The sequence below is a fragment of the Cibotium barometz genome, chromosome 15 (genome assembly GCF_041138505.1).
Source record: "Cibotium barometz isolate CiBa-2024 chromosome 15, ASM4113850v1, whole genome shotgun sequence".
NCBI lineage: Eukaryota > Viridiplantae > Streptophyta > Polypodiopsida > Cyatheales > Cibotiaceae > Cibotium > Cibotium barometz.
Genome location: NC_141060.1, coordinates 32,419,848 through 32,547,257, shown reverse-complemented (window position 1 = coordinate 32,547,257; position 127,410 = coordinate 32,419,848). Strand labels below are relative to the sequence as shown.

General features: G+C 43.8%; 3 protein-coding genes across 4 annotated transcripts; all 3 read left to right on the top strand.

Annotated features, from left to right (window-relative positions):
* The first annotated feature begins 16,691 nt into the window (after positions 1–16,691).
* LOC147631187 (SAM50-like protein SPAC17C9.06) lies at positions 16,692–63,499 on the top strand. 2 transcript variants are annotated; one of them, XM_086809513.1, is made up of 4 exons: positions 16,692–17,259; positions 17,374–17,826; positions 62,281–62,778; positions 62,923–63,499. In XM_086809513.1, exons 1-4 carry the CDS (start codon positions 16,792–16,794, stop codon positions 63,004–63,006), a joined length of 1,503 nt encoding a protein of 500 aa, XP_086665639.1. In that variant the 5' UTR covers positions 16,692–16,791; the 3' UTR covers positions 63,007–63,499. The 2 variants fall into 2 exon arrangements, with proteins under 2 accessions (XP_086665639.1, XP_086665638.1); XM_086809512.1 differs by having other exon boundaries at positions 16,693–17,259; positions 17,368–17,826.
* Positions 63,500–79,646: 16,147 nt separating this feature from the next.
* LOC147631185 (uncharacterized) lies at positions 79,647–112,889 on the top strand. Its single transcript, XM_086809511.1, has 5 exons — positions 79,647–79,803; positions 111,991–112,084; positions 112,185–112,229; positions 112,313–112,345; positions 112,479–112,889. The coding sequence occupies exons 2-5, from the start codon at positions 112,045–112,047 to the stop codon at positions 112,628–112,630; spliced, it is 270 nt and encodes an 89-aa protein (XP_086665637.1). The 5' UTR covers positions 79,647–79,803; positions 111,991–112,044; the 3' UTR covers positions 112,631–112,889.
* On the top strand, positions 99,089–101,322 carry LOC147631186 (uncharacterized). The gene has a single exon (XM_086809156.1). It carries the CDS (start codon positions 99,379–99,381, stop codon positions 101,320–101,322), a length of 1,944 nt encoding a protein of 647 aa, XP_086665282.1. The 5' UTR covers positions 99,089–99,378.
* Positions 112,890–127,410: the final 14,521 nt, after the last annotated feature.

Here is a 127,410-nt window from a genome sequence, read left to right as displayed (position 1 = left end):
ACACACACACACACACAACAAATACACACTAACACATACACACAATCAAGACACTTGCACAACACATGCACGCATGAAGACATTACACAATCACACATACGTGTGTATGTGCACACACAATCACATACATATGTATGCAAAAGAGAAGACAAAAGACATTGTATATAAGATACACTTATTTAAAAGTGTAACACCTCATCATGCATCCCCACGTGTTAAAATTTAATATTAATTAAAAATATGTGTATATGTGTTTATTTATTTTATAAATGCACATGTATATATAGGTATACGTCTCTAAATATAATAAAATATAATATTATAGATAATATATATTTACATGTGGGTGTGTGTTTGTGTGTGTGCATGAATGTATCTGTGTGTGTGTGTGCATGAATGTATCTGTGTGTGTGTGTGTTTGTGTGTGTGCATGAATGTATCTGTGTGTGTGTGTGTGTGTGTGTGTGTGTGTGTGTGTGAGAGAGAGAGAGAGAGAGAGAGAGAGAGAGAGTTTCTATATGTGGGAGTGTGTGTGAGAAGAGAGATAGCATGTGTGTGTGTGTGTGTGTGTGTGTGTGTGTGTGTGAGTGGAGGGGAGAGAGAAAGAGAGAGAGAAACAAACAGAAAGACAGAGACATGGAAGTCTATGTGTGAGAGTGTGTAGGGGGAAAGAGTGTGTGTTTGCATTAGTACATGTGCATGTGTGTACATATGTGTGACTGTGTGTGTGAGAGAGAGAGAGAGAGGAGAGAGAAAGAGAGAGAGAAACACAGAGAGAGACAGAGACATGGAAGTCTATGTGTGAGAGTGTGTAGGGGGAAAGAGTGTGTGTTTACATTAGTACATGTGCATGTGTGTACATGTGTGTGAGTGTGTGTGTGTGTGAGAGAGAGAGAGAGAGAGTTTCGACATTTGAGAGTGTGCATGAAGAGAGAGAGAGTGTGTGTGTGTGTGCATGAGAGAGAGACAGAGAGAGAGAGAGAGAGGCTGAGAATTTCTATGTAGGAGATAGTTTGTGTGGGAGGAGATAGTGTGTGTTTTCATTAGTGTATGTGCGGTGTGTACATGTGTGTGTGTGTGTGTGTGAGAGAGAGAGAGAGAGAGAGAGAGAGTGAGAGAGGCAGATAATTTCTACGTAGGAGATAGTTTGTGTGGGAGGAGAGAGTGTGCGTTTATATTAGTGTATGTGCAGTGTGTACATGTGTGTGTGTGTGTGTGTGTGTGTGTGTGTGAGAGAGAGAGAGAGAGAGAGAGAGAGTATATGCATGCATTCCTGTCCAGGAATATTGTGGAAGAGATTTCGAGAAGAAATGATAGAAGATTTTCTATACCAGTTATCGAGAAGAAGGGGTCAGTTTATTGGTATTGAACAATTAGCTGAAACTCATTCACTACTACATTTAGAAGAAATTCTTCGTGCTCAGAGACGGACATTGGCAGATTTTGAAGGAATGCCTGAACTAAACAGAACTGATTTGGAAGTCTTGGGTGAAAATAGATTGCTTTTGGAAAAGAGATCTTTGATACTGTCGAACAATCTAACCTGTCAAGTGCTATGGAGTCAACATTAACAAATAGCCAGCGTGTTGCTTTCGATGCTGTAATGCATGTAATTGCGACAGATGCAGGTGACATTTTTTTCCTAGATGGTCCGGGGGGATCGGGCAAGATCTATTTGTATAATTGCTTGCTTGCGCGAGTACGTGGACAAGGGTATGTTGCTTTGGCCACTGCATCGTCAGGTGCATCGTCAGGTATTGCTTCTCTACTCTTGGCGAATGGACGTACTGCACATTCTAGATTTAAGATACCTCTGGAGCTAAACAATTCTTCAACTTGCTAAATCCCTGTACATGGACAACTTGCTGAGGTTTTGAGAGTTTGTAAGCTCATTATTTGGGATGAGGCTCCAATGATTCATCGTTATGCTTTTGAAGCATTGAAGCATTGGATAGGAGCTTACAAGATGTATTATTCTCAGATAAGCCATTTGGTGGAAAGGTTGTATTAATGGGGGGGATTTTAGACAAATCTTGCCTGTTATTATGAAGGGAAGACGTGAGGATATTGTTAATGCAGCATTGTGTCGTTCCTTTCTATGGAACTCTATCAAAGTTCTAAAGTTAACTGGAAATATGCGTATTCAATCAAGCAATACTAATGGATGCAATGAGTTTAAACAGTGGGTCATGAATATTGGGAATGGAGTGGATTGTAGCGATAATAATACGATGGTGACACTACCAAGTAATATGGTCTTGCAAAGATCGACTCTTAAAGACTTGGTACATTGGGTATACTCTGAATTGGCTATCACTACGACATATGCTTCATACTTTAGTGAGCGTGCTATTCTTGCTCCGATAAACAGTCAAGTGGATATTGTGAATAAGACAGCTTTGGATGCAATGCCTGGTGAGCCTAAGCAATATTTCAGTGCAAATTCAATTCTTGAAAATGATGAAAATTCATTCCTATATTCCACAGAGTTTTTGAACACAATCGACCTTTGGAGCGGATATCCACCTCACTGCTTGGTTTTAAAGTTAGAAGCTCCTGTTATTTTTCTTCGTAACTTGGATCCAAGACGTGGACTCTGTAATGGTACACGGATGATATGTAAGGCCTTTTACTCTAAAGTCTTGGAGACTGAAATCATCACTGGTACTAAAGTTGGTGAAAGAGTATTTCTTCCATGGATTACCTTTATATGCAGCGAGGCCCAACTACCATAGTTTCCCATGCGGCTGGCATTTGGCATGTCAATAAACAAATCACAAGGCCAAACCCTAAATGTCTTGGGGTTGTATTTGGTGACTTCAGTGTTTACTCATGGGCAATTGTATGTCGCGTTGTCTCACGAGCACGGTCTCCTCATGCTGTGAAGGTGTTACTTGAGGATAAGGCTAATGTGGAGTGTTCATTTGATGATCTTCAAAGTTATACACCTACAACAAACAATATTGTTTATAAGGAGATCTTGATGACTTAGAGTGACAAGTCAGGTTTCTTATTTAAGTTCTGCAATTTGATTAATTTTGTTGTGATTTCTTTTTTTATACATATTTGTCCATGGTAAAAGTACCTATTTTTGTTGTTTATGTTTTGACAGACATGTCTAAGATTACCTTTACATTGGACATGCCTTTGTCGAGGATAGTAGATGAGTTATTCTCTATATTTGCATAACTTTTCTTGATTAAAAAGTATGGAACATGACATTCTATACTGATGTCTATCTGTACAGAGCCACCGCTATGGTCAGCTCCTATTACTGCAGGTCACGTAGCAGGGATTATGATTGATGCTTATAGGGATGGGTAAGTATAAGTGTAATTGTTAGGCATTGTATAAATATTTTTTGAACCTATATATAAATAATTGTTTAACCTATTTGTTATGCTTTGATTTTAGGATATTGCATGACATTGATACGTTTATGGTAAGAGTTGTCGACGAAGGCATCGAGATGTACGGGATCGGTGTTCCTGATGAGGAGTGGGGTGTCTATTTGTTTTGGAGAGAGATGGACAGATGCTTTGCATCATTTAAGGGGTATTCAGTACCCGATGACTGGTTGTTCCTTACATCCATCATGACCATTGGTATTCGTTATGGGTTTTATACTAGAGCTCCTCATGTACCATCCACTCGATGTTCTATTGTACGAGGTAATTTTGATTATGTTTTTCTATTATAAGATTTTTTTGAGATTTTATGTATCGTTATGTGTCTTATGTGCAGGTCCTTTTGAGATTTGATTTATCGTTGTTTCATTTGTGCAGGTCCTTTGCATTCATCGATAGTAGAGCATGTGCGGGATAGATCACCGCTTTACAATAGAGAGCGTATTGTGAGGAGACAAATGAATGATCCTTCTCATAAGAGAAGAATTCAATTTGTTGATTCTGACATTACTGAGACTGAGAATACGTATTTTGTGGTGCATTTTGAGAATATGTAATATTGGTCCTTTTTTGCATCTTCGTATGCTACATTACTATGATACTTTTGTTTTCGCTATAAATCTACGAGACATGGATGTTATTTTGAGATATGTATATATGAAGTCCCTTGAAATAATGTATTGTGTTTACTTAAAACATGACCTAAATTGGAGAAACTGAGCCTATTTTTTCTAGAACTCTACCTACCGTGCCGCCGCAACGCGCGGGTCCAATACTAGTAATAGTTTACTTGTGAGCTTCTCTATTCCCTCTTATTGCTTGCTTGCTTGTACGCCATTGAATCTTGCTTGTAATCGTTCCCTTATAATAATTTACTTGTGAGCTTCTCTACTCCCTCTTCTTGCTTGCTTGTATACCATTCAATCTTGCTTGTTTGATGGATGCATGCTAGATAGGTTTGATTGTAGGTTGTCTTCTTGCTTACTTTTATGCCATTAAATCTTGCTTGCTTGATGGATACATGCTAAATAGGTTTCATTGTAGGTTGTCTTCTTGCATTAGCTTCTCCTTTATTCTCGTCTTGTGTGAGAGACAACCATCATGAAGGACCATCTCTTTTTACCTCCATCTAGGCAATGAGAGATCTACCTTCACCCCATTGGCAAAGGAGCATTTCATTATAATAATAGAGTGATGATATGATGGACGAGCTAGTGCACCCACATAGGGAAGTTGCAATCTTCCGCTCTAAGACCCAACAACACATGCTTCAAGAAGGCTAAGGTAAGCTCTTGACTTGAACATATTGGCACCACTGTTTGGGGACTAGCCTAGGGTTTGTTCCATCCATCAATTTTACCTAATATTTTTTTGTTTTGACTAAGAGGTCACACTCTAAAAAACATACAGTTTTAGAGTCATTGAATGTGTTTAGTTATTGTTTTTTATACTGATTTAAAGTTTGTTTACATTAGGGCATTGGTGATTTACGTAAACTTAGAGCGCAAGAGGCATAGATTTCATTGTTTTGAGCCAAGGAATAGCTTAGTAATTGTGATTAGGAGTGGAATCCACTTTAAAACATGAGCATTGAGATCCATTAGAGTGGATTAGAGTGGGATTGTTAATTTTGTTGATGCATTTCATATTTTTTCATGCATTGTTGAATTGGTAGCTTAGAAGCGTGAAAATTCATTTAAAAATTTTTAAAAAATTAATTACTTGCATATAACCATCAATTAGGATTAGGAATATTAATCACATCCCATTAAGTCTAAAAAATCTAAAAAAATCACCAAAAAGTAGGCCAAACCAACTCTCAAGTTGGGGACATGAGCCCACAATCTCACGCAAAAAAGACATGAGCCTAGACACATGATCCTGTAAAAGTGACATTGGACATGTAAGCCGTGAGCTTGGACATGTGAGACTATATACTTAAGCCTGGACACATGAAACATGAGCCTAGATACCTGAGCCATGAGTTTGGACACATGAGCCTGTAGATGCAACCCCGGAGACATGAGTGTAGAGGTAGGTAAACCTAACATTATATAAACCAAATATTTTTGCCATAAAGACTTGTACATACATAACCTACTAATGTCCTTGGAATATTTTCTCATCATATAATATGTACCAACTATAAGTTCTAAGGAAAATTGTTGTCCTTCGTAATGAATGAGAAATTAAAGTATAGCCATTACCCAATAAGTGCACACCAACCCTGTCACAAGGCCTAGTTCCTAGATTTTTTTTGTGCCCCAGGTAGGCTTATTTCATACAAGGAAAGTATGCAAGCCGAGTTTGTACCAAAAAGACATGAGCTTATGGATACAAGATTGTAGACGTGAGTTTAAAGATATAAACTTGGACACATGAGCCTAGAGATGTGAGTCTAGAGGCGTAAACTTGGACACGTGAGTCTAGTTCATACAAAAAATATGAGCTTACAGATGTGAGACTATAGACATGAGTCTAGAGACGTAAACGTGGACGCATGATCCTATAGACATAAGTCTAGATGCATGACCTAGACACGTGAGTCTAGAGGCATGACATGTGAGCCTTAGACGTGAGTCTAAGCTAGAGGTGTGAACCTGGACATGTAAGCCTGCAGCAGATGTGAACCTGTACACATGAGCCTACATACGTGAGCCTATAAATATGAGTCTAGAGATGTGAAGCTAGACACGTGAGGTTGTAGACATGCATCTAGAGGTGTTGTGTGGTCTCTGGTTGATGGCCTCTATACACTACCAACAACAGGCATAGAAGAAAGAAAAGTAAGGGGATGTTGAAGTCCCACCTCCAAGGGCACCAACCAGACCTGCAAAACTGTGCCCAACCCTCCAGCTGACACTATGGGACGCTTCTACACACTCCCAACCTCCCTTTCTGGTGCAACTACCTCCTCCAGATGTTCTCTCAGGTCACCTCCATCACCTCTGATTATTCTCCTCAAAGCCGCTCCTAACTACAGCTAACCACCAGCTAACAATTGCACTCCCAGCTGATGCAGAATACCCTGTTTCTGCCTCCGAAATCCTCTTCTAGTTCCCAGGCTTAAAACTATCCTCCAAGCCTCACAAAGTGTCCTCCATCGTCAACCCATCTCCTACTCTTTTTTCAAGACCCCTCTGCACTAGTCTAACTGACCTCCCATCTGACTCCTTTATGATTGAGCCTAGTAGAATTCTACTTTTGAAATCTGACTCAGAATCCTTTACAGAAACAGAATCTTCTCCTTTGTGTCTGCCAAATGAACTCTCCCTTATCCTCTGACTACCCTCACTAAGCAAGGATACCATTTCAAAGGCTTTCTACTAAACCCAGAGCTGCCTTGATCTAACTGCAGTCGACCATCCAACTAGCATGAGGTACCTGATGGAGATTCTCTCCCCTCTATGTTAGTTGGCACTTATAAACCCTTCAGACACTCAAACCAATAATGGATCTAGCCTTATAACCACTCAGCTGACACCATATGACTCATGGCTACCACACAGAAGCACTCTTAGCCTGCAACCCTTCTGACTCCTAACTGCTAACAGCCCCTAGACTATCAAACATGACCCACTAACACCTCTCTCAAGCTCAAATAGGTCAGGGCAAGTCTTTTACATCATCAGAGTTGACAACTCTATAGCTCAACTGACACCAAACAGACCCTATACCCTTTCTCATCAGATTCTGACTCAGAATTTAGTACCAGACATCAAACTCACATACTCAAGAGCTCCATCTCTATAAACTCACACAAACATCATCTTCACCTCAACTGAAATATCAAAATAATAAGAAATATACCAAACACTCTGTCTGCTTCATATATACAAGAAAACTTTAATGTCTCAATAGCCCTAAGACTCGGGTACCAAGAAAAGAAGAATACACAGTGAACTCAAGGATCCTCCTCAAGAAGATCTCGATGACAGTACTTCCCATCTCTTGATCCTCTGTCATGTATGATAGTCTTGGCTCTCACAAACAAACAGCACACGATTGATAGAAGAATAGCACACGGTTGATAGAAGAACAGCTACAATTGAGAAGAATTGAACATGAATCAAGTCTCTAAAACGGGGAAACTCTCCCTCCACTTTAATCCCTCCAACGTCTCATATTGTGCTGTCCTTCACTAAAAACTGGAAACACAACAAGTCTCTAGCCTGCAACATTCAACGAAACAAAAATTGACTTGTAGGAGACCACTCAACTACAGTCAATTTTTGACCCTCCTTTCCCTGGTGGGAACTCCAGCCTCACCTCTACATGGAGAGTTTGTCTAAAATGATCAAATTATCCCTCTTGAACTCACATCATCACCTCCACTCCCTTCTGGAACCTGCATTGCCCGCTTCACTCGGATCGCCCATATAGTTTCTACTTTGATTTGGCACACGCGCTCTTATTCATGTAGATGCCACGCCATCTTTGTCCATCTGGGATCCATTCCACACCACATTATGTACATTTCTACCATCTGCACATCATGTTGGGTTGGGCTCACCACCCCCTGGATTAAACACATTCATGTGTTTCATTGCCTTCTTCATGCTCCAAACTACCCTCTTCCTCACATCACTCTATACAACTTTATATACTGCAATAACATAATAATCTAGCATTGCATCATCCCCTTGATCAAAACGGTATAAAACTCTCCTCCAAAGCCAACCCACTGCACTAAGCCATCCTCCAGGATGAAAAACCTAGCCACAGCCTTCATACAACATCAAAGCCTCACGGCTATCCATTAGCTGCTTCTATCAGAACACACATCAAACATATCAAACATGGCCACTCTACTTGGACTAGTTGGTGGCATATACAGTCTAGCCCTCAATTTCCTCTCCTAATACACAACCGTCTTAACATCGTTAGCAAACGTCAAAGCGTCCTTTACCTCCACCTTCTCTCTGATTGCTCCACACAGCCCTTCAATAAACTTATCTTTCTTCAAAAAAACTAGAGGAACCTGATTCCCTTCCAAGGTCTTTAGCATTTTCCTCTAGGTAGCTTCAAATTTTTCAACAAAATTTGGCACCTCTTCATCTTCTCTTTGGCTCAACTTTGTCAGTTTTCTCCTCAAGGCCTCTGTTGTATCCGCCTTCCCATACCTTCTCACCAGGGCTTCTCTCACACCACTGAGCCATCCCAACTTTCTCTCTCAGCATCTGAGGCATCATACTCAAACCATTCCAAGGCTGCATCCTCTAGCAACAAACTAACCAACTTTAGCTTGTAGACATCACAATCATCTCTGGTACTTTTCAAAGCAGCCAACTCAACACTCCTCAGAAACACATCAACATCTTCTCCCTTCTCACCTCTAAACACATCATATCCCAAATAATCCATTGGCCCTGAGTTGATCAGCAACAAATGGACTCCAACTTGCTGACCAAAGTCCTAAATAAAAGCCTTCTGATCCTTAGTGGAGGCACCAAACGATGTGTGGTCTCTAGGTGATGGCCTCTACTACACCACCAACAGGCACACAAGGAAGAAAAGAAAACGGATCACAATTGGGGGATGCCAAAATCCCAACTCCAAGGGCACCAACAAGAACTGCAACTATCCCCAACCATCCAGCAAACACTATGGGACACTTCTACACCCTCCCAACCTCCCTTTTTGGTGTAGCTACCTCCTCCAGATGTCCTCTTACGTTAGCCCTAACCTCCAGTACCTCTGGTTATTCTCCTCAGATCCCCTCCTAACCACAGTTAAACCACCAACTAACCAATTGCACTCCCAACTGACGCACAATACCCTGTTTCTGCCTCCGAAATCCTCTTCTAGTTCCCAGGCTAAAAACTATCCTCCAGGCCTCACATAGTGTCCTCCACTGTTAGCCCATCTCCTACTCTTCCTTCAAGACCCCTATGCACTAGTCTGCTGCCCTCAGCTGACACTTCTCTGACTCCCTTCTGATTTTTTTTTAATTGAACCTAGCAGAATTGTGCCTCCAAAAATCTCACACAAAATTCGAACTCATAATCCTTTACAAAAATAGAATCTTCTCGTTTGTGTTTGTCACAGACTCTCCCTTGCCCTCAAACTGCCCTCACTAAGCAAGGACTTCACTTCAGAGGCTTTCTGCTGAACCCAGAGCTGACTCCAATTTAATTGTACCCGACCATCCAACTAACATGACATAGCTAATGTAGATTATCTCCCCTCAATGTTAGCTGGCACTTCAAAACCCTTCAAACACTCAAACCAATCATGGATCTAGCCTTATAACCACTTACTTGACACCAGATGACTCATGGCTGCTACTACATAGAAGCACTCTCAGCCCACAACCCTTCTAACTCCTGACTACTAACAGCCCCCCAACTGTCAGATAGGATCCACTAACACCTTTCTCAAGCTCAAACAGGTCAGGGCAAGCCTTTTACATCATCAGTTAACAACTCTGTAGCTCAACTAACACCAAACAGACCATGTACCCTTCTCGTCAGATTCTGACTTAGAATCTAGTACCCAGACATCAGACTCACATACTCAAGAGCTCCACCTCTATAAACTCACGTAAACATCATCTTCACCTCAACTGAAATATCAAAACAACAAGCAATATACCAAACGCTATGTCTACCTTAGATATACAAGAAAACTTGAATGTCTCAACAACCCTAAGACATTGGCACCAAGAAAAGAAGAATACACAGTGAACTCAAGGATCCCCCTCAAGAATATCCCGACGATAGTACTTCCCATCTCTTTATCCTCTATCATGCAGTCATGGCTCTCACAAACAAATAGCACACGACTGATAAAAGTACAGCTACAATTGAGCAGAGTTGAACATGAATCAAGTCTCTAACGGGGGCACTCTCCCTCTGCTTTGATCCCTCCAACCTCGCATACTGCGCTATCCTTCACTGAAAATTGGAAACACAGCAAGTCTCTAGCGTGCAACCTTCAAACGAAATGAAAATCGACTTGCAAGAGACCACTCGACTGCAATCAAATTTTGACCCTCCTTTGGTGGGAACTCTAACCCACCTCTACATGGAAAGTTCATCTAAAATGATCAAATTCTCCCTTTTGATTTCACATCGCCACCTCCACTCCCTTATGGAACCTGCATTGCCCGCTTCACTCGGATCACCCATACAGTTTCTAGTTTGATTTGGCGCACGTGCTCTTATCCATTTAGATGCCACACTGTCTTTGTCCATTTGGGATCCATTCCACACCACATTATGTACATTTATACCATCTACACATCATGTTGGGTTGGGCTCATGGATGTGAAATTATTTTTAGAAGTACTACTAAAAGTACCTTTGATATGAACCTGGTCTAGACTAATTGTTAGAAATGATAATACAATCAATTATAGTGCATCAAACCACACTTCCTCAAATCTGTCAAACCTTCAATCCTAGTAAACGACCATTACTCAACATAGTGATCTTCTACTAAGAAGTCTAGACTCCTTTAGATCCACCTTAAGTGAGGAGCCTTGGGAAGAAATGAGCCAAACAAAACATAGATATGAGTGGAGGAACTTTGAAACCCTTGGAAACAGGAGCCATCAACTGTCCTCGAAGCTCGAGATTCTCTAACTAGGTCTGTCTCAACAACACCCTAAATTTTAGGAAGCAAGTTTTCAACCACCCTATTTTTGGGTGAAGCTCCAAATGAAGAAGCGAGAGTAAGACTAGGAATCTCAAGGTTCTCTCCCTCAGAAAGAAACGGTCAAACTATGTCCGACACACCATAATGTTTTAAACATTTAGTGTTGATCCTGAACTGGTTTATCCCAAGCAAACCATGAGAAGCAACCAACCCAACAATTGCAATAGAAACATTATGTCCCCAATGCCATAATTCTTTAAACATTTGGTGTCAATCCTTAGCTAGATTTATCCCAACAAGCAAACTATGACATGTTTTGGTTACCCTTATTCTGGATTGATGATTCCACCAAGATATGCTCATTCAAACTTTGCCTTGTGAAGGCAAAGTTAGCCAATGGTTTAGGCCTCTAAACCCACTTAAGAAGGTCATGGTTTAGGTCTCTAAACCTGTTTAAGAAGGCTAGCTACTACTATGTGATCTTGCGTCCAGCTCTTTGATCATTCGTTTTCGGGTTTATTGTTGAAGATGTGCAATAATGCCTCAAGTAAGTGTGTGTTACGTGTGGATATATAAGTGAGTTGCATACATTCTGCCATGAGTTATGGGAATTCAAATGGTTGTCGTGGATTATGAGGGGATGTGCAAGTCATTGCGATGTGTGTACTACTTATTCTGGCAAAAAGAAAGTCTCAAGTATCTTAGTCTTAAGGAAAAAACTTGATTGAAACTGGCATAGGTAAGTAGTTAAAAATATGGACAATTTCTTGTAAAAACTTTGGGGAATTTTTAAAAATTATTAGGAGTTTTTTTTTAAATTTTAAGAATTCAGGGCTCAAAAAGATAAATTTTGGGTGAAAATATTGATAATGGAAGGTAAAAACACTCTAGAATTTTCTAAGAAAGGAAAATTTTTGCAAGATCATTGTTAGGTTGAAGATAGAGAAATTTAAAAAATAATAATTGGATAGGGTTTTTTAAGCTTTTAGAAAAGCTTTAGAAAGCTTTTTAGAACATTAAGCTTTTAAAAATCTTAGAAGCTTTAAAGATTTAATTAATAAAGCTTATGGTATAAAGCTACTAGGCAACGACCGGCAGTGCGTAGGCGAAAAACTTGAAAGTAATTTAGGAGAAAAGAAACATTGTGCATGGTTGAGGAGGGGGTGAAGATGAAGTTTAACTATAGGCCGAGGTAATGGTGGTTTTGAAGCCTCTGGGTTAGGATAATTAGATCCGCACTCTGCGATTAAGAAGAGGATTTAGGATGAGAAAGATGGTTTTGGGAAGTGGTTTTCCACCTTTGGTTGACTTATGGGTAAAAGAAACATGGAAATCAATTACCCAATGAACATAAACATGCTTCTCTTTGAACCTTTGAATTTCCTTGTAATTGATAAGTGAACATTACCTCCTCTTGATTTCCAAGGCCCCTTTATCTTATGGTTATTCACTGTTTTCAATTTTTGCAATCAATTTTAGCTCCGATACCACTGTGTTGTGGGAGGTTGAGATAAACCCAATGAATTGATTACAAAAATACTAAATACCAAGCATAAAATAGAATAAACAATTGCACATGACACAAGATTGGGTCCCAAATTTCTACCACATGAGTGAGCCTATGCTTCCTCTTAGTGATTTGAATATATTGCTTAAAATAACTTGTGGGGCTTAAAATAGTGTCCTTCTACAAGTATGTCAACTTCTATAAAAATAGCTTGCATTATTGGACGTGCAAGCTAATCTACTTCAAAAATAGATGTGATCCTAAGACCATATAAATGTGTACCTATATTGTAAAATCAAATATGCACAAAGGGAGCTTTCATATGTCCCAAATAATATATATAGGTTGTCAATATATATGGATGGTGCCCAAAATGAAATAATGGTGCTTGTTGTCACAAGATCAAATAATATTTATCGACACTCAAAATTGATTATCTTAAAATATTCACAACCACCAGCTTACCTCCATTATTTAATCTAATGATCTTAACAGCACGAGAAAGGTCCAAGAAAAATAAATAAAATCTAAAAATACCCCATTTTACGGTGTGCGATATCTTCTATTTCATAGCGTGAGATAGGTCCATGAAGCAAAATAAAAAAGAGTGAGATTCATTTTACAACATGAAAAGGTCCCTCACTTTCACGGTGTGAAAGGAGTCCAGGGGGAAAAAAGAATAAAATTCTTGAAGTCCCCCATTTCATGGCATGAGATACCCTTGTTTCACGGCATGAGATAGGTCTGTGAAGCAAAAACAAAACAAAAGCTTGAGATACCCTCTCTCATATTTTATTTTGTAGCAAATAAATCATCCATTACCGATGATATTCTTTTACTCCACTTAAATGTAGCTTATGTACCTAACTTTTATTTGCACATTTGATATTTTAATCTACTGAAATTACAATTTCTAACATGACTTCCATGCAAATGTTATTTTTCTTCTTCACAACCATTTAATTATAAGATAAGGCTTCTTTACCATCTTTTATTTATAGTAAATAACTTTTAGTAATATGCTCTTGTATTATTAACTCTTTTTTGCTAGTCCTTTTGACTATAACAACAAGAGAAAATATTTATCACACATATTTAGTAAAGTATAAAGGCCACCCCATTGAAGAGGATCAATGGAGCTACCTGATCATGCCCTCATGCTGTGTATCCATCCTTCATTACATCTTATCTTCCTACTCGCCCATGATGATTTTTTATTTTGTGCAATTAAGCATAATTGCTTATTACCTCCACATAATATTATAAGAAGTTAATTCATGGAAATTTATATTCTCACATTTCTCATTATTTATGAATTCTCCTAGATAGGTTTAGATTAAGATGCTTTTCTAAATCCGAGTGATTTTGTAACTTACTTTACGCATATGCAGCAGGTGATTGTGTACATACGTGAGAGTATGGGTTACATTATCTTAATTTTATAAGTTTCGTATAGTTTTTTGTATTTTTAATCAATTAATTTATTAATTGATTGGCATAGTTGATATAAGGGTAGATCCTTGGGTTGGACAATGGTGGTGAGCTAGTGGTAGTTAGTGAGACACTCGACTTTGGGTCTCAGTGGAATATTATTTGATTATGTGGCGATGCGCACCATTTATTTCATTATGGGTGACATCCATATTTATTGTTAGTGGATATATTTGTTGGGACATGTGAAAGTTCTCTTATGCATATTTAATTTTATAAGAAATGTACACATTTATATGGCTTAAGGTTTACACCTATTTTGAGTACTTTGGCTTGCACATCCAATAAAGCAAGTTATTTTTGTTGAAGTTGATATCTTTGTAAAAGTGGACACTATTTTGAGCCTCACAAGTTATTTCAAGAAATATAATTAAAATATACTAAGAGGAAGCGTGGGCTCACTCTTGCGTGGGCTCAATCTTGTGTGGAGGCAAATTGGACCCAATCTTGTGTTATGTGCAAATGTTATTCTATGCTATGTTAATTATTACTTTTTAATTATTTTATGGGTTTTTTCCTCCAACAGTTTCTCTCTAGTGAAACTTTAGTGAATTGTTCTCTATAATGCTTCTTGAGTGCACATGTGAATGGATTCAAATATGCATGTTTGGTTCAAATCACATCACATAATTTGTGCTTACATCTTGTAGCCTTATTCCTGGTGCCACATATTTGGTGGGCTCACGGCTCTTGCTTTGTGGACTCACACCTAGCGAGTCTCACGTCTAGTGGACTCATTGCTCACACCTGGCTAGCTCACATCTAGTGGACTCATGGCTCGCACCTAGCTACCTCACATCTAGTGGACTCATGGCTCACACCTGGCTCGGTCACATCTAGTGGGCTCACGCTTGGCTAGGTTCATGTCTAGTGGCTCATGCCTAGCTAGGCTCATGTTTAGTGGGCTCACGACTGAAGCTTTATGGACTCACACTTGGTTAGGCTCATGTTTGGTGGCTTATACCCTTTTTTGTATGGAATGGGCTCACACGAGTATGGTGAGCTAGTCAAGTCTCCTTTGCTGATAGACTCACGTCTCATGGATTTTCAAATGTAGAAGGTAAATGTAACAATTCCAAAGTTTTGGTTAAGATTATGTATAAGCTCTACGTAAATCTAGTATAGTACTAGTATGAAATTTAGAATCTCTATGAGATACGATGACTTTGATGAGCTATAATGTAGATAAACGTGTTCAATAAACATATTTGTAGCTTGTTGGGGTGTTAAAGTCTTTTTGCACGGAATAAATTAGGCTTGCTTACTTAGATAGTCCACTATAGTCCAAATCATATCATTTTGATTAGCCGTGTGATAGGTAAGCCTTTAATAAAATCCATAGATATTTGGTCCCATACTTAGTAGGTATGGATAAAGGCTTTAAAAGACCTTGAGTCTTGATTTTACAGCTCTTAATCTTTTGGCATACCATGCATTTGACTACAAATTATGTAATATCTTTCTTTAGAGAAGGCTATAGAATTCTTTGCTAACAACGTGAAGAGTGGAGGAAACACCTTTATGTCCCATGTACAGAGGTTGATGCATCTATTCCATGACCCTACGTCTAAATGGTTACATTATGCACGATTTCTTTTCCTAAAGAGATAACATTCATGATGAGAATAGCTACCCTACGTCTAAATGGTTACATTATGCACGATTTCTTTTCCTAAAGAGATAACATTCATGATGAGAATAGCTACCTTTAGGGTTCCAACCATTATCACACATACTAAGAGAAATCTGGATCACTCATGTATGTCTCTTTCATAGCTTCAAATGGTTCATTTTCGATGGCAGGAATTGGTTAATACTAGGCCTCCTACTAAGAGTGTCAACCACTACATTTTTTTTCATACCTTCAAATGGTTCACTTTCAATGGCAGGAATATGATTAATACTAGGCCTCCTACTAAGAGCATCAATCACTACATTTTCTTTCTCGGGTTGATACTATATCATGGGTTGAAAACTTTCAATAAATGATACCCATTTAATATGTCTATCTAAGATCAGGGGCTAAGAGAGCAAGTGCTTAATACTATGTTGGCCTGTCTTAATTAGAAATTATGATCCCATAAAATAGTGTTTCCAAATCTTGAGAGTGCGTACTACAATAATCGATTTCTTGTCATATGTGCTATAAGCCTAACAATATCCTAAGCCTTGTCTTCTGAATTCAAGTAACCCCTAACACCTGACACTCCTCTACCTCTGCTGGTATTTAGGCAAGAGTTTACGTCTCGTACGTATACAATCCATAATTTTAGGTCATAATTATATTGGAATAACTCAAACAATAATACTAACATGTGGTAGCAATTAATTGGACTCACTCAACTCATAATAACCTAATCTATAATGCAAAGTAAGCTTCAAAACAAAATAAAAAACAACAAATCTAACTCATCCAAAGCTCTAAAAATGAATGCCTTTCTTTCAAAGTGTGACCTAAACGTGAGGAAAAATTGGGATCTTCAAGGGTTGAAGAAAGAAAAAGTGGCCAATTTATGAGAGAATGGGATGAGGTATCTTTTTCACTATCTCTCATTTGTTGGGACCCTACTCCCTTCTTGTTAACTTTTTCATATCCTAAGGTCTTCTTGTCCTCCTTTTTAATGTACGAAAACGTTATCAAATTTATTATTTATTATTTATTTTTAGCGAGGAACACCGGTTTTATATACACTACTCAACTTGGATGCGCGCCAAGGCCACATTTTCTCATTGGCACGCTTTTCTGCATTTGCATGATGCCTTGCCTCTTGAGCAATTGATAGAAGCATGGAGGAAGGAAAGCCCCTCACCAGAGAGAATCGGGTCAAGGAGGAGGTTGAAATACTGCAGCACGAAGCAGCTGTCCACAATGTTGATGATGATGTCTCGGACAAGGTGGGCGGGGATGGTGAGGAGGATGCTGTGAGTCCAGACGAGTTTGAGCTCATGTTCAAGAGGTTCGCACAGGAGCCCATCCCAGTTAGCGTTTGCGATGTGAAGGTCCAGGGCAACTCCAAGACCAGGGTCTCTGTGATCGAAGCTCACCTGGAACGTCTCAAGAATGCAGGGACCAGCCGAGAGCTTCTGCAGGAAGCAGCTCATGCCGTTAACCGCATTGAAAGCATGGGTCTCTTTGAAAAATGCATCATCTTCCTCGAAGCTGGTCCAGTGCACGGATCTGTGAACGTTGTTGTGAAGGTCGAAGAAGGCAGAAGGCCATGTTCTGTTGACCTTGCCATCTTCTCTAAGCCTGAGGTATGCTAAACATTTCTTTTCTTTTGTCTCTTTGCTTTTCCCTTAACTTAAAATAAAAGCAAGAAGCATCTTTACATCATCAACCATTAACATAGTGCAAATGTGTAGGACCAGAAGAGATCTTTGGAAGGCTCTATCAAGTGGAAGAACCTGCTCGGTTATGGTGAAACTTGGGATGGTACAGGGAATTATGGCTGTGATGGAAATCATGAAATGAGTGCTGGACTCCACTTTCCAAGGTACAAGAGTTTGCCAACTGCCCTGGTAACCAGAGCTGCTTTCTTCACACCAGACTGGTTGAAGTTGTCCTCCTATAAAGTGCGGCTTGCAGGCGTTTCGATTGGATTGCTGTCAGACAAGCATCAAGATTTAAGCTACAATCTGACTTGGGAAACCTTGCAAGACAATGATCACTTAGATTGGCCTGTTTTGCTTCCATCCGTCAAGTATGCTTTCAAGATTGATGAGCGAGACTCTGTTTTGAGGCCAACCAGGGGATATGCCTTTAGGATTGCTACTCATCTTGCTGGAGTCGGGTTAGATGTGCCTGAGTATTCTGCTCGTCAGGTTAAGTCTCCTCACCCTTTGTGGTCATCATCATGGATTGTATATTACACAATTGTTGTTTGGCAGTTTCCGGGTTTTTTAATGATGTCATAGCAAAAAGAAGGTTTTTAGCACAATCCACAGCATGGAAAAACAAGAGAAATGGCTAAAGGAATTGTTGGTGGACTCAAGAGATGCATGGTTCTCACCACTTTTACCACATAAGCATTGTGCCTGCTTATACATCTAACAATGACTGCATCATTGCTCACATATAGAAAAGAGATAACAGGTTCATTCAAAATCTCGTTGTTCATACTATGGTTTCTACTCTTGCGTTGCTTGTAACTTTAATGAGCAAGAACTAGAACATTTCACCAAATTCTGGATAACCTTACTAGTGGCATGAAATGCAAGTACAGAAGGGGATTTTATTTTATTTCCAAGTTAAGTGAAGAGAGAAAGAAAAGAGAATTAACGTCATAGAAAAGATCAGGAGGGTCTATAAGACCATTCTAATACATCAAGAATGTATCTATTATACACCGTGACGACATGAAAAGAACTGAAGAAAAACACTAATTGTCTGTTTGATAATAAAAGCTGAAAACTTCTGACTAAGATACCTTGCTAAAATGGGCATTTAGTGTGATGTCTTGGTCGTGCTCACCACCATTCATCAAGTTAACACCATTCAAATGACCATTCATCAAGTTTGCACCATTGGAATGCCTTGATGGTTGTCTATGGGGTAGCCAAGTGGTCTACACATCATATATGGGGCAACTGCAAAGCCTTGATGGAAATATTTTTGACTATTTGGTAATAAAGGCTGAAAACTCCTAACTAAGAGGTCGAGTGCATGGTCGGATTCATGTGTATGTAAGGGCATTTGTGCCAATTCATTGTATTCTTGTCCAGGCGCCCAATGAGCAGCAAAGTGTGGACAACATTAAAATATTATGGTAATGAAAACCCTAGATTAAGGTTGGCCAGCCAACTAACCCAAGTCAATACAAATAAACACTACCCTATCTGACATATGTAAACGCTGCCCTATCTGCTCCCTTTGTCCACAAACTGGCCAGCTTGTAGCACTCCCTTGGAGGCGCCCTCCGTTGTGAGCCGCATATACCCAGATATATAAACATTGCCCTTTCTGCCTCCTCCGTCCACAAACTAGCCCCCTAGTCCCTTGGAGGCGCCCTTCTACTGCGAGCTGCATATACTCAGATATATAAATGCCGCCCTATCTGTCCACAAACTGGCTGGCTTGTAACACCCCCTTGGAGGCGCCCTTCTATATCGAGTTGCATATACTCAGATATATAAACTCTGCCCTATCTGTTGGGAGCTTCATATACTCACTCTCTGTCCACAAACTGGCTAGCTTGAAGCACCCCCTTGTAGCACTCCCTTGGAGGCGCCCTCCGTTGTGAGCCGCATATACCCAGATATATAAACATTGCCCTTTCTGCCTCCTCCGTCCACAAACTAGCCCCCTAGTCCCTTGGAGGCGCCCTTCTACTGGGAGCTGCATATACTCAGATATATAAATGCCGCCCTATCTGTCCACAAACTGGCTGGCTTGTAACACCCCCTTGGAGGCGCCCTTCTATATCGAGTTGCATATACTCAGATATATAAACTCTGCCCTATTTGCTGGGAGCTTCATATACTCACTCTCTGGCTTGTAGCACCCCCTTGGAGTTGCCCTTTTTTTTGCATTGGATGGCCACCTTGTTAAGAATCTAAGAATCGAGCTAAGCCTAGTGCTAATCACATATTAAACATATGCTTAAGGAGGCTTATAGTAATCAAGAAACTTCATAATGGTAATTGCACACTAATGAGAGGTGGACAAGATAGGTACACTCAACACCTTGTATTTGCAATATGTTATGATGTAACTTGTGACGGGTGCCCGGGCCTTTGACACACTTGTTGATACCATCAATGCATATTAAAACATTTAAACATGGCCACAGCCTTAACACATATCCATCATCACTTTGCATAAAACATAAAGCTGGACAAAACATCCACAAATGCTGAAAATGGAGCTTGCACGTGTGACACCGCATAGAGGCCGGAATGGACCGACCCCCCTCCCCCCCCCCCCTTGGAGTATTTTATTACCCAAGGAGAATAATATCATGTACAAGCTTTGAGGGCCTTACTCTCCCCACGGGAGATGCGGGATTATCCATATACAAATGCCATAACACAGTCCAACACGAGGCAACCAAGCCGGAACATAGGTTGCAGAAATGCCGAGCCAACAATATAATCCATATACCTCCGTGTGGGTACTGATTCTTTCCCAAAAACCACGGGTCTTCATGCAATAGAAAGGGTACAACTCTCCATTCAGCCGGTACAGCAGGTACAGTGGCTGGTACAGTCGGTACAGTGGCTGGTACAGTAGGTACAGTGGTTGGTATAGCTGGTACGGTGGCTGGTACAGCAGGTACAACAAGTACAGAAGCTGGTACAGTTGGTACAATGGGTGGTACAGCAAGTACAAAAGCTGGTATAGCTAGTACAAGGGTTGATACAACAGGTACAGCAAGTATAAATGCTGGTACAATAAGTACAATGGCTAGAAATCATAATAAATGATTAAATACCCTTGCCTTCAGTATTTCTTCACGATGGAAGCCTCCAAAACAGTCCCCAACAGCCGGTATTCTTCATGGGCAGCCTTCAAGTGAGAGAGAAAGAGAGTAGCCATCATTAGGGCAGCCTGTAACGGTGGTAGAGGCTAGTGTGCAACAAGAGAGCCTCTATTAATGAAGAGAGAGGGCTCCAATTTATAGATTTGGGTCTCCCATGAGCTAAAATGGCAAGAGAGTATCTCACTTTGGTCCACTTTCTTGCCACATGTCCCAATCTAAGAGATGGGTCCTTCCATAATCTTAACCTCTAAAAATATCCCAATTGGTAGACATTCTGTCATAGGCACTTTGCCAACTCTTGGTATCGGCTCAATTCCAGATGTAATGACGCGAACAGAATTTCCATCGGAGTCGGGCCAAAAATAGCAACTCTCCTAAATTTTAGGAGTGTGGTCCTTTGTATTCTAGGATAATCCCCCATTTCCAAAGCTTGTACTTTCCAAATATTTAAACATCCTGGAGTCCACCAGATCCCTTTCAGACTGGGAAATGTCCAGGCTGGTGACATCCTCCCTAGCTTCTTAAAAGTTGTTCGCAACTTTAAGCTTCAAGCCATATATTCAAGATATAATCATGTCCCATCGATTGGGCGAGACGAGACAGTCTCAAAAATCCAATATAACTGAAGAATCCATGTCCCAAAGAAATGGGCGAGACTAAATAAGTCTCCATAATACCAATATCAAAATCATGTCCCAAGATAAATTGGCGAGACAAAAACAGTCCCAGAAGTCCAGATATCATAATCATGTCCCAAGATAAATGGGCGAGACAAATCAGTCCCATAAGTCCAGATATCATAATCCATGTCCCAAGTAAATGGGCGAGACAAAACAATCCCATAAGTCCAGATATCATAATCCATGTCCCAAGTAAATGGGCGAGACAAAATAAGTCTCCTGCCAACAAGACATCGGTCCACATGACCCTTGGCATAGACGTAAGTCCCGTCATGTCCACTTTACCACTTGCACTCCGTGTTGGTACTCTGACCACACACCTTGGATGAGAGGTGGGCTCAAGTAACAAGATAAAAACAATCACTCGCAGGCATAGATAACCTGGTGTTCCATAAGCATTTCTGCTACACATAGTTTATAGGCATTTCGGCCACCAATAGTTTGTAGGCATTTCGGCCACCAACTCACACTACCCTCTCAAGTGCCCATGTTCCCTTCCATCTGCTCTCTATTGTTCCACCCACACATGGTAGAAACAATCTTCAAGAGAGCACGTAGGACAAGAGAACACTACACAGGGTATGTTGTGCTTGTCACTACCCTTTGAAGTGTCCATGTTCCCTTTCATCTGCTCTCTATTGTTCCACTCTCACATGGTAGAAACAAGCTTCAAGAGAGCACGTAGGACAAGAGAACACTACACAGGGTATGTGAATCATGAGTTTCATAAGTCCAATGCATCCCAAATAAAGGGAGCCAAAAGGAATAATCCATCCCAGTAAAAGGGAGTCATAAACACAATCCATAAACCTGAGGATGGATCCAAATCCCTAGAAAAGAAGTCCAAGAATCCATAGACCTGTAGACCATAATCCTTGTATACCATAACTCTTACCACATACTCTGTGCTAACCTCACACCTTGGAGTAGAGGTGGATTTTATCCATAAAAGCATCATATCCATGAGATATCCAAAGATTTCTTCTCTATAAACTCGGACAGATTCGTCCATAGAAATTGCTTGTGAAGCCCAATATCTATATAAATCTCATCCAAGAAAGAAATCTCCATGGATATAATCCATCCCAATAAAGGGAGCCATGAAAAGAATTCATCCCATTAAAGAGAGTCATAAACAATGTTTCCCTGAAACCATCTCAAGGCAAACAACAACACCTTTCTCCTTGCATAGCTGTACAAGGGTTAGTGAACATCGAAAACACTTCATAGTATATAGCAAAAGCACCAACTTTGCAAACTCAAAGTATACTTAGCTGTTCTTTGCGAGGTTGGTCATGAAGCCAAAAGAAATATCTCCTCACCGTATCCTTAAGATATCCCGAGATATATCTCCATATAGCTTGCCTGTAAGCTTGATAATATAATCCACAATATCCATATGGAAAGAGTGCTAAACGTGTGCACATAAAGCCAACTCCATACTTCCAAGATAAATTTTGTGAATTCATAAATCCTTAGATCAACAAGCTGTCTACTGCTCATTCTCTTGCTTCATAAGCTATGAAGCGGCTGGCCATGCGTAACAGCAATGATGGTAAGTGTGGTCCCCACTTGAGATCTTTTCTCTTCCTTATTGATAGAAGGAAGCCTCCGCTTCCAAGAAAGCCTATGCTCTGATACCAATGTAACTCGCGGCGGGTGCCCGGGGGACTAGGGTCTTTGACACACTTGTTGATACCATCAATGCATATTAAAACATTAAAACATGGCCACAGCCTTAACACATATCCATCATCACTTTGCATAAAACATAAAGCTGGAGAAAACATCCACAAATGCTGAAAATGGAGCTTGCACGTGTGACACCGCATAGAGGCCGGAATGGGCCGACCGCCCCCTTGGAGTATTATATTACCCAAGGAGAATAATATCATGTACAAGCTTCGAGGGCCTTACTCTCCCCACGGGAGATGCCGGATTATCCATATACAAATGCCATAACACAGCCCAACACGAGGCAACCAAGCCAGAACATAGGCTATAGAAATGCCGAGCCAACAATATAATCCATATACCTCCGTGTGGGTACTGATTCTTCCCCAAAAACCACGGGTCTTCATGCAATAGAAAGGGTACAGCAAGTACAACTCTCCATTCAGCCGGTACAGTAGGTACAATGGTTGGTACAACCGGTACAGTGGCTGGTACAATTGGTACGGTGGTTGGTACAGCAGGTACAGCAAGTACAGAAGTTGGTACGGTTGGTACAATGGGTGGTACAGCAAGTATAGAAGCTGGTACAGCTAGTACAAGGGTTGGTACAGCAGGTACAACAAGTACAAATGCTGGTACAACAAGTACAATGGCTAGAAATCATAATAAATGATTAAATACCCTTGCCTTCAGTATTTCTTCGCGATGGAAGCCTCCAAAACAGTCCCCAACACAGCCGGTATTCTTCATGGGCAGCCTTCAAGTGAGAGAGAAAGAGAGTAGCCATCATTAGGGCAGCCTGTAACGGTGTGTCACGTGCACACCCTTCAGGTGTACAGTGACATGGCATCATTTTAGCATCATAAACATCATCAGGATTTATCAGGCATTTTATGGGCATTTTAATGAATGTTTTCAGCATGTACCACATGGTATGGGTTGGATTCAGCATTGTAGCATCACATGAGCCATCTAGACCAGTATTTGGGGCTTGTGGAGGCAGCCGACAGCATGTTTACATCAGCGTTTCAGACGACTAGCATTTTATACCACTTTATGGCATTTATGGTATTTTATGGCAGTCGTGGGCTTTTTACATCTGGCCGACCAGCACAGTCCCCCATATAAATAGAGACTCATCAGCGTTTTAGTCCATGGAAGGGGCATCTGACATCAGCGTTTCAGCCCTTCATCGCATTCAGTCCAGCATCGCATTCAGTTCAGCATCTACATCAGTAATCAGCATATTCAGCCATCTTCCCAACTCCTACATAGAGGGATACCAGCATACAAGTGGTGGAACTCAGCATTGGAGTCTGGACAGCCATCCTTCATCATTATTCAGCATGTTTCCCTCTCTTCCAGGGGTAGACATCATCTAGGACAGCATAGATCCATTTGGATCTCATTGTAACCGCATTCATCATCTAATATAGCTGCATTGCATTGCATTGACACTATCTGTTTTCTTGAGCATCATTAAGTGCAGTTTAGTTAGACTAAGGTTGTGATTACGACGATCAAAGACCTCACATGTCACATTGGTATCAGAGCGTTACAGGGTAACCAACCTTAGATCATTTTTATTCCATCAGTCATTCAGTCAGACATCATGTTAATCGCTTCCGCACAGTTAAACCCAGTTCTCAAAATCTTGCAGGCCACCCTTAGGGATTTTCCCTTAGGTATGCATTAGTAACCCATCCATCTGCATTCTTGCACAGCATATAGGGTTGCACATGGCTTGCATAGTAGTCATCTTAGCAGTCAGACTTGCATCTGCAAGGCATACATGTTTACCCATGAACTCTCTGGGGAAGAATGACATCCATCATCAAAGGAGGACATAAGTTTTGGGCTTCAACTGGCAGCAGCAGGGGGTTTCTCTTCCACAGAAGACGAAAGTTTGCTCCAACATCGCCTCAGGAGGTTCAGAGCTTCAGGAACGACGGAGATGGTAGGTGAAAGGTTTCCACAGGCAAGTCAGGGGTGACTCAGGTATTTCCAAGCAGTTTTAGCAGCATTTGCCATTCAGTTCCCGCAGTACATAGAGTCTTGGCTCAGACGACCTCAGTCCCGGCATAGCAGAAGACAGAAGGGGCAGTGGTTCGGAGGAGAAGGATCCCTAGAGGAGTCGAAGGTTGCCAGGTTTCACTCCTGCAGACGACCTCAGTCCCGGCATAGCAGAAGACAGAAGGGGCAGTGGTTCGGAGGAGAAGGATCCCTAGAGGAGTCGAAGGTTGCCAAGTATACCACCCAACAACAGTTTAGCAGCGGGGAATGTCACGTGCACACCCTTCGGGTGTACAGTGACATGGCATCATTTTAGCATCATAAACATCATCAGGATTTATCAGGCATTTTATGGGCATTTTAATGAATGTTTTCAGCATGTACCACATGGTATGGGTTGGATTCAGCATTGTAGCATCACATGAGCCATCTAGACCAGCATTTGGGGCTTGTGGAGGCAGCCGACAGCATGTTTACATCAGCGTTTCAGACGACCAGCATTTTATACCACTTTATGGCATTTATGGTATTTTATGGCAGTCGTGGGCTTTTTACATCTGGCCGATTGCAGCCAAGCTGGCCGACCAGCATTCCCCCATATAAATAGAGACTTATCAGCGTTTTAGTCCATGGAAGGGGCATCTGACATCAGCGTTTCAGCCCTTCATCGCATTCAGTCCAGCATCGCATTCAGTTCAGCATCTACATCAGTAATCAGGATATTCAGCCATCTTCCCAACTCCTACATATAGGGATACCAGCATACAAGTGGTGGAACTCAGCATTGGAGTCAGGACAGCCATCCTTCATCATTATCCAGCATGTTTCCCTCTCTTCTAGGGGTAGACATCATCTAGGACAGCATAGATCCATTTGGATCTCATTGTAACCGCATTCATCATCTAATATAGCTGCATTGCATTGACACTATCTGTCTTTCTTAAGCATCATTAAGTGCAATTTAGTTAGACTAAGGTTGTGATTACGACGATCAAAGACCTCACATGCCACACGGTGGTAGAGGCTAGTGTGCAGCAAGAGAGCCTCTATTAATGAAGAAGGGCTCCAATTTATAGATTTGGGCCTCCCATGAGCTAAAATGGCAAGAGAAGGTTACGATGACAAGTGGAGAGCCACACCATAGCTGAAGTGACAAGTGTGAGGCCACTTGTCTCACTTTGATCCTTTTTCTAACAAGTGTCAGGCCACTTGTCTCACTTTGGTCCACTTTCTTGCCACATGTCCCAATCTAAGAGATGGGTCCTTCCATAATCTTTACCTCTAAAAATATCCCAACTGGTAGACATTCTATCATAGGCACTTTGCCAACTCTTGGTATCTGCTCAACTCCAGATGTAATGACGCGAACAAAATTTCCATCGGAGTCGGGCCGAAAATAGCAACTCTCCTAAATTTTAGGAGTGTGGTCCTTTGTATTCTAGGATAATCCCCCATTCCCAAAGCTTGTACTTTCCAAATATTTAAACATCTTGGAGTCCACCAGACTCCTTTCAGACTGGGAAATGTCCAGGCTGGTGACATATGAACCATACAATGAAAGGCTTCTAATATAGATAGCCTCTAGCTCAATCTCCTTTACACATCACCATGCCATGTGGCAATCCTTTTGCCACATTCTTTTATGTGGTTCTCATCATTCACACAATATCTTATGTGGCATTTTTATCGTTCCACAACTCTCAAGATAATATCTTGCACCTCTAGGGTGTGTTCACACACACACAACCAAATAAACCGAGCTTTATTTTACATGTGAACTAACCATCTCTCTAACCAATTTGACCAACTCACCTCTCAACCTCAACAATTTTGGCATTGCCAATCTCAACCCTCCCCCTCAATGCAAATTAGAGTGTTCAACAAGTGTGTGTGTGTGTGTGTCTAGCCAATCTAGACACCTCAAGTCCGTTTTGAGCACCAAGTTGCTTAGGTGGAACCACCCAAGTGCTTTTTGGACACCTATGTGCTTGGGATAAGAAACCAACCCATCAAGTGCATCGTCCACACGTATATAACTTAATGCACACCACAATACATCCGTTTTGAGCACTTGTGGACTCGGGCAAGGGACCCTCATAATTTGGGTGAGAAAATACATTTTTTTTAATGCATAGTATAAGGGCAGGGCAGCCATCTCAAGAAATAGTGGTCACCAAAATTTTTTTACATCATTCATGGCCTTTAGCATAAGCCGATATTGCCTATGATTTTCGGGCGCTACAGAGAGATGATTGTAAGTAAGCATACATGTTTAAAAAAAACATGTGAATGGGGTCTTAATACATGAGTGGTGCGAATGACTTTTTCTTTTAACCTTAGGGTTTCAACCCTATCCTTATCTTATTGCAAAGAAAAGGTATGGCGTTGTCACCATTTGGCCACCCAAATGGTTCACTCTTGCTTTCACACTATGTACATATTGGATTGGTGTCCATGGCTTATGGAATATGCCTATGCAGGTGATTGACACGTGTCATGCTGTATAGTTGGATATGATATTCCGCTGGGACTTGATGTTATCATGCCCGGAATATCTGGAGGACTTGGCTTTCCGCTGGGACTTGTGCCTTTGTGTACATGCCCGGAAACGCCTGGAGGACTTGGCTTTCCGCTGGGACTTGTGCCTTTGTGTACATGCCCGGAAACGCCTGGAGGATTGGCTTTCCACTGGGTCTGGTATTGCGTATACTTGCCTGGAAACGCCTGGTCTTATATGGTTTCATGAACGGAAATTGCTCATGCCAATGTTGCATTGCATAGCATCTTTATGTGCTTGCCTGCAAATGAAATTGCATGCTGTTTTCATGCCTGCATGACCTATGTGTAGTTCCGGGCTAGGGGACGCCCGCCCGTGAACCGTGCGTGTGAAACTGTCTGCTGACATGGTTGTGTGGCATGTGAACAGGTGGTAAGTATTACCCAATCTAGGCTCAAATAGCCCTTAGGACTTAGCCAATATTTATAAGTGAGTGCGTTCCCACTTCATTAAAGTTTGGGCGCCCAAAAGTCACTTATAAATTATGACTGCTTCCAAGTTCACACTCACTGAAGTCCCGAGGTGGACAAGACTCAATGTCCAGGACCTGATCCTCCCTTTTTACTCATAAATGGGCATCTCCCCATGTCCCTTCACCTGATTGGACCCCAATTCACTTACTTATTAAGAGAAATTCGTGTTTTCTCTTCATGAGGATTTTTGGAGGTTGAAAACTCTGTTTTTCCACCATTTCTCTCCATTTCCAAGCTCTCCATAGCCATACCCAACTTGCTAGGGTGTTTTCAAAGCTTCCAAGAGTGTTTCCAAGTGCTAATCACTCTCCTCCTCACTCCCAATGACTGAAATTCAGCAAAACAGCTCTCATTTTTGCTGTAATTTCTGGTCTTTTTGCTGAAAACCCTAATTTCAGCCTTCCTTTCTCAAGTTGAACCATAGGGGAAGCTTTCCCAGGGTTCCCTTCATCCTCTTGAAGACTTTTGCCGCGAAGGATTGCGGCAAATCGAAGATATCCACACTTCTAAAGCTTCCAACGCGAAGGCTTCCGCTTGCAACAACTTCTATGAAGACTGGTAAGCTAATTGGACAATGTGTTGTCATTACTTACTCAATAGAAGGGCAGGACTCCTTGTTTAGCCGCCCTGTGTAGTATTTCTCTTGTCCTATGTGCTCTTGAAGATGTTGCTACCTGGCTTGGTAGAACATAGAGCCAATGGTAGAGAATATGGGCACTGAAGTCGGGCCGGGCATCAAGGCAGCTCCTTGGTGATCTACATCGACATACCATTGTTTTCTAAATGCTGAATTTCATATGCATTGGCATGGAGGATTTGGCAATGGATGCCCGTGAAGCTATGTATTGAATTTCTCCAATAGTAATACAATTTACTCAAGGGAGGGGTTGGCCGTTCCGGCTCATTGTGTGTCTCTTGTCAATTCAGCAATTTACTTCTTGTATTTGAGCAAGTGTCCTTCAAATCTTAGTGTATTTAAGTGTATTGATTAGCATTGTGTTCAACCAAGTTACATTGGTATCAGAGCATACGGTTCTCTTTCACTTCTATCGTGAGAGACGATCACCGTGAACACTAGCTATCTCTACACTTAGAACATTATGGACAGCCATACAATGAATGTTGGAGATTGTAATACAAGAGGCAGGGACAATGAAATGCATGCCTCCAATGCTTTACAGGATGAGCAAACTCATGTGGTGCACAATAGGGAACATGAATATGTGGGACAGCCGTCTCGTGGCAAAGAGAAGATGCAAGAAGAAGAGTCGATAGTCTTGAGGGCTGAACTTGTCAGAATATGCAGCGGAGATGATGACCAAATCTGGGAACACAAGAGCAAAAACGCAGGCAGAAAAAACAGCACAGAAAGAGAGAGATGTAGGCGTGTAACTCTGCTCTGATATACACAAGAAAATCCCGAGATATGATACAAATAAGGCATGGGGGCTGAGGACCTATATATACTCCCCTAGAGGGCAGTCGGCCAGCATCAGGAAAGCCCACGACTGAGGAATATGTCCACGACTGCTGAAAATAGCAGTCGGCCAGCTACAGATGCCTCCGCCTAGACAAAACAAGTCGGCCAGCACTCTGACAGCCCACGACTGATGTAGATCCAGTCGGCCAGCTTCAGAGTGCTCCTGGCATCACCTGGCAGCCCTCCCAAGCCTCAGAAAAATGGAAAAAAATAGGGGAAAAATACGGAGTGTGGGGAAAAATGGGAAAACACCTCATAAGGGCGGGCACACCCACAACAAAGGCCCTGGTGTATAAATCTAGACAGGAGATGACTTCTAACACCCCCTCTCAGCTCCTAGCTGTGTAACCAACCACCGGGAGCTGGGGTGCCGCCTGAGCAAATCCTGAGAGCGACTTCGTGAAGAGGTCCACCGTACTGTCCTCCGTCGAACAGAACTCCAGCAAGATGTCATCAGCAACAATCTGTTCACGAACAAAGTGCCTCTGGATGACCAAGGGTTCCTTCAGTGGAAGCCCAAACCTGCAATGTAACCTCCTCCTGCTCCATAAAACTGCTCCTGGGCCATAAGTAGATCTCCTCGTGTCCGGATCTCCTCCCCAAACCGAGTCACTCCAACCGCGGAGTCGGACTCCATCCAACAATCCCCCTCCTGTGTACAAGAGTCCATGATCCTTCGCATGTCGCAGAAACCACAGGAAACGCAATCCTGCCTCACAAAGAGACATCTGCAACCAAGAGCTCAACTGCCTCATCAGGAAGCTCCCGTCCAATCCGGTGTCCATCAACCAGATCCATGAACCATACAGCTTCTGAATCACAGAGACATCACACTGCTCACAAGGATCAACACCTGTTACGGTGCACAAGCAAGTCCTGGAAACCTGATGAAACCTGTCAACCACCCCCTCTGAATCCGGAACCACAAAGCCTGGAGAAACCACCTCCTTCTGCAAGTAATCACCTGTCACCTGCCTGGCTTTCCGAAAGGTCCCCGTGGAAAGAACATCCTCAACTACTGGAAGTTCTATGCCCCGAACACGACGAGACAGCGGAGCATAAGTGACATGTTCAGCTTCCTCTGACTCACGAACACAAGAACTACCAACCTCAGTACTGGAAAGTTCCTGCCAACTGCTGCCATCTACTGGCCAGCTATCCACCACCTGGTCTCGGAAAGCCCGCACCTGCAGCGTATCCACACCTGAGTAGCTATTACCACACTGCCACTCATCACAATCCTGAGGACCTGGGAGAGAGAGTGCTGAAAGCCTGTAGACTCCATTCTCCACTCCACCTTCCCACACCACTTGGCCCGTTGCTTTGTCCTGGAGAGCAACAAAATGCTCATCAAACTCCACCCGTACGCCAGTCTTGCAAACCTGATGCACTGACAACAGATGAAAACCAAGTGCCGGAACATACAACACCTGGGAGGAATGCTTCCCCCCTCTGCCATCGGGAACTATCTCCATCCTGCCCTCACTGTGAACTGGGATAGTGGACGTATCCCCAGTAAGAATCTGACCAGAACACCTGCAGAGATCCTGTAAACCGGAAAGGGAAGGAGTCATGTGCCTGGAAGCACCACTATCGAGAATCCACTCCCGTGTATCCGTTGCGGAGAGTCCTCCAATCTCCTCCCTGCTTGAAGAAAATGAAGCATCTGTGTCCATCACCTCCAGGTGCACAAAAGCCGGAGTCTTCATGATTGCTGAGGAGTCTTCACCCTTCTCGGTCTTCCGCTTGGGACACTGCCTCCAGTAGTGGCCTTTCTCGCCACAATCATTACAGGTCCTCTCTGCCTTTAGTTTCTCGCGGTCAGCGTCGGACATCTTCTCAGAAGACTTCTCCGATGAAGCCTTCCCCTTGCCCGAGTTACGGCCTTTCGACCGTTGGCCAATAAAGGCCTCCGAACCTCCACCCTGAGGAGGGTTCGTGAATCGTTCCTCCTGGTCCAGGACCATGGGCACAAGCTCCTCCCACGTGATGGTGCTGAGCCTGCCACTGGTAATCAAAGAGGAGTAGAATGCTGAGTACGAAGAGGGCAAATGTGACAGCAACGTTATGGCCATGTCCTCTGACGATATCTCCTTCCCAGCCTGGAGAACTTCCTGCTGAAGAGCCTGCAGCTTGTTAATATGCTCCCGCATCGTCGCCGACTTTGCAAGGCTCATAACCCGCATCTGTACTTCCAAAGAAATCCTCTTCATGGGTGATACCCTGTTGTACAGAGAAGCCAAATGCTGCCATATACCTCTGGCCAGCGTCATGTGCTTTACATGATTGATTACCTGTGGTGTGCAGTTGAGGAAAATAAACGAACGGACCCTGGCGTTGACGCGATCCCACATCTGCGTCTGGGCCTCCCGGTCCTTTCGGGTTGACGGTAGCTCCCCTTCCTCTACTTCCGGCCGTGGAACACCAACAACGACGAAATCGGCGAGATCGTAGGACTCCAGAACGGATTCCATCATCACCTTCCATATGCCGTAGTTGCTCCCGTCCAACTGACGGTCCACCGGAAACGTGGGGAGTGTTGGGATCTTCACATGTCTCTCGGCCATCTCAAACAGATCTGCCATAGCGGGGATGTACTCTGAAAAGGGTGGGTGGGTGGGAACAAAGAAGAACTGATACCTGCAAGTGGCTGTCCAGCAAATCAGCCCGCCTTCCTCTTGCTTCTCCTCTTCCCGAACAGTCCAGAACAGTCCACCAATCAGCCACAAAACAGCCCCCCTCTTGCTCACACAAATCCCAAGACCTATCTAGAGCCTAGGCTCTGATACCATGTCAGAATATGCAGCGGAGATGATGACCAAATCTGGGAACACAAGAGCAAAAACGCAGGCAGAAAAAACAGCACAGAAAGAGAGAGATGTAGGCGTGTAACTCTGCTCTGATATACACAAGAAGATCCCGAGATATGATACAAATAAGGCATGGGGGCTGAGGACCTATATATACTCCCCTAGAGGGCAGTCGGCCAGCATCAGGAAAGCCCACGACTGAGGAATATGTCCACGACTGCTGAAAATAGCAGTCGGCCAGCTACAGATGCCTCCGCCTAGACAAAACAAGTCGGCCAGCACTCTGACAGCCCACGACTGATGTAGATCCAGTCGGCCAGCTTCAGAGTGCTCCTGGCATCACCTGGCAGCCCTCCCAAGCCTCAGAAAAATGGGAAAAAATAGGGGAAAAATACGGAGTGTGGGGAAAAATGGGAAAACACCTCATAAGGGCGGGCACACCCACAACAAAGGCCCTGGTGTATAAATCTAGACAGGAGATGACTTCTAACAGAACTTACTCGTATGCAGGCTCTTCTCCAAGCACAACAAGAAGAATTGAATCTCTATCGCCGCGAGGATCCATTGGTACATGATCGTTTGAAGGCCAAGAAAGCTGAATCTTATATGGATCATGCAATGGCAATGATTGCTCAAGAGTTGCACATGCAACCGAGGGATGCAGCACGTGCATACTTGGCTCGTATCGAGGATGCCTATGCAGAAAAGGCAACCATCCCACATGTCTTGGAATCCCCACAAGTGCTCGAACAAGAAGTTATGTCTGAGAGGATGAATCTCCATGCTATGGGAGAGGAACAATCAGTGACTTCACGCCATGCAGGAATATCTCATGTAGCCCGTGAAGGATACAATGTTTATGGCAGTGGTCAAAATGTATGTCAAATGCCATTGCCGGCTGAAAATGTACATGCACAACACATGCAACATGGGCTGCAATTTTCTGTTGGTGCAGGTATTCCGCGTATCTCTCATGCCACTCATGCCTTGGAGTGTGCTCGTGAGGGAGAAGCTATGGCTGAAAATGTATCAATGCATGTTGAGGGGCCAGCCATGCCTCATGCTTACAGGGCACATGTATCTATGCCTTATGCATCACCTTTTGGTCCAAAAATGATGCCAATTTCAGGGATTGTCCCAATGGACAAACATGGGGGAAAACATGTTGAGATGCACACACATGCATCAAAGTCTCGTGACTTCAAAGCCGGAGACAAATCTGTGAAGTTTGACACATATCATGGAGAATATGATGCATCAAAGGCACTTGCTTTTATTGCCCAATTTGATATTGCTTTCAGTGATGCGGATTTCACTCAGAAATCCATGATCCGGCATGTAAGCATGTTCATGAAAGGCACTGCTGCCCATTGGTGGCTCACGGAGAAGCTCTCACCGAATCCTGTTAGATCATGGAAAGAGTTCAAGGAGAGGTTCTATGCTCAATTCTTGCCTCCCAATGCATTGAATGAGATAACAATGAAGTGGGATTGGGTAAAGCAAAATGAGGGGGAATCGGTAAATGCATATGTACAAAAGTTTTGGAAAGTGCTTTTGGAGGTGTTATGCATGTCACCGAGGCGGAAAGGAAGAGAAGGTTTCAATCGGGATTGCAACCCGTGTACAAAGCGGGATTACAAATGTATCCTGGTCATACCTTACACCAATTAATCGCAGCCGCCACCGCCACCGCCACCGAGCAATTGGAACTCAAATTGAGTCGATCCAATAAGGCTAAACCCTCATTTCAAGGCAAAGAGAGGGCTGTCCAAAACCTGCAAAATGATGGACAGCCAGCTAAAAGGGACCAAAACCAAGCCAAATCAGGTCCAAAAGCTGAAAATAAGTTTGCTAACAAGCGCCCTTATAAGCCGGCAAACTTTGGTCTTAGTGCTGAGAAGAAGGAGCAATATATGCGTGAAGGCAAATGCTTTACTTGTGGCAGCACTGAGCACATGGCAAGAGCATGCCCAAATAAGAAGAACAAAGCTGAAAATGCTAATGTACCGAAGCCTAATGTGCATATGGTTCCGGATGTGCAGGGCAACACTTCACATGATAGCAAAGATAGGGTTGTATGTAAAGCTTGGGGACAGCTCAAAGATCAACCCGCTTTGTTCATGTTTGATGATTGTGCATCGGAGAATTTCATATCCACTCAGATGGCAGCTGCTTTGGGTATTGAAGTGGCTATGTGGATCATGAGGATTTTCTTGTGGCGCCTTTGAATGGCTGTGATGTATTGCTTGGAAAGCCTTGGCATACATGTATTGATCCGTGCAAGGCTTACAAGACTAACAGGATCACCTTCATACATAAAGGCCGAGAACATGTAATTGATGCTGGTGAAGAGGGTGATACCATTCCCCTTGTATCTCATGTACAAATTAAGAAAGTAATGAAAAAGAGTAATTTTTGCGTACTTGATTTTTGTACGAGATCATGTTGAGAAAAATAATGTACATGTAAACACTCTTAGTAATGATAGGCTGAAATTTTTGCAAGAGCACAATGATTGTTTTGCTGATGAGTTACCAAATGAGTTACCACCGGTACGACCGGAAGATCATCGCATTGATCTTGTGCCGGGTAGCTCACCACCTAATAGGCCAGCCTATCGTGTAAGTGCATCCCAAAAAGAGGAGATCATGAAGCAAGTAAATGAGCTTCTTGAGAAGGGTTTGGTTTAGCCAAGCTCTTTCCCATATTGTTCACCCGTTCTCTTGGTTCAAAAGAAGGATGGATCCTTTCGTATGTGTGTGGATTATAAGCTTTGAATAAGCTTACTATCAAGAATCGGTTTCCGATTCCACGCATAGACGACATCCTTGACAAGTTGGATGGATCGGCATGCTTTAGCCGAATTGATCTCAAGAGTGGATATCATCAAGTGCTTGTAGTGCCTCAGGATGTACACAAAACTGCTTTCAGGACAGCATTTGGGCTTTATGAGTATCTTGTTATGCCTTTTGGTCTTACAAATGCCCCGGCTACATTCAATAGAATGATGGATCGCATATTCCGTGGGTACAGGAAATTTACAGGTGTCTTCTTTGATGACATCCTATGCTTCTCGAAGACCGAAGAAGAGCATAAAGCTCATTTGGCTATTGTTTTTGAAGAGCTCCATAAGCATAAACTCTTCATAAATGCAAAGAAGAGTGAGTTCTTCTTGTCAGAGATACATTATCTTGGGCATATTGTGTCCAAAGATGGAGTGCGAATGGATCCTGCAAAGATTGATGTAATTCGGAATTGGCCCGAATTAAGTTCGGTGCATGAGATCCGCAGTTTTCTTGGATTATGCTCTTACTACCGCAGGTTCATTCGGCACTTTGCATGGATTGCTTCTCCTTTGCATGATTTGACAAAGAAGAAGGCCGTGTTCAAATGGACTAATGTAGAGAGAGATGCATTCCTCAAATTGAAAGATGCAACTACTCATGGTCCAGTGTTGATCGTTCCGGATTTGCAAAAGCCTTTTTGTGTGGAATGTGATGCATCTGGAAATTGCATAGGGGCTGTCCTTAATCAAGAGGGACATGCCGTGGCTTATGAGAGTCGTAGATTGCATGATGCAGAGCTATCTCTTGGCATTTATGAGAAAGAGCTCTTGGCTGTAATTCATGCACTTACTATATGGAAACATTATCTTCTTGGGGCTGATTTCACTGTGAAGACAGATCACCAGAGTTTGAGATATTTTCTTACTCAAACTAAATTGTCAGAGAAGCATATGAGGATGGCCAATTTCCTCTCTATGTTTCATTTTCAGATCTTGCACACCCCGGGAAAGAAGAATGTAGTGGCCGATGCATTGTCACGAAAGCCGTATGTAGCAGCTATCTCGGTTGCCTCTCATGGGGACTTGTCTACCATGCGTGATTTGTATCATACGGATGCTGATTTTGCCACTATTTGGGCTGATTTGATGGTTGGTCATGCACATGCCTCATATGTGATCAAAGAGGGTTATCTCATGAAAGATAATTGCCTATGTGTGGTGTCTGACATGAGGCAAAAGGTTTTGGATGAGTGCCATGCTCCTCCATATGCTGGTCATAGAGGCATAATGCCTACTACGCACATGATTGAGCGGTATTTCTTTTGGCCAGGTATGCGGAAGGACATAGAGGCACATGTACGTGCATGTATCACTTGTCAAAAGGTCAAATTTGATAGGCAAAAGGCACCAGGTTTGCTTCAGCCATTGCCTATTCCCACGCAGCCATGGGAAAGTATTACAATGGATTTCATTATGGACTTGCCACGTACCCAACAGGGTAATGATGCAATTTGGACAATTGTGGACAGGTTTAGCAAGCAAGCTCATTTCTTGCCGGTCAAAAAGACCATCAAAGCTGAGCATATGGTTAAAATATATCTTGCACAAGTGTTCAAACATCATGGAATGCCGAAGTCCATTGTGGGGGATAGAGATCCCAGGACTACAAGTCTCTTTTGGCGGGCCTTATTTGATAATATGGGTACCAAATTGGACTTCTCATCAGCTTATCACCCTCAAACGGATGGGCAAAGTGAGGCTGCAAATTCAGCCGTGTTGGATCTCTTGAAATGTTATGTGGCGGATCAGAAGTCTTCTTGGGAGAAGTACTTACCGCTTGTGGAATTTGCATACAACAACACGGTGCATGCATCTACGGGAAAGGCCCCGTTTGAGATTGTTTATGGTAAGGTGGTTTTGCCACCCATCCTTCGCACAAAGGATGAGATATTTGCAGCTGATGAGTATGTAAGAGACTTGGATATTGCTTTTGCTCAGGTGCGGACAGCCATTGCAAGGTCACAAGACAAGCATAAAAAGGCTGCCGACAAGCATAGAAGGCAATTGGATGTTAAAGAGAATGATTGGGTATTGCTGAAATTTGAGAAAGCAAGACTTGCAAAGAGGCCTGCCAAAGAGGGTGCATATCCTAAGCTTGCAACTAGGTACTATGGACCTTTTCGAGTGATCGAGAAGATCAATGAAGTGGCTTTCAGATTGGCATTACCTAGTCATTGGCACATACACAATGCTTTTCATGTGAGTCTCCTTCGCAAGTATGTAGGGCCGGAGCCCAGTGAAATGGTCATTGAGGATCCACCAGAAGTGGATGAGCTTGAGGAGATCTTGCAGCCAGAGCAGATTGTGTATCACAAGGAACGCAAACTTGCTGCAGGCAAAGTTGTGAGGCGTTACCTTGTGAAGTTTAAGAACTATCTTCCCATTGATGCTAAATGGGTAGATGAAGAGTTCTTCAAAGATTGCCCGCATCTGCTTCTGACATATTTGGATGCATTTCAGTTGCGGACAACTGTTTAGAAGCGGGGGGGAATGTCACCATTTGGCCACCCAAATGGTTCACTCTTGCTTTCACACTATGTACATATTGGATTGGTGTCCATGGCTTATGGAATATGCCTATGCAGGTGATTGACACGTGTCATGCTGTATAGTTGGATATGATATTCCGCTGGGACTTGATGTTATCATGCCCGGAATATCTGGAGGACTTGGCTTTCCGCTGGGACTTGTGCCTTTGTGTACATGCCCGGAAACCCCTGGAGGACTTGGCTTTCCGCTGGGACTTGTGCCTTTGTGTACATGCCCGGAAACGCCTAGAGGATTGGCTTTCCACTGGGTCTGGTATTGCGTATACTTGCCTGGAAACGCCTGGTCTTATATGGTTTCATGAACGGAAATTGCTCATGCCAATGCTGCATTGCATAGCATCTTTATGTGCTTGCCTGCAAATGAAATTGCATGCTGTTTTCATGCCTGCATGACCTATGTGTAGTTCCGGGCTAGGGGACGCCCGCCCGTGAACCGTGCGTGTGAAACTGTCTGCTGACATGGTTGTGTGGCATGTGAACAGGTGGTAAGTATTACCCAATCTAGGCTCAAATAGCCCTTAGGACTTAGCCAATATTTATAAGTGAGTGCGTTCCCACTTCATTAAAGTTTGGGCGCCCAAAAGTCACTTATAAATTATGACCGCTTCCAAGTTCACACTCACTGAAGTCCCGAGGTGGACAAGACTCAATGTCCAGGACCTGATCCTCCCTTTTTACTCATAAATGGGCATCTCCCCATGTCCCTTCACCTGATTGGACCCCAATTCACTTACTTATTAAGAGAAATTCGTGTTTTCTCTTCATGAGGATTTTTGGAGGTTGAAAACTCTGTTTTTCCACCATTTCTCTCCATTTCCAAGCTCTCCATAGCCATACCCAACTTGCTAGGGTGTTTTCAAAGCTTCCAAGAGTGTTTCCAAGTGCTAATCACTCTCCTCCTCACTCCCAATGACTGAAATTCAGCAAAACAGCTCTCATTTTTGCTGTAATTTCTGGTCTTTTTGCTGAAAACCCTAATTTCAGCCTTCCTTTCTCAAGTTGAACCATAGGGGAAGCTTTCCCAGGGTTCCCTTCATCCTCTTGAAGACTTTTGTCGCGAAGGATTGCGGCAAATCGAAGATATCCACACTTCTAAAGCTTCCAACGCGAAGGCTTCCGCTTGCAACAACTTCTATGAAGACTGGTAAGCTAATTGGACAATGTGTTGTCATTACTTACTCAATAGAAGGGCAGGACTCCTTGTTTAGCCGCCCTGTGTAGTACTTCTCTTGTTCTATGTGCTCTTGAAGATGTTGCTACCTTGCTTGGTAGAACATAGAGCCAATGGTAGAGAATATACTGAAGTCGGGCCGGGCATCAAGGCAGCTCCTTGGTGATCTACATCGACATACCATTGTTTTCTAAATGCTGAATTTCATATGCATTGGCATGGAGGATTTGGCAATGGATGCCCGTGAAGCTATGTATTGAATTTCTCCAATAGTAATACAATTTACTCAAGGGAGGGGTCGGCCGTTCCGGCTCATTGTGTGTCTCTTGTCAATTCAGCAATTTACTTCTTGTATTTGAGCAAGTGTCCTTCAAATCTTAGTGTATTTAAGTGTATTGATGTCACCATTTGGCCACCCAAATGGTTCACTCTTGCTTTCACACTATGTACATATTGGATTGGTGTCCATGGCTTATGGAATATGCCTATGCGGGTGATTGACACGTGTCATGCTGTATAGTTGGATATGATATTCCGCTGGGACTTGATGTTATCATGCCCGGAATATCTGGAGGACTTGGCTTTCCGCTGGGACTTGTGCCTTTGTGTACATGCCCGGAAACGCCTGGAGGACTTGGCTTTCCGCTGGGACTTGTGCCTTTGTGTACATGCCCGGAAACGCCTGGAGGATTGGCTTTCCACTGGGTCTGGTATTGCGTATACTTGCCTGGAAACGCCTGGTCTTATATGGTTTCATGAACGGAAATTGCTCATGCCAATGTTGCATTGCATAGCATCTTTATGTGCTTGCCTGCAAATGAAATTGCATGCTGTTTTCATGCCTGCATGACCTATGTGTAGTTCCGGGCTAGGGGACGCCCGCCCGTGAACCGTGCGTGTGAAACTGTCTGCTGACATGGTTGTGTGGCATGTGAACAGGTGGTAAGTATTACCCAATCTAGGCTCAAATAGCCCTTAGGACTTAGCCAATATTTATAAGTGAGTGCGTTCCCACTTCATTAAAGTTTGGGCGCCCAAAAGTCACTTATAAATTATGACCGGTTCCAAGTTCACACTCACTGAAGTCCCGAGGTGGACAAGACTCAATGTCCAGGACCTGATCCTCCCTTTTTACTCATAAATGGACATCTCCCCATGTCCCTTCACCTGATTGGACCCCAATTCACTTACTTATTAAGAGAAATTCGTGTTTTCTCTTCATGAGGATTTTTGGAGGCTGAAAACTCTGTTTTTCCACCATTTCTCTCCATTTCCAAGCTCTCCATAGCCATACCCAACTTGCTAGGGTGTTTTCAAAGCTTCCAAGAGTGTTTCCAAGTGCTAATCACTCTCCTCCTCACTCCCAATGACTGAAATTCAGCAAAACAGCTCTCATTTTTGCTGTAATTTCTGGTCTTTTTGTTGAAAACCCTAATTTTAGCCTTCCTTTCTCAAGTTGAACCATAGGGGAAGCTTTCCCAGGGTTCCCTTCATCCTCTTGAAGACTTTTGTCGCGAAGGATTGCGGCAAATCGAAGATATCCACACTTCTAAAGCTTCCAACGCGAAGGCTTCCGCTTGCAACAACTTCTATGAAGACTGGTAAGCTAATTGGACAATGTGTTGTCATTACTTACTCAATAGAAGGGCAGGACTCCTTGTTTAGCCGCCCTGTGTAGTATTTCTCTTGTCCTATGTGCTCTTGAAGATGTTGCTACCTGGCTTGGTAGAACATAGAGCCAATGGTAGAGAATATGGGCATTGAAGTCGGGCCGGGCATCAAGGCAGCTCCTTGGTGATCTACATCGACATACCATTGTTTTCTAAATGCTGAATTTTATATGCATTGGCATGGAGGATTTGGCAATGGATGCCCGTGAAGCTATGTATTGAATTTCTCCAATAGTAATACAATTTACTCAAGGGAGGGGTCGGCCGTTCCGGCTCATTGTGTGTCTCTTGTCAATTCAGCAATTTACTTCTTGTATTTGAGCAAGTGTCCTTCAAATCTTAGTGTATTTAAGTGTATTGATTAGCATTGTGTTCAACCAAGTTACAGCCGTCATGTTTCCTCTGAACACTGTTGCCTACTATCGCCTGTCTTGCTTGGAAAATCGGCTCTTACTGGCCGTGGGACTTGAAGTAGTAACCATGGGAGCTCGCCAGTGCCTACAGAGAGGAGATGATGGTTGTTGCCTAGATGTGTTGAGAGAAGCCGTGGACTTCTATCTCGAAGCAGCGGCCATGGGAGCTCACCAGTTCCTACAAAGAGGAGATGATGGCTGTCGCCTGTATGCGATGAGAGAAGTGGCGAACTATCTCAATTTCATTTTCACCCTGCTGTCATTGAGTAGGCTGCTCTCTTGGCTTGTATGTGCTAAGAGAAGCCACGAACTTCTATCTCAGTTTTGTTTCTACCTTGTTGTCATTGAGTGAGCTACTCTCTTGGTGTCACGTGCATCCCACACTTGGATGCCATGTGGACATATCTGTACAACAGGTGTATCATGTGGAGTGGAAACTGGTCCCATGTGAGTCTCAGTTCGGGATGAGTTAGCTAGGGTTTCACTCTAAGCGTCCAAGGATAGGTGTATAAGTCCCATACATGGTCTTGGTTAGGTGTGCAAGCCCCGTACATGAAGTCGTGCCAATCCGTATTGCGAGTCACCCTATGGAACGATGTTAGGTGTTCTGGGTGTTTGGTTTGTAGCTAGACACCATGCATCTATGTAGTGGCATGTAGAAGAAAAGCGGCAGTCCTTTGGGCTACCCCAGAAAAGGGTTAGTAATCCTTGCCTATCAAGGGAATACCACTTGTGGGCCAACTCTCACCATTTTGGGCATCTCCAGAATTCATGTGTGTGAATGGGCTTTGGATGCCCAAAAGATCAAGAATGTACAAGCTTTGGGAATGGGGGATTGTTCAATATAGAGGATCAATTGTTCGTAGCATGGTCCAGGCACTCGAGACGGTTTCTTGGACACAGGAATGGGCTTTGAAGCTCTAGTGTTAAGTGGAAAGTATGTATGGCGAACTCTTGAGGATTTGGGAGAGATCGAGCAATGAAACAGGTTTCTACATGGTGCTTACATGTATCTCTCATGTGGTGGAACACAAAGAGATCATCTCCTAAATTTTAGAAAAAGTTGCTATTTTTGGCAATCTCTGATGGAAATTCCGTTCGCGTCATTACCTCCGGAATTCGACAAAGATCGAGTATTGCCATAGCGCCATTGTGAAATCAGCCATCATTTGGGATATTTTTAGAGTTGAATATTGTGGAATTTTTGGCCTTTCAATTTGGGACATGTGGCAAATAAGAGGACAAAAGTGAGACAAGTGTCCTCACACTTGTCAATTCAGCTCTACACATGGCATTGTAGCATTTTCTTGCTTATTTGAATATAAGAGAGTTATCCCTTGGGCGAGTTTGAGCTTCAAGCAAGTTTTGGAAGGTTGCAAACTCAGATTTTTCATCATTTCTCTTCATTTGTAAGCCCATCATAGCCATATCCAGCTTGGGGAAGATGATTTTCAGTACTCTACACCATCTTGCACACCATGGATGGCTGTATTTCAACAAAACAGTCCTAAAGTTTGCTGAAATTTTTGGTTTTATGCAATATACAGGCTATTTTACAGGTTTTGGCGCCATAGTAACACGGAACGCCGTTCCATAGCCTTGGGAATGAGGGAACGTGTTCCAGAACCTGTGTCGTTCCCGTTCCTGTTCCGCAAATGTGCAACCTTAGCTAAAGGCATTTTGGGTCTAATTTTTGAGTAAATGAGAATTTTGTATGTTTCTATGACCATATCATATCATATGAGAGTGGTGTATGATCTTGCATCTAAAAGGCTTGGCAATATATGTCCTTGCATCTCCTTAGCTTGCAAACGGTAGCTATATGGTGATGACATGTCATTTCCATTTTCTTTCCAGGTTTCCATTCTCGTTCCAAAACAGACTCCCATTCCATATGTCCGTTCCCGTTTCATGTGACTATGTTTGGCGCTCATGGATGCGACATACAGGCTGTTATACTGGTTTATGCGCTCATGGATGAGCCACATGTGTTGGTTTATTGGTTTATGAGCTCATGAATGAGCCACATGGGTTGGTTTACAGGTTTATGTGCTAGTGGAAGAGCCATATGGGCTGTCATCCAAGTTTATGCGCATATGGAAGAGCCATGTGGGCTGTTATACATGTTTGTGCGCCTATGGAAGTACCCATATTGGATGAAGGACATGTTTATGGTTGTATTTGGATTAGCCGGCATCTCCCATTGGGAGAGTAAGTGTCATGTGCATGAAATGCCATGGACACTCCCAGAGCTAATCTAGAAGGGGCAACCGAGAAAAAGATCCTTAGAGCTAGGATTTGGGGCACAAGGTGCAGTTTGGTCAAGGGTGGACTTGCAGCAGGGCATGGAAGGATTTGGTTGTGCTGTCGGCTGCTTGCAAAAGTGGTCGGCTGGACCAGATCAGAGGCGGGCTGGACGAGGCAGTCGGTCAGTTCTCATTGTGTCCAAGAGCCTATAAATAGGCAGTTTGCTCATTGTAGGATTCATTCAACTCTTTAGGAGTTTGGGTCCCTAGTATAGGAATGTTTTGGTGATGTTCACCTTTTCAAGAAGGCAGCCAAGGGCTGTAGATGTAGGTACCTTTTTATACCATCAGAAATATACTGAAATTCCAGCCATATCTCTCTCTTTCTACTCTCCCTTCTATCTGCGTTTTTGCATCAGCATGTTTCAAGTGGTGTTTAGGGCTGAAAGAAGACTCCCAGAGCTTCCGCGTGTTACATTGGTTGTGCTGTCGGTTGCTTGCAAAAGTGGTCGGCTAGATCAGATCAGAGGCGGGCTGGACTAGATCAGAAACGCTGCATTTTAATGGAATAAATACCACAACTGTTGGCCGACCAGCAGTCGGCCAGTTCTCATTGTGTCCAAGAGCCTATAAATAGGTAGTTTGCTCATTGTAGGATTCATTCAACTCTTTAGGAGTTGGGTCCCTAGTATAGGAATGTTTTGGTGATGTTCACCTTTTCAAGATGGTAGCCAAGGGCTGTAGATGTAGGTACCTTTTTGTACCATTAGAAATATACTGAAATTCCAGCCATATCTCTCTCTCTACTCTCTCTTCATGTCTGCGTTTTGCATCAGCATGTTTCCAGTAGTGTTTAGGACTGAAAGAAGACTCCCAGAGCTTCCGCGTGTTACATTGGTATCAAAGCATCAGGTTCAGCAAAGTCAAACACTGATTCAGTCCCATATGATGGTGTACAAGTCCAAGGTATAGGAAAGTACACGGATACGAAGCCCAAGGCAAGGAACACAGAATCAGGAAGAGCTCCCAGGAGGTTCGTTGGTGGTGTTCCACAAAGCCAGAGGGGATGGCAGTCCTGTGAGCCAGATAGGTTCTCGGGCAACGGTCCCAAGGGAGGATTATCCTCCAAGGGGTGATGTGAGAGTGCCAGACTCATTTCTCAGGAATGAAGACCAAGACAGTGTTCAGAGTCAGGGCAGGAATGGATTGGGGACTGGAGCGAATAGATGCATAGATTTTATTCAGAGTCAGAGTGGTTTTGGAGACCGGGCTGGGCTTTCAGTGAAAACGGTTGCCAGTTGGATGGATGACAAAGGGACTCTAGGAATAGAGTGGGATGATGACAGTCATCCAAGAACAGGTTGGAATCCCATCATCAAGTTTAGTAGAGGGGGATGTCATGGTGCATGAAATGCCATGGACACTCCCAGAGCTAATCCAGAAGGGGCAGCCAAGAAAAAGATCCTTAGAGTTAGGATTTGGGGCACAAGGTGCAGTTTGGTCAAGGGTGGACTTGCAGCAGGGCATGGAAGGATTTGGTTGTGCTGTCGGCTGCTTGCAAAAGTGGTCGGCTGGACCAGATCAGAGGCGGGCTGGACCAGATCAAAAACGCTGCATTTTAATGGAATAAATACCACGACTGCTGGCCGATCAGCAGTCGGCCAGTTCTCATTGTGTCCAAGAGCCTATAAATAGGCAGTTTGCTCATTGTAGGATTCCTTCAACTCTTTAGGAGTTGGGTCCTAGTATAGGAATGTTTTGGTGATGTTCACCTTTTCAAGAAGGCAGCCAAGGGCTGTAGATGTAGGTACCTTTTTGTACCATTAGAAATATACTGAAATTCCAGCCATCTCTCTCTCTCTCTACTCTCTCTTCATGTCTATGTTTTGCATCAGCATGTTTCCAGTAGTGTTTAGGGCTGAAAGAAGACTCCCAGAGCTTCCGTGTGTTACAGTAAGGCCCTCAAAGCTTGTGCATGTTATATTTCTCCTTGGATAATGAAATACTCCAAGGGGGGGACGGGGGGTTCGGCCCATTCCGGCCTCTATGCGGTGTTATATGTGCAACTTTTATTTTCAGCTTTATGGATTATTTAATGTCTATGATTAAATCCCGAAATGTTCAATTGTGCTCATGGTCAAGTGATGCACACCCACTCCCGCGCTTCTCGGGCGAGTTACACCAACCGAGGGGCCATAGAGGTTCATGGTCATTGCCCAACAGCCAGCATGGCTAGGGCATGCTGTCGGCCAGCCTTGGGGGGGCCTTGGACAGCAAGGCGGCTAGGCCTTGGGGTTTGGGCAGCTAATTGGCCAGCCGAGCATGCGGCATGGCCAGGGCATAGTGGCTGCCAGCCACCAGTCAAGATAGTGTGGACGGCGGCGAGTGGATAGGTGTGGACGGCGGCGGCAAGTGGATAGGTGTGAACATGCACATGTTTAAATACATCATATTTTGGTTGTGGGAGAAATAAAGTAGGCCAACCCTGTATGGACCCACCGACCAGCATGTTTAGGTGCTATAAATAGCATAGGCAAGAATCTCAATTGGTTATCTCATAATTCACAAGGGGTTGCAGTCTTCCAAGGGCCAGGACAGCCAATGGGAAAGCTACAACTAGGGTGAAGGTTGAAGGTCAAGAATCAGGTCATCAGATCTACAGATATTTGGTTATTGTTTGTCATTCTAATAAAGCAAACACACCATTCGTGGTGGGGGCCCTATAGAGGGTTTTCAGGACCCAATATTGACTCTCTCTCTCCCTCTCTATATCTACACATCTCTCTCTATGTTGTGCGTTATCTTCGTCACGAAAGATTGCTGAATTCTACCCATTGAAGTACCGATCTTATTCATCAAGCTTCCGCATGCTACACTTGGCTTTGAGGAAAACCTCAAGTGCACTCCTAAACTTGTCAAGAGCTGCATTCTTCTTGCAAGTACCATGAAGACCTCCCATCATTGCCTTCATATTCTCAGTGCTGAATTTTTCCTTGCTTACCTTTGACCTCGCCATGGCTGTTTGCTTCCTCTTCCATGGCATCCTCGGCTTCTTGTGGTTTCTCTTGCACTAACTGCCATCCCTGGCAGCTCCAAACCCTCATCAAGATTCAAAAGGTTGTCTTATCCATGATCTTTGCCATGAATATCCTTTGGCTACGCTGCTCTTCAGTCTGCCATGCTACAGACATACTACCTTCGAATCTCCTCTCTGTTGTGTTGCCACTTCTTGCAGCTACTTGCTCATCCCATAACGGCTTTAATCTGTCATAGCTTGATGCTGCTTTAGCTCACCACTGCTGCATCTCTTGTTGTTGTTTGCCAACATCTCATGTTGGCTTCTTCGTCAATTCTGTGTTACACATTACCTCTTGACCGGGAGTTCTCACCTCCACGCTTTGAGTATCGATTTTCCATATTGCAAGCTTCTTGTTGTCCATATTGCAAGCTTCTTGTTGTCCGTGTTGGTAGATTTGATACCAATCACAAGGTTTTTGTGTATGTAGCTTCTCTTAGCTGCATCTCTCTTTGGTTTTCAATTTGCCTCAACAAACCTCACATTTGAGGTTTACATAGCCATCATTATGGCTACATTGAGCTCCCATTGAGCTCAAAACTTGCATGCTCCTCCTCTTTGCATGCCAAATCTTCAAGGGTGCTCTTCATAGGTTTCTTTTGAGAAACCAAAGGTGCCAAAACCATTGTGTAAGCCTTTTATGGCTTCCACACCATTTTGCTCATCTTCTTGAGCAACATCCACTAGTGCATCCTCTTCTTGATGCACACACACGGGGTCCAAATTGAGTCCACAGCTTGCTTGCCCGTAGCCAAGCAACTATGCACCTTAACATGCTTCTTTGCCAATGCAAATAGCCACGAGATCCGCAAATCTCATTCCCATGGCAACCCTTCACACATTGAGCACCATCTATGCTCAAATCAAATTTCATGAGGCAAAATCCATAACCAACCAACCTTTTATTGAGGCAAAAAACTTCTTGGCAGCTCCCTTGTTATTGATGTAGACTCCGTAGTCTTCATAATGTTGAAATCTGCACTCCTTCACCTTGACTTCATGGACAGCTTCAAGAGACCTCCAAGATTCCAATGAACCATAAAAGGGGCTTAATCTCACACAAATTGCTCTCTCTAAGATAACGAGTGTGCAATATTTTTTTTCTCTATACACAAACCATAACATAAATCAACATTCTAAAAATAAACACTCCTAATCTAGGCTTAGCTAAACCTTGCTCTGATACCATGTTAAGAATCTAAGAATCGAGCTAAGCCTAATCACATATTAAACATATGCTTAAGGAGCCTCATAGTAATCAAGAAACTCCATAATGCTAATTGCATTCTAATGAGAGGTGGACAAGATAGGCACACTCTACACCTTGTATTTGCAATACGTTATGAACCAAACAATGAAAGGCTTCTAATATAGATAGCCTCTAGCCCAATCTCCTTTACACATCATCATGCCATGTGGCAATCCCCTTTCCACATTCTTTTATGTGGCTCTCATCATTCACATAATATCTTATGTGGCATTCTTATCTTTCCACAACTCTCAAGATAATATCTTGCACCTCTAGGGTGCGTTCACACATTCAACCAAATAAACCGAGCTTTATTTTACATTGCACATTTCAACACACCTACTGTCTGCTGTCGTGTAGTGTGAATAGATTGTGTTTTTGACTAATCTTAGAACCTATCTGTGTGCTATCGTGCAGCCTGAATAGGTTTGTGTTTAGGTGAATTTGGCCGCACTTATCTTCTCCTAGATCTGGCCTCTGAGTGGCCACCATTGGACCCCCTTGATGTGTCTTTTTCCACCCCTATATGGTTGCGTTTGAAGCACCGTCAGGCCGCCTTGCTTGCTTGCGTTGTCAGTTCTCTACTTAATAGGTTTGGCCCTCTTTCTTGCCCTTTGCCTAAGTGTCCCTTGCACACAAGAGGTATTTGGTACAAAATTTTCAAAAACACAGCCAAGATGAAAAAAAAGCATAAACTGAGTGAAAATGCTAATGATGATGGGGTTCTTTGCAATGGATCTCCATGCCTTTATTATGAGATAAAAAATTGCAACCTTTTTGCAGTCATGCTCACATAGATGAAGCTCTCCGAACACCTCACCAGATAGATCCCTTGCTGTATTTGATACATGGTACAAAGGTTTGGGTCGAGAGTTGTCGGAATGAATAGCGAAAAATGAGACAATTGTTGTGAGAAACAAAAGGCACAAGTGTAGAGAAAGAGAGAAGCTGTATAAACTCTGCTATATACACGAAGATCCAATACAAAATGAGTGTGGGGACAAGGGTGGTATTTATACCACCCTACAATGCTGGTTGGCCAGTCCAAAAATAGTCGACAGGCTGATTGAATGTCCACAATTGGGTGAGAGCCAGTCGGCCAGCACAAGTACAATCGGCCAAGACAAAAACCATAGTCGGCTAGCTCAGAATGAGTGGACGAGAACAAGACAAACCCCACAACCCAAAAAGAGAAAAAATGGGAAAAAAATGGAGAAAACTCTTGGGTGGGCACACCCGCAACAAAGGCCCTCACTGAGTAATATGCACTGACAGGAGATGACTACTAACACCCCCTCCTAGCTCCTGGATGTGGAACCAACCCTAGTGAGCTGGATTGTTGTTGGAGCATCGCCTGAGGTAGAGACTTCGTGAAGAGGTCCAGTGCATTATCCTCTGTTGAACAAAACTCTAGCAAGATGTCATCAGCAAAAAACTTCTCACGAACAAAGTGACTTTGGATGACCGTGGGTGGAAACCCAATCTCACCACGTAACCTATGCAACCTCACCACCTCGCAAGCAGCACCACAAGCAGCCCGATACTTTGCCTCTGTAGAAGACAAGGCAATAGTTGGCAACCTCTGGCGGCTCCAAGAAATAGCTCTTGAGCCAAGGGCAAATCCGTAGCCTGATGTAGATCTCCTTCCCAATTTGAGTCACTCCAACCTTGGAGTTTGACTCCATCCGTCGTTCCCCCTCTAGTGTCATAGAAGAGTCCAAGATCCTTCGTACCTTGCAGCTACCGCAAGATCCGCAATCCTGCGTCCCAATGAGTCTTCAAGGGTGTCTGCATGAATGAGCTCAACAGCCCCACTGGAAAGCTCAAGTCCAATCTGGTGTTTAGCAACCAAATCAATGAACCAACAAGCTTCTGATACAAAGAGGCATCAATCTACTCGCAAGGATCATTAACTGTAAGTTTGGTGTTCCAAGTCCTGGGAACCTGCTGAAGGCCATACAAGGCCTTCCGTAACCTGTAAACCATCCCCTTTCATCCCGGAACCTCAAAGCCTGGAGGCTGCTCAACATACACCTCCTCTTGCAAGTCACCATCTGCCACTTGCATGGCTTCCCTACAAGTCCCATGAGAAAGAGCTTCCTCAACTGCAGTAGGCTCTTTGTCTCGAATGATGTGAGACATCAAAGCATAGTTCACCTGTAAAGGCTCCTCTGATTGACGAACGCAAGAACTGGAATGTCCCTGGTTGTTGCTAGCATCTGGCAAGCCATCCACCATCTGGTCCTGGAAAGCTTGCCGCGGCCCGCAACATATCCACATTCAAGTGGTCATGACGAAACTGCCACAAATCACCTAACTGAGAACCTGTAAGAGAGAGTACTAAGAGTTTGTAGATTCCATTCTCCACTCCGCCTTCCCATACAATGTAACCGCTCCTTATAGAAGGCCTACAAATCGGAAGATAAAATACACATTTTTAGTTCACTGAACTAATACAAACAATGGACATTATTAGCAACATTAAAACTGAAAATGACAAAGAACACTTGACACCATCACTAGGGCTGGCAAGGGCTATCCTCCCCCCCCCCCCCCCCCCTCAATATAGTTTGTATTTCTTGGAGTATTTATATGTACAAGTGTTCACGGGTCTCAAGCCCAGATCTCTCCATAACATGGAGTGAGTACAACTGAAAAACAATAAGATTTTGTCGATGATGAAGAATCAGTTGTCGGAGTAGATCAAATCATAGGTAGTCTCCCACCTTCACTGGGTGAACACCTGCCCTCACTGGTCTTCCGGGACTATGCACCAACACACAGGCCCGTACTAATACCCAGCAAGGTGAAGCACCGCGGAGGGAGTAATACCTGGTGCTCCCAAGTCAGCTTTGCTCCCAGTTTTCCTCATACCTACATGACCTTCATTGGCTCCTCTAAATGTGAGGGTGCGGTCAAGGTAATCATGGGAAAAGTCACTATCCCGGTGGCCTTCCATGGTGAAGGCAACTGGGGGTGATGCTTGCCTACACAAAACTTGTAAAAACAATATTTAACTTTAATTGTATTTGAATTTGAAAAATATAGGAACAAGTACCTAGCAAAGATTTCAATTCAGATCTCAGGAGTCAGGAGAGAAGATAATCCCCTTTTAATGTACTTCTAATAGGTGCAAACAGCATGTACAAGTGGGGCAGCCAACCGGTACAAATGTGCAGCCAGCAAGTACAGTCGTGGCAGGTACAGATAGCAATAAGTAGGTGCTGTAGGCAGGTACTGAGCAGCAGTAGCAGCAAGTGCCTGTACGCGGGTACGGGGCAGTAGCAACAGGTACCTGTAGGCGGGTAAAATACAGCAGCAGCAGGTGGGTACTGTGCTGTAGGTACTGGGCAGCAGGTGGGTTCAGGTGCTGCAGCAACCTGCAAGCACTGTAGGCGGGTGCAGTAGTAGCAGCAGCAGCCAGGTGCAAGGGCAACAGGGCTGGAGCTAAAGGCGGGTACAGAACAGCAGGCAGGTGTGAACTGAAGGCGCGATACAATGGGTAGCAACAAGCAAGTATGGAGGCGGGTACAATGGGTGAGTGAAATTCTGCAGCAAAACAAGCCAAAACTACTCCCCCCCTCAATACTGTAGTCGCTTTTCTTTCATCAACCCACCCCCCCACTTACCATCCACGTGTGCGGAAAGAATAAGTTTCCCATGCAGTCCTTAAATTTAAATATTATTAAACTTTAATTAAGTTGGGCACCCACATTAAAACAAGTGTCCGGTCAATATTTTAAATGTGTGTGAACATCCAACCTTATAAACATTAAGGTTTACATTACTTCATGGATTTTACGTTTGAAAAGGCCAAAAAGGGCAATACTTATTACCCGTTCACACGCCACACCAACTTGTCAGCAGACAACACACCAACTCGTCAGCAGACAGCACACCACGGTACACTCGGGGTGTCCCCGTCTAGTGTACTGGCACGTCATAGCAGGCAAACACACGAAAATAAGTCATGTGAAAACAAGTTTATGCATGCAAACATAAATGCATGTGCACATGTAATGGACGAAATCTCCCTTTCATGAAACTTGTACAAGGATTTCTTGTCGGGCACAAAACTGGCGCGACAGAAATGTGAAGTCTTGGTTTTCTTATGGAGTGATAGTCCCATAGGCAAAACACAAATCCTGGCACGGGCCTTCCTATGGAGTAACAAGGTCGGCACAAATATCAATCCTTCCATGGAGTGACAGTCCCATGGATAAGACGCAATCTTGGTCATACACGGGTGGCAAAAAACAGGCTCCCGTCCATATGGCACAATATTGGTCACACACGGGTGGCACAAAACTGGTTCCGTCCATGCGACACAAGATGACTGACCCTTTCACATGGGGCACTGGCCTGGCCACATGTGAACATGGTACAAATCTGGCTGCTCTATGGAGTGACAGTCCCATAGAAGTGGCTCCAGAAATGGAGGTGGACCAAATGGTGACATCCCCCTCGGCTTCTAAACAGTTGACCTCAAGTGAAAAGCCTCAAGATATGCTTGCAAAAGCTGCGGGTAATCAACGAAATATCCCTCATCTACCCACTTTGTATCAATGGGTAAATAGTTCTTAAATGTCACAAGGTATCTTTTGGAAAGCTTCCCATGTGGTCGCTTTCTCTCCTTGTGAAATACAATCTGCTCTGGCTGGAGGATCTCCTCAAGCTCATCAATCTCGGGCCGATCTTATGTGACAGGCTCTTCCGGATCTGGCCCCACATACTTCTGCAAAAGACTCACGTAAAAAGCATTGTGAATCTTCGAATGACTGGGTAAAGCAAGCACTTCATTGATCTTGTCAACCACTCTGAAGGGTCCATATTATCGGGTAGAAAGCTTTGGATATGATCCCTCTCGTCCTGGCCTCTTCCGAAGCCTAGCTTTCTCAAATTTCAGCAATACCCAATCACCTTACTTGACTTGCATGTCCCTTCTATGCTTGTCAACTGCCCTCTTATGCTTGTCTTGTGACCTTGCAATGGCTGTCTGCACCTGAGCAAAGGCTACATCCAAGTCACGCACATACTTATCGGCTTCAAAAATCTCATCCTTTGTACGAAGGATGGGTGGCAAGACCACTTTGTCATAAATAAGCTCAAACGGGGCCTTTCCTGTGGAGGCATGTACTGTGTTATTGTAGGCAAACTCTACAAGTGGAAGATACTTCTCAAAGGCACTTTTTTGATTTGCCACATAACACTTTAACAAATCCAATACAGCAGAATTTGCAACCTCACTTTGACCATCTGTTTGGGGGTGATAAGCAGATGAGAACTCAAGCTTAGTGCCCATGTTATTAAATAAAGCCCTCCAAAAGAGGCTCGTAGTCCTGGGATCTCTATCCCCAACAATGGACTTAGGCATACCATGGGATCTAGTCAACTTGCCTCATGACAAGAAACCAATTGGTACAAAGTGGATTTATAAAGTCAACAGAAAGTCTCATGGAACCATTGACAGGTACAAGGCCAGACTTGTTGCCAAAGGCTATGCCCAGCAGGAAGGCATAGATTATGATGAGACTTTTGCACCTGCTATTTTTTTTATAGCATTGATTTCTTGTTGCATGGCTTCTTGCTAGTGCTCATCCTCTTCAGCCTCCTCGTAAGAGTCTGGCTCGTGTGTCATAAGGACTACTCATGTAGGTCACATCAGCATGTTCTCTAGCATTTCTGGAACTAGTTCGTGTCCTGCTAGTCCCTCAAAACATATCTTGTGAGCCATTTTTGAAGTCTATTGAATTCAGCCAATGGTTGTGCTGAATTTTCAGCAAATATACATCTCTACTCTCAAAAATCCTGTGTGTGTGGGGATTGTAGAGATGGTATCCTTTGTTGCCAATGCTGTAACCCACAAACATTCATTTTACAGCCTTGTCATCCAATTTGGCTCGTAACTGTGGAAGCACATGTGCATATGCAAGGCATCCAAATGCTCTGAAGTATTCAACCTTAGGTTTTCTATTCTATCGTACCAAGCCTCAAATAGAGTAATGGTTTTCAAGGCTTTTGTAGGGCACCTGTTCAAAACATGTGTGGCACACATGATTGCCTCTACCAAAACTTGCAAGGCAAACTCTTGCCTTTGACCATACATCTAGCCATCTCCATTAGAGACCGATTCTTTCTTTTTGCAACACCATTTTGATGTGGTGTGTATGGCACAGTACATCGATGCTTAATTCTTTTTTCAACCAAGTATATGCTTTAAAAGCATCAGATGTATATTCCCCCCTTGATCTTTACGGAGGGTCTGCACTTTGCAATCTGTCTTATTTTTAGCCCTTGCAACATAATGTTGAAAACACATAAACATCTCAGATGTTGCTTTAAGAGGGTACACCCACGTAAATTTAGAGTAGTTGTCAATGAAAGCCACAGAGTAGAGATGCTTTCCAAGTGATGGTGTCCTCATAGGACCACACACATCACTGTGTATGAGCTGTAATTTCTGGACAGCCCTCACTGGTGAATCGTCTTTTGGGAAAGCATTACCTAGTCTGCTCCTCGTGTAGTAACGAACCCACCAACTCCTCAAACTGTAGACTCTAGGTTACCCAAAGTAAGAAGTGTGGAAATTCAAGTAGGATACTGGCAGTGACTGCAATGTTCTGGATACAAGCTCCTTTTCAGGAACGACCTCATCAATATTAAGCACCTACTCTTGAAGATCTTGGACCTTCGTAAGATGATCGGCTATATTGTCACCTTCATGCATATCCAAGTTCTCAAGTTCTTTCTTGAGGTATGCAACTCTGGCCTCATTCTTTGCATGATACATAGTTTCCAATACATCCCATGCACACTGTAAAGTCTTGCATGATTGGATGTGTGGAATGATTGACCTCTTGAGAGACAAAGAGATCAAAGTCATAGCTTGGGCATCACACGCAACCCACCTCTTTTGCTCATGAGTGCAGGTGTGCAGGTACTGTAGCTTGCTGGGCACCACCCTGCTCACCCCTTTGAGGTGTGGCAGGTGCAACATTTGCGGGACGGGCATCATAGCCGTTTATGTAACCCCACTGGTCCTTGGCCACTAGCAAATTCCTGACCATAAAACTGTCAGAATGCACAGCGGAAATGAAGACAACTGCTGTAGAGAGCAATACACAGATGCAAGAGAGAGAGAAGCTAGTGTAACTCTGCTATATACACCAAAGAAATCCCAGAATACACAATAAACAGTGTGGGGGGGCAAGGGGCCATTTTATATGGCCCCAGGGTGCTAGTCGGCCAGCACAAAACAGGCCGACAAGCAGCCCACGACCTGCTCTAGCCAAGTCGGCCAGCAAATGTGCAGTCGGCCAGGTCAGCACATCAGGTCAGGTCAACACTGTCTAGTCGGCTAGCATCTGAAACAGCCGACAGGCACAAAACAGCCTCCCACACCAAGCAAAAATGGGAAAAAATACATGGAAGTGAGGAAAAAATGGGGACACACCAAAACTGGGCGGGCACACCCACAACAGAGGCCCTGACATAGTGTACAGATAGGAGATGACTGCTAACACCCCCTTTCAGCTCCTGGATGTGGAACCAACCCCAGTGAGTTGGAGTGCCGCCAAAGCATAGCCTGAGGTAGAGACTTCGTGAAGAGGTCCGTTGGATTGTCCTTTGTCGAACAATAAAGAAGCAAGATGTCAGAAGCCAAGATCTTCTCATGAACAAAGTGATATTGTCTCTCTATGTGCTTGGTCCGGACATGGAAGACCGGGTTCTGAGCAATAGCAATATAGCTCTGGTTATCGTACTGGATGACCGTGGGCTCCTTCTATGGAAACCCAATCTCGCCAAGCAACCTCTGCAGCCACACAACCTCGCAAGCAGCACCACAAGTAGCCCGATACTCTACCTCTGTTCATGACTCTGGTGTTCAGCAACCAGATCAATGAACCAACCAGCTTCTGGTACAGAGAGGTTGATGGTGATGCGTCTCCTACGTGCGTTAGTCTTCTGTTGCACATTCTGACATCTTCACCTGCAAGCTAGACTCTTTCTCCACCATCACATGCCACTCCTTGAACCGAGCAAAAGCTTGGTCCTTTTGTGAAAGGAAATAAACCCATGTGAATTTGGAACAATCATCAACAAGCAGCATAAAGTACAAAGAACCTCCCAAGGATATAGTCTGCATAGGTCCACACAAGTCAGCGTGTCCCAACTCCAAAGGTTTCGAAGCCCGTTTGGAAGCGTGCTTCGGAAAAGATTCCCCGTGCTACTTACCACGAATGCAAGAACTCTAGTGTCCTTGCTTGTTGCCAACATCTGGCAAGCCAACCACCATCTGGTCCCGGAAAGCTCGCCGCAGCGCATCCACATTCAAGTGGCCAAACTGAAAGTGCCACAAATCACCAATCTGAGAACCTGTCAAAGAGGAGAGTGGGGAGAGTTTGTATATACCATTCTCCACGCCGCCTTCCCAAACAACCTGGCCAGTCTCACGGTCCCGTAGAGCAACAAAATTCTCCTCAAACTCCACCCGGAAGCGAATCTTGCACACCTCATGCACTGACAATAGATGAAAACCAAGTGTTGGGACGTAAAGAACACGAGAGGAATGCTTCCCCCCTCTGCCATCGGGAATGATTTTCATCCGGCCCTCATTGTGTATCGGTATGGTGGAGTTGTCGCCAATAAAAATGCAACCTGATTGCCGTTTTAGATCCAGAGAGAAGTCACGGGAAGGAGTCATGTGCCTGGAAGCACCACTATCAAGAATCCATTCCCGAGTATCCTTTGCGGTGAAGCCAACTGCCTCCTCGCTCGAAGAAGATGAAGCATCCATGTCCAACATCTCCAAGTGCACAAAGGCTGGAGTCTTTGTAGCTGAAGCTGAAGAATCAGCTCGCTTCCCAGTCCGCTTGGGACACTTCCTCCAATAGTGGCCTTTCTCGCCACAATAATTACAGGTTCTCTCGGCCTTCAGTTTCTCTCGGTCTGAATCAGGCTTCTTCTTAGAAGACTTCTCCGATGAAGCTTTCCCTTTGCCCTTGTTGTTGTTATTTACGGCCTTTCGACTGTTGGCCAGTTAAGGCCTCAGAACCTCCGCCCTGTGGAGGGTCGTGAATCGCTCTTCCTGGTCCAAGACCATGGGCACAAGCTCCTCCCATGTGATGGTGCTGAGCTTGCCACTAGTGATCAACGAAGAGTAAAAGGTTGAGTACTGAGAGGGCAAATGTGACAGCAACGTTATGGCCATATCCTCTGATGATATCTCTTTCCCTGCTTGGAGAACTTCTTGTTGAAGAGCCTGCAGTTTGTTGATGTGATCCTGCATCGTCGACGACTTTGCAGGATTCATCACCCGCATCTAAACTTCCAAGGAGATTCTCCTCATGGGTGATACCTTGTTGTAGAGAGAAGCCAAATGCTGCCAAATACCTCTGGCCATCGTCATATGCTTTATATGATTGATCACCTGTGGTGTGCAATTGAGGAAGATGAAAGAACGAACTTTGGCATTGACACGATCCCATAACTGTGCCTGTGCCTGTGCCTGTGCCTGTGCCTGTGCCTGTGCCTGTGCCTGTGCCTGTGCCTCCCGTTCCTTTCGAATAGAGGGTAACTCCCCGTCCTCTAATTCCGGCCGTGGAACCCGAACAACAATGAAATGAGCCAAGTCATAAGACTCCAAAAAGCAGATTTCATCATTACCTTCCATATGCCGTAGTTGTTCCCGTCCAACTGGCGGTCTACCAGGAACGTGGGGAGTGTCGGGATCTTCACGTGCTTCTCAGCCATCTCAAGCAAATCTTCCATCTCAAGGGTTCACAAGGTATTGTGAAGGGAGGGTGGGTGGGAAAAAAGAAGAAGAAGAGGATGCAAATAGAATGCAAGGTGGCTGTCCAACGATGATGGCCGCCTTCTACCCGATCTCCAAGTCCCGTACAGCCCAAAATAGTCTCCAATCAGCACCTAAATCATCAAACCCTCGATGTCCCACTGTCTCCAAGCTTCAAGCCACCTAGGGCTCTGATACCATGTCAGAATGCATAGCGGAAATGAAGACAATTGCTGTAGAGAGCAATACACAGATGCAAAAGAGAGAGAAGCTAGTGTAACTCTGCTATATACACCAAAGAAATCCCGGAATACACAACGCCACCACAGTTTCTAATTTTTGTTGTGTGCCAGTCGACAAGAATGGCATTGTTGTTTCATGGGTGAGGGTTGTACATAGCTGATTCTAGCAAGCAGTTGTTAAAATGCACAGGCGAAGGTGAGACACAGTGTGGGGGGGCAAGGGGCCATTTTATATGGCCCCAGGCTGCTGGTTGGCCAGCACAAAACAGGCCGACAGCAGCCCACCTGCTCTAGCCAAGTCGGCCAGCAAATGTGCAGTTGGCCAGGTCAGCACATCAGGTGGGGTCAGTAGTGTCCAGTCGGCCAGCATCTGAAACAGCCCACAAGCACAAAACAGCCTCCCACACCAAGCAAAAATGGGAAAAAAATACATGGAAGTGAGGAAAAAATGGGGACACACCAAAATTGGGCGGGCACACCCACAACAAAGGCCCTGACATAGTGTACAGACGAGAGATGATTGCTAACAAAAACTCCTAAAAGAGTAATTGCTCCCATCTAGTTTGTCCTCTTGGGAAAAACCACCAAATACATTTGTTGCATTGTGTGCCATTTTACAAAATATACAATTGGCAAGGACTAGCAAAAGGCAAAGATATCTTGTATGCAACCCAAATATGCACTAATGTGCACTGCCAGGCACAATGAGCACAAACTGCCACCAAATGCAATAACATGTATTTATCTTGCACAAACCCGTTGCAAGAATCCAAAGGAAAGAGTAGAAAAAGCCTTGATTTTGCGCTTACAAATGTAATTTTTTGACATGGGAATAGTGGTGTGTGTAGATAGCCAATGCCAGGAAGCTCAGGAATCCCAAAATCAGAAAAGCACCAAATTAATTTTTGGTGTAGCAATTGTAGGTACAGCCAATACAGTTGCACAAGCGGATAGTACGGACATTAAGTATGTTGACTGTACAGATGTTGTGCAAGGAAGTACGGGCATGTATAGGACTCCGCACGGATGTACAGATGGGTACGGTGTCCCGCGTGTGTACGGACTGTACAGTGGGCAGCGGTGACTGTATGGGGCGCTAACGCTCGAGGCAGAGTTAAGCTAGGGCTCTGAAACCAAGTGTTGGCACACAGGTGTTAGGGTTAGGGTTTGGACAGCAATGGAAGCTCACACACACACACAAGTAGCAAGCAAGGGAGAGCTAGAGTGGGAGTTGTTCTTTCAATAAAACCTAGTATAGGTGTCCTTTCACACCAAATATCCAAGGGGGAAAACCTGTAGGACAAAAGTGCCCCTGGAGTTTGTGCCTATTCACATGCAACACTACATATAAGCATATGCCTTCAACAACAAACAATGGACTTTGGCCTCTCTTTTGCATCCATACGTGCACCAACTAGTGGAGGATTTCGTACCACCACCATTCTTGCATAGATTTTCCTTGGACATCAAGTATGTTATGGCCACTCTCTTGTGAAGTACACCTACAATTTCACAAGATGACATATGATTTTCCTTGTGCATGTGAGATGGTGCATATTCTTTTACTTTTTCATGGTTTAGCACACTACCACCAAGCATTTGATTTGCCATTATATGCGAACTAAGAAAATATGAGTATAGGACGTTGTCCACATTATAGTGTGAATAAACAAGCTCTAATACCAATGTAAGAGGCATGTGTATCTTGGAAACCTTAATTATTTACTTAACCACATTGAATAGTTGTAGGATTTTGTGCCCATATATGAATGTTGTGGATATGTACATAGTAAACCACACTAGGGGTCGAGCATGGGCTGCCCCTCTGTCACATGTACAGGCTCCCCTGAGTGTGGCGTGGACATGCTTCTACCCATTGGCCACCTTAGAGGTGGAGTACATGGCTGGATTCATGTTTGTAAGGGCTATTATGCCAGATCATTGTAATGTTGTCCAGGTGCCCAATGAGCAGCCTAGTGTGGACATAGTTATTGGGTTATTGTGTGAACAGACTTAGTTGGACATTATTATTAGGGTTGGTAGAGTTGGTAGCCAACTGACCAACATTAGACACTATAAATAGGAGTCTAGGCCTTAGCCATATTTGTTAATTGACCAGTCAGTCGTCATTGAGTCATTGAAAATTGAGGAGCAGTGCTACCCTGTTGTACAAAGAAGTCACATCTCTCTCTATTGTGTATTGAGTATGAAGAAGTAGCAATTTGTGCATGGGTTTAAGTCTCTGATTAGGCGCGCACCACAATCAATCAATTCATAAATACGCTTCCACAAGCGCCAATGTTACATTGCTATCAGAGCGTCGGTTTTGACGGAAGAAAGGCTGCATTTTTTTTCTCTCATAAGGGCGTTGAGATCCATCACGAAGAACCCCGTCATCACCAGGTTTGCGTTTTTCTTCATCAAGGCTGCGCTTTGCAAATTCTATAAACAGATAGCTCTTGGGTGTACAAGGGGCGCTCCAAAGGGCAAAAAAGAGGGCCAAACACACCAAGTAGAGGGTGGACAGAGCAAGCAAGCAAGGTGGCATGTTGGTGCTTCAAATGTAGGCAAACAGTGTTGGAAGAAGGCGCATCATGGGTGGGTCCAACGGTGGGCACTCAAAGGCCAGATCTGGGATAAAGGTGGCCAGATTCAGTGAAAACACAGCCCTATTCAGGCTGAAGGACAGCACATAGTAGGCATCCAGATTCAGGAAAAACGCAGCCTATTCAGGCTGCAGGACAACACACAATAGGCGGCCACAGGACAATATACAGTAAGCGGCCATATACAGCAGCAAAATTGCAGCAGAAGGGCGCCTCCAAAAGGGTGCTACAAGCCAGCCAGTTTGTGGACAGAGGGGGCAGATAGGGTAGCGTTTTATATCCGATATATGCAGCTTCCCTGCCCGAGCTGATTGGCCTTGTCCATCCTTCCTCCATCACGCAAGGATGAAACCTTCACGTATTCCTTGACCACAATGGTGTGTTTGTTTTGCTTCATGTTCATTTGCAGCAGGTACACGTGTGTAGAGCATGGAGTTTCAGCCAATGTCAGAGAGCTCTTTGGTTTCTTGGGAGAAAACATGGTCCACCAACATTGATCTCTACAAGAGCATAGTGGCACCATATAGGATAGAGAGGGTTGAGGAGATTATCTAGCAGTTGGAGAACGACTTGGTAGCTTGCTGATAAGAGATCCAAGCAAGAACGACAACACATATAGTGGTAAGTCCATCCATAGATGAAGCTCAAGAGGGGGTGTTTCCGGATGCCAAAAAGCTTTCAAGAGAGGAAGTGGTAGCAGTGATGACAGAGTTCCCAAGTAAGGAGCAGATTTTGGAGGATGAGCCTAGGAAGCAGACACTATCAGGCTTGAAAGTGATGTGGATAGATGGAGGGCAACCCATCCCAGAGTCCATATGAGTTTCCGAGGACAAAGAGGAGTCATCAAGTGAGTTTCAAACTTAATCTATTGAGGAAGAGGATGAGATGAGCTATTTTGCAATGGTGTCTACCATGCTAGCCGAGCATCTAGAGGCAGAGGGGCTAGTTTGGTACCCGCAGTTCCCAAGGAGGCAGACATCATTGAAGACAATAGGTTCAATAGCGCATGCTATTGGAGTTAGGACCTATGTGGAGCAGAGAGTGAGTTCGCCATACGATCCATACCGGGTTGGAGCAGTGGAGCTCATTTTGCCCCTGTGCTCCAAGTTAAGGAGGAGGGGATGTCACATGCAGGCTCTCACGAGTATGACGTGGACACGCTTTTACCCATTGGCCACTTGAGAGGTCAAGTACGTGGCCAGATTCATGTGTTTGTAAGGGCTATTGTGCCAGACCATTGTAATATTGTTCATGTGCCCAATGAGCAGCCCCGTGTGAACAGAGTTATTGGGTTTTCATGTGAAGACACTTTGTTGGACATTAGGTGCCCATTGAGCAGCCCCATGTTATTGGGTTTTTGTGTGAAGACACTTTGTTGGACATTATTATTAGGGTTGGTAGAGTTGGTATCTAATTGACCAACATTAGACACTGTAAATGGGAGTCTAGGCCTTGGCCATATTCATTCAATTGACCAGTCAGCCATCATTGAACTTGGGAGCATTGCTACCATAGAGTATCTCTATTCAGCATTGTAAGGCTTTTCTGGTCGTACAGTCTTAATGAAACCTTACCCTAAGGTGTAGAAAGAACTTCCTAGGGTACAATGAGTTTTGCCATTTAAGCAGCCTATTTTGAATCAAGGCTGTCGCACACCTGGTAGATGGTTTTCGCATGCACATCGTCCACTTTTGCTGTTTCACTTTGTTGAGAATCTATTTATGGGCCATGTCATTTTCTCTCTATTTGTCACATGAATGTATCTCTACCTTGATGGCTTGGCTTTACCGTACCAAAGCTGCACTGCAGGGTATCTTTTTGGGACTACATCTGCGAGGTGCCTTGCATATATGAGCCACCATATGTGGGACAGTAACTATAGCTTGGCAGGGTAGAAAGGACAGCAACAGTATGGGTGGATTTGGGCCGTTGGAATCTAGTGTGTGGAAAATAGGGGTCGAGAACATGATTACAAAGGTACATAGTGGCATCACTAGAGACTTAAAATCAGAGGTGTGAATTGTGAGAAATTGGCTTAAAGTCAGAGGTGTGAATTGGAAATTTAGCAGTTTAAAGATTTTTCTATTGTTTGAAAGTCTCGAACTTCAATCAACTATGTGTTGCTCTGCTCAGTTGATGAACTGAAAGTTTAGCAGTTCTAAAGGCTTTTCTATTATTAAAGTTTCAAACTTCAATCAACTGGTAAACTGTGTTGCTCTGCTCAGTTTATGAATTGGTTTTTCTCAACAGGACATTGATTTCAGGTTTGCCATTCCTTTGGGATTCTATAATGCAGCTCTAAATATTGGACTATCAGGGGGCTTTATGCTGCCCTGGACTAAGGACTTCTTCAAAAAGACTACTTTCACGAGTGACCGGTTTTTTATGGGCAGACATTCATCCCTTGTTTGTGACATGAATGGTCCAACAACAATTCTAGGTCTCAGTTCTAGAGGAATGGAATCCACCAAGTTAAAGCAAGGTGCAGATGGCACGGAAACCTCAAAATCTAGAGATCACCTTGGAGGTGGTCTTGCAGTGACTGGCTTTGCAGATCTATCTTTCGATCTACCATTGGGATTCTTGAGAAAGAAAAATTTGCATGGTCACTGCTTCTTATGTGCAGGAAACCTTATTGGCCTAACTGAAGCAGACAGACGGTCTCTCTCCTTTCAAGGCTTCTTGTCTTCATTTAAGTGCTTTGCTGGGGCTGGTATTGTGATTCCAACCAGGTTTTTTCGCCTTGAGGTTCTCTCTCTCTCTCTCTCTCTCTCTCTCTCTCTCTCTCTCTCTCTCGCATGCTTGGGTGGCTGGGGGTGCTATGTGTGTTGGCTTCAATTACGAGTGCTTTTACCATACACACCTGATGTTTGTGCATTGCCCTATGTGCAGGTCAACTTCTGTCAAAATTTGGGGCATTTTCTTAATGATAGTAGCAAGAGAGGGATTCAGTTAAGCTTTTCTTCCCCTTGCTAAAATAGTCAAACTATATGGGAATAAGCATTTAGGGACCTCTATCAACATACATAATAAATTTTTGAAGTTCTATGCTCTCAAGGCTCAAGAAGCCTAAAGCAGTACAACATCAGCAAGACAATGTGGAACACGTCCTAAAGCGGATTTTAACAAAAGAAAATTATCTAAGCAAAATCTTTTCTACAACGTGCTTACAGAGGCTGCCTTTTCTCTGAACCATTCTGCTGTGTCGGTTTAGAAACATTATCCATGACAATTTCCATTCAGGATGGCACACCTCAGGCTGCCACGGTTTTTGGTTTTCTTGCTCTGTCTAATGTGAATAAGTAGAAAATGCAGAATATGAAATATTTGCGGCCTTTAGAAGATACAGTAGCTATGGTTACATGTTCCAAATAGAGGTTGAAAGTGGCAAGAGGCTTCTTTGTCAATGCATTTTTGTTACTGTTATGTTATTTGACAGCCTGATATAATGATATGAAGCATTTGAAAATCTTGTGGGGTTCACATGGGTAGGTAATCTTGCCTAGGCTCCATTGACGATACCAAGAACTCTTTCCATGACTTCAACAAATCCTGTTTGGGAGGGGTTGCTTAGTGAAACCTTTACAAAATAAACGTTCAAGGACTAATATTATGAAGACATCTATTCAAGGCATTCTTGAGAGTTTACATGGTTGTGAGGTGCAATAACAAGCTTTAAACAACGATTTTCCCCATGCAAGGCTTCACTAGCTTGTGTTAATTGCATTGATTGATCAGGTGTATCACTGACGGTTAATGAATGCAAGGTTGGTTTTTAGAGTTCCAACAAGGTTGAAACTCTTAGGTTCCACGCCTACGATCTCCAACAAGGCCCAGACAGACGAGGAGGTAGGTGGGCAGGGGAGTGCAAACAGAGGGAGGGGGTGATAAATGGTGCGTATTTGAGGCGGAGCACATGATTCATGGTTTTGCACATGTGATGGTCTAAAGGGCTATAAGTTGAAGGTTGTTTTGTTGGATTGATGAAAAGTGTTGATGGAGGTTAAGGTTAGAAAGGGTTCAATTATGTTATATTGGCCACATGGGTTGATTGAGAGAAGAATCTTGGAGGGTGAAAGAATTTATCCTTGATGAAGAGATTTTAGTAATTGATTCATAGAGATATTTTGGGCTGGAGATACGCACTTAATCATTATAAATTGAAATAACACGTTCATTTCAAAGAGCTTGATTAATAATGCTTATTAGTGTCATTACTTGATACTTAATTTTAATCACTTGATCATGGAGTTTTTCTCTTGCTTTGAACCACCCTAGCTTGCCTCAATCCTCATGGAAGTCCACCCCAGCCCAATTCAATCTCCTTGTCCTTCCTCTCTCTCCTTCTCGAAATCTCATATATATATATATATATATATATATATATATATATATATATGTGGTTTACCACCCACCCACACACACACACATACACACACACACATGCATATATATATATATATATATATATATATATATATATATATATATATATATATATTATGGGAGCTCGAACACATGTAAATATAATAATCATAGTCTATGGGCCAAATAAAGAGAACAAGACCACGGGTGGGCTTGGGTAGAGGCCAACTATGGGGGCCAAAGACTTAAGTGAGTATGAACATGGGACTTGATATAAAGGATAATTTTGTAAGTTTCTTAATCATCATTAATTGTTACTAATCACACTTATAGCTTATCAAGCTTCCATGGCTTTCCTTCCTTTGCTCAAGGATGGTGACCTACACCCATGCCTTGAGTAGCCCCTCTCTTGCAGTGGCATCAGTGATTCATTTTTTCACAAAATTTTTCCTACATTTCTACACATTTTCATGGAATTTTTAGCCCTTCTTTTGTGCTTGAAAACCCTAGAAATCTAGATCTTGTGGTTAGAATCTCTACACGTTTTCCATCTAGGGCTTTAGAGGCATGACATTAGGCATTGTACGTTTGCTTTGCATCTCCTAAAATACCCTCAAGTGGCAAAAATTTCAAAGGTCTCCTTGTGTGAAGGTTGCAAAATGGTGACTATGTCCACCATTGTTGTTTGCTGTGGCTTCCTTAGCCTTTCTTAAGGTGAAAATAAGCTATTTTGAGCATCTACTTTCCTTCTACAAGCCAAGAGAAGAAAAAACGTGGGATTCATGAAGAGGAAAGGGCGCCTATCATCTAGCTTCCATGGAGTTGTTCTTTATCAATTTTCAAGCATTGAAGCTTACCTGTTGCTTCCGGTGAGTTGCTACATCCATTTCTTGCAAGATTTGATGGATTCTTCATGCCTATCACTTGATTTGGGGTATTCTTCAAAGAAATCTTAATTTTGAAAAATTGGTCATTTACACATACTATTGGCCATGCCTATGTACCATGGAATGCTTCAATGGTGTTATAAGCTTACTCATGTATTCATACTTAGCATTGAGCAAACCCCAATTGGACAGATTAGGAGATTTTGATCATTTTCAATCAATCTTATGTATTTGATAACTTATATGGCTACATACATGTCATTGGAGATGCTACATGATTAATTACATGTCATTTGGATACTCTACTTGCCATTCATAGCCATCTACATGCTATGCAATGACCTATGGCATGCCTATGTGATGGCAAGAGATGGAATGAGCACATGTACTTGATTCACATGTTTGTGGAATGTTGTTTTGATGCTTGCTATATAGTGATGGAAAAGAGCATGAGTCCATGCTAGGTGATACATGATATGATGGTATTAGCATGAGTTCATGCCAAGCTTGTAAGTGGCTTCCTCTCATACTTGGAAGTAATTTTCATTGAATATCTACATTATAATCAACTCTCTTTTCATTACTAGAATCTAGAATGGGAAGAGGGTACCCCTGGCATGTGGAGAAGAGGCCAAGGGAGAGTGCGCCTTGAATCTGCCTTGTCATGATTGCTATAGGAAAGCCATAAGGTGGAGGATTAGGTACCCGAAGTGAAGAAATGGTCCCAGCTCTCGTCTTGGAGTGAAACTCAGTAAGAGGGTGGTAAGAAGCATCGAAGCACGTCTCATTGACTCAATCAACTTAATCAGCATGATTCCATTTGGCTGCATTCAAGCAATGGGGCCTTAGTCATCTATTCCATTGGTAAATGCAAGACAAATGCAAGGGTATGAAATTGGCATTATGCAATGAATATGGATGCTATTCGATGTGATTTGGTTCTCTAGCATTGTGGTAGCAAGGTTTAGCCATGGATGCATACATCGAATTGTGCATGGCTCTAATGGAAGAATGCAAGTTCAGATTGTTCTCCTTGTTACCAAATGTGGCTTGACCCATGTCACTAAACATAATGCCTTTGGCTTGCCTTTAGCCTTCAACATTGTTTGATCGACTATGATGTCCACCCAAGTCATGAGAGGTTCTTTCCACAAAGGAATTATGCATTGGAGTAGATCCATGAATGGGTTGCCACACATGATCTTGATTGTTGCGTTGTGACAACTCACTCTTTGTGTTGCAAAGCCCTTTGATTTCTTCTACCATTGGCTTCATGATTATTTCCATCATTCCACGTAGCATTAGCATCATCATTTATGCCATGTCACTATTCATAGAGGGTGTTGCATTTGCATTAGGTTCCCCACCATGATTCGGTGAATTGGCAATATTGGCATAGGTTATACAACTTTGTACATGATATGCCCTTTGATCCTCATTTGCATGCAAGCTCCCGACCTTGGGATTAGTGTCCCCATCCTCAATCATGTCCACTCGTTCCATATTCTCTGTGTCCTTTAGATCTTGAAGAACCAAGGCTTGTTTGGGTGGTCGCCCTTTTGGCATAATAGAATAAACTGGAAAATGGAGCGTGGAAAGCCCAAATCTTGTTGGATTTTGGAGATTTTTGGTTTTACGAGAAGCTCTAGATGCGTACTATCCAAATATGTAAAAATAGTAAGAATCCGAGTGATATGATCTCCAACAAAGATATTCAAGTGTGAAGGAGTACATCACAAGTTCCCCAAGCTTATGCTTCATACGAAAGGTTTAAGTGAGGATTTCAAAAACGTGAAGTATATCAAGGGCTTCAAGAACACTATTGGAGCAGATGTCAAAGCTCAACGACTGACCATTCTCAAGGAAGCCATGATCTTAGTTGAGATTTATAAAGAAAAATATGCTAATGCATGGTTAAATAGATAGCCGGACTTTGGCTCAAATGCTTCCACCACAAGGCACTTCACGCCGAGTGTGCCCAAGTTTCCACTCGTGTATGGTAATGGCAGTAAACAAAATTTCAGGTTTGGCAACACTTCTCATAAGCCTTCACAAGGGGATGAAAAGTCTTACAACAATGGGGCTAACAAGATAAAATTTGTGAAGGAGGACCACATCAATGAATTGAGGAACAAAGGCCTATGTTACAAATGCGGTGAGAAGTGGCACAAGGACCATGTCAAATCATGCAATGCATGTAATGTCATATCAACATGGTGTTCTTGAAAGTGATGAATGAGGAAAAGATGTGGAATCATTTGATGTGTTTTCTTTGAACATGTGGATGCTTACAATGAGATAGACCCGGATGGAGAGTTTCCATTTGATCCTGGTGGTTTTATGGTTTACCCACTACTTTGTGTGCTCTGGATGCACATGATGCTACTCTATGCTCAATCTCCTATGAAGCCTAGGCCAATTGCAAGGGTGAAAATACTTTAAGGCTTAAGGCTTAAGGCTATGGTCAATGGAAGAGTGGCATTTGTGTTGGTGGTGGATAGTGGTATTACACATAGTTTTATGAATCGACAATCATTGTGCAATCTTAAATTATACCCGAATGCCTTGGGAATAATACACAAAGTTCAAGTGAAAAATGGGGATGTTATGGATTATACAATGGTTTGTAAGGATGTGGATGCTCTCAAAAGATTACACTTCCAAAGAAAATTTACTAGTATTGGACATGGGGGCCAATCGACACAGTTTTGGGTTGTGATTGGCTAGCCGCTCTTGGCGCCTTCTCCATAAATTTGTAGCAAGGATTCACGAGCTTTGTGCATGGAAAAATGAGTGTCACTTTGCATGGATTTTGCAACTCAAAACTGACTTTGATTAATGGCACTCAACTCAAGAGAGAGCTCAAAAAATGGGACAAATGTATGTACTACAGCTTTGCAAAGATGAATACCATATGGAGGAGAGCAAGAATACACATAAGGGAACGAAAAAGCTATGAAAGGACTATGAATATGTTTTTCAAATGCCCAAGTGCTCGCCACCCGAGCGTGATGTGCATGGGATAGAGCTTGAGCCTAATGCTAGGCCCGTTAACAAGCCTCCATATAGATTGTCAAAAGGTGAGAAAGATGAGGTGGCAAAGAAAGTCAAAGAATTGTTGGAAATGGGTTGGGTGGAGCCAAGTCAATCGCCGTTTGCATCACTCATGCTTCTAGTAAAGAAGAAGGATTTGAACAAGATTACTATCAAGAATAGGTATCCAATCCCAAGGATAGATGACCTTTTGGGTGAGTTGAAAGGGGCCAAATTCTTCACCAAGATTGACTTGAGATCCAGCTACCACCAAATTAGGATGAAGAGTGGTGATGAATACAAGATAGAATTTAGGACCGAGAGGGGTCTCTATCACTTCATGGTGATGCCGTTTGGATTATGCAATGCACCCACCACTTTTCAAGCCTTGTGATGAACAAAGTGCTTCAAAAATTGATCTTCAAGTTTGTATTTGTCTTCTTTGATGCAATATTGGTGCATAGCAAGAGTGAAGAGGAGCACTTGGTTCATGTGCATAAAGTCTTGGATGCATTGAGAGCCAACCGTTTGTATGCCAAAGAGAGAAAGTGTACATTCATGGCAAATGAAGTGGAGTACCTTGGTCATATTGTGGGCAAAGATGGCATAAAGGTGGATCCCAAGAAGGTGGAATGTGTAAGGAATTGGCCTACTCCCATCAATATTACTCAATTGAGGAGATTCTTGGGTCTTTCATCTTTCTATCAAACACCATAATCTTGGTACAAGACAGAACCAATGCCTCTTCCACATATATACACTCTATCAAACACCGTAATCTTGGTACAAGACAGAACCAATGCCTCTTCCACATATATACACTCTTATAGTGAAAGGATTGGGAGAAATCTAGGCATACCAAAATAGGATCTAAAGTAAGCATCTTTTTGAGCTCTTTAAAGCTTTTATGGGCTGTAACATCCCAAAAGAATGCCTCTTTCTTCAACTGGTGATTGCATTTGAGAACCGCAAGCTTGATGATAAAGAGATGGAGTTGCATGTTTATAAGAGCAAGAGATGATTGCAATCTTGCATGCAACCAAGAAATTGTTGAATTATATAATGTACAAGGTTAAGGATGAGAGGAAGAGGTAATGGAGGTGTGAACACACTCAAATAAAGTAGGCATGTAGGTGGAAAAGGGATCTAGGGTTAGCCCAGCCCTAGCCCTTGGTGGTCCGACCCTGTATAAAGGGTAGAAGACCCTACTTTTTGTAACAAGAACAACTTGGAGGAGAAGGGTAAGCCAACTTTAGAGTGGCTGAAATAGAAAGTAATACAAGAAGATTTCTATACATCTTGTGTCCTCTCAAGCTATGGTGTCTTAATGATGATTCAATAAGTTGTTTATGCTTGTTCATTCTTTTATACTTTGCTCTCCTCTTGTTTCCATTGCTTCCGCTGTTGGATGCTCTAGATACCCATGATTCTTAACATGGTATCAAAGCCATGTATGGTTGAGATCCCTCTCTCTCTCTCTCTCTCTCTCTCTCTCTCTCTCACAATCTAAGCCATTCTCAAAGCTTTAACCTTCTTGAGGCAAAAGAGGTGTGGCAGTGAAAGAGGCCTCCAAGGAGAGAAGGAAGAGGAGAACCACAAGCAAGGATATATTTGCAACGCAAGTAATAGTGTCACCTCAACCAAAATGCAAGGAAGGGAGCTTCGTATAGAATGACAAGAGGTTGCCTTCAGCAAAAAACGCAAGGTTTGGAGGCAACTTTGTCTTGTTGTGGCAAAAACACAAAGTTTGAGGCAACGACTGCCCGCAGTGTTGTCCGTCTCAACGGCAGCACTTGCCCACTGCTCAACTTCTGGCGACAAACCTTTGTAGTGGGGTAGTTCTCCTTCTGCAGAAGCACCATCTCCTCACTAAGCGGTAGCAATTAGCAGCGCATCACTAATATGTGAGCAACACCATCTCACTGAGCATTATCGCAACAGCAACGCAATCATCACTTTAACTACGGTAGTGTCTGGTAGCAACACCAATAGCAGCAAAGTGCACAGACCTACAGATCGAGAGTTTGGTGTTTTTTTTTCAAAAGAGAGAAAAAAATAATTATTTAAAAAACTCTTCAAAGGTTTATTATCTATAAGGTGATTTTGTGATTTTAGAACTTGCACCTTTTTTTTTAACTTGAATTATTTTTTGGCCTTGTAAAACAGAGTTAGACACTACCCTTGTTTTTTGCAAGTGATAAGACCTCTCCTACCCCTATCATTCATGTTGAAGGAGATGGGAGCCTCGATTGAGAAGTTCGATGGTGAGGTTTCCATTGTTGACAAGTTTAAGTAAAATATATGCTCATGCTCAAAGGTTTATTGCCTTTGGTAAAAGGCACAAAGAAGGTGGACCTTGAAGATTCAGAGGTGGTAGAAGATTATGAGAGGGCTCATGCCATTATTTCCCTTCATATTCATAAGAAACTCATTCATCTTGTGGCAGGTATGAAATCAGCAAAAGCGGCTTGGGATGAGCTTGAGAAGCTTTATGGAGCCAAGGCACAGCACTCAAAGATTGCACTTAAGGTCAAGTTTTATGGTCTTGAAATGCAAGAGGGTGGCTCTCTTAGACTTCATCAATGAGATGAATAGCATCATGGTACAACTTGCAAGCATTGATGCCAAAGTTGAAGAAGATGATGCTATTGCCGTGCTCTTGAAGAGCATGCCCCTGTCATTCGTCGATAGCCTTATGACCACATTGAAGCACCATCCTTATCCAACATTTATAGGTATTGTTACATCACTTCTTGAAGAAGATATAAGGGTCAAAGTAGAGGGCGGATCTACATCTACATAAAAAACGCAAGCCTTTGTGATGAAACATGGTACGTCTAAATACAACTTGAAATGTACTTTTTGCAAGAAGAAGGGGCATGTTAAAGCTCAATGCTTCAAGAAAGATCCGTCTAAGTGAAAATGTAATAAGTGTGGTGAAATAGGCCATTTTAGAAGAGATTGTACCAAAGATGTCACTAAGGTTGAGGGGATTTTGTAAGTTCCTCACATGCCGAGCAACTCTTCTAGTTGAGGAGTGAAACATGCTTGCTAGAGTTGGGAGTGAACCACATTACTCTAGAACTTATCTCTTTTGTAAAAGCCTATCATATAAATGCTACCTACCTTATCTTCTATCCTGAGAGAGGGTCTTTTTTTAAACTTGAAGTCCAATGCTCACCTTGTCCCATGGTGGCATTGAGAGGGGGTGTTGAAATATATGATGTACAAGGTTAAGGATGAGAGGAAGAGGTAATGGAGATGTGAACACACTCAAATAAAGTATGCATGTGGGAGGAAAAGGGATCTAGGGTTAGCCCAACCCTAGCCCTTGGTGGACCCTATATAAACGGTAGGAGACCCTACCTTTTGTAACAAGAACAACTTGGAGGAGAAGGTTAAGCCAACTTTAGAGTGGATGAAATACAAAGTAATACAAGAAGCTTTTTATACATCTTGTGTCCTCTCTCAAGCTATGGTGTCTTCATGATGATTCAATAAGTTCTTTATGCTTGTTCATTCTTTTATACTTTGCTCTCCTCTTGTTTCCATTACATAATGGACCTCTATATCATAAGGAGAGGGTGTATCTTGTGTGCCTCATCTGACAGCAAAAGGTTATGGATGAGACGCATTATTCTCCCATGGCAGGACATTTGGGTTTGTTTGAAACCTATGATGCCATAAGGAAGAGCTTTCATTAGAATGGCCAATGAAGATATGTGAAAGAATATGTCTCCAAATGTATGCCATGTTAACTCAACAAGGATCCTACACAGAAGCCTGATGGTTTGCTTTAGCCCTTATCTATCCCAAATGGCAACGGATTCCACTACTGGCTTGCCTCCTACCAAGAGAGGAAGGGATAGCATCTATGTTGTGGTTGATCGTTTGACAAAAGTTTCCCATTTTGTGCCAACAAAAGTGAGATACTCAGCATCCATGGTTGCACATCAATTCATGGAATATGTGTTCAAGATGCATGGTATACCACAACACATAGTGAATGATCGAGGTGTAAAGTTCATGGGCACATTTTGGTGTACATTATTTGAGAGCATAGGTACTAGATTGACTCCAAGCACAACCTATCACCCAAAAACTGATGGTCAAACTGAGAGGGTGAATTAGTGTCTTGAGACTTACTTGAGGTATTATTTCTATGAGACGTCTATAATAGCACATATCATGTGACGCCTATAATAGCACATGGCATTATTTCTATGACACTTACTTGAGACATTATTTCTATGAGACGCCTATAATAGCACATATCATGTGAGCATTGGAATGTTCCCTTTGGAGGCTATGTATGGCTACAAGGTGCACGTGCCAATTGTAGCATTCAAGCATGATGATGTGAATCCCCATGCAAAGGATGAAGTGTGGAAAGGATGCAAGCTCTCTTACAAACAAGAAAAGAGAATATTAAGAAGTCTCAAGAGAAAATGAAGCATTATGAAGGTGCACACCGAAGACCATTGGAATTCAAAGAAGGGGAGTTTGTCTTCTTGAGGATACCCAAAACTAGGCATGGTTCTCTCAATGGAAATACCAACACAAAGCTTGCACATTGATTCTATGGTTTGTACAAGGTATTGAAAAGAGTTGGTGAAGTGGCTTATCAATTGCTACTTCCATCCCACCAAGATACATAATATCTTCCATCTATCACACTTGAAGTCATATGTTGGGCCGGAAGTGCAAGTTTTGGATGAGCTTCCACCTATGAGTGAAGATGGCATAGTGGAGTATGTTCCCAAAAAAGTGCTGGGAGAGAGAGACAAGGTACTTCACAATCGTTCTTTGCACGAATACCTTATCAAGTGGAAGGAATTACCTCAATATGAAGCAACATGGCAGCCCGTCTCTATGTTGGACAGTTTGCAGCACCTTTTGAATGCATCCAAAGAGGTTTTGAGAGCCACAATAGTAAAAAATAGCTTGCTGTATTTTTTTGAAATTCATTGTTATAAGGCCTAAATGACGCTCCAAATGGATGCAAATGGTGGGTGCAATTCATGAAAGACATATACTTTCAAGTACTATACTTTGGAGGTTGCGAGAGGGCATTACATAAAGATTTAAATCCATATTCTCAAGCATGCTCTCTAGGACAATTTTGTATAAGGATAAGTGTTGGTGGCTTCCTTTGATACATCACGCACACCTTGCTCATAAAATGGTCTTTGACATGATGCATGTTTCGAGAACGAAACATACTTGGGTGGGGATGGTTTATAATGATGTGGGAGCCTGAACATGTAAATATAATAATCATAGGCTATGGGCCAAATAAAGAGGACAAGACCATGGGTAATAGGCTTGGGCCAAGGCTAAGTTTGAGAGCCAAAGGCTTAAGCGAGCATGTATTTATGTAGAGAGAGAGAGAGAGAGAGAGAGAGAGAGAGAGAGAGAGAGAGTCCCCTTCTTGTGTAAATTACAGAGCACTTCTCTATGTGCCCAAATTCCATGTGTGGTTATGAGAGAGACAGAGAGAGAAGGTCTGACAAACAATGCCATCTCTCCCAGTAGAAGAGAGATCGTTTGGTAGGAGGTAGGTGAAGGGATGCAAAGAGGATTTGGTTGGAGCCTTGCGTTAGAAGTAGAGATTCCATGGTGCTAATTAACAAATTTGAGAGAGAGAGAGAGAGAGAGAGAGAGAGAGAGAGAGAGAGAGAGAGAGAAGTGCAACCTTCCCCATGCAATACATAGAGACATGGAGAGTATATCTTGTTGTTATGGTTTTGTTTATACATGTCATGCTCTAGAGTGAAGGCTTATATGTTAGCTTTAAGTATGGGGTGATTCCATTTGTGTTTCTCATATGAAGTTTGGCAAGGTTTGTTTTTTAAAATCTAAGATCTAGACTTTATTTATAGGCTTGTAGAGGCTGAGTAACCTTTGGGATTTGAACTTGTGATGCACATATTTAAATATCATAACAATACCTCTTTCGTTCAAAATCGAGTGCGTTTTTCATGACTCAATGTTTCCTCTCTTCCTTGCTTTTTTTAGGGATTTTCATGGGATTTCAAAATCGAAAGTCTTGAAAGTTTGGTTTCTAGAAGCTCAAGTCTCAAGATTTTGGTTATCAAAATCCAAAGTCTCCATAGTTGAGATTCCAAAGTCCAAACTACCTAAGAAATTACTCGACATGCCACAAACACACTTTTCGTAGCCTAAAACATCAAACTTTTGATGTTTTGGTAGCCCAAAACATAAAAAATTTCACACTTTTCAATTTTTTGACGTAAACTATTTAATTCCAGAAAATATTTCTTAGTAAGTGTTACCTAATCTAGGTTGATAATAAAATGTCTACTTTATAGAGAAATACCCATAAACTTACTTCATGAATCCCATTGTTTAAAGCTTACACATATATTTTGGGATCCCAATTTTTTCAAGGATTGAAATATTTGCTTTTTTGACAAGTAAAAAATTACATTTAAGATAGTTCTTAATCTCTTTAAACTTTGTCTTCTTCTTCTCCTCTTTGTCTCCCTCCTTTGCTTTTTCCTTCCCGTTTTTTTTTGCTTTTCCATGTCTATCCTTGCATATTTGAGCCTTAAAAAAAGAGAGCTTCCAAAACGTAACAAAACTATAGTTTTGAGCACTCTATTGGTGTGTAAAACCCCATGAGACCTGCTGAGAATGCTCCTAACTCGTCGAGTACTACTATAATTGGCTGCTAAAAAAAGCATGTGTGGGATGACATGCGCGAAGTCACATTGACACCCTGTCCTCCTTTCTTTGCTTCTTCTTCCTCTTCTCTTCTTCACTTTTCTTTACCCTCTTTCTTTCTTTTTAAAAGCTTTTTTTGCTTTTAGGTTGTTTCCAAGATTCCAAAATCCAAAGCTGCAAGATTTGGGATGGTGTCAAATGTCAAATTTGTCCTTAAAATTTGTAGTTTTTTACATCTTATTAGAACATGGAATATTAAAAGTGTAAAAAAAAAACTCAAAAAATATATTTATTTTTTAATTTAGCTCATGAAAATTTTAAGTGGATTTTATGGTTCTATTTTTGCTCAATTTTGTGAAGTTAGTTTTGTGAGCTATCTATATGATGTTAGTAATGCTAGAAAATTTGCTCTTTTTAGGAGATGAAGAAGTCAATGATTATGGGTTTTTTTTTCATTCTAAAAATAGCCCCTTTTAAAAATTTTAAGAATGAGAATTGTTACAAATGTGTTTGAACAAATGCAAAAATGACCATACTTCAAAGAGTTAAAAAATTTAGGAAAAATCTAGATGATGTTTTATAAACTACAAGTCACGACTCGTGCACGTTTTTCATGACTCACTGTTAATTGGGATCCTTGGGCATAATACATGGTTCACGCTTGACTTAGGGTTTTTTGGTTGGTTTGGCCTTCATCTTCAGTTACTTCCTTTGTCTCGTCTTTAGATAGAGGCTTCGTATACAATCCATTGTAGGGTTGTACCATTCCAGACTGTTCATGCCTGCCATGCAATAGAGGCATAGGTTTGTTGATCTAGGACCACCACACACCCCATACATGCACTTTAGTGCTTTCAAATTGGCACTCATGTGCTACTCTACTGTAAAGTTTCCTACCCCATCCACCACAAGCTTCTCACCTTTTTTTTGAGCATCACAATGATGCTTGGAATTTCTATGTGCTAGAACAACCACTTGAGAGTATCATGACCCTCATCTGGCACTACAAACAATTGCCCCTAGGTACCATAACTCCATCTTTGACTATGCACTATGTAATGGTTAGTCTCCCTGACCTTGAGCGTAATTTAAAGCTCCGTTCATTAGTCCTATACTGATTGTTTCCATTTTTTTATATTTAAAGATTTGTGCCTCATCAAGCTTGATAACAAAAATAAGATTACCCTCACAGTCCTCTATTATGCACTGATAAAACTTCACCATGGCTGATTGGACCCTTCTAACATCTACAAATATGTTATTATACATGTCATACTTGAATGTTAAGGTCTTCTTCTTTTTCTTCTTTTTGGCTTCTCTATAGTTATTATACATGTCATACTTGAATGTTAAGGTCTTCTTCTTTTTCTTCTTTTTGGCTTCTCTATAGTTATTAAACCGTCAATGTGTTATGTTTGTATTCAGCTATGAACCCTAAAATAGCCAAATTTTGTTAGTGTCGTGCTATTACTATAGTATGTGGTTAGGGTGAGCTGAACACACGAAGATGATGCGGCTTTATACCTCAGTGAAGTAGCTTTGTTGGTGTTATGCCATTTCTACAATATGTGGTCGGACAACGAGGCTTTATACCTTAGATGAGTAGCTTTGATATCGCTATGTATCCCTTTTTGCTTATTGAAACCTTGTTGCATGCCTCCACCACCTCATTAGGCTTGACCAAGTTATGAAAGTCATAGCAAACTTCTTTAACTACCCCTCCTTTGAAGCCCTACACACTCTGGAAGCTTGAGAATTTCAATCAAGTCATTGTTTTTGATAGTAGACTTAATTATAGCAATCCTATTTATAGGATTATCCAAGCAAAAACCTCCCACACTATTCAGTAGCCTCGAGCAAGGTTTATCTATTTCTTCTTAGCATCCCCATGTGTTGCTAGGCATGTAACATTCTTAAACTATTTAGATCCTACCCTTAACCTAAAAGGAGTGCTTTTTAGTTGGGTTTTTTTGGAGTGCATGTTCGTCCCATTTTTTGTTAGTTTGTCTAAGCTCTGTCATCTCTTCCTAAGATGATTGAAGTAGTTTTTCTAACTCATTCACACGTTGAGATTGTGAGATCACAATGTCTCCTAACCCTTTAACAAATTCCTTGTACACACCAAGCATAGTTTTAGCCATGTGTGTGTGTGTGTGTTGATAATGGGAAATGGTAGCTTGATTGTTTAGTCTTGGCAGTATCCAAATAAGCCGCCTCTACCATCCCCAATGAATTGAATAAGATCATGTAAAGTGTTGAATGATGGAGGCTTACCAATGGAGGCTTACCAATTGATGGGTCAAGAGGGTATAGACCTCCTTGAACCCACAAATCCACATGCTTCTTCCCTTCTACACATAGTCTTTGAGCTTCAGCCTCATCATTTAGAGCTTTATGATGAATACTTCTCCATGTGTAGTAGTCTTTGTCAAGCACCAAGTTGATATGGTGTCTTTACTTTGAGTGAGGGGGGTCAACCCCTTGAGTCACCATAGCAGGAAGAGGAAAGAAAGCAGTATTGAACACAAAATGATGAAGACTCAAAGAGAAAGCAAGAGATGGTGGGGAGGGAGAAAAAGATAGTAGAAAGAAAAGAGAGGGAAAAACTCACATCATGTCCTATGGAAGAGAAAAGTATGTTATGAATTCAAATTTTTCGAATAAGCTTATTTTAGAAAACATTCAAGAGTGTACTAAAGTAGGTGAGATGGCTACCAAGTATAGGTGAATTAAAGAATACGTGATGGATGACATATTAAAGACACTATCCTCTAAATATAGGTAAAAAAGATGCATGTAATATAGCTATTTGTCTCTACTATTTTAGTTAAATCACTTTGATTAAGAAAGTTAATCCAATCCTTACACGGAATTTTTTTCATTTTTGGCTCTAATGTTCATTCCTAGCTCATTCTCAACAAATTTATGTCATAATTTACACTTTTCAAAAGCATCTACCTTTATGCCGAAACTTCTTCTACTTCTACCCTGACTCATTCTCAACTAATTTATGCCATAATTTAAACTTTCCAAAAGCATCTACCTTATGCCGAAGAAAATACGTCCACATCTCTTACTAAAGTTGCCAATTTATGCCATAATTTAAACTTTCCAAAAGCATTTACCTTATGCCGAAGAAAATACGTCCACATCTCTTAGTAAAGCCACCGATCAATAACAAAAAAAAGGAAGAACCACCAAGTGCAACGGTAGGTATCTTACCATAAGGATCAACTTTCCAAAAGCATCTACCTTATCCTGAAGAAAATACACCCACATGTCTTACTAGGAAGAACTACCAAGTGCACTTGTAGGCATCTTACCACAAGGAACAACATGTAGACAAGCTCTGGAGGAGACTTGGATTTATCGCTACTCTCTTAAGGAAAGGGATGTGTTGCTGCTCTCTTCCGAAAAGAGCTGTCGATGCCTTTTATATACCTTCTACCTATTTACTATTTTTACACCCTTTTCTCTCTTAATAAACCCTTATTTCATTTAGAAGCACCCTTTTATTCCCTATTGACCTCGGGCTTGAATTTCAATCCATATAAACTATTCCATGACCTATTGAACCCTATTATCTCCATATGAACCAACCTTAGAGTTTTCTTGGTGCTCCATATAAACCAACTCTAAGTTTCCTTGGTCCAGCCTAGAGTTTCCTTGCTGCTCTCTTTCAAAAAGGGATGTTAATGCCTTTTAGATACCTTCCACCTATTTGCCACACCCTTTTTACTCTTTCTATCCTTATTTCATTTAGAAGCACCCTTTTATTCCTTATTGACCTTGGGATTGAATTTCAATCCATATAAACTACTCAAGCCATTGAACCCTATTATCTCCATGTGAACCAACCCTAGAATTTCCTTGGTCTACCACCCTCGTCCATGTAAACCCTTTTTTATCTACCTTTGGGCATCTGTGTTCTTTCTTTTTCTCTCTTTTTTAATTTTAATTTTTATTTCCTTGTTTAGGGACTTGGACCACCCCTTTTAGCTCAGAGAATTGGTTGGCCCCTTGTGCCTTTTGGAAGGGTATTAGTTTGGGCACCGTAACTAGAAGACAACATGGTCTTGGTAAAGTCGACCATTGACCCCATGTATGACTTCAAGCATGTAACCTTCTTAGCATTGTGCCAAACCTTCCCAAAATGTATCCAAAGCATTGTAACTAGAAGACAACATGGTCTTGACCATTGACCCCATGTATGACTTGATTTAAATATATTGGTTAAGACAAGCATGTAACCTTCTTAGCATTGTTCCAAACCTTCCTAAAACGTATCTGAAGCATTTGGCCTCCATAGGTAGGAGGCCTTACATACACGAGCTAGTTTGGGGCAAGGCATTACAGTATCATAGTGGTAAGCATTGATATGTAGCAAACGTCTTAATTCGCAACATCTCACAAATAAGCTAGGATTCGGACCACAAAAGTAGCACACACATACTTTGAGCTTATTAGAAGAGTAGAGTGTGCTAATGTTCAAAATAAGGTTTTGAAAAAATATGAGGTTAGAATCCCTTCTCCCTCTCCTTCAAGGTCTCTCTCTCTCAAGAAAAGAAGGAAATGCAAGGCTCTTATAAGCCTTGCCCCCCTCCTCCTGCATGCAATGCTCCCACACTTAAAAAAATTAAAAAATATCCCTCGCAATTTAAAAAAAAAAGTTGTTTTCGCATTAATAAGGAACATTTATTTTATCCACAAGTGCCATTTATACATGCCGTTTTAACAGGACAAGCGCTTCAATTCCGTATTATTATTCTCACACCTGCGTTTATAGACAACTAATCAAAAGGTTAGTCTTTCGTCAAATCTGATTTCCAGATAGAAGTGTGGCCATTGAGGCTAGGGTTTGAAAAATCTGATGAAGACTGAATCAAATGGGGATTCTTTAATATCGAGTTTTTAATGTTTTCTGCTGTTCACCTTTTGTTACGTAGTTTTTTCTTAAAAATAATTTCTGAGCTGGTTAGGGTTAGGGTTAGCGTGTCTATGAGCTGCCATAGCCTTCTTGCTTTCACAAAAAAAAAAAGGAACTTACACAGGTATGGTTTAACATGGGCAGAAGCTGCATTTCCAAGCTGTTGTAATAAAGCAAAAGCATCTTGAATGCTATTTGCTGTAGAGATTGAGATACATGGACATGCCATTTTGGCTCCTTAGGACCCAGTACACATAACGACTGTGCTTTGCGGACAGGCATGGAAGGTGGACGTGCTTGATTGCCCATCCATGGATGATGGGGGACAATCCCACCTGTTGCCATATTTTGTGACAGCTCGAATGGGCAGGCTGTATGTGTAAGATGTCTTAGAAGTTACATCCCATCATGTCCAAACCAAAAGCTAACCCTATGGTGGGTGGGGCTTGGCATCTGGTTGGATGTAAGCCCCCATCTTTGCAGATCACAAACCTTTTGTTTAACCATCCAGGATACTTAGAAGGAGACGGGACTTTACTTGGCTACAGACCTATCAACCACTTATTATGCCTCACTTCATTCTTGTAGCTCTAGGAAGGGACATCAATTATTGAAAGTCTGGAACTTTGCCATTGGTGTCAATATACTTGCAGTGTCAATATACTTGTTGAAGTTTTTGTATATATATTTGGCTTTTGTTAGAAGTCATCTCCTGTCCAGTTTTATACACTAGGGCCTTGTTGTGGGTGTGCCCGCCCTTATGAGGTGTTTTATCATTTTTCCCCACTCTTCGCATTTTTCCCCTATTTTTCCCATTTTTTGTGGCTTGGGAGGCAGCCCTGAGGTGGCTGGAGGACCAGTAGCTGGCCGACTGCCCAGACATCAGTCGTGGACTTCTGGATGCTGGCCGACTGGATGTATGCAGTCGTGGGCCTCATTTGCTGTTGGCCAACTGTTGATACAGTCGTGGGCTGCCCTACAGCAGGCCACGTTTTGGTTTGTGGCCCATTTTGTCTCATAGGCCCACACCCATTTTGAAGCTAAAATTCTTTGATCTAAAGATGCATGAGAGTGATGAACTCAGTGAACACGTGGGCAATATGGATCAGTCACACAACAACTTTCCTGCTTAGGAGGAGGAGTTGATGATGACGACAAGGTAGATGTGCTTCTTAAGAGCTTACAAAAGGTATCGCGTTTTCACAGGTCTTATCTGTCTTCGACTAGCCCGAGATGCATCTTATGAGGATATAGTGGCTATGCTTATCGAAGATGTAGCATGCGCTGAGCTAGGACCGTGCGAAACAACGAAGCCTTTCTTTAAACCTGAGTTTAGTGAGTCTTTAGCAATCCTTTAAAACAACATACATGAATCTGAAAGAGATGTAGTAGAGACGACACTAGATGGGGTCCTGAATTACGCACTGAAGGGTCCCCCTCCTGGAAGCAGGAGTATTTGCTTTATTTCTTCTTCTGGAGAATTGTATACAAGTTGAACTGTGTCCACAAGATTCAGCGGACAAATTGACTAACTGGCCACCAAACGCAAGGACAAAGCGACCAAACGCTGGGCAGAACTGTGCATAAGCTTTAGGCGACTTTGAAGCTAAAAGAATGTGCACAAGCGGAAGCAAATAAACATGAGAGAGAGAAAGATTGCAATCAAGAACTGAGCTTTATTAGCTTGAGGTTACAGAGTACAAGAGCGAGCAAATAGGGCAATTGAGGATGATAGCATGAATAAAGGGAGCAACTCTTATATACTTGTGCATGAAGCAGTTGGCTGTAGGAAACAGGCCGACAGCTCCATGACAACATAAATAGAGAAAGAGGCAATATTTTAACACCCCCTTTGCATCTTGAAGTGTGCAAAAAAGCAACTCCGAGACAGCATAAATAGAGAAAGATGCAATATTTTAACACCCCCTCTGCATCTTCCGCTTGTGCACATTCTTTCATCGTCTATTGGACCTGATCAGGCACTCTCGACGGTGCAGAAGAAAGTTCGGAGCCGGTGTTACAAGTGTGGGAAGAAAGGCCACTTGTCAAAGGATTGTCAATCCAAGGACAAAGCCAAAGCCAGGGACAAGGGCAAGTCTTCAAAGAAGAGCAAAGACAAGTCACATAGAAACGCAACCACTGTTTGAAGGATCTACAGCCTGGAGAGTCTAGGGAAGCAGAAAACGGAGAGAAGTAGATTGTGCAGCAGCCAAAGCCTAGGCGATGATACCATGAAAGAATGTGCACAAGCGGAAGCAAATAAACATGAGAGAGAGAATGATTGCAAGCAAGGACTGAGCTTTATTAGCTTGAGGTTACAGAGTACAAGAGCCAACAAATAGGGCAATTGAAGATGATAGAATGAATAAAGGGAGCAACTCTTATATACTTGTGCATGAAGCAGTCGGCTGTAGGAAACAGGCCGATAGCTCCACGACAGCATAAATAGAGAAAGATGCAATATTTTAACAAAAGCTATCTTCGAGAGAAATACACTGGCCCGAGATTGGGGTAGGTGTGCTGAATACTCCTGAAGAGACTGAGCTTCTTTGCCTTGGGCTGAGAGCACAAGTATGGCTGTAAGTATGCACAGGTAAAAGCCTAAGCATACATGCTTGTTATCTGATGATAATCTCTGATCTGTACCTGCATATTTTGGGACTGGACAGGCTGTGCCTTTTTATATGTCCATATATTGCTTGTCGGCTGCCTCTTCTGCCTGTCGGCCAGCATTTAATGCTACGACTATCATAAAATGTAGTCGGCTGTAGCAAATGTTCACGACTAGCATAAAATGCTAGTCGGTTGCTTGTAGGCTGGTCGAGTGGCCACCAAACTTGACCGATTGGGCCCAAGTCCATACTGTTATGTCTGACCTCTAGATGAATCTGAATGATAAACACTTGCTGAATTCTCCATAGTGGGTTAAGAGGACTAACCTGACACTCTAAGTTTGGGAGATTGACCTATGTAGCTCGTGCCTGACATGTCCTGGACTAGGGCTTACAAAGGGGTCACGGCATACGACAAATAAATCCTAAAAGATACTACTTCTGTACATGATTCTTGCACTATTGATGAGTCAGTTTGTCACTGTGTACTACAGTGCATGGGTGCATGTGGCATTCCCTCCTGCTGAGCTTGGCGGCATGTTCATAGCTTTGAGATAGTTCGCCAATAATAAGTGTGGATACTCGAGGAAGAATTCTTCATCTAGCGAAATGGCTTCGTGGGTCTCTCTATCTTTGAACTTTGCATAAAATTGGCGAAGACGTCATCCAGAACCATACTTCCAGCGATGTAGAGGGATTTGCTCAGGCTCTATCTGTTGAGATATCGAGCTCGTCTAGTGAGGCGGTGGACACTGATGACCCGCTTGGGGGATAGGCCCCACACTTACACCATTGGCATGGTTGGTGAGATCTTGGGTGATATGCGGCCAGTGGGATGATAGGTTGTGTGATAGCCATTCTAGAGACTGGCATAGTTATAGCGCCAGCTCATTTAGTTGGGTTCATACTATAGAGAACCCTTGTATGTATTTGGTTGAGTACCTTTCATATTGTGTGTAGTCTTATCTTGTATATGGTATGTTGAGTGTTGAGTGAAGTAGAAGAAGATTTTCAGCCTCTCACCTTGTGTGTTCTCTATTAGGGTTTTGTGAGTGTGTGTGTGCTTGCAAGAGCTCAAGCTCTCTACCCCCCTGCATCTTTTCATGGTATCAGAGCCTGGTTCGTGCTAAGGGCTGAGCTGCAAGCAAGAGAACCACAGGAAGCCGTACGAGGGTAAGAGCTTCAACTACTCTTCCCTATTTGTGTTGGTGACTACACCCTTGTCGGGAGCTCTATGGGAGGCACCGACAAACGATCTTTGATTGAGGAGCTTTCTTCGCGGGAGTAAAGCTATAGGGCAACTATATTGTCCTATAGGACGGAATTTTTCGGGCCGAAAACGCGTTTCAGGCGCGTCTGAACCTCCATTTTTCAGAAAGCAGGCAATTTCGAGCACTGCGGGTAAGTCATCGATTCTCTGCAGAACTCTGTTTCAAGAACTGCAGGAAGACAGATTGGCTGTGCAGACACAGTGTGTGCTGCAAAGAGGTCAACAGTTACCATTGGGTGTATGTATGCATATTGAAGTCACTGGTTGTGACATTTGAGAGTACTACAGTACCGCTGTAAAAAATACAGCAGTTTGTGCAGGACAAACCAGAGTACTGTTTCTGGTAAAATTGTGTGTCTGGCAAGATGTCAAATGATGGCATAATCCAGATTGTGGCTGAGAAGCTTGATAAGAACAACTTCCATGCTTGGAGGTTCAGGTTGACGAATTTCCTAATGGGAAAGGGCTATTGGGACTACATAGAAGGTGAGCATGAAGAGGCACTGGAGATACCGGCATAAATCCGACTGCTGCAGATGTGAAAGAGTTTAAAGACTGAAACCAAGGAGCCAGGAAAGTTATGTATTGGCTCTCCATTAGTATACAGGACACCATGATTGGGCACATTCAGGATGCCAAGTCCCCTAAGGAGGCGTGGGACACCTTGGTAAAACTCTATGAAACAAATACCAAGGCACGTAAGATACAGTTGAAGAATGAACTTCATACTGTGGAGAAAAAGAGCATGTCTGTGAATGACTATGCATTGAAGATAAAGGGTATTGTGGAATCCCTTGCATCTATTAGTATGTCAGTAGATGATGATGATAAGGTGGATGTCTGTCTACGTGGTCTCGGGCCACAATACAAGGCGTTCAAGACGTCTATTCAGACTCGAGAAAACATTCCCAACTTTACAGATTTGGTGTCTATGTTGATTATAGAAGAGAAGAGCTTGGGTGAAGACCAACAGTCTTCACAAAACAAAAGCAATTCAGAGCAACAGGCCTTCTACACAAGTTCAGGTAGAGGACGAGGTAGAGGAGGCCGTGGATGCGGTCAAGGAGGTGGCCGAACAGGTAATCAGACTTATGGCCAGCAGCAGCAGCAGCAACAACAGTCCCAGAATACACAACAACAACATCAACAACACACAGGTGGAAGAGGCAAATTCAGAGGCAGGGGGAGTCAAAGAGGACGTGAAAATTGGCAAAGGCTACATAATGATGCACGTGAATGCTTTTATTGTGGTAAGCCTGGACATGTGCAGACAGAATGTTATAAGAAGTAGGTTGACATGCAAAATGGGAAAGTGCAGCAGAACAACTATGCATCCTCAAGCAGAAACAATGAGGATAATGAAAGATTGTTTGTTATGCAGCATGTCGTGAATGCCATGTCTGAAAATGTTGAAGCAGCACAAAAAGATGATGTATGGTATGTGGATTCAGGTGCTTCGAACCACATGACAAGTCATGGGAAGTGGTTCAAGGAGATGAAAAATCTTGAACGACGAGGTTTTGTGGAAACAGGAGATGACACTGCTCATCCAATTGCCCATGTTGGAGATGTGCCATTGTCTATGCAGGATGGCAAAGTGAAGTACCTTGCAGATGTACTTCACGTTCCGAACATAACAAAGAATCTGGTTTCTTGAGCAGGGTTTACAGGTTCGGTTTAACCCTGATGGTTGTTATGTTGAAGACTTTAAAGACAAGTGCAGGTTGGTTGCAAAAGGCAACAGAGTGGGCAGAATGTTTACGTTGAATGTAGACATGCCTGAAATGAGTGCTGCGATGTTTGCAAATGGTTCAGGAATTGTTGCAGACACAGACATTTGGCATAAAAGAATTGGACATGTGAATGTGCAGAGAATGAAGTCTATGCAGACTAAAGGAATTGTGACAGGGCTGCCAAAATTTAAAGTGGAAGGTATGCAGAGAATATGTGAAGCATGCCAATTTGGAAAGCAAACAAAGCATGTATTTTCACGTAACAGATATGTGAGCAGAAATGCACTAGATGTTGTGCATTTAGATGTATGGGGTCCCACGAAGACCATGTCTATGGGAGGCTGCAGGTATTATGTGACATTCATTGATGACCACACAAGGAAAGTGTGGGTATATTTCATGAAGGAGAAGAGTGAGGTGTTCACTCACTTTCAGAATTTCAGAGTTTTGGTTGAAAAGCAAACAGGGAAATATGTAAAGTGCCTAAGGTCAGATGGAGGGGGAGAGTACTTCTCCAATGAGTTCTCTGAATTTTTGAAGAAGAATGGTATTCGGAGATAGTTTACATGCAGATACACTCCGCAGCAAAATAGAGTTGCTGAGCGGAAAAACAGGCACATTGCTGAGATTGCGCGAGCATTGATGGAAGAGAAGAATATGCCGCATAGCTATTGGGTTGAGGCTGTTTCTAGAGCAGTATGCATCATGAACAGGACTCCAACGCAGCCATAGATGATATAACTCCAGAGGAGAGGTTTACTGGCAGAAAACTTGATTTGTCTCATCTGAAAGTTTTTGGATGCATTGCATATGTGCATGTGCCAGATGAGCTGAGAACTAAGCTGGATCCAAAAGCTGAAAAATGTGTGCTTATTGGATATTCCCTTGAGCAAAAGGGATACAGGTGTTATAACCCTGCTACACGTGAGTTGAGGGTAAGCAGGGATGTTGTCTTTGATGAGATGAGCAGTTGGTATGCTGCTGAAAAAGAAGCTGTTGGGGTTGATGTGAGTGGAAGTGTGGTTGCACAGAATGCAGGTTAGCAATCACAGTCTTTGAGTGGACCAGGAGAGTCCTCATCTAGTGGGTCTGTTGATAGACCATGGAGTGGCAGGCTGCGTCATAATACCAGTCCTGCAAATGTGATTAGTACATCACGTAAAGGAAAAGAGAAAGTGGTTGAGCCCCTTGGTATGCCTGACATTTCTGTAGGGCATTCTCATGTTGATGGAGAGTCTAGTGGCTCAAATACGAGCCTTGATGAGGAGCTTGGGATCCCAGCTATGAGAACACTTGGTGTAAAGAAGGCTATGGAAGCCATGAATGAAAAGCTGCGAAGATCTGGGAGAGTGAAAAACCCTGTGCAGAGGTTTACCTATGATGGTTATGTGGCACATCACTATGCATATATGGCAAAGGTTGTGCAGGTTGTAGAGCCTGTTAGAAGTCATCTCCTGTCTAGATTTATACACCAGGGCCTTTGTTGTGGGTGTGCCCGCCCTTATCAGGTGTTTTATCATTTTTCCACACTCCCCGTATTTTTCCCCTATTTTTTCCCATTTTTCTGAGGCTTGGGAGGGCTGCCAGAGGATGCCAGGTGCACTCCAGTACTGGCCGACTGGATGTTCATCAGTCGTGGGCTACAGGGTTGCTGGCGGACTAGATTTCATCAGTCGTGGGCAACTGTCTGCTGGCCGACTGCATTTATGCAGTCGTGGGACTTATTCAGCAGTCGTGGGCACTTTATCTGCTGGCCGACTGCACTCCCAGGGATGTATATATAGGCCCCCAGTCCCCATGCCTTATTTGTATCATTTCTCGGGATCTTCTTGTGTATATAGAGCAGAGTTACACGCCTACATCTCTCTTTCTCTTGTGCTGTTTTTCTTCCTGCGTTTTTGCTCGTGTTCCCAGATTTGGTCATCATCTCCGCTGCGTATTCTGACATGGTATTAGAGCCCTAGGCTCTAGATAGGTCTTGGGATTTGTGTGAGCAAGAGGGGGACTGTTTTGTGGTTGATTGGTGGACTGTTTTGGGCTGATCGGGAAGAGGAGAAGCAAGAGGAAGGCGGGCTGATTTGCTGGACAGCCACTTGCAGGTTTTAGTTCTTCTTTGTTCCCACCCACCCACCCTTTTCAGAGTACATCCCCGCTATGGCAGATCTGTTTGAGATGGCCGAGAGACGCGAAGATCCCGACACTCCCCACGTTCCCGATGGACCGTCAGTTGGACGGGAGCAACTACGGCATATGGAAGGTGATAATGGAATCTGTTCTGGAGTCCTACGATCTCGCCAATTTCGTCGTTGTTGGTGTTCCACGGCCGGAAGTAGAGGAAGGGGAGTTACCGTCAACCCGAAAGGACCGGGAGGCTCAGACACAGATGTGGGATCGTGTCAACGCCAGGGTCCGTTTGTTTATTTTCCTCAACTGCACACCACAGGTAATCAATCATGTAAAGCACATGACGCTGGCCAAAGGTATATGGTAGGCTTTGGCCTCACTTTACAACAGGGTATCGCCCATGAAGAGAATTTCCTTGGAAGTATAGATGCGGGTTATGAGCCCTGCAAAGTCGTCGACGATGCGGGAGCATATTAACAAGCTGCAGGCTCTTCAGCAGGAAGTTCTTCAGGCTGGGAAGGAGATATCGTCAGAGGACATGGCCATAACGTTGCTGTCCCATTTGCCCTCTTCGTACTCAGCATTTTACTCGTCGTTGATTACGAGTGGCAGACTAAGCACCATCACGTGGGAGGAGCTTGTGCCCATGGTCCTGGACTAGGAGGAACGATTCACGAACCCTCCTCAGGGTGGAGGTTCGGAGGCCTTAACTGGCCAACGGTCGAAAGGCCGTAACTCGGGCAAATGGAAGGCTTCATCGGAGAAGTCTTCTGAGAAGAAGTCCGACGTTGACCACGAGAAACTGAAGGCAGAGAGGACCTGTAATGATTGTGGCGAGAAAGGCCACTATTGGAGGTAGTGTCCCAAGCGGAAGACTGAGAAGGGTGAAGACTCCTCAGCAGCAATCATGAAGACTCCGGCTTTTGTGCACTGGAGGTGATGGACACCGATGCTTCATTTTCTTCAGGCAGGGAGGAGATTGGAGGACTCTCCGCAATGGATACTCGGGAGTGGATTCTCGATAGTGGTGCTTCCAGGCACATGACTCCTTCCCGTTCTGGCTTACAGGATCTCTGCAGGTGTTTTGGTCATATTTTTACCGGGGATACGTCCACTATCCCAGTTCACAGTGAGGGCAGGATGGAGATAGTTCCTGATGGCAGAGGGGGGAAGCATTCCTCCCAGGTGTTGTATGTTCCGGCACTTGGTTTTCATCTGTTGTCAGTGCATCAGGTTTGCAAGACTGGTGTACGAGTGGAGTTTGATGAGCATTTTGTTGCTCTCCCCGGGACAAAGCAACAGGCCAAGTGGTTTGGGAAGGCGGAGTGGAGAATGGAGTTTACAGGCTTTCAGCACTCTCTCCCCCAGGTCCTCAGGGTTGTGATGAGTGGCAGTCTGGTAATGGCCACTTGTGTGTGGATATGCTGCAGGTGTGGGCTTTCCGGGACCAAATGGTGGATAGCTTGCCAGTAGATGGCAGTAGTTGGCAGGAACTTTCCAGTACTGATGTTGGTAGTTCTTGTGTTCGTGAGTCAGAGGAAGCTGAACAGGTCACTTATGCTCTGATGTCTCGTAGTGTTCGGGACATAGAACCTCCAGTAGATGAGGATGTTCTTTCCACGGGGACCTTTCGGAAAGCCAGACAGGTGACAGGTGCTTACTTGCAGAAGGAGGTGGTTTCTCCAGGCTTTGTGGTTCCGGATTCAGAGGGGGTGGTTGACAGGTTTCATCAGGTTTCCAGGACTTGTTTTTGCACCGTAACAGGTGTTGATCCTTGTGAGTAGTGTGATGCCTTTTTGACTCAGAAGCTATATGGTTCATTGATCTGGTTGATGGACACCAGATTGGACGGGAGCTTCCTGATGAGGCGGTTGAGCTCATGGTTGCAGATGTCTCTTTGGGAGGCAGGATAGTGTTTCCTGTGGTTTCTGCGGCATGCGAAGGATCATGGACTCTTGTACACAGGAGGGGGATTGTTGGATGGAGTCCGACTCCACGGTTGGAGTGACTTGGTTTGGGAAGGAGATTCAGACACGGGGAGATCTACTTTTGGCCCAGGAGCAGTTTTACGGAGCAGGAGGAGGTTACATGGCAGGTTTGGGCTTCCACTGGAGGAACCCATGGTCATCCAGAGGCACTTTGTTCGTGAACAGATCGTTGCTGATGACATCTTGCTAGAGTTTTGTTCGACGGAGGACAGTACGGTGGACCTCTTCACGAAGTCGCTCTCTCAGGATTTGCTCAGGCGGCACCCCAGCTCCCTGTGGTTGGTTACACAGCCAAGAGCTGAGAGGGGGTGTTAGAAGTCATCTCCTGTCTAGATTTATACACCAGGGCCTTTGTTGTGGGTGTGCCCGCCCTTATCAGAAGTTTTATCATTTTTCCACACTCCCCGTATTTTTTTCCTATTTTTTTTCATTTTTTTGAGGCTTGGGAAGGTTGCCAGAGGATGCCAGGTGCACTCCAGTGCTGGCCGACTGGATGTTCATCAGTCGTGGGCTATAGGGCTGCTGGCCGACTAGATTTCATCAGTCGTGGGCATCTGTCTGCTGGCCGACTGCATTTATGCAGTCGTGGGACTATTCAGCAGTCGTGGGCACTTTATCTGCTGGCCGACTGCACTCCCAGGGATGTATATATAGGCCCCCAGCCTCCATGCCTTATTTGTATCATTTCTCGGGATCTTCTTGTGTATATAGAGCAGAGTGACACGCCTACACATCTCTCTCTCTTGTGCTGTTTTTCTGCCTGCGTTTTTGCTCTTGTATTCCCAGATTTGGTCATCATCTCCGCTGCATATTCTGACAGAGCCCACATGCATTGATGAGGCTGTTGGAAATGTGTGTTGGGAGAAAGCTATGGATGAGTAGATGGAAGCACTATATGGAAATGAAACTTGGGATTTAGTGCAATTGCCTGAAGGCAAGAAAGCCATTGGATGCAAGTGGGTGTACAAAGTAAAACATAACATTGATGGAAGCATAAACAGGTATAAGGCTAGATTGGTAGCAAAAGGGTATGCGCAGACATATGGCATTGATTATGAGGAAACTTTCAGCCCAGTTGCCAAGATGGTAACAGTGAGAGTTGTGATAGCAGTGGCTGCGTCAAAGCAATGGTCTTTACATCAGATGGAAGGCGGTGGACACTGATGACCCGCTTGGGGGATAGGCCCCACACTTACACCATTGGCATGGTTGGTGAGATCTTGGGTGATATGTGGCCAGTGGGATGACAGGCTGTGTGACAGCCATTCTAGAGACTGGCATAGTTATAGCGCCAGCTCATTTAGTTGGGTTCACACTATAGAGAATCCTTGTATGTATTTGGTTGAGTACCTTTCATATTATGTGTACTCTTATCTTGTATATGGTGTGTTGAGTTTTGAGTGAAGTAGAAGAAGATTTTCAGCCTCTCACCTTGTGTGTTCTCTATTAGGGTTTTGTGAGTGTGTGTGCTTGCAAGAGCTCAAGCTCTCTTCCCCCCTGCATCTTTTCACTATCACCTCTGCTTCATCAACCATTTCTGGCTGTTGCTCTTCTGGAACATTCTGCAATGAAGGTCCAATATAAGGCTTTAACCAAGAGACGTGGAAGACGTTGTGCATCATCTAACTGTCCAGTAATCTGAGTCATAGTTGCATTCCGTACTCATATCCATCCATTCGGTACTCTCAATAGGTACCGTACCGGTACCATGCTTTCCGTACCCGTACTTAAAGAAAAGTTTAAAATAACTAGTCACTAATAACTACTACTGGATACATGGTATGTAGGTTGATGTTAAGGAGCTCAAGCGTCACAAATAGTAGCATGTCGAGGAGAGCGATATAGTACGTGATGAACAAGAGGAGATATATAGACAGCTTCACAGAGTGCTTGAGGGCATTGATAGACGAGTCACTTGAGCTTAGTCTCGAGCTCTCATGACTGCTTATGACTTCCCTCACTTCTTTAGCCCATCAGAGTCATCTTTTCACCTCTAAAGGCACCAGGGTGTATACTGATGGTGCACATTCGAGAGGGCATGCGGTTCCTATGGGTTGAGGAATCTTACAGTCCTTAACAATTTGTTCTAAATTAAAGGGCACATTGAATATAGGCTCAACATCTGGAAGACGTTGATTTCGTGCCCATCTCTCCTTAATAAATCAAATAGGTTCTGATTGGCACTAGCCTCATCTTTTACCTCTTCAATTGTCTCTACATCTTCCATTGAAGGATCATAGGAGTGAACCACTTGAACCACCTACTCCATGCTAGCCACACGATGCAAGGAAAAATAACTAATAAGAAGCGAAATTGTCTATTGCATGATGATTTGCAGACACGAGTGAAGGGGGAAGGATTGGCTCTTGTCTGGCTAAAGGTCACAGGGAATGTGAGAATTGGATGGAAGAGTAATTGCGAGTCCAACCATTTAGACCGGAATCACTTGTCTTGGGAGGTTATAAAGGAATATCTTCGTTCTCACAGGTCATGTGTAACAAAGGATTTGAGGCCAAAAGTAATGAAGCAGTGCCATGCTCCACTTTACATGGGGCATAGAGGCAAATTGATTACAACTTAAGCTTTGGAGAGCTATTTTTATTGGCCTAGCATGAGAGGGGACATTGAGTTTTATGTTCAAGAATATTTGGTTTGTCACAAGGTCAAGTTTGATCGACAAAAGTGTCACGCGCACACCATTCAGGTGTACAGTGACATGGCATCATTTTATGGCATGGCATCATTAGGCATTTAATCAGCATATTTATTCAGGCATATATCAGTATGAGCATGTATATGGGGGTGTTTTATCAGCAACATCAGCACCTTAGTCATCATGAGCATTGTAAGGCATTTAGCTATATCAGGTCAGCAATGTTAGCCTCAGCCGACAGCACCTCAGCACCAGTCGACATCATTTATGACCAGCCGACTGGCATTTATGGCCAGTCGTGAGCATTCAGGTAGTACTGGCCGACTGCAGTAAGGCTGGCTGACCTGCATCAGTACTCGCATATAAATAGAAGCGCATCATCACATCTCAGAACCAAGCATTCAGCAAAGTGTTCTCCAGCGTTTCTCCTCCAGGAAGCCTTGGGAGCAGCATATTCAGCCACGCATAAGCATTCAGTCCATCATATTCAGCAAACGCATCTATCTCCTCAGCGTTTCCTTCCCAGGTAACAGGAGAGCATTTGCGTTTTCAGCGGTACCTTCAGCATATCGGTATATTCAGCATCATAGATCTATTCAGATCTCATTGTAACCGCATTCATCATCTAATATAGTTGCATTGCATTGACACATATTTGTCTACCTCTTAAACATTATTAAGTGCAGTTTAGTTAGACTAAGGTTGTGATTACTACGGTCAAAGACCTCTACATGTCACAAAAAGCCGGCCGGATTATTGCATCCATTGAATGTTCTATGGGAGGGTATTGCTATGGATTGTATCTTTGGATTGCCAAAGTCAAGGAATGGAAATAATGGTATATGAATCTTTTTCAGATTACTACTAAGATCAACCATGTATGTTATTGGTTGGACCTTCCAAATCATTGGAGGATACGTAGTGCCTTCTATGTCAGTTCAGTTGGCCATATTCAAGTAATAATTTATTATTAAAAGCTAAAAGAGGAAAAGCAAAGTAAAGAAACGCAAAAGCCAAAGCCTTACTAGCTTTTGGCAAAAAGCAGGACCTCCCTTGGGTATAAAAGAAGCACGAAGCCCTCTCTTGTTCATCGATCAAGGCTTGGGGTTTTTCAACATCAACGTCATCATCAAAATCTCGCCGGTTGCCTTCGTATATTTGTTTGCAGCCGTCGACTAATGGTGTACCCCTCTGCGCCACCTGCTCCATCTACGCCAGCATCAGCCGTACATTGCAGTGCTGCTTGTTTTCTGAACCGCCAGCTCCTCCTGTGCCAGCCGAACAGCGAGATTGTGATGCTGCCACCTGCACATCACAATCTGGCTGTTGCTGCAGCTGCTGCCACCTGCGCATTACCTGCAGCCAATCGCCACTTGAACCATCAATGCTGCCACCGGCAAGTTTTCAGCCACATTTGTTGCTTGGACATCATCGTCTCTGCGCCGTCTTCTGGTTCTGCAGCCAGCACCTCCACCACTTACATCAGTCAGCACCACCCAGCTCTGCTAGCTCTATGCCACCAGCGTCAACCCTGCTAGCTGCCTATGCGCCGCTAGTTACGCCAGCTACCCAAATGCCACCTGACAAGAAGCCGCCAGCATAGTCTATCTTTCGTCATCACCTTCCAGTGGTGGTATGAATTTGTTGGGGGCTGATTTCTACTTCGAGATCTGGCATCTATCTTATGAGTGGACATCAAATACCTCGTCAACTCCACAAATCCACGGTGTGCCTTGTTTTCGAGCTTGGAGATCATTGGATCAAGACTTGGATCAGGACTTGGATTTGGATCAGGACTTGGATTTGGATTAGGACTTGGATCTTGACTTGGACTTGGACTTGGACTTGGATTTGGATTAGGACTTGGATTTGGATTTGGATTTGGATTTGGATTTTGGATCTGGTACTAGCCCGGTGAGAGATTCTTGTGGGTCATCCTCGTGGTGTGCTCGGCATCAGAAATCTTGTGCCTCGACATCGACTCCAACTTGGATATCTACATCGACATATTTTGCTTGATTTTGTATTCATTGGTTGTATTGATCCTGGCTTAATAAGCTCGTGGATTGTTCTTGAATAAATTCCTGAAAGGGGGCGGGGCATGTTCCCTGCTCAGTGTGTGTATTGTGCAAAGTTCCCTTCTGTCTCTACCTTCTCTCTCTATATTTCTCTCTCTTAGATATGTAGTTGAATCTATCATAGCACGCCCCGCTAGGCTTACAGCATTCAACATTCCCTTGTTTAGAATGAAAGTATTCTACTAAGCTTTGAAGATTTCTATGATATTCAATTTCCATGATTTATGTCGTGTTATGCATGTGTTAGAAGTCATCTCCTGTCTATATTTATACACCACGGCCTCTGTTGTGGGTGTGCCCGCCTTGTATAAGGTGTTTTATCATTTTTCCTCACTCCTCATATTTTTTCCTATTTTTCCCATTTTTTCCATGGTGTGGATGGATGCCAGATGGTTGGCAGGAGCACCTAGTGGCTGGCTGATTGTCCATTCAGCAGTCGTGTGGCGGCCGACTGCATATTCAGCAGTCATGGAGGTGCTGGTGCCTGGTGGCTGGCCGACTGCTGTATGCAGTCGTGGAGGCCATTTACTACTGGCCGACTGCATGCATGGGGCATATAAATAGGCCCCACGCCCCCCACCATTGTATCATTCAATCATTTGCGGGATCTTGTGTATAGAGAAGAGTTTACACACCTATCTCTCTGTGTTTCTTGTGCTGTCTATTTTCTGCATTCTACTTGCTCTTGTCTACCCAAGTTTGGTTATCATTTCCGCTGCATATTCTGACATGGTATCAGAGCCCTAGGCTCGTGATAGATCTTGGGAGTTTTTCTGAGCAAGAGGGGGAGCGTTAGGTTGCTGATTGGTGGATTGTTTTGGACTACTCGGGAAGAGAAGTTGCAAGAGGAAGGCGGGCTAAGGTGTTGGACAGCCACTTGCAGGTTTTACAGATTTTTTTCCCCCAATCACCCACCCTTTCAGTTTACTCCCCGCGATGGCAGATTTACTAGAGATGGCTGAGAAGCACGTGAAGATTCCGACTCTCCCCACGTTCCCAGTGGACCGTCAGTTGGACGGGTCCAATTACGGCATCTGGAAGGTCATGATGGAGTCTGTGCTGGAGTCATATGACCTTGCTGATTTCATCATCATCGGGGTTCCACAGCCGGAAGCAGAGGAAGGGGAGTTACTGTCGATGAGGAAGGACCGAGAGGCACAGGCCCACATGTGGGATCGTGTCAACGCCAGGGTCCGGTCATTTATTTTCCTCAACTACACACCACAAGTGATCAATCATGTAAAGCACATGACGCTGGCGAGAGGCATATGGGAGCACTTGGCTTCTCTTTACAACAGGGTATCACCCATGAAATGGATCTCCTTGGAAGTGCAAATGCGGGTTATGAACCTTGCAAAGTCCTCGACGATGCGGGAACACATTAACAAGCTGCAGGTCCTTCAGCAGGAAGTTCTACAAGCTGGGAAAGAGATATCATCTGAAGACATGGCCATCACTTTGCTGTCCCACTTGCCTTCTCAGTATTTCGCTTTCTATTCCTCGTTGATTACGAGTGGCAGGCTCAGCACCATTACTTGGGAGGAGCTTGTGCCAATGGTCTTGGACCAGGAGGAACGTTTCACGAACCCTCCTCACAGCGGCGGTTCGGAGGCCTTAACTGGCCAACGGTCGAAAGGCCGGAATAACAACAAGGGCAAAGGGAAGGCTTCACCGGAGAAGTCTTTTGAGAAGAAACCTGACTCAGAATGAGAGAAGGTGAAGGCCGAAAGATGCTGCAATGATTGTGGCGAGAAAGGCCACTATTGGAGGAAGTGCCCTAAGCGGACAGGGAAGAGTGTTGATTCTTCAGCCTCAGCTGCAAAGACTCTGGCATTTGTGCACTTAGAGATGATGTACTCCGACGCTTCATCATCTTCGAGCGAGGAGGCAGTTGGCTTCACCGCGAAGGATACCCGGGAATGGATTCTTGACAGTGGTGCTTCTAGGCACGTGACTCCATCCCGTGACTTCTTTCTGGATCTGAAACGGCAATCAGGTCGCATCTTTATTGGCGACAACTCCACTATTCCGATACACAGTGAGGGCCAGATGGAGATTATTCCTGACGGCAAGGGGGGCAAGCATGCTTCCCGTGTTCTTTATGTCCCTGCTTTGGGTTTTCATCTTCTGTCAGTGCATGAAGTATGCAAGACTGGCTTTCGGGTGGAATTTGAGGAGCATTCAGTTGCTCTACGGGATCCTGAGACTAGCCAGGTTGTTTGGGAAGGCGGTGTGGAGAATGGTATCTACAAGCTCTCTGCACTCTCCTCGTTGACAGGTTCTCAGGTCGGAGATTTGTGGCACTTTCGTTTTGGCCACTTAAATGTGGATGCATTGAGGCGAGCTTTCCGAGACCAGATGGTGGTTGGCTTGCCAGATGTTGGTAGTAGGCAAGGGCGTTGCAGTTCTTGCATACGTGGTAAGCAGCACAGGGAATCCTTTCCGAAGCAGGCTTCCAGGCGGGCTTCGAAACCATTGGAGTTGATTCACACCGACTTGTGTGGACCTCAACAGACACCATCTTTGGGAGGATCTCTCTACTTTATGCTGCTTGTTGATGATTGTACCAGATTCACGTGGGTCTACTTTCTTTCCCAGAAGGACCAAGCTTTTGCTCGGTTCAAGGATTGGCACGTGATGGTGGAGAAAGAGTCTGGATTTCAGGTCAAGACTCTCAGGGTTGATAAAGGAGGTGAATTCTCCTCGACTGTGTTTCTCAGATTTTGTGGAGATCATGGCATCAAAAGGGAACTAGCCAATACAGGGTCGCCTTCGGAGAATGGAGTTGTCGAACGCAAGAATAGGACTGTGGTGGAGATGGCGAGGACCATGCTGGAGCATCGTGGATCTTCCTCGTCCACTTTGGGGAGAGGCTGTGGCAACAGTTGTCCATACCCTCAACCGATCTCCGATGTCTTCAGTACCCCATATGACTCCACAGGAGGCTCCACGATCTGTTCGAGTACCTAGGTGGTTGTTAGACACCCTTCGGGAGTGAGGTGTCACGGAGCTACCCTCCGAGTGGACCACAGAGGACGGCCCTCGAAGATCACAGAGTCCGAGATAAAAGCAATACAGCGGAGCTTCTTCAGGTGAACTATGCTTTGATGTCCAGTATTATGCAGGACAAAGAGCCCACTTCCGTAAAGGAAGCCCTTTCACAGGATACTTGGAGGAAAGTCATGCAGGTGGAACTTGATGCCATCAAGAAGAACAACACTTATGAGTTGGTACCGAGGCCGTCGAAGCGGTCAGTCATTGGTGTCAAATGGGTCTTTAAGACCAAATATGCATCTAATGGGTCGGTGGACAAACACAAAGCCAGACTTGTGGCTAAAGGTTATGCTCAGCGGACAGGCATCGACTACGAGGATACCTTTGTACCGACAGCACGGATGTCCATGATTCGGACCGTTCTTGCCCTTGCTTCTTCTCAGAGGTGGCCCGTGTATCAAATGGATGTAAAATCTGCGTTCCTTAATGGTGACCTGCAGGAGGAGGTATATGTTGAGCAGCTTCCAGGCTTAATTGTTCCAAGATCTGAAGGGATGGTTTACAGGTTACGTAAGGCCTTGTATGGTCTTAAGCAAGCTCCCAAGGCTTGGAATCAGAAGATTGATTCCTTCTATATTCGGACTGGATTTCAGAGATCGGTTGCAGATCCAAACCTGTATCTCTTTCGGGAACGCGTCATGGTCACGCTTATCATCCTTTATGTGGATGATCTCATTCTCACTGGCGGTCATGTAGAGCACATTAGAGTGACGAAGGCTGCCTTGTCAAAGGAGTTTGAGATGACCGACTTAGGCTTACTCCACTTCTTTTTGGGATTGGAGATCTGGCAGACCCAGAGGGGGTTTTTGCGTCTCTCAGCATCGGTATGTTCATGAGTTGCTTGAGGCCTTTGGGATGGAGAACTGCAAGCCTATTACTTCGTCGATGGACCCGAACACAAAGTTAACCGTTACTGATCCTTGTGAGCCAGTTGATGCCTCGCAGAATCGGAAGTTGGTAGGTTCATTGATCTGGTTGCTGAACACCAGATTGGACTTGAGCTTCTCTGTGGGACTGTTGAGCTCTTTTATGCAGACGCCATTGAAGTCTCATTGGGACGTAGGATTGCGGATCTTGCGGTATCCGCAGAGTACGAAGGATCTAGGACTCTTTTACACAGGAGGGGATGGAGTCAGGCTGTGTTGCAGGAAACGTGGGACGAAGGACAAGAAACGTCGTTTTCACGTTTCCCAAGCAGCTACGCGTTTCCTATAGCTAGAAACGGCTGGGAAACGCTTGATTTTAGTACTCTCTTTTAAAAAACACGTGGCAGGCCAAAAAGCGAAAAGAGCAGCTGCGAATTAAAAAAAAAACGAACCGGGCCCAATATTAATAAAAAACGAGTCGCCTTCAAAGCGTCGCGCCCTGCACACACTCTGCATGGAGTTAATGAACCCACAAGCCCACAAAGAGAACGACTGAGCCAGAGCATTCCACGCTTCACATTCCGCAGGTTTATCGTGAACCTTGAAAACGAGGGCTCGTTTTTTTAAAAAGCCCGTTTGTGGATTTTCTTAAAAAAGCACCGTTTTAATAAAATTAAAATACTGAGCCTGCGCTCGCTGTGAGACACTTACGCGCACACAGCTCTCTCTCATTCCCCCCTCTCTCTCTCTCTCTTTACCCCCTTCCCACCCCTTTCCATGCAAGCACAGGAGGAGCCCCCTTGCCTTTGCTTAAACTGTGCACCCCAACCTCCTTGCATTTGCTTTAACTGTGCGCCAAGAAGGACCATTTTCGAGCCTTGCAAATGTCCCCTTGATCCTAAATACCACCTTACTCTCGCAGATGCTATTCGCCATAGAGCCTTAAAATGCAAATGCATCAATTTAGTTTCTGTCCCTGAGTGGCTTTGCTCGAAACAGCTTCAATTGGAGCAAACTCGCAGGCTTAGAAGGAGAAGAGCCCCTCTTTTTTGCTAACTTCCAATTTCAACCATGTTCTCTTCTTCTTCTTCTGTGGTCCCCCTTATCACGCCCTTCAAGCCTAAAGCACCTCATGCTCCCGAGCCATTGTGGAAGTATGTGACTGAGAATGCAGCATTTGGAAAGGGGGGCAGCAAGAAATGGGAATGTTCTTTTTGCAAAACAAATTTTGCAGGCTCCTATCCGCGAGTACGGGCCCATTTACTCGGCATCAAGAACCAAGGCATCCAAGTGTGCTGCAAGGTGTCGACTGAAAATCGAGCAAACATGACTCGAGAAGACCATGAGAGCGCTATCAAGAAGCAAAAGACTGGCAACAATCTAGTCAACAAGAAGCATACAATGCAACCGTCCGTGGAAGGTATGTTCAAGAATGCATCTCGAGAGGAAGTAGATGAGGCCGTTGCTCGATGCTTTTATGCATGTGGTATGCCGTTTTATTATGCACGGTCTCCTTATTTTCATGACATGGTGGGTGCAATAGCGTCTTTTGGTAAGGGTTACAAAGCCCCAAACTATGAGAAGCTTCGCACCACACTCTTGGACAAGGAAAAAGACAGGGTTTGCAGTCGTCTGTCGGGGGTAGAGGCTTCATGGCCACACTTTGGGTGCTCCATTGTGTCTGATGGATGGACAGACACCGCAAAGAGGCCCTTGATTAATTTTATTGTCTCCAGTGCTCGAGGTGTGGTATTCAAGAGATCCATCGATACATCCGGGAGCCAAAAAACAGGGGAGTTTATTGCAGAAGCTCTTTTGGACATCATTAGGGAGGTTGGTGTGGACAATGTGGTGCAAGTAATTACAGATAGTGCTGCCAATTGCAAGCTTGCAGGTCACTTGGTGGAGCAAGCATATCCCCATATTTTTTGGACACCATGTGCAACTCATTGCTTGAATCTTCTACTGAAGGACTTGGTCCTAATCGAGTGGATGGATCGAGCTATCACCCAAGGCAAAGAAGTCCAGCAGTTCATTTCAAATCATGATGCAACAAGGGCCATGTTCAGCAAACACTCCAAGCTCAAGCTCATTAGGCCAGGTGATACTCGATTTGCTTCAAACTTCATGATGTTGCAGAGATTGGTGAAGGTGAAGAGTCCCTTGAAGCAGCTAGTCACAAGCGAGGAGTGGGATGCATGGAAGAGAAACAACGAGTATGCTTTGCACATAGAGATGCAACTCTTGTCTACTCCTTTTTGGGAGGACATAGAGAAGTATGTCAAGGTCTTGTGGCCGGTCATGGCAATGCTTCGTATGGTGGATAGAGATGAACCGGTCATGGGTACGGTTTATGAGGGCATTGATCAGATGCTAGAGAAAATCAAGGAGATATTGAAAGAATACATAGATGGCAACAACGAGTACGAGGAGATTCGGGTACTTGCACAAGAGCGTTGGGAAATGCTTCATTCTCCTCTTCACGCAACAGCTTATGTCCTCAACCCAATGTGGTTTACGAAGCGACCATACAAGGACAAGGATGTGATGAAAGGGTGGAGAAAGACGTTGGATAGGGTGGGCAAAGATGAAGATGAGAAGACAGAGTACAAAGCACAATTGTCACAGTACATTGGACTACAGGGGGATTTTGCAGAGTCTTCAGCTTTAGCAGACATGCAAAAGCTTTCTCCTATTGCATGGTGGGAGAACTATGGTACAGGTACTCCTATGTTACAGAGATTGGCTATTCGTGTCTTATCTCAAGTATCTAGTGCTTCAGCATGTGAGAGAAATTGGTCCACCTATGGCTTCATACATTCCATGAAGCGGAACCGGCTGGGTCATACGAAGGCAGATGACTTGGTCTTTGTGCACAGTAATCTTAGGCTCATATCACGGAAAGAGCCCTCTTATTCTTCAGGTCCATGCCAGGCATGGGATGTATTAGAGGAGGATTCTATATATGAGTGTTCTGAGGATCAGTTTGAAGATGAAGGTGTACTTCCCATGTAAACAATTTCTATCTTGTAGAATGATTGATTAATGAAATTCAGCCATGATGGTCTTCCATTGTTCTGCTTTGTTTTTCATCTTTTAATGGTGCTTACCGGTCAATAATTGAATTTGTACATGTACTTTAATTTTTTTGTAAAAAGATATATTTGTACTTCTATTTTTTTACCTTAAACTTGAGCCTACCCCCGACGTTTCCTAGTAATTGAGTTTGGCGTTTCCAAACGTTTCCCGAGTCTTGCCGTTTCCTACCAGGAAACGTTTCCTGCAACCCAGGAGTCAGGCTCCAAGGTTGGAGTGACTCAGATTGGGGTGGAGATCCAGACACGAGGAGATCTACTTCAGGATACAGTTTTACCCTCGGCTCAGGAGCAGTTTCTTGGAGCAGCAAGAGACAGCCAACTATTGCCCTTTCTTCGACAGAGGCAGAGTACCGGGCTGCTTGTGGTGCTGCTTGTGTGGCTGCGGAGGTTGCTAGGCGAGATTGGGTTTCCACAGAAGGGAGCCCACAGTCATCCAGTGCGATAACCAGAGTTGTATAGCTATTGCTCGGAACTCGGTCTTCCATGCCCGGACCAAGCACATAGAGATACAATATCACTTTGTACATGAGAAGATCTTGGTTGGTGACATCTTGCTACTTTATTGTTCGACGGAGGACAATGCGGCGGACCTCTTCACGAAGTCTTTACCTCAGGCTACGCTCAGGCGGCACTCCAGCTCCCTTGGGTTGATTTCCCAGCCAGGAGCTGAGAGGGGGTGTTAGAAGTCATCTCCTGTCTATATTTATACACCAGGGCCTTTGTTGTGGGTGTGCCCGCCCTGTATAAGGTGTTTTATCGTTTTTCCTCACTCCCCGTATTTTTCCCTATTTTTCCCATTTTTTCCATGGTGTGGATGGATGCCAGATGGTTGGCAGGAGCACCTAGTGGCTGGCCGACTGTCCATTCAGCAATCGTGTGGCTGGCCGACTGCATATTCAGCAGTCGTGGAGGTGCTGGTGGCTGGCCAACTTGCTCCTACTGTCATGGAGGCCATTTACTGTTGGCCGACTGCTGTATGCAGTCGTGGAGAGCTTTTACAGCAGGCCGACTGCATGCATGGGGCATATAAATAGGCCCCATGCCCCCCACCATTGTATCATTCAGTCATTTGCGGGATCTTGTGTATAGAGAAGAGTTTACACACCTATCTCTCTGTGTTTCTTGTGCTGTCTATTTTCTGCATTCTACTTGCTCGTCTAGCCAAGTTTGGTTATCATTTCCGCTGCATATTCTGACAGCATATTGTGTGGGACTGAACATGTGCAAGCGATTTTCTTTTTTTTTTTTCGAGAAAAAGATCCTTGAATAAGTTAAAGAAAAAACAGCAACAAAGGGCTAGATACAACCACAAAGGGCTACATACAAACTCGCCTCATTTAAGGTGGGAATCAAATGATCATGAGGGGAAGAGATGCTTCTCCTCCAGCTGGCCGCTCTCTGAGGAGAAGGCCATCTCATACAGGGGGAGGGGTGGGGGAAACCACCACACAAGTGGCCTGTAATGCCAAATGGGGTCACTGCCTCTATCTGTGAGAAAAGGGCTAGGCCTCCAAAGTCTCAAGAAAGCTTCCCGCCGCTTTCGCATGCGGTCAGAACCTCCCTGTAACTTCTCCCATTGACCGCGGAGGTTGTGAATGATATCAAGCCATATGCTACTGATGGTCTCCGCCTGCGGAGTGTGGGTGCCCTCGATGGCCTCGTTGCACCTAGCACGCTAAATGTGCCAGGGTGCTATGCTACTGCAAATCTCCCATCTCTGGCATGAGCCTGGTCGTCAGTCGCTTGTAGGTGGGGCTGTGACTGGTGCTGTTGCAATACGATGGTGAGAGATCTGAAGGCCTAGCCCACCCCCATCCTCCTCATAAGCCGTGACCACTCCAGCCTCTGTGGCCCAAGTGATAGTGCCCCATGTGATGATCCGGGTCGATGCCCTGTCCATAGCAAAGATGTGGAGAATCCTTTGCCAAATTTGCTGAGCCTTTGGGTAATCCCAAAGGCAATGTCTCTGAGTCTCCTGGGGGTGGCTACACCGCGGGCAAGCCGACCACCAATTGCTAGCCAAGTATCGACCGCCAAACTCCTATGTGCCATGAACCAAAGGAAGAGTGTGATCTTTTTTGGCCGAAAGCTATCCCATAGTCTCTTTCAAAAATCTGAAAGGAAATGCTGTGAGAGGCCCTGAGATTGCTAATGTGGTGCTGCTACTTGTGTGCCATGTATCTCATGCATCTGAGAAGCCTAGCTGCGTAGTATATGCAAAGAATGGGGCATCCCATGTCTCCTCCCGATCCGTTGGATCATGCCGAGTCCACTCTCCCGGATGATGGATCCCACTGAAGGCGCGTGAGAGGTCGGCACTCCCATATCCATAACTGCCATAATCTTTCCCTGGCCACCTTGGCTGGTGTTGAATCAATATGCCATTCTCGTGCGCGAAAACCAATCACCCTCACCCTCTGCAAGGTGCAGCCACTAAAATCCTTCAAGGGAAGCTCAGAACTCTCTAGTTTGCCATGGGACCCAATAGAGAAAGTGAGCAGACCACTGTCCTCATCTGCTTCGTGGACCGCCACGAGGATATCGTGTCTGGTAAAGTCGATGTCGATGCTGAGCCTATCTCTACCCCGGATCCCTGTCAGGCCTCTCTCCTGCACCTCCGGGGGTAGCTGCTTGCGGGCGATCCAACCTCCAAGAGACCTGGCTGGTCCCATGCTCAAGGCACCCCAAGAAACATGCGGTCGGGTCCCTAGCATGTGGCCACTGGGTAAATGGATTAGGGGGTTCTAGACCAAAGGTTGCCGAAGCCGCTCCTCTAAGGCAATTGGAGCTATCTGTCTGAGGGCAGGCCTAAGGTGCTCCCAAGCACGAAGTAAACTGGCTGCAAATCTGTCCTCAAAAGCTAGGCTAAAACCACGGGCTTGCATCTCTAAGAAGATCCAAGTTACACCCTTTCTCCAGTTCTCCTACCATAGAGCCACTTACACACAAGCCTTGTCTAGATAGAGCCTATGCTCTGATAACATCTTGGAAACCAAGAGTTGCCATGGTGCCCATGATGTGTCCAGTTGAAGGAGGGGTTTGTAAAAGTGTGTTGGCATGGAAGGGGTACTAGGAATTGACGTTCAGAGGGGCTAAGGGGTTGTGGGAGGCAAGCACATAGGAGAAGGGGAGAGCGTGGCTAGTGTTGGAGCTTCTGTTCTTGTTTTGAAGATAGGCAGGTACAAAGTTAATCGGTACCAAATTTCACATTCTCTCTTTCTAAACTTCATATGATCCTAAATTTGAAGTTGAATGGAAGACAAAGATTGAGTCAAAAACATGGCTAGAGGAGCTCAACTCACAAGCATCCTTTTTATAGTACACAAGTGGTGATGTTTGCAGCCCAAACTTGCTGTGTTCAATGGACTTGGAAACCTGCAATAATTGCAGAGTCTGAACATTGCTTGCAAGGTGTGTACAAAAAGGGGTTATTTTCTTATATACCCCTTTTTGTGTGACACTTAACGGAGTGTACAAAAAGGGGTTATTTTCTTATATACCCATACACAGGGCTAGAATGAAGTGACACTGAAGGAATCAATCCTTAGGTTCCCTTGTCACGTGCACACTCGTGCCATGGCTAATCTTCGGCATGAACTAGCTTAATCCCTGATTAGTGTAGCAGTAAACATAATCATTTAGATCATCATCAGTGTCAGTAGCATCAGAACCATTCAGCAGCATCTTCATCAGCATCAGCATCAGCATCATCAGCAGTAGCAGAAACATCAGCACCATCATCACATCATCTTCACCATCAGCATTGGGAAGGGTCTTGAGAACCTGTCGGCAGCCTCCAAGACTCAGTCGGCTGGCAGCAGGGACTTCAAGACAGCAGGCGGCTAGATCTAGGTAGTGGCCAGTGCAGGTTACAGCAGAGAATAAGAAGCGTAGCAATGAATAGGATATTTAGGTATGATTTCAGGTCTTGCAGCAGGCCGACAGGTGCTGTTCTGGCCGACCAGCAGTTTTCCCTCATATATAAGCATAAATTAGCATTCAGCAAATTCATTCAGTAGTTGATCATTTCATTCACCTCTATCATCGATAGACTCATGTAGAAGGGGCCGGGTCACCCCTATGGGGCTGACCTTAAGCCTGTGTTAGAAGTCATTTCCTGTCTTTCATAACCCGCATTTGCACTTCCAAGGAGATCCTATTCATGGGTGATACCCTGTTATAAAGAGAAGCCAAGTGCTGCCATATGCCTCTGGCCAGTGTCATGTGCTTTACGTGATTGATTACTTGTGGTGTGCAATTGAGGAAAATAAATGACCGGACCCTGGCGTTGACACGATCCCACATCTGTGCCTGTGCCTCGCAGTCCTTCTTCATTGACAGTAACTCCCCTTCCTCTGCTTCCGGCCTTGGAACCCCGATAACGATGAAATCAGCAAGGTCATATGACTCCAGCACAGACTCCATCATAACCTTTCAGATGCCGTAATTGTTCCCGTCCAACTAACGGTCCACTGGGAACGTGGGGAGAGTCGGGATCTTCATATGCTTCTCAGCCATCTCTAATAAATCTGCCATCACGGGGATGTAACTGAAAAGGGTGGGTGAGTGGGAAAAAAAACTCTAAACCTGTAAGTGGCTGTCCAGAACCTTAGCCCGCCTTCCTCTTGCAGCTTCTCTTCCCGAACAGTCCAAACAGTCCAATCAGCAACGTAACAATCTCCCTCTTGCTCAGAAAACTCCCAAGATCTTTCAAGAGCCTAGGGCTCTGATACCATGTCAAAATATGCAGCGGAAATGATAACCAAATCTGAGACCACAAGAGCAAGTAGAGTGCAGAAAATAGACAGCACAAGAGAAGGAGAGAGAGAGGCGTGTAACTCTTCTCTATACACAAGATCCAGAGGAAAAATTGAATGAGTACAATGTGGGGCAATGGGACCTATTTATATGGCCCCATCATGCAGTCGGCCAGCGCTAGCATGCGCTGCCAGCCCTCACGACTGGGCACATCCAGTCGGCCAGTAGAAAAAAACACCACGACTACTTCTGATCAGGTCGGCCAGCCCACGTGTCCAAAAGTGCAGTCGGCCAGCATCAGAAGCTCCTGCCAGCCTGTGGTTGGCAGCCACCCACATCATGGAAAAAATAGAGAAAAATGGGAAAAAAATACGGGGAGTGAGAAAAAATGATAAAACACCTATACAGGGCGGGCACACCCACAACAAATGCGGGAGCACATTAACAAGCTACAAGCCCTTCAGCAGGAAGTCCTCCAGGCTGGGAAGGAGATATCATCTGAAGACGTGGCCATTACTTTGCTGTCCCACTTGCCTGCTCAGTATTCCGCTTTTTGATTACGAGTGGCAGGCTCAGCACCATTACCTGGGAGGAGCTTGTGCCCATGGTCTTGGATCAGGAGGAACGTTTCACGAACCCTGCTCACAGCAGAGATTCGGAGGAGGCCTTAACTAGCCAACGGTCGAAAGGCCGGAATAACAACAAGGGCAAAGGGAAGGCTTCACCGGAGAAGTCTTCTGAGAAGAAGCCCGATGCAGAACGAGAGAAGCTGAAGGCCGAACGATCTTGCAATGATTGTGGCGAGAAAGGCCACTATTGAAGGAAGTGTCTTAAGCGGACTAGGAAGAGTGCCGATTCTCCAGCCTCAGCTGCAAAGACTCTTGCATTTGTGCACTTAGAGATGATGGACTCCGATGCTTCATCGTCTTCGAGCGAGGAGGCAGTTGGCTTCACCGCAAAGGATACCCGGGAATGGATTCTTGACAGTGGTGCTTCCAGGCACATGACTCCGTCCAGTGACTTCTCTTTGGATCTGAAACGGCAGTCAAGTCGCATTTTTATTGGCGACAACTCCACTATTCCGATACACAGTGAGGGCCGGATGGAGATTATTCCCGACGGCAAGGGGGGCAAGCATGCTTCCCGTGTTCTTTATGTCCCTGCTCTGGGTTTTCATCTTCCGTCAGTGCATGAAGTATGCAAGACTGGCTTTCGGGTGGAATTTGAGGAGCATTCAGTTGCTCTACGTGACCGTGAGACTGGCCAGGTAGTTTGGGAAGGCGGTGTGGAGAATGGTATCTACAAGCTCTCTGCACTCTCCTCGTTGATAGGTTCTCAGGTCGGAGATCAGTGGCACTTTCGTTTTGGCCACTTAAATGTGGACGCACTGCGGCGAGCTTTCCGAGACTAGATGGTGGTTGGCTTGCTAGATGTTGGCAGTAGGCAAGGACGTTGCAGTTCTTGCATACGTGGTAAGCAGCACAGGGAATCCTTTCCGAAGCCGGCTTCTAGGCGGGCTTCGAAACCGTTGGAGTTGATTCACACTGACTTGTGTGGACCTCAGCAAACACCATCATTGGGAGGATCTCTCTATTTTATGCTGCTTGTTGATGACTGTACCAGATTTACGTGGGTCTACTTTCTTTCATAGAAGGACCAAGCTTTTGCACGGTTCAAGGATTGGCACGTGCTGGTGGAAAAAGAGTCTGGATTGTAGGTAAAGACTCTTAGGGCTGACAAAGGGGGTGAATTCTTCTCGACTGTATTTCTCAGATTTTGTGCAGACCATGGCATCAAGAGGGAACTGGCCAATACCAGATCCCCTTTAGAGAATGGAGTTGTAGAACGCAAAAACAAGACTGTGGTGGAGATGGCGAGGACCATGCTGGAGCATCGTGATCTTCCTCGTCCACTTTGGGGAGAGGCTGTGGCAACGGTTGTCCATACCCTCAATTGGTCTCCAATGACTTCAGTACCTAATATGACTCCGTTTGAGGCATACTTTGGCAGGAAACCTGATGTCTCGCACTTACGTGTTTTTGGGAGTGATGCGTATGTACATATTCCGAAGAAGCAGAGGGGGAAGCTTGACTCCAAATCCCGCAAGCTTATATTTGCGGGGTATAATTCTCTTTCCAAGGGATACAGATTGTATGATCTAGACAGGAACGAGATTGTTGTCAGTCGGGATGTGGTCTTTGATGAGCATGGTCTATTATCCACTGTCGACGAGCCGCCACTTCTTGGAGATCCAGAAGAGTTTGATGATGATTCCCAGACCATTGCTCCAATTGATCAACCTCAGTCAGCACAAGACGTTTAGCCCGTAGTTGGAGTAGAGCCCCCGCAACAGCAAGAGGCTCCACGATCTGTTCGAGTACCTAGGTGGTTGTTGGACACCCTTCGGGAGTCAGGTGTCACGGAGTTATCCTCCGAGTGGACCACAGAGGACGGCCCTCGAAGATCACACAGAGTCTGAGACAAAAGCAATACAGCAGAGCTTCTTCAGGTAAACTATGCTCTGATGTCTCGTATTATGCGGGACAAGGAGCCCACTTCCGTCAAGGAAGCCCTCTCACAGGATACTTGGAGGAAAGCCATGCAAGTGGAACTTGATGCCATCGAGAAGAACAACACATGGGAGTTGGTATCGAGGCCGTCGAAACGGTCAGTCATTGGTGTCAAATGGGTCTTTAAGACCAAATACGCGTCAGATGGGTTGGTGGACAAACACAAAGCCAGACTTGTGGCTAAAGGTTATACTCAGCACGGCCAGGCATCGACTACGAGGATACCTTTGCACCGACAGCACGGATGTCCATGATTCGGACCGTTCTTGCCCTTGCTTCTTCTCAGAGGTGGCCGGTGTATCAAATGGATGTAAAATCTGCGTTCCTTAATGGTGACCTGCAGGAGGAGGTGTATGTTGAGCAGCCTCCAGGCTTTGTTGTTCCAGGATCAGAAGGGATGGTTTACAGGTTACGTAAGGCCTTGTATGGTCTTAAGCAGGCTCCCAGGGCTTGGAATCAGAAGATTGATTCTTTCTTTGTTCGGACTGGATTTCAGAGATCGGTTGCAGATCCCAACCTGTATCTCTTTTGGGAACACGGCATGGTTACGATTATCATCCTTTATGTGGATGACCTCATTCTCACTGGCGGTCATGTGGAGCACATTGGCGTGACGAAGACTGCCTTGTCTAAGGAGTTTGAGATGACCGATTTAGGCTTACTCCACTTCTTCTTGGGATTGGAGATCTGGCAGACCTAGAGGGGGTTTTTTTGTCTCTCAGCAGCGTTATGTTCATGAGTTGCTTGAGGCCTTTGGGATGGAGAACTGCAAGCCTATTACTTCGCCGATGGACTCAAACACAAAGTTAACCGTTAATGATCCTTGTGAGCCGGTTGATGCCTCGCTGTATCGGAAGTTGGTAGGTTCATTGATCTGGTTGCTGAACACCAGATTGGACTTGAGCTTCTCCGTGGGGCTATTGAGCTCTTTTATGCAGACGCCATTGAAGTCTCATTGGGACGCAGGATTGCGTATCTTCCGAAATCTGCAGAGTACGAAGGATCTAGGAGTCTTTTACACAAGAGGGGATGGAGTCAAACTCCAAGGTTGGAGTGACTCAGATTGGGGAGGAGATCCAGACACGAGGAGATCTACTTCAGGTTACAGTTTTACCCTCGGCTCAGGAGTAGTTTCTTGGAGTAGTAAGAGGCAGCCAACTATTGCCCTATCTTCAACAGAGGCAGAGTACCAGGCTGCTTGTGGTGCTGCTTGCGAGGTTGTGTGGTTGCGGAGGTTGCTAGGCGAGATTGGGTTTCCATAGAAGGAGCCCACAATCATCCAGTGTGATAACCAGAGTTGTATAGCTATTACTTGGAACTCGGTCTTCCATGCCCGGACCGAGCACATAGAGATACAGTATCACTTTGTACGTGAGAAGATCTTGACTGGTGACATCTTGCTACTTTATTATTCGACGGAGGACAATGCGGCGGACCTCTTCACGAAGTCTCTACCTCAGGCTACGCTCAGGCGGCACTGCAGCTCCCTTGGGTTGATTTCACAGCCAGGAGCTAAGAGGGGGTGTTAGAAGTCATCTCCTGTCTTTATCAGACACCAGGGCCTCTGTTGTGGGTGTGCCCGCCCTGTTTAGGTGTTTTATCATTTTTCCTTACTCCCCGTATTTTTTCCCCATTTTTTCCATGATGTGGGTGGCTGCCACAGGCTGGCAGGAGCTTCTGATGCTGGCCGACTGCACTCTTGGACACGTTGGCTGGTCGACCTGATTAGAAGTAGTCGTGGTGTTTTTTTCTGCTGGCCGACTGGATGTGCCCCGTCGTGAGGGCTGGCGGTGCATGCTAGCGCTGGCCGACTGCATGATGGGGCCATATAAATAGGCCCCATTGCCCCACATTGTACTCATTCAGTTTTTCCTCGGGATCTTGTGTATAGAGAAGAGTTATATGCCTCTCTCTCTCCTTCTCTTGTGCTGTCTATTTTCTGCACTCTACTTGCTCTTGTGGTCTCAGATTTGGTTATCATTTTCGCTGCATATTTTGACAGCCTGAATCATGTACCAGCATTAGTTACCTTTTTGTACCATATGAATAAAGAAAACCTAAACACTAATCTCTCTCTTCTTCTCTCTTCTCTCTGTCTTAATCTTAAGTTAATTAGCATCAATGTTCTTAAGTACGCTTAGGGCTGTGGATTAGTACAGCAAGGCTTCCGCGCATGCAACATTGGTATCAGAGCATTTAGGCTCAGCCCACTAAGCTATGTCCCAAGGAAGGTGCACAGTTTCAGCAGGAAGGATGCATTAAGGTAGCAGATGGAGTGGTCTACAATAGGCAAAGCTAGAGGAAGTAGTCCTTGAGGGTAGGTACGCAGACCCAATACCTCAGTAAGCTCTCAAATAAATTCCAAAAGCAACAAGCATTTCCGGCAGGTGACCCACCTCTGTGTCAAGGTTAAGGGAAAGCAGGCATTGGGACAATAGTGAACAAATGCTCAGTTCTTCATCAAGACTTGGAAGTGGAGATCAGGAGTGAAGGAGCTTAATCCCTGATTAGTGTAGCAGTAAAGATAATTGTTTAGATCATCATCAATGTCAGTAGCATCAGAACCATTCAACAGCATCAGAAACCTCAGCACCATCATCACATCATCTTCGCCATCAGCATTGGGAAGGGTCTTGAGAGCCTGTAAGCAGCCTCCAGGACTCATTTCTCTGGCAGCAAGGACTTCAAGACAGCAGGCGGCTAGATCTAGGTAGTGGCCAGCGCAGGTTACAGCAGAGAATAAGAAGCGCAGCAATGGATAGGATAGTTAGGTATTATTTCAGGTCTTGCAGCAGGCCGACAGGTGCTGTTCTGACCTTAGGCCTGAATCATGTACCAGCATCAGTAGCCTTTTTGTACCATATGAATAAAGAAAACCTGAACACTGATCTCTCTCTTCTTCTCTCTCCTCTTTGTCTTAATCTGAAGTTAATTAGCATCAATGTTCTTAAGTATGCTTAGGGCTGTGGATCCGTATAGCAAGGCTTCTGCGCATGCAACATCCCTTCTTAACTATGGGCCTGACCTTGTCATATTCCAGTATTGGTTATCAATGCTGGAGTCATGAGGTGGTCTTTTGCCCACTTTCTTGTCATAGTATTTGACTCAGCATTCTGGCCTCCTTAAAACCAGATCTAGATCGAGCATGTTATCTGTGCCAGGTATCCATGGTAGCACTTCCCCAACTGGCTGGAGAGGTGAATGCCACATTGAGAAAGTTACATATGGTTCCTAAAAACATTTTACTTTTCTTGCAGCACTCAAACAAAACACAGTCTGTTGTTAGAAAAAGAGGAACAGATCCCATAGCCATGGTGCTCACCAATTTCAAGGGCTCTGGTGTTGGCTTTGGTAACCCTCATTTTCTTGATATAATGTAATCTATGTTTTGCCTCTCCAAATTTTATCTTTGCAATTGGGTGCTTGAAGGTTACCTGTTTTTATTTGGCAGGTTTAGGAGCAGGTTGTGGTTTTGGTATTGGGTGGGGCTTTGGAGGTAAAGAGAGAGCGCTCTGGAGTCGTTGATCTTTTACTAGCAATGCTTGCTTGGCTAAGTGCACCACTTTTTTTCTCTTGCAGGATCTTCTTTACAATTTTTGGGGCTTGGTGTTGGTTAGTTTTTTCAAATATACATGTGAAATCATCTCTATCCAATTTAAAACACTTTCAGTTCTGACTTGGGAAAAGTTTTTTACTTCTGTATTTTGTGCCGTGAAAAGTTGTTACTGGCTGTGTACCTTTGCAGGTGGTGGTTGTGGAGTCGGTCTAGGCCTTGGTTGGGGTTTTGGAGCTGCATATGGTGCACATTATGTAAACTCAAAGCTTACTTTTGAAGGCATAGATTTTGAAAAGATCAAGTCAGAAGACAAAATTGAGGATGCATCAAAAAGTGAATGATGTTGTGGCTTTTTTCATACATTGAGCCAAGAAGAATCTCATCTTCTTCATGCAGTCACTAGGGAGTCCTTTACTTCGATTTTAATGGAAGAGGTGGTGTCAAGAGGTCAGATATGATTGCATAAGGAGAAAATGGTGTGTGAATGTGACATTAAGCTTTTGTGATTTTCAAACAATTTTGTACAGCAAAACAGAATCACCATTGATTGTGCTTAAATCTTCCTATGTGGCAAATTGTAATGTGTTGACTTTCTCCTGACTTTGGGTTCTTTGTTACTTATCCTTTCCTTGTGTGCCTGCCATGGATAATTGGTTTACGCACACCCTTGGTGGACGGCTAGATTGGCCTCATAAGTGGCAGGTTTTGGATATTGGGGCGTGATGTGTGTCAGGATTTTCACGGAGAGGTGATGCAGAGGTATATGTCACGTGCACATCATGTGGACATGCTTAATCCCCAGTTTTAGGTTGTGGTTGGAAATCTTTTAGGGCAGTAAAAACAACCTATGTATTTAATCCAGGGCAATCAAAAGAAGTTGGAGGGCATTTCAAACAATTTGGCATTATATTGCATTTTATGCTTGCCTTCTACTGGCCAATAGTTGGCCGATTGTATATAGGAGTATTGAGGGAGATTATAAAAAGGCTAGTTCATTCCCTTTTGTAAGCATCTGATCCTAGGTTTGTGGGACATGTCATAGGCAGAGGTGTTAACCTTTTTGTGTTGGCTAGGATCTATGTACATATTGACATATGTACATGGAAAACATTGTTATAGAAACTCTCTCTCTCTCTCTCTCTCTCTCTCTCTCTCTCTCTCTTCATCTCGACATTTTACATAGCTCTTATTGTAGGTAGTTCTTCTCTACATTTGACAATATACTAAAGTGCAATCTCTATAAAAAAGGGTTGGAGAGATGATACCTAAACAATTGAATCTATTGTATTGATCCAAGCAGCTTATGGGTGGCTGACTATGTGGGTGGAGGCCAAGACCCAAGAGGTTGAGGGGGTCGTGGGTCGCTTGTGGTGGGCTAGCCGCATGTCGGCTAGTACAAGTGGTTGGGGCTATGTGATGAGCACGTTTGGACAAGAAATTAAGGTTGTGAGCGTGGTGGTATTTTTCGTCTCTAATTTTATATTAGATTGGATTGGCATGGTGCTCGGTTGATTTAGAGGTTTGACCATGGCATTTAGAGGGAGGTTTGGTTGCATCAAGGTTCAGTCTTTAGGGGGAGATTGACTGTTCCACCTTAGACTTGTGTACTCAACGAAGGTTTTACATGGGGTATGTCATGGTAGTATGGGATGCCATGACTTATTGCATGTAAGGTCTTGCAATGCTTCTAAGTTCTAGGATTGGGATGTTTTGCATCTTCATGAATCTTGCATGACCTTGTACGGTGCAATGTTGATCCCACAACAAGATATGGATCTTTTGGGGTGTCCTAAGCATGGCAATCATCCAAGATGGTTGTGTGAACCTTTGGGAGTATTGGTCAACGTGATTCTTGGGCTAGTCAGTGCCATGGGGGCACTAGATTCATCACATACCATCTCTCGTGATGGTTAGATGATGTGATAGCATGTATCCCATGGACAAGGAGGCAACCTAAGTTGTACATGAGAGGTGAGAGAGAGGAGAAGTTTGAGAACTTTTACGTTTGATACCATGAGTCCGAGACCATTTAGTTGTGACCTATTTTTTGGGACATCAATGATTTACTAACTTTGTGACGCTTTTGCTTGAGGTACCCTCAAATGTTTCTGGTGCTCCAAGGTGGGCGTAGTTCCACGGAGGCATTGGGTGCGTCATAGGTGGATGAAATTCCATGGGGACACTCAATCCCTTATTTTGGAAGTTGGCCGCCTATCTTATGCGGTGCACACCATGGGTACAGAGTGGATGAAATTTATACTTCTAGTGAGTGGAAATATAACTCTTGTTGAGGAGGTGTGATTGTCTATAGGGGCATGTGAGGACGATGATATGAAACACAATAGATTGGGAGTGGAGTTAATTCCCCTATTTTATGAAATTTTTGAATTTCTCCGTCTTGCTCTCCTAGCTTCCACTAGGCAAGACCTAGCAATAGCAGGCATCTTGGGAACCTTTAGGACAAGATCTACAAGATTTCAACCTCATGGAGCCATGCGGGCACATTTTTGTGCATCTTGAGAGTTTCTTGGATTTTTACAAGCCCTTACAAGCTTGCCTAAGACTAGGAAGAGCATTTGTGGAGTATTTGAAGCAAGATCTTCAACATTTCTAGAGAGCAAGATGGCAATCATTTTCTACACGTGGATGCATTTTCAAAAAATGGCAACCTCCATGAACCGGGGGTAGTGTTTACAAGCTTGCTCAAGTCCTAATGGCTTGATTGTAGTGATTTTGCTCTTTTCTTGCATCTCTCATTTTCTTGCCAAACCCTACCAATAGGGAGTTCTTGCCTATTTCATGTTTTCTACTCCATGAGTCTTGAAAACCTAGCTTACATAGCTTAGGGCTTTCAAGTTTTGAGCAAGATGATGTCTTTCGTGCTTACAAGTATTTTTCCTGGTGAATGGCAAGCGTTTTTCTTGCGTCTTAAGGGTTTGGCAAGCATTTCCATCTTCCTTGAAGCATTTGGAAAGGTATTGAGGCATTTGGAAAGCATTTCTTGCTTATGAGCAAACCTAACATGCCTTTTATGTACATGGCTATGACTTGTTGCAAGCATAGTTAGGGTTTTCAAGTTTTGAGTAAGGGAAATTATTTCTTTCGTGCTTGCAAGCATTTTTCCTAGTGAATGGCAAGCATTTTTCTTGCTTCTTGAGAGTTTGACAAGCATTTCCATCTTCCTTGAAGCGTTTGGAAAGGTATTGAGGCATTTGGAAAGTATTTCTTGCTTATGAGAAACCCTAGCATGCCTTTCATGTACATGGCTATGACTTCTTAAGCATAGTTAGGGTTTGTGCTTTGTCAAGCATTGGAGTTGCATTTCTTGCCTTCTTCAAGCCATTGTGGGAAAAAAATGTGCAAATTCTTACATAAGCCTCGGTAAGAGGCAATTTGCAAGCAAAATTGAAAGATGAGGTGAAGGGATTGGAGTAACAATGATGGAATATGGATAAAGAAAGTGTTAAGCATGAGTTCATGCATATGGGAAATCTATTCTTCATGTTAAGTGGCCTCACCTTTTTTGACATTTACAAGCTATCTCCATTTTGTAATTTCCTTCCATTGTTGCATGTGTGAGAGGTACCCTTGGCAAGAAGTAGAAGGAGGAGACAAGGGGGAGTGTTTTCTTGAATTCCATTACCTTGGGGCTATGATAACCGAGGAATGGGATGATTAGGTACCACACCGAGTGGTGGAAGATTCAAAGTCACATGTATGGGCAAACGTATGGCCAAATGTATGACCATGTATGCTACAAATAATTAACATTGGAAGGGTATTCTTGCATTGGCTCACATTGATGGGCAACTACTTGATTGGAACACATATGGGGAAATGATATGATGCCAAATTCATGCCAAAATAATTCTGAAATGATGTCAAGTGTATATGTACATGCTTGGGATTGATTGTGCATGACATTGGGTGGTTTAAATTCAAGAATTTCTCAAAATTTGATCTTTGGAATTTTTGACAGAAAATACTCTTCCTTAAGTTAGTCCTAGAATCTTGGGAGTTATGCAAAAGTTACCACACCACTAGAAAGGAAACTTCACGAGCTTCGTCTTGAGTACTTAATTCTTGATTTGGGTATCGTTTGTCTCATCAATGACCATTTGCAAATTCAAGTATAGGTAACACAAGGCCACAAACTTATAAATCTCAACTCCAAATAAAGATTCAAGAGAAGGTGGCGGAAGTAGACATGAATGATTTACATGATGGCAATGTTGGGAATGAGGATTTGGATGTCAATGAGGTACCTAATGCAATCACATATTCATTTGGATGCAAATGGAGGACATGTGAGTTCCTCCAACCAAGCCATGGCAAGTGAGAAGCGAGCTTCAAGCCTCCATCTATGGGTGATGCACAAACCATGATGGAAATGATGCACACTTTTATGTAGACAATAGTTGGAGAAATGCATAAAAGTTTCAAAGAATTGAAGGCCTCCATGAGAAGACGTTTTGAAAACATGAATCAGAAAGGCTTCAAAGAATTTCAACATGATTCTCAAAGTGTGGGAAAACATGGATACATGGAGAACATCTGCCTTCACAAGTACATGTAGGGATGCCCAATGGAAAGGTAAACAAACATCCCTTGAACCCTCTTATTCACTAAGTTTCACCTTCTTTCCCAAAAAAGTACCTCAATAAGGTCCGATGGGGAAGAAATGACCAATAAATGCGTGAGGTTTTCCACTCTAGGGTGGATATCAAAGGCAAAAGGATGATGCGTGATGATCCATCTGGTGAAGCCTACACTTAATCCACTTAGATTTGGTAGCTTCAACCAAAGAAATGATTCATTTGTAAGGGGTCACGCTAGTGACCTTGGGTCTAATAGGGAGTCCATCTGAGCGATGGCTTTCAATCTCCACATCCCAGAACGTGCCTTCCTAGGCACATAACACTAAGTAAACTGAGCCAACCCATGTTACATACTAGCAATAAATAATCATATTGTTTGAAAGTACTAAAAAAAACTCCATGAATGGGCAAAATAATAATTGCGTTAATAGGAAAGATCTCTCGGAGAAGCGTGAAAGAATCATGCTCAAATATTCCTTTCACGACTTCTAAGTCTGTTTGGGTTTTTCCCCTTTTTCTCTCTTCTCCATATGCATGGGAGTTAAAGGTTCTTCAAGTCACACGGCCTTCGCTTTGTCTTTTTAATGTTGTTGATCTCGCAAAGCGCAGTAAATAGATGGGCTTTGCGTTTTCGTAAGGAAAATCGAAAGAACTTTGATTAATTCTTATTCGTAGTTGGGATGATGCAGGGATAGATTCATTTCCTCCTCGAAGAACTATACGAACTATTTAGTAGGCTACCGCTCTACGGACCCTTCGGGGTAATCCCAAGAGGGACTCATCTGCCAACCCTTCGGGACTCAACCAACTATCAATGTCTACTAAGTTGGGACTGCCCTTCAGGACTCCACTTCGGGGCTCAACCAACTATCGGTGTATACAGCTAACAAATTCATTTTGTGCCCAAACGAGCACACAGACACGGGGATTTATTCATACCCTGATCGAATAGGGTGTCATTTGCAATGACAAGGAATGTTAGCTGGAAACGCGATCAACTAACGGGCACAAGTGCGGTGCAATATTTTTATTTTGGTGTGACTCTTGGTTGGAGAAGGCCTTGGTCTCTTCTCCATAAGCCGGACCGCCAACGTCAAGACAAGATCACATTGGTCCAGTCCTCGTAAGCCTAGTGGAAGGGTGAGGTGAGGTGCATCCACTCAGATAGCATAGGGAGGTCTAATGACTGCGGCCACATTAATCCGCTGCTAGCATAGGGAGGTCTAATGACTGCGGCCACATTAATCCGCCGCTAGCAATTGTCTAGCTTCTGCTACCAACTGAAACCCCCACCGGTTTCATTTCATCGAGAACCCCTGGGTTCACCGTCTTTTGACTTCACCTACTAGATAATAGATAACCGGTTTACCTACTAGATAATAGATAAGATGAATGATTTGGACTAGCCACTACCTGCAAGCCATTAGAAGAGATCTTTACCTACTAGATAAGTAGGTGTTAATCGCTAGATAAGTAGTACGATCGGGTACTGAAAGACTAGATAAGTCGCACTAATCGCTAAAGACTAGAGCAGGTTACTCCAAATGATCTGCACCTTACAAGATGGTTAAGCCACCACCTGCAATGCTAGATAAGTATGTGAGAAGCCATTTGGCAGTGCCGATAAGTATGCAGTCGAGACCGATAAGTATGCAGTAGTCGGGAACCGTCCCGAACCCCACCCCGATAATAAGCAATTGGTTACGATCCTGTTCCGTCGTCGAAAAAGGGATGCTATTCTCACCAATTGTTCCCGGTTCACCTCGTGAGGTTACTTCCCATTCTTAAGCATGGATTATTATACGATAATCTTCATTTTACGGGAACGTTTCCCATTCTTAAGCATGGATTATTATACAATAATCTTCGTTTGCTTTTTTACTACTGACAGCATGTAGGGTTCGAAAACCCGCAGTCAGGTCATGAGCCTGACGAGTTGGCCAAAAGAAAAGGTCTGTACCTCTTGCTCCAAGGCTCGTACTTGTTCCAAGGCCAAATGGTATTTCTCACACTCTTGCTCTAGGTCCAAACGGTATTTCTCACGCTCTTGCTCCAGGGCCCGTGTCACAAGCTTCAGTAGAAGCAGAGTGTTGACCACTTCTTGAACGAATGACCTAATCTTGCGATCCATCTGACCTTGGGTACTTGCACTGAGCATCGAAGGCGGACCCCACCCGAGATAGGTGGTTTAAGATGGGTTTGCTTCTCATAGACCTTCAAGGGTGTGGTATCGACCCATCTATTATTTTCATCGAGCCGGTTTCTTTGAGTTGAACTTCTGGGTCAACACCCAGATTCAACATGATCTATTTGCGGCAAACAAAGAGTTTTGGTCAATTGACCACTCGAAAGTTGGTTGAGAAAGTGCATTTAGTTACTCGATCGATGGCCTTATATTGTTCTATGAACCATTTTAGGTTGACCTTATCCTTGGCTAACATTACGAATTATAGGAGGAGAGCCTTCCGTAACCAAGGCATAGCATTTAGGAGGTAGGAAGTAACCCTTTAAGGGAAGACCTTTTGCTGAACAAAAGCGTTTTTCTGTGTTGCTTGGAACATTCTGGGAAATTACGTAAATAGATTGGGACTGAAGGTCTCTATGTTCCGATCGGTCATGTGTCCCCGCTCTCACTGGTCTTTCATTTCTTTAAATCCATTCAATTTTAACTAACACATTCTATATCGGATCTTACCCTAAGAGTGATTGGTTTGACAAACCTTTAAACAAGCTAATTAAGATGAATTATTTGAAATCTAAATATGGGTGTACATTTTTTGTTTACAATTATGGGGGCACAAGCTCCTTGTGCTTTGGGTGCAGTCATACCCTGCGAAGACTTCCAAGTCCAAGTCCAAGCTATAGTTTGCCTCTATCTTGTAGAAGGATTTCTACGGGGTTTATGTATCAAGCATCTATGTCTGATATAATCCCATCTCGGGTTTCTTCACAGTTAACTACTTTTCTTATCCGAAGACTAGTAGGTCCCGCGAAGCTTTCGAAGAGGGGTAGCCTAGTGTGTAAGCATAACAATGAACCGCGAACCCGTCGGGGACGACCTATCTAAGATTAGGGAGATATATCAAGTGGTTATCGCGTAACTCTTCCTCAGACCTATACTATCGAATGCTCATATGGGAAAGTGCGCTCTTAGGTCTGGAACTAGGGAGGGTTGCTCCAAGAAATCCCTTCTCATCCCCTCCACCAGGGGGTGTAGACACACCTGCACGGATTACAGGTGACAGCTACAAAGATGGCGGGGAAGGAAACACTACCCGACATCCAGGGATGAATGTAAACTCATTGGACAGGGGTAATCATTCTGGTCCTGGGAGAGAAAACTCACCAACAATGGTAGACACTAGTCTGAGAGGCGCGAAGCACTACGAATCACTGAGACAACGTCGGGGCACAAAAAAGCACACCCATGTACTTAGAACTGTTTGCGGACGAAAGACTGCTATTGGCGTCCCATGAGCAAATTGAGTCTGAAGAACCAGGTGACTTAACCCCCAGTGAAGAGGGCTCATTTCTAAAAACTTGTTCATTAAAGGGGATCTTTTTGGAATGGTCAGAGAGAGACTCGCCGCGCCTCTTGCCAGGTGCCTTGCTCGAGCCTGCGGTGGCGGGAGAAGTGATGGTACTACTTATTTCTAAAAATTTGTTCTTGAAAATCGCATTTAGGGCCTTTTCCATAAATTCCTCTTTGGACCGATGATTCTTTTGCAAAAAATAGGCTTTGTTCTCGAGTTTAGACCGCGGTAGTATCACTGAGGGACAAGATCATTTTGGGGGCAATAGGGGCGATACCCGAATCTATTTACGAGCCCCAGTTTCTAGACACATTGCACGGATTCCGTCCGGGTCGAGGCTGCCACTCTTCGGCCCCGCGAGACAAATTAAAAAAAAGTGGGTTGGAACCTGTTGGTTTTTGGAATTTGACATTAGGAAGTGTTTTGGCACCATCGACCGACATTGACTCATTTCAATCTTGAGAGGGGAGATCAACGATCCTAATTTCTTTGGCCTTACAAATCGTTTTCTGACGAGAGGGGTGGCCCTTCCTCTAGGGTCCCATGGGATAGTGTACTATCACCCCTATCATGCAATATTTACTCGCATAAGCCCGATCAGGAGATAGAAAGGATCCGGCAAGAGCACAAAACTTTGGAGGCTCAGGAAGGAAAATCGATTTTCTTTGGGATGACAAGTCAAGAGAACTGGAGAAACTTTGGGAAAAAAGCAAGCTTCAACTCTCCTTCAATAGGCAACAAAGCCATCGTGGGGGGTAAAATGCATCCGACGTAAAGCATTTCTCCCCGGACCTCCGTCAAGAGGTCCAATAGATTCCCCGAGAATCTATCCCAGACCCTCGAGATTGGGGGAATTTCTTTGCACTTTCTTGGCTTCGCCCCTTCCTGCTTCCCCTTCCTCCCTGACCCGGGGAGGGGAGCGGCCCCCTACCCTCTTCCCTTTTCTGTTCCCCCTTCCAACGCTAGGAAGCGTTTTCTACCCCTCGGGCCTCCAGGCCAAGGCAAAGCCAAAGCAAATCCTTTCGTAAAGCCAACGGTTTCACCTTGAAATGAACAAAGCCTAGAGATAGAGAACTCTACGTGTTCTCCACAAGAAACCACCGTGGCCTGATGAAGCTGGACGGGGAGGCGAGACTAGCTATCAGGTTGGGAGACGTAGACGCCTGGTTCGCAAGCAAGGACTATCCTCCGTGGACTCCGATGTCCCAGACTTCATTAGGATCCGTTGCATTTGATATGCCAACGACTTCTGACTGGGAATCGTTGGTCCCATAGAGTTGATAATGAAAATCTAGGAACGTATCACTCACTCCCCATAATTTGACATGAACCCTGAGACAAGCTCCGCAAAATTCATAGAAATAGCTGTAGGGATGATATAATTCCCTGGTACGATCATGCCTTAATCTCTTATGTGCAACATCTCAAAACCTGGTTGGGATAGAGATTCCCCTGGTGTCATTCCATGGCGAAAAGAGTCCTCGACGTAAAGTTAAGATTAGAAGAAGTACAACGAAAGAAATATACTTGGAGGAGGGTGCCGAGGGGTGTAACCCAACAAGGGCAATGGGAGGGTGCGGAGAAGCCCAATACTTCAACTAGAGGAGCGACCTTAGTTGGTTCACTAAACCCCAACCCTGCGCTACATGTTCTCCTTGGTCCTGCCGAGGATCCCTCAAGTGCCCTTGTCCTGACTTCTCCCGGGATAGGCGTTATCGAAGACAAGCCAAGAATGGCCAAAGTAAGTGGACACCCACTTTACCGGTTGGAGAGGCCCTCTTTAAGACATTCACCGAAGTGTTCACAGGGGCTAGGAACACTCGATCGTAGGAACTTGCGTGCACCACTCACGGATCGCTCCAGGGTACACAACAACCTCGACCAAATCTACCAAACGAATTAGGCCTTCAACCCCGATCACGTGAACCACTAGCTTTATCGAATAATGGTCTTAGCTAAAGATTTGCTATTTACTGCTTATACGGAAACATCCGATGATCACACCCGAGAAACCCCACCCCTGCCACTTATAGCCAAACACTGGACAGAGTCAGCCAACAAAATGGGTGGACCTTTAGAATAGAAATGTGGAATAACCAAGAACGGTTTTGGTTCTACTAAGTCCCTTATGTGGGCGAAGTATATACAAACCCATCTTCTATAACCGGTCACACGGATTTCGAACGGGAGTGTCACATAGCACTCAGGGATATTCGCACCATTACTGTTAGGGGCGGTCACCTACGTGGGCCGGCCGGCCGGCATTGAGGGCCAAAGGTTGCCCAATCCACGTTGAGAGCCAAAGGTTGCCCAATCCACGTTACTTTACACCAGCACAAACTGATGGGAATTGGGAGGAATGGGATTGGCTATCCCATTATGAGGCTCATTCGGACAGAGAGCCCGTAGAGTTACTTGGAATCCCAAAATCCAAAGACAACTTTCTTTGGCTGGGTGTATTATGGGCCAAAGTCTCTCTCCCACCCGCTGCCACCCGCCGCCAATATTAACTCGAACAAATTGGATAGATAAAGGAAGGAAAGATTCTAAACTTCAATCGAGAAGAGAGAGAAAGAGGCTTTCACTCCTTCGTAAAACCAACAGAGCGTTTTCAATCAAACAAGATATTCGATCCACTCATATAGATATATCTATATATGTACATATTCATATGTACATATTCTTTGCTCTCTGTTTCATAGAACCTTCGTTCTTCACTCTCTTCGTTCTTCAAACCAACTCCGTGTTCCCCTATCAAATTATTCCCACAATACGGGCAATACGATACTAGCATTATCAATGTGTTGAGCAAGGAAAACTGAAGATGGATTGGCTCTCGGAGTTACAGAAAACCAATCAGAGCGCGTTCCAGACCTTCTGATGGCCTACCTCACCCCTAGACGAAAGGGCAACCAGTGCCGGGGTCCACACCTGAAATACTGTCGAGTGCCAGAACAAGAACAACAAAGAGTACTTATGGAAGAGTGTAGTCTCATACCCGATCAAGGAATTTGATAAGGTTTCGCAAGACACTTCAACATATACCTGATGTTAGCAAGGCCCAAGGTTTCTGCCTTGGGCCTTGCATTCTCGGGTTAATGAACGATGCCCGGTGCGCAGGACCAATGGAAATCCATCGTGTCCGACAGCAAAGGCGCAAAGAGCGACCCGATTACTGGATACCTAAAGGTCATAAACCGTAAGCCTTCAGCCTTATGCAAATACCATCATGAACAAGTGGCCCTTAGAACGGGGTGAGAATGGAAGAGCTACTAGAGGCGTTCCAAGAACGAAGCTCGAAGGGGCGGAGCCACCCTCTTCCGCCGGGCAAGCGGGCCGGAGGCCCTAGAAATGGCCAACTTCCTTCCGCGGTCGAGGAAGTTGGCCATTTCATTGAGTGTTCCGAAAGGAACCTAGCCGTCCCTTCAGTCAAGTGGCTGAAGCCCCTGGCTCTGGTAAGCACATGCGCCACTCCTTTAACGTAACGAACATTGAGGGTGCCCCAGAACGCAAGTTCTAAATGGAGATCGAGGTGGAAGGCCTCATAATGAGATAGATTCAATAGTGTCCGTGCAAGCTGTATGCAGTGGAAGTCGCACATACAGTTACGAGGGGGTTCACGTCTATACGTGGAGGAGCCTATGTCGCCCTATTCGTTCTATAATCTATGGGTCTACTAGAATCACTAACTTTGAAGAATCAACCAAGACTTTCACTGGATATGAAATCACTTTGCTCAGTGCTCAATCTAGTGGTATCTTTATGGGGATCCCTTTCATTACTATAGGTTTCTCATCCAAGATCACTGCAGTTTCTTTTCGAGCAGTTGTAAGATAGCCTATGGGTATCGATAGATTGCGAACAATCTCAATACTACCGGGGCGCCTTATGCTGGAGCGTGGAACCTATCACTACCTCGTAAGAGCGTGAGACCATAGCATGTTACAAAAGTGCGGTTGGGGGCTAGGAGGTGAGGGGCACCGCACGAACTCTCTATAGTGTCACACGAGAGAATCCCGCCCACCTGGCGAATCAAAGTTCCAGTCAACTGGCCACCCGGCCGTGCCACAAGCACGGTGGAAACGCGCGAACGCATGCTGGTGTGCTTCCTGCCTGTTGATATTAAGCAACGACAAGGTCTAGATTGGAGGAGTTGGAAACAGCTGCATGAAAGCTGATTACTCAACCCCTTGGGGGGGACAATTAACGAAACGATATCCCGAGACACCAAAACCAGAGGCTGGATGAGGTGGGTCTCACAAAATTTAATTGGCGAGAAGTGTAGTGATGATGACTTGGAAGAGTGGATTAAGAAGATAAATTTTTACTTTGAGTTGAACCCACGTAGTGAAAGAGCCAAGATCTTTGCTTCCCTGCATCTTGAAGGCTTTGCACACACATGGTGGAGGCATCTTGCTACAAATGATGATGTCATACCTTCTTGGGATGTCTTAAAAGATGAGATGAGAAAGGCATTTGTATCGGAGTTGCAAAGGGATAGCTTGGTTGAAATGTGGGCTGCTTAGGAGCAAATGGGAACTGTACAAGAGTACACTCATAAATTCATGAAGCTCTCATTGCATGTCGGTAGCCTTAGTGATAAATTCAAGTTGACAATTTACATCAAAGGCTTGAAAAGGAGCATACAAGTTGATGTAAAAGCACAAAGATTGAACATCATCAAATAGGCAATGCATGATAGAGATCTATATGGAAAAATATGAAAATACCATGCTATCTAAGTCATTTCAGTGTGGCGAAATGGCTTCTAACATGACCACAAAGGCTTCTATCTTGTTGATGGTACTCTCCCGCCTATGTGTACTTTGGATGCATTGTCAAATGAAGCCACTTTATGCACAATTTCTTATGCCGATTGCAAGGGAGCCAACACTTTGAGGCTCAAGGCATAGGATGTCTCATGTTCGTGAACTTAAAATCAATGTGCAATCTCAAATTACAGCCCATTTCTTTATCTTGAATGTGAATGGTTCAAGCGGCAAATGGGGAAAAAATGGATTGCATAAAGGTGTGTCATGGGTTTGACTTGATGCTCTCTAAAGATTGTACATGCAAGGATGATTTATTAGTGTTGGACAAGGAAAACCAAAGGCCAAGGAGGATTAAAACCGAGCGAGATAAAATCAAGCAACTCTCATGGAAAATATAATTTTTGAACTGAGCAACTATTTCTCTACATGTGCCTTCGATAACCCTATAATTACAAAATTCAATTTTAATGTACCAATATTATATTAATATTTTAATACTTTATAATTTAATTTCAAAAATTATATAATATTTTATAATTATTATTTTTAACAAAAAACATGTGAGCCTATGCAAGAAGGTAGCACTATTCATGCATACACCAAAAATGTCTTAATTTGCTTAAACATTTGTTACAATGGTTCAACTTAATACTTCGTATTCCCTCTTTCAACAATGAAATTGCTGACAAACCACAGCAACAACACATACGTAGATGGGATCACTTCTAACCACAATAGTATTAGTTCTTCTAGTAAGCCAAGCATTTCTTACAAAAGTAGTTCCCCAAAATGAAGCATCTCGGCAGGTATCAATAGTTACCCAAAATGACTCTACCACACATATCTTAATGGCACAAAATTGTGGCGCCCAACATGGAAGTTGTAAATTTTTCCCTAACCCACCATAGTATAGTTTTGGGGCCTACCACTCAAAGCTTGGAACAACTCCACCCTTGTCAGAGCTGCTTGGTTCATAGACTCATGTACTTTGTCACTCAAACCTAGGACCATAATGACATAAAATAATTTGTTTACATGGCATATAGACTCCCTTTCTCCATCTAAAATCCAGACATAAGCATTGAGGGAGCTCTACAATTGTAATAGAGTATGTTAATCCCTTCTATATTGATTGTGCAGTGCACAAGTAGACGGCATGCACCTCATTGGTATCACAATATTCTCCCTAACAACCCCACCTTGCAATTCTTTACATCTTTGAATTCTTTCCTAAAATCTCTTTGTTAAGTTTTGATTGCCATCTTACCAAATTTTCAGCCCTTCTTTGCAGGTCATACATGGCTGAGTGCTATTGTGTTATAAGTTCTCTGGCCTGGTGGCTCTAATGAACCTACACTTACATTACTCATAACCGAAAGAGCCAACAGGGTTGCGTGCTCTTCCTTTGCTATAGATGTCCCTTCTATAATCTTCCATACCCTAGGTACATCACCAAGAATACCAAGTATTGATCGATTAACATTCCAAGTGTGGGAGACAGTGTTACTACAGAATCGAATAAATTGTTCACAAATTCCATCTAGGTGTTGTGTCCTGCCTCTAAAGCATGGAGCCGGCACACCTTTTGTGGCACGCTTTCCTAACTCATTCACAAGAGCTCCACAACGCGATCTTGTTGATGATATGAAACCAAAGCATGTCACCACACTGTGTGGTTTTGTTTTTCTTATAGCCCAATTTGCTTTATGCACCACACTATGTGGTGTTCTTCTTATAGCCCAATTTGCTTTATGCACCACACTATGTGGTTTTGTTCTTCTTATAGCCCAATTTGCTTCATGCACTTTTTACTCACTATAAATATCATTGTCATCATCCACTCCTCTCGAATTTGTTTGCCCATCTCTCGTATATATTTGTGTGTGGTCGTTACATACTCTGGCCTGTGATGACTAGAATAACACGTGAATTCACTAGACCTCTTTTTTGTGTCACACCTCTCTTTCGTTGATGCCATATTCATTTAAAGTGATTATATACGTGCCTCTTTAATAAATGTATTTGTCAAGTTAACTAAATTCTTTATCATGGTTGTAGTCCAAGCTTGGGACCTATCAGAAATGCATTGCAGTGGATACTTTGCAGGACTGCTTGAGATCTGAAGCTAATGCTTTATGCAATAATGAGATATACTTTAAATGACCATCGACTACTCTCATTATAGAGTGCTTATTTTTCAGAAAGGTTCATCGAGGGA

Bases quoted from the DNA above. Each gene is read 5' to 3' on its own strand.
- LOC147631187 (XM_086809512.1), top strand. From the start codon at position 16,792: ATGGAGGAAGGAAAGCCCCTCACCAGAGAGAATCGGGTCAAGGAGGAG. The intron at 17,260-17,367 runs GTATGCTAAACA...GCAAATGTGTAG, and splicing joins CCATCTTCTCTAAGCCTGAG to GACCAGAAGAGATCTTTGGA. The intron at 17,827-62,280 runs GTTAAGTCTCCT...TTTTCTCAACAG, and splicing joins CTGAGTATTCTGCTCGTCAG to GACATTGATTTCAGGTTTGC.
- LOC147631186 (XM_086809156.1), top strand. From the start codon at position 99,379: ATGTTCTCTTCTTCTTCTTCTGTGGTCCCCCTTATCACGCCCTTCAAG.
- LOC147631185 (XM_086809511.1), top strand. From the start codon at position 112,045: ATGGTGCTCACCAATTTCAAGGGCTCTGGTGTTGGCTTTG. The intron at 112,230-112,312 runs GTAAAGAGAGAG...TTTCTCTTGCAG, and splicing joins TATTGGGTGGGGCTTTGGAG to GATCTTCTTTACAATTTTTG. The intron at 112,346-112,478 runs GTTAGTTTTTTC...GTACCTTTGCAG, and splicing joins ATTTTTGGGGCTTGGTGTTG to GTGGTGGTTGTGGAGTCGGT.